Source organism: Papilio machaon, chromosome 5 (genome assembly GCF_912999745.1).
Source record: "Papilio machaon chromosome 5, ilPapMach1.1, whole genome shotgun sequence".
Classification (NCBI taxonomy): Eukaryota; Metazoa; Arthropoda; class Insecta; order Lepidoptera; family Papilionidae; genus Papilio; species Papilio machaon.
In genome coordinates this window covers 5,577,659-5,721,837 of record NC_059990.1, presented here as the reverse complement: position 1 = coordinate 5,721,837, position 144,179 = coordinate 5,577,659, and the positions used below count along the sequence as shown (strand labels likewise).

Genomic DNA, 144,179 nt, shown 5'->3' with positions numbered 1-144,179 from the left:
TGGGGGGGGGGGGGGGGGGGGGGGTTATGAAAAATAGATGTTGGCTGATTCTCAGACCTACTGAATATGCTCACAAAATTTCATGAGAATCGGTCAAGAAATTTCGGAGGAGTTCAAGTTTGAACCCCGTGACACGAGAATTTTATATAATAGAAGATAATATCTCATTTACGTCAGAAAGTACAGTTTACTAGAGTGGTTGTTTGTAAATGAGGCTTACCAAAGTAGTCCCAGATGAAGAGATTCTTGCCGAAGAGTCTGGCGGACTTGAAGCCGCAGAGGAAGGCCTGCTCGAGACACTTGACGAGGCCGTTGTCTCCACACAGCAGCACGCTCAGCGAGTTCGCGTCCTTGTCGCGCTTGCTCTGGTAGTGCCACTTCACTATTGCGTTCACGCAGTCACCTTAAAATACACACGATAGTGACGTATTACGACTCAAAAACAAGATTCATATGAAAAAAAACTTTGCTAATAGACGTAAATAGAAGATGAACAAAATTAAAAATTTTTGGAGTGTGGAAATAAATTAGAAGTTTATATCAAATGTGAATGTCCGGTTGTGGTGCGAGATACCGATCATATGCTGTATGGTGGAGGTGGAGAGGTGTGTGGTGGTGGGGGAGAGGGCGGCGGCGAGGGGTGCGGGGGTGCGGGGCGAGCGCTCCCCCCTGATCCGCGCGGCCACCACCAGCCGCTCAGTAGACCCGTCGTCTACTCCAGTGCCCAGCCAACGGTTACATGGGAACCTAAACACGAACAAAATAAATTCATAGTTCACTTTTACACGTAAGCAAAATCGTTTAAAGTACAAAAATAAATCTTTCCACTTCCGCAGATAAGTGGAGATTTATTTTTGTATTTTTGCAACAAATAAACTCGAAAATTACTAAACCGATTTCAATTTTTTTCATCGTAACAATGGTACATTACTCCTGAGTAATGTAGGATAGTCTTAATATAGTTTTAAAACATTACATATGTATTTTAAAAAGAAAATATCCACCCCATGAGTGAGACGGTTCGTTATTACTTACGTGTAGGTGTGTCCAGTGACCTCGTTCCGAACAAACACTTGATCCAGCAGCCAACGCGGTGACAAGCCGCTGTTGTCGTGTCCGATACGTAAAGTTGAAAGAATACCTAGATTTTTATGCTGGAAATAAACACAATTACGTATGTAACAATTACATGTAAAGACATTTTAGAATCGATTAAAGAACTCTGACGCTATTTGGTAGAGTAAAAGAGAACGATATATAGAATGATTATCAAGGGCCAGAGTGAGATAGTGTCAGTATATTTATAAGTGTATTATGAGAATGTTTGCATTGTTTAATAAGTTTTCATGTAATTTACATGATATAAAAAACAAACTTATGGATTATTCAAACATTATTAAGTGACTAGCTGTCTCCTACGACTCCGTTCGCGCGTAATTAAAAAAAAACTTAGTAGCCTATATGTTCTTCCAGCCTATGTTCTAAATCTGTACCAAATTTCATCAAGATCCGTTGAGCCGTTTCGGGGATACCTTCAAACAAACATCCATCCATCTAAACATTCACATTTATAATATTAGTAAGATTGTGTATAAAAATGAATGAAAATGTACGTAAATGTGAAAGCAGCTGACACTTACGTGGAAAACAAACTCGTTAGTGTTGCGAGGTATCGGTATCTTGGGAGTTGACTCTCCATTGGCTCCGGATATAGAGAGCCAGCAGTTGGCGGTCGTCTGACTTGCCTTACGAGACGGCGCTATCAACACGCGATATGGCAATTCTGGAAATTTTATATTTCATTATGTTCTTATTGTTTTTAAGAAATAAAAAGTACCATTAATGATGAGTTTTCTTAAAATAAATTTCAGATATATATGATTTTAAAGTTTCTACATATCAATTGATATATTAATAAATATAATATTTATACTTACTAGTTGTCGGATAAGTGTTGGTGAAACAATAGTAATCCACCGCATTTAAAGTCAACAAATGATAGAGGAATTGTTCCCTTTCTTCCTCACAGCGCAGGAACGCCGTCCTCTTGTATTGAGAGCGCAGCAGTGTTGTGTCAGCGAGCAGTTCCCGCAAGTGCTTCGATAGCAGCTTCTTTTCCAAGGACAGACGTACCCATGCTCTAGCGTAACCTATCTCTGTCTTTATATCTGTCATTGCTTGTACATTCCTAAAAAAAAGTAGTAATTTACATAGAATAACACATCTGTCACTATAATCGATGTTTTATAACCTGTGGAAAGGAAAACTTTTTTTTTCATACTAAATCTATACTTACGTACACCACTTATATCCGATTATGGTAGAAATCGTAGTAAATATTTTATTTTTTTTACCCTTACCGCATATCAAAAGTCAAGCTTTCGGGGAGCGGACGCATCGGGTTCGAAGGTTGGTTGGACTTCCTCTCCAATGTCCCGGAATTGCTGAGACGATCCCTGGAGCTGTCCCGGGAGCCGCCGCGGGAGCTGTCCCGGGAACGAGTCCCGCTGCTGCTCGCCTGGTGCGCCTCAACCTCCGCACCCACCGCGGATAAGTCTAACAAAATACTTATTACATTTACACGTATTTCCGAACATAAATATGTCGCTGGAATAGAGGAATGTGAATTTATGAAGTCGTTATATCTTCACGTTGCACCGTGCTTTTTAAGTTTGTGTGATAAATGTCAGTTGCTTATTCACTGAATAAGTTTTCAATCAATACTTACAATCCAATCGTTTCCTCAAAACACACCAAGCTAAGGCTGCATGTACAAAAAAATGTAACATAATATTACAATTCGTAACGGAAGAAAATATTTTTACGTAAGCTTTTGAGTAATCGTTTCACCCACCTGGAGTGAGATAATTGGGATCGATAGGTTTAGTTGAGTTGCTGCATTGCTCTAACTCTTGATAGTTGGTGAGGTGCATCCAGAGCGCGGATTTGCCCATCTTGTGTTGCAGCCCATGCGACCAGAGCCGCTCCAACAAGTCGCAGAGGGAAGCGATCATAGTATTCTCTTCGACACCGGTCACGGACACTTCGCTTCCGAGACCCAAATCCGACTCTTCTGTACCCATTTTTTCAACGAGCATACGCTTTGTTTTGCTCTTACATTCCTGATAAATAAAATCTAGGATCAAGTTAACTTGAATAGAAGTGATGAACTAAATCATGACTCAGCTTACTTTAAGGCAGATGTAGGCATATGTTAGTTTTACAAACTAATGGACTTAAAGAATATAAATTTTGCAAGGAGATTTATTAGAACGTAGGCGAGCGGTATGAAAAGATTTTATGGAGAAGGATGGAAGTTTGTATGGAGAAATGTTAGTGTTCGGAGGCTAGAATGTTAATAAATTGTATATTATTATACCTTAAGTAGTTTTTCAACGAAGGTTCTATTGTTCTGCGCGATGGCGGCAGGTGTGACTTCAGTGGAGAGACGTCTGCCGATGTCACCCAGCAGCATTTCCGGCGGACAATCTTTCACTTGCCACTTCGCATTCTTGATACGCTTCAAACTGTTCGTTCTGAAATATTGGGTAAAGAAAGTCTGAATTAAAAAAAAATGAATATATTTTAATGGTACAAACAAAAGCACAAAAAGCGAAAGCCACTTGACTGACTACAAACATTTCAAAATATAATAAAAAAACATAACATACAAACAAATACCTAAAATAGGTCTAGGAATTTACATGTACTACTTTTTAGTATAAGTGCAGAATTAATTTACTTTTTAGTAATTAATTGCAACTATTTTACTAATTTCTTGTATAAAATTAACAAATTTGTTATAATTAAATGTATTCTATAATATTTAGATTATAATAAAATATTTTGATTCCTATGATTAAAACTTTGTAACTTTAGGTGTCATTTAAAATGCCGTTTTTAATATTTAAAACCATTTATTCGTATAAATTAGAAATTTAATAAATAAGAAATACATTTTGTAAGACTATTGCATTATTCGTTACACATTTTAATATATTTTAGTACGAGTGTTTCGCCCGTGGAAGCCAACGGTTAATAAACTATTCGACAAAGCAACTTTGAATGTCAAAGAAGATCCACAAAACAACGATGCATAATAATATTTTATACTTAACAAAGATTTCATTTTACTTTTCCTTTAAAACATAATGCAACACAAGATAATCATGTTAAAAAATGCAATTGTTTATGTTCTAATCATGCATTTATATCACACCATGCATTTAACAAAAAAATACCTTGAATAAAATAATTCGGATATCATTAACAATTTACAATGTGTATTAATAATTATTATTATTACAATATACATTAAAATAGCTGTCATTTGATGATTATGATATACAGTCAACAAAATTAAAATCCTGTATAAAAATGATTTCGTGTTATTGGCCAATCAAATTTTAAAAATGTACCAAATAGAATTCCGTACAATGTCCTACTTAAAGCAAAGCTTCAAGTGAAATTTTGAACATATTCTTTCAATGTATTTGTCAGGTCAAAAAGAGCTTCGCGGTATTTTTACTCGACTGCCAGTTATTTTTTTAATCGTAATTCATTCCACTATACTATAATATAATAGTAAAATATAGTTGTTTCAAGTATTCATAACTATCTAAAGAACATGCAAAAAATACAAGCAAATATCATGCTCTTTCTAAGAAAGAAAAATAGTACCGTTACATTTGATACGTGTCAACTGCTCTAAAATAGTCCATACTATTAATTCTTTTCAATAATAATTAATTGAAGCGTTTAACAGTTATACATAAAATATAAAAAATATCGTTTGTTTTATCGTAATGAGAAACAAAGGTACATTTTTTATACTTACACAAATACAATTTTTTTGCTTTAAAAATAAATTATATGTATCTGATAACATCTGTTTTTTTTATATATTATCATAAGACAAACGAGCAAGCGGCGCGAACGCTGCTCATAGACATTCGCGATTGCTGATGCATTGCCTACCTTTGATCAACCAAGGGGTAATATTCCCTTTCTATGCGTCCCCTCCTTCGACAAAACAGTTTCCCCTTCCCATCTTTATAAGGGTGGGAAGGGAAAGGGTGGGGGTAAATAAGGCCTCACTAATCACGCAAAATAAAATGTTCCTCGGTGTAAAAACGCATCATTGAAAAATACTCTAACGTGAGCGTCCAATACATTTAGTATATATTTATTTACCTTCAAGGTTACATAACTTTACAGCCCTTTTTAGTTATTAGTCATAAAACTCAATACATACGTTAAAGCGTACAAAATACTGGTAAAAATAAAAATTTCCATTGTAAATAACAAAAAAAATTACTTAAATATAGTAGAATGATAATAATTTTTCCTTAAAATAAGCTACGGAATACGAGATTCTTTTATAAATAATATAAAAAATATAATTTTATAAAAAGTTAAATAGAAATAAAATTAAACGTATATAGCCATAAAAATTACCACTAAGATGCAATTAATTTTACACTTACAAGTATGAAATAAAGTGTCTTGAGTTTTTTTAACAAGTGTGGTTGTTAATAAATACTTGTATAAAATATATCTCAAAATATCTTAGAAAAGAGCTAAAAGCACATCATGCAATTTTTCATAAACAAACGTCTGGAAAAATTGTATGTTGTTTTTGGCTCCTTTCTCATAATAAATAAATCAATGTAAAATTAAAATATAAAAAAAAATCTCATATTGTAAAAAAAATGGAAGAAAATCGTGATTAACTTAAATAACTATATGTAATTTGAACTTTTGACGTTTATAAGATTAATAGAAATAGTATAATTGCTTTTTATTTTTTAACAGTTTAATTAAACTAAATTGCACAGAAATAAAGTAGTTTATGTTTAGCACCTTAAATTATCTATGGTAAGATGAATATACAAAGGCAAGGCTATAAATAAAAACTATATACTTTTATGTAAAACACAAGCACCTATAAGAAATGAACGTGTTAACAACCTTTTCCGCCTTTATAAATAAAAAAAAAAATCATGCCTGAAAATAATTTGAATTAAATCTCGTCACAAAATATCTTATATTTATTAAGTGATTTATATTCATGCAATAGACATGCCAAAGATTTTAAACTTAAATGTCTCCACAAGGATTCAAACTTGGCGGAAATTAAAAAAAATCCTTTGCCTAACATAATATATCATTCGTTTTCTCAGTCAAGTATGAGCAAAAAGTGTGCTTAGCAGTAAAGATTTTTTAAATCAACACTTTATCAGTTATATTGAGTCTATATTAGAAGCGAAAAGCCGCCTAGATGAAAATAGCAGATGCAAAATGATATCTTATGCGAAAAGAATTATCCTTACAATAGAAGGCTTTATAAATAATAGGAGAAATAAAAGGAAAATGTCTCGCATAAGACTAATACATACTAATGACGAATAAAGTAAAAATAAATATGTATAAACATGTAACATTCAAGCATTTGATGGTACGGGCTCATGCACATTTACGTAACTTGCATATGTCAAAATATTTCACTTTAATCTACTGTTTACCATTTATAACTATGATCGAGATTTATTATATAAAAACAAGACCATACAAAACATGGAGTCAGCCAACTACTTAAATTTAACAAAATTATTGCCGTGCTTGTAGACGTGTCACAGTAGTCTCATATCTATAAAGCTTTATTACACAAAAAGCTCCGTTAACGAATAAACATACATGGAAAACTAAACGAAACACCGTAACATTAGCAAATGAGGTACTTCGTATTGAAAAAGCGGCCGGAATCGGTACTGGAGATCTGAAGTTTGACTTCGATGTGATCATTTAAACTAAGAAATGAAGAGCTTTGCTCACTCGATAAAAGTTTTTTTTAAACAAAAGAAAACGCTAAAAATGCCAAAACTTCAAAATCCCCAAGTAATTAAGCCCAAAAACAATTCGCGAGATTAATTGTATTGGTCGACGTCTGTGGCGTGAGGGGCCGTCAGAGGGCGTCAGGGGGCGTCAGGGGGCGTCAGGGGGCGGGGAGGCGCACCTGCGGTCGTTGGCGGGGGGCGGGGCGAGCGCGGCGGCATCGAGGCGCGCGGGGAAGGCGCGGTAGTAGGCGGCGCGGTGCGGCAGGCGCTCGCCGGGCGCGCCCACCTCCAGCTCCGCGCCCACGCCCACGCCGCACCCCGCCCCCGCGCCGCCCAGCCCCGCCCACACGCTGTACCCGCGCGTCGCCAGCCCCCCCTCGCCCAGCCGACGTCTGCAACAACATCGTATGGGTAGTTCGCACCCATAGTAACCATACCCTATAACTTTTATACATTAAAAGACTACTACTACTAGATTAAAAAGTTATAAGATCATAACATTAGCTTTACTTACGCTTACGCTTTTACTTTTCAACATGTTAACCATAACATCATAGTGTTATTTGTTACATATTTTACTTGTTATTGCACATTGTTAAGGCAAGTACATATTTGTTAGTTTTGTATGGCGTTAATGCATGGCACGGGCGTGCATAAGAACAATAACAATATAACTCACCTGACGACCTTGATGCGGTGCTCGAAGACTTGCAAGTTGACGTCATAGTCACCCCAGTTGGCCATGATCTTGTTGTCTATGAGCGTCGCGAACATCTGCGTCTCGAGGAATCTCGAGAGGAAGGGCCGGTGTCGCTGAGGTTGGTCCGAGAGGAACGATGCTTTGTCGAAATTCACCATCGATTCCCGCGCAGTCAGCCACGAGTCTCGATCCTGGGACATACAAAAACAATACACTTTCGTACAATATTCTTCTATAAGACTCGGATTTAGCAGAAAAAGTAGGGGAGAAGTTAGTTTTTACTTTACTAAAATCTACCCACATAAATATTAAAGCATCTCAAACCATCAGTTTCTGGACTCACCTGATCCGGCATGATGACAAAGTTCTCGTACATTAGGAACATATGTACGAATCGGTTTAGGAATGTCTCTCTAATTGCCATGTTGAAGCGGACATCCTCGTTGTACTGGTCTTCATCATTAAGGATCTTCTTCTTTGTCGTCGGCATCACCGTATCCGCATCCACGTCATCTATATTCACACCTGTATAAAGATATAGGATATTTTAATTAGTAACTAAGTATGTAGCTTGGAAGAGCTAGTTGTTGTCGGTGACTTGGTTTTTATTTTCAAGATGAAAATAAGAGTACAAAAAAGCCTTAATATCTAATATCTATGTGAATGTGCATCGTTGCAAAGCCGTACATTCATCTTAGCATAAAAAATACTGAATTGAAAATGAATCATCAAAATAAAAGGCATCGGTTACAAATTTCAACTTACACAATCGTGACACATCTATCTCAAAACTACTAAATATTAAGTAAATATTAAAATTCTATCTCAACAAAAAAATGGTCAAGTTCGATCCACATATCAAGAAGGTCAAGAACCGAGCCGCCTTCGTTATAAGCCGTTTCGTCTACGAAACAAACATAGGCAACGTTAACGTCTGTTCAGAACAAGGTGACAATTGATATGGTGAACTTTACTTTCTTATATTTGAGAGTTTATTGATAAAGTGATAAACCATGTAGAAACTTGCGTTCAATGTGCATCTCATCAATATAGATAAACGTTTTGAACTTGGGTTTATGGCTCATAGTGTACTAGCTGTCGCCCTCGACTTTGTCCGCGTGGAATTAAAAAAAAACTTATCAGCATATGTGTTCCCCCAAGTCTATGTTCTACATGTTAGCCAAATTTTGGCAAGATCTCTACAGCCGTTCTGGAGATACTTTCTAACAACTATCAATACATCCAATCCATACAAACATCACATTTATAATATTAGTGAGATGTTAGGCCATGACCCTAGTTTACAGCGATATAAGTCTGCAATTCATTACATTTCCATGAAAATGTCACGAAGTAGTTGGTAAGTTGTTTAAAGTAAACATACCATTAACATGATTAAAGTTTATAAACTGAAGGTCATGAAGTATCCGCAATATGTAAGTTGTGTGAATCACGAACGAACGTAATCTACATTATGTTTAGCAACAACTAAACAATTTTAAATGATATGATATTCGTTCGTGTTAATTTGTTGTTTACTTAAATTATCTTCAATACTTACTACGATTGCGGCTTTTATTTTTAATACATACATATATCGTATCATACGCATATCATCGTTCTTGCAGAAGATTTTAGATTAAAAATGCGATATGGTTTTCTTTTAACCACATCCACAGTCCACCATAAAAATGTGGACAAAAAACTCGATATGGCTTCGAGCACCGACATAATACAAAGATTAATTAACATTTTTGTATCCTCTATCTTTAACGCATCTGCCTCTTAATTAGGACAACGTGTGATTCTACACAATGTGATGAGGTATCATTTAAGTTAGAAACAATTGCTTCCCAAGTACGTACGTAACGTTTGTCAATAAATTATAGTGACAATAATAATAAATATTAAGACGTAAAAAACTATTGAATTAGTTTGAATGTCAATGTATTAGAGAGCATCGCCCCAAAGTCTTTGTCTGGGGACAAAATATTAATAAACTGGTTCGAGTATACACAAATGAATGCTAATACGTCTACGCAATGTCATTGACTCGTTCGGGTCAAATAGATTCAACTATGGCGACACTACTCAATATGTAAATATGGATTTCGTAGATTTTAACTGACTGTCACGTTTCAAGCACTTTAAGTGTTATTTATTGACTATAATTTTTATAAACCAATAAATACTCAGAAGTCTCTTTGTACACTAAATTCCTTTCATTAACATAACTGAACTTATTCCTAGTCAGCGTTCATGTTCTTAGATTTATTAATTTAAAATGGATTGCAAAAATCAAAATCTAGAGATGTCGCGTTCATCCTACTCTACGTTTGTTTTTAATCTGTTCATCATCATCATCAGCTCTCTATAAGTCCCCACCTCGGAGCCTCCCCAAGTTAAGGGTGACTTGGCCATAGTCAACCACGCTGGCCTAGAGCGGGTGAAAACACATATTGAATTTCTTCTCAGATAAGTCCGTAAGAACGTCGGATAAATGTATGTACATATGTAAATCGAAAATCGGAAAACACATTGGTACATGGCGGGATTCGAACCCAGGATCTGCATATTGCAAGTCAAGTGCTTAACTCCTGAGTCACCGACGCTCTCCTTTATTCTGCTCGACGTTTTAATCTGTTCCGAATATGATTTATAATTCACCTGTGCGTTTAACAATATCAACGATGCGTTGTAGGGCGTCCATACGTCTGGGCGCGCGGCGTGTGGGAGAGCCGGGCGCGGGAGAGCTGGGCGGGGAGGCGTTCAGTGGCCGACTCTCGTCCCATTCCAACACGTCATGGAAGGAGTGCTTACGACGTAAACCTCCTGCGTACAACCAAAATAAATCACTTTTCAATGTCAACACAAATAAATGGTTCTAGAATATATGGGAATATGAAATCATGTATATATGTCCCTTTTTTCCTAATGATTTCCAAATGTACTACAGTAATGCGCAACTACACCACTCATTAGGCCTAATGTGATGTATACATATATAGACCGAGAGTTCGCCATCATATTATAATTCATCAAGTTATATATGTTTGTAATAAATATATACAACAAATAATTCATTGCTAATTATGTAAATTATGTTAGTAACGATTTTTCCATATATGGTAAGTATGAACACAGGTGCGGGCAATTATTATATAGTAATGTTAATTGCACCTATTGTGAGTGGTTCTGTAAGATCAATAAATAAATCTAAACCTGAATGACATAAAAGCGGGATTGTTCAGTTTATAAAATCGTTTACATCATTAAAACGAGAAATAAATTGTCTAATTACGTTGCATATTGTAGGAAAAAACAGTAAAATTTGGATTATTCAACTGTAGTTTTAGTACTTACCCGATGGCAATGTACAGCTACTACTCATCCCATCATTCATATGTTTGTATGTTCCATTGATTGGCACACCGAGTTTACTTGATTCAGTTTCGGGTCTCTGTATCTGTAGCAATAAAACACAGTAATCTAGTCACACACATAAGATTAATTAAAAATATCTATTATATAAAAATAAGACAGAAAAAATACCTGATGTTTATCTAAGACATGATTGAGTTCTTCTATGAAAGGTGTCCTGTGTGGGAATATTGGCATTTCTTCTGGCAGTTGTATGTCAGGTTTGTCTATATCCACTAAACAAAGAGCTGCTTCTGAGCCAACAGCAAAACTCCGTGGGCCGTTGGGACCTATACTTATAGCAACGCTATCCGCATGAAGACCTGAATAATGTTGTTTATATAAATATGACAGGTCATTGAGGTCAATTCCTTTGGTCAATAATTGAATTGTCAATTTTATCTAATTTACGCCAACAAATGTAAATACATCCAATCTTTGTATGAATGAGTTCCAAATTTTTTTATGGTAATTATTTTATTAGCTATTTATTACAACAATCTAACAAAAGAGAATATGAAAAACTTACCCATTACGAAAGGAACTGGTGCATCAAGAAAATGATATAAAGGCGCTGGGAGAATCGGCACATAGACGTGTGCCCACGAGAATGGAAGCAGAAGTGAAACTATACACTCAGATACAAGCATCAGCTTGTTATAATCTGGAAAATAAAATAAATATACTTAAATCATTTAAACATTAATCTAAAATGATCATTTAGCATAAGTTGTGGCATATACTTTTCGTAGGAATAGGAAAAGGCTAAGAACAAGAAGATAAAGGAACATTATAGAATATTATAACACTTACCACTAGACCTAAGTAACACTTGATGCTCTAGCAGTACACATGTAAACAGCTGCACAACACATTCAACACCTAAAGTAGAGAACATAACACGCAATGGATAATCAAGAAGTGGTAACTCCTCTGGAGGATTTGGCATTCTTATCACCTGAAACAAATTTTACTATTAAATTGTGCATAATCATAACTACAGTGCAGGAATAAACTGTTTCATTGTGAAGTACTATGGATTTTATTTTAAAATTACTCTAAATATTTTATTAAATGGACAACTTATCAATTGATCTATTTCAAGTGTATATATAAAGACTATTGACGCAAAAAACCACCTTGATTGATTTTGTGAGTGAAATTAAATGTCCAGAAATAAAATGAATAACTGCAGTTTAAAATAATAAAAGGTTACTTACAACTGGGATTGGATCTAGATGAGGTTCAGAAGGCGGTACATACAAGCGCAAGGCCTGTCCTGCGATAGGGACAGGCACTTCATACAATAAGTTGTAAACATAAGACTCAGGACTAAGTCCTGGCCCAGGTTGTCTTGGCAATGACCTAAAAAAGTATGAAAATATAGTTTTAAAAAAGAATAAAAAAAACTGCTAAAAACTTTATTTTGTATTAAAAAAAATAATCAATTTTGTAAACATATTGTACCAAAAGCTGTAGTTAAAATAAAACATGTCAACCCATTTAAAAAAAAACTTTTCATCCCATGAAGAAATCCATCTCGTATAAGATCTCTAAAGAGATGTAGTAACTAGCCAAGTATAAAAAAATTACCTGAACAAATTCTCTAAAAACAATTGTGCTACCCTAACATAGGGATATTGACATATAAGAGCAATGCTTTTAGCAACATAAAGTTTATCTTTGGTTATGTCATAATAGGTAAGTGCAGCTCCAGTATGCGGTGCAAGTTTAAATGATCGTGGCAAAGATCTGGAACTTTCTTTTCCAGAGCTCTTTCTGTTGCCAGGTGGAGTTTGACCACTTGACAACTCTGTGATGTACATTGCCTGCAAATTAAATACATTTATATACCAAATTATGTCTTATAATGCTAACATCTAAAATTATAAAGTATTTATAAAAATCAATACCTGCAATGTATGCATGGCACTGCAAATATTTCGGTTCCTAACTTCTTCATAGAATATGAGACTGAATCCATAGTAACGGGATGCATTTTCACGAGTTACAACAAAGCTATGAAACTTTGGTTCTAAAGAATGTTTTTGGGTTCTAAACTGTAAGCCAGCAGGTAAACACAGCTGCAAAAAATATATATTATGAAACTACTAAAATAAAACTATTATTATTAAATTATGCGGTTTGTAATCATCATATGACCTACATTAATCTTATTTATTATAAAATTATTATAACTGAAACATGTTATATGCATTTTTTTGAAATAAATATGGGCACTGTACTTGTCGTGACTATGCAGTGTAGTATACAAATGACATATTAATATTACTTGATTAAACAGTGATACCATCTAGATTGTGCACTTAGCCATAAATTAATGAAATAAACAAAGAATTAATATAAGTCAACAAAGAAGCTTTCTTTGTCGGAAATAGAATAATAAATAATAACATTTTTTAAGTTACGAAAACAAAAATTTTCGTCACAACACTTACCATACATACTGCATGCTCATCAAAAGGATTACTGTTTACATTATCTGGATAGTGAGCCAAGACTTTTCCCTTATAGGAGCGATCTAAAGGAGATATATGTAAATTATCACCTATAAAAAGGAAATTATTATTGAAGCGTAACGTAATGTAAAACAAAGATATTTTAATGACAACATTGTTTAACATTCACCACAAAGTCTGTCTGGTTCCAATCCGGAGTCAAAGTCTAGTCCACATATCGCAAAATAATCAGCAAAACGACATCCCACAGATAAATCGGAGACGGACATATTCATATCGACCCGTTATTTATTTGAGACACTTTCTCTTCCAGCAGCAGTTTTGAACATTTTGACTCAGCATTGTTTTAAAGACATTGAACTTTGATATAAAATGATGACAAGTTTAACTTTACATATTTTTGTAACATTCTTTTACGCAAATTATATTTAATATTGGTGAAAGTAAGCAAGTAAACAATATTTAATAGCGAACAAAAATCCATTCATAGTCCACTCCACTCCACCATTCACACACTGACAATGACATTAGGCATCAAGTAGACATGACCAGAAATCTGACATATTGACACATAGAGCTGTACGTTTTTATTTCATAGAAACCGATATGTTCGTTTTCGGTTTCTATTACAAACGAATATAGATATAAGATAATAAGTTACATCCGTACATAATACGATACGGGAGATAATATGAATTATAAAAATTAATAAAAAGAATTGAATGGCCTTAAAATTTTGTGTAACTTTAAATATAAAGTTTTACACGTTATTTCATAAAACTATGTTATAACGCACAGTACAAATATTCAGGTGGTTGATATAATAGTTTGTATTGCAGTATTAATTTCTTTAATAAAGTTTTAAAAAAATCTTATGTTTCGGAAAGTGGTTACTTTAATATCTTATCAAAAATATCTCTCAAAATATCTTATCAAAAATATATCTCGTCAACAGGCTGTGTCTTTTAATCTTTGTTTCAAGTTTCAATTTCAATGTCAGTTAGTGGGTTGGGTGTGTGTGAGTTCTGAGTTTTCGTTTATCTAGAAAATAATTATTTAATATTTCAATTTTATTTATTGTACGCATGTTGATATGAGTGTGTTTTATAACAATTATTTAATACATATCACAGTTAACTGTAGCGGTAGTTTCCTGTGAACTTTACATTTTATTTGTTGAAGAATTGGCATCAATAAAAGGTAAGCAATACAGTTGACTTTTTCAACATTTATTATGAATTAACACGAATTTTTCAGTACGCATCTTAAAACTCACGTTAAATTCAACGAATTAAAAGTTTTATTTTTGAGTAGGTTATTTTTATTCGGGACTTACAATGCATCTTCGACTTACATAGGGTAATGCTTTTCGAAGGTTCATTACTATGTATGTATATAGATGAGTTAGTATGGATTTCTTTTCCATTGTGACCGCTGTAGCCTAAATGAATTGAATGATTTTGAAGTGTGCAGTGTCATTCTTCCTGGATTTAATTGTTATAGGCCTTAGGTCAATCATGCTGTTTGTTTTTTTTTAATTAAGTATATCAAAATGTATTTAAAAGAATGTGAAGTGGAAATCAATGGAAAGAACTGTGATAATTTATCTTGGATAAAATTGTCATAGCACTACAAACATACAAATGATGTCCAGTTACAAATCTTATGCATGTTTTAAGGATTTTTTCTGTTTCAGAATGCTGAGAGGAAGGGTGCAACATTTACTTCATTGTTTATTTTTTATCACATTTATATTTATTTTCTTAGTATTTGCCGGTGCTATAAATTTGGATGATAAAGAAAAGAGAATTATTGATCCATGGGAAGAATATGGAATTTATGGAACAATTACTCTTTATGTTCTCAGACTCCTAACATTACTAACAATACCACAAGTTCTCTGCAATTTTGCAGGGTTAACATTATTTAATGCTTTTCCTGGTAAAGTGAAACTGAAAGGGTCGCCATTATTAGCACCTTTTATTTGCATTAGAGTAGTCACAAGGGGTGACTTTCCAAAGCTTGTTCGGGATAATGTAACACGAAATATGAATACATGTATTGATGTGGGTATGGAAAATTTTATGATAGAAGTTGTGACTGACAAAGTAATTAGTTTGCCAAAGCATCGTAGAGTACGAGAAGTGGTGGTCCCATCTGAATATAAGACTAAAACTGGTGCTTTGTTTAAATCCCGTGCATTACAATATTGTTTAGAAGATGATGTAAACATTCTTGCTGATACTGACTGGATTGTTCACCTGGATGAGGAAACATTGTTGACGGAAAATTCTGTCCGTGGTATACTGAATTTTGTTTTTGATGGTCAGCATCAGTTTGGCCAAGGACTTATTACATATGCTAATGAACAAATTGTCAATTGGCTCACTACTCTGGCAGACAGTTTCAGAGTTGCAGATGATATGGGAAAGCTTAGATTTCAATTCTACCTTTTTCATAAGCCACTTTTTAGCTGGAAAGGTTCTTATGTAGTAACACAGGTATGTTTCCTAAGAATTAAGAGTTTGATTATTTTACTTTAAAAGATTAAGCTTTTCAATGATGATGCATGGTTTTCTTAAAATATTTTATTTTATTAATTTAAGGTTGGTGCAGAAAAGAAAATATCATTTGATAATGGTTTAGACGGGTCTGTAGCTGAGGACTGTTATTTTGCTATGAAGGCTTATATGGAAGGCTATACTTTTAATTTTATTGAAGGAGAAATGTGGGAAAAATCACCTTTCACTTTATGGGATTTTATGCAGCAGAGAAAACGTTGGATTCAAGGTATTCTCTTAGTGGTACACAGTAAAGAAATTCCTTTAATTAATAAGGTATTTCTAGGTGTCTCTTGTTATTCATGGGTTACACTGCCTTTGTCAACTAGTAACATGTTATTAGCCGCACTCTGTCCAATACCTTGTCCACAATTTCTAGATCTCATTTGTGGCTTCATTGGCGCTGTAAATATTTATATGTATATTTTTGGTGTCATAAAATCTTTTCCCATTTATAGATTTGGACCCTTGAAATTTTTTTTGTTTGTATGTGGGGCATTAGCTACCATTCCAATTAATATTATAATTGAAAATATAGCAGTAATATGGGGTGTATTAGGCAAGAAGCACAAATTTTATATAGTGAACAAAGAAGTCAAGATTCCTGTGACAGTATAACTTTTTATAATTGTACATTTAAAATTTATAGTCACTAGATAAGTGCACAAAATACTTAATGTGATTATGATTGATTGTATGTTTGCAAGGGAATGATAATTGCTGCTTTTTCTGTATGTTTTATGTATGATTTTTTTATAAATGCGAACATGAACGTTTTTTTGTACCAAAGAATTTAATATTAAATACTGTATAATAGGATATCTAAAGAGCAATTATTATCATAGAAGTAGGTTAAAATTTAAAGTTTAATTTGTGAAGCTAATTCCTGTTAATTGTATTTTTCAACATTTATAATTCACCTTAATTAGATTCAAGATACATAATGTTCTCAAGCATAAATTATCTTATTAGCCAAAACCTCTTAAACAAGCACAAATTTTCATATGAATAAACATTTACATCTGATAGTAGTTTTCTTGAATATTTTGATTATTTCGTTATTGTATTATGAAGAATTTATTTTGTATTATTATATTAAATATTAATATAAATGTTGACCTGCTTAAAAACTCAATTATGCAATTTGATACTGTTGACATCACATCATCATTACCCTGCCCTTTATTCTATATGTTGCTGAACACTGACTGTACTATTTCATATCTTCCAATCACCCTTTATATCTGAACTCCCTTCTTACATATATCCTCTTTTTTTGGATTTTATATGTTAAAAGTTACTACTTAAAGGATGATCTCTTAATTTAATAGCCATAATCACATTACAAATAGTTATTTAAGTAGGTGAGAAAAGATTTTGTATGTAATGTGGATGTAAACTTTATGTTTAACACATCAAGGTACTTTTATCTATTATCTTATGTACATATTTCAATTACCAATATTAGAAATATTGTGGTACATATTTTGAAAAATATTTTTGATTTATTTTTTTTAACACAAATTACCGATTTTTTGCTTAAAAGCCTGGTTATTAATATTTAATTTTAAAGATCTCTAAGAACCATAAAATGGAGCTGAGAATATGTTTAAAATACACCCTACATTATATGACCATAATAACATGCTTTATTTAGATTTTAGACCAACAGAAAGTGTTTCCCATTGGTCAGAATTTGTGTTCTATGGAGCCTTTGGTCGATTGGGACACGATAACAGGAAACACCCAATCTACGAATGATGCCTGCTTAGTTAATAAGGCTAAGAAATTTATAAAATTATTTGATTTTAACTTTAAAAAGCTGAATTTTTCTTTGAGATTATCAGTGAATTTTAATTATATTTTTGCTTACTTTTAACATAATTGTAAAAGTATGGCATACCTCACAGAAATAAACGTATTTTTTTCCCTCCAATGTTTAAACTGTTTCAAGATATAATAATATATTAATATTATTTTTGATATTGAGTTATTACAAATAATTTTCTTTGAATTAAAGAAAATTTGTGCACAATTATGTTAGTTGTTCAAATGATATCTTCTCTTAATGTTAGGAATGTTAATTAGTCCGTGCAAAAATAATAATTTATTTTTATATGAACATCATCCTTCGCTTATTCGTTTTTAGGATTATTTTATTTTTTGCACAATGCATGGAGATTATAACATTGGAGAAGATGAAGATCATACTTGTGTAATAATTCATATTAAAATTATAAAGTATTCATAATTGTAATAATAGATTTATTGATATTGGTACATTAAACATTTTGTAAATTTCAAAAAATAATTCAATGTAAAATAGAGTTTATCAGCTAAGTGTGCTTTGGAATGGCATGTAAACAGTGATAAAGGTATTGCTTATTTCAACACCCAACCTCATTTTTAAGTCGTGCGTAATATTTTTTTATTCACAATATTATTTTTACTACATACAATGAAGATCAACAGAACTACGGGAATACATTAGTTTGAAGTTAAAGTAAGATTGTAAATGCGTTTTAATTTAGAAAAATTTCGTTTAAAAATAACGATTTCACATATTTTTTTGCCACAACTAGCATTGAGATTCAGGAAAATGTGAACAGTATTATAAAATAAATTTATTTAGGTGGGCTCAAGGAAAACTAATCTTCCTTTTAACAGATCAGGAAAAAGATAAATGAAACAGTCTTGAAAATTTATTGCTCACAATTAGTCCCAAATAAACTCATAATTGTATGCTTCTACAATAAGTAATATTACAACTTTTATGGGTTGATTAAGTGTAACATTATGGTCTTGTTTACGTCATAATTTGATGTAAAAGATGATGTAAATCACGACTGTGGACGTTAAAATTGTGATTGCTTATACGGACACGTGAAAAGAACCGCTAGATATATTTAAAAAATGCTAAGTACACATCGTACATTTGCTCTACCAAAACATATGCATAAAACATGTAGTGGCCCAAAAATATTTAATAATAACACTCGATGTTTGTGTTTAGACCATTATTGACAGATTAGTAAAGTTACATCATGTTTAATGTAAATGTTTTGGCGCTCTGTAATAAAGTCCGAAATACTTGTATATTAAGAAAATATAGACCAATGTTTAGTGCTAAGTTTTATTGCACTTTTATAACTGCAATAGTAAGATTAAGGCCATAAAGGTGGATAATATTATCTCCACCCAAGATTTGGCCATACGGCAAAATATCTCGAAAGAGTATTTACAAATATGTACAATTAAAAAGTATTTTATTCTTTACTTTAAAAAGAGTTTCGTTTCATTTTGAAGCTTTATGTTGCAAGAGTTTTAAGTTTTGAGTTACCGTGAGTTTTACTGAATTACATTTTTTAATTACGTATAATTCATGGACATTTTTTGAGTGTATCGTTCTATGTATTATTTGATTGGTAGCTATATAATGGGACACAATGTTTATCGACAAAGAATTATCAAATTAAAGTTTGAATTTCATTTAGAGTTATAGTTTTGTATTCAATTTTAGTACCTGATCTTAGAATACATCCTTTGATTATTTTACATCGGCCAGCGTAAAGGCCCATTTAATTGTTCGAGTGATTAATGCGGCTAAGTGTCATGAGACATTTTGTAATTTGATTTTTAGACTAATTTTTATTTATTGTATAACTTCGTGTTGTTAATTTCAAATTATTACTTGAATGTGATTTTAATTTGTAAGCCCTTAGAATATATAGTATTGTGAATAATGAGTACTACACCCTGTCGTTTAATAATTATAAAATGTCAAGTAAAAAGTTATAGTTATTGAATAAGACTACATTTATTTATTAACACAAACCCTTGTAGCTCTATTTCAGTTCGGGAGAACTTAAAAATTCTCGCAATATATAAACAATAAAACTGAAGACTAAGGAACCATTTGAAAGGATTATGTAAATATGTTCATTGTAATCAAATGCTGTAAGGATTTGCAATAGTAAAAGTCAATAAATGCGGTTAGCAACTGCTGCTTCTGTGCGTCTTTTTCAAAGCTATACTGAGTTATCTCTGATCAGAAACGATTCAGTATTTCGATGTTAATGGAGACAGTTATCTTGTCAACGTTACAATCTAAATCTAAATTTTTAAATATTTAATTTGGACAAGCGATAGATACTAACACTGGCAGTTATAAAAGGTAGGTACTAAGTTATATAGTACTTCTGTACGCAGAAAACAAAAAATATTCTATTCTCTGTTAGTCAAAGCATTGACAGAAAGAGGAGGTAAAATGTATTCGACGTTCCAACAAATTCGACGTTCAAACAACAAAACCAATGTCGAAATCAATTTAGATTCAATACAATGTTGTTCACATTAGTACGAAGTTTAAATACCCAAGTGAACGTGACCCGTAATTATAATATTACGACAAGTCATTACTGACAGTAATATTCGTGAATAATTTGGGATAAGATAATGACATAAACGTTTCCGTTACATCAATGAAGAAGGAAGTTAATTCTAGCTTCTTTAGGATTAATTTGGTAATTATTTATCCAATATCTCGAAATGTAAACTGTGGCTACATATATTTTTTATCCATGATAATAGCTTCTATTCTACATTAAGACATAAAAGAATTTAAATTGTGTCGCAAATAAAATTCTGAATGATGAGACAATTTAAGATATCCGTGAAGTGGCGGAAATTGGAATAACAGCTACTTCATGCGATTGCTACACTGCGTATATACTATTAAATTATATAGAATTTTTATCGTGTAATAAACGCTTTATATGATCAGAAGTATTCATTTCAATAACTGGAACCCCAACGTATCTACCGATTTCTGTGTAACTTGCCAGATCGAATTATGGATAATATATGTGACAATAAAATTGACAATATTATTCAGGACACGGAAAAGAATATCCTCTAACCTAACGATCTAACAATAGTATTAATTTCTTTTATAATATAAATTCAGAAAAGAAAATATATTAAATTGAAACTTTACATATCTTTATTTAATGTTTGTAGTGCTTTGAAAATTGATAATAAATTACTAAAAAGATTAGGATAATGGTTTATAACTTATTTACACTTTGGTATAATTTAGATAACGTTAAGGTTTTTGTTGCTCATCAGACAACCGAAATGGGGAAAATCCAGCACATAATGTACAAGTCAAAAACTTTGCACCAATTTAGGTCAAAGGCTTCAGCGATTTTTCTTTCTTTTTTTTAAGGTGGCTAACGAACAAGCGGCCACCTGAATTTGCCAAAATTGCGAAGCGGCAGCTGCCTTAATCGGTAAAGGAGGGGACCCACAGGAGAGAATATTTCCCCCTTTTTAGATGTCCATTCCTCCGTCAAATCCACTTCACCTTCCCATCCATTCCTTACAGGAGAAGGACGGGAAAGAAAAGAGGACTAAAATTCGTTCTCATTAGACGAAACGTAGAATTTCTTCCACTTTACTTCTATCTTGGTCATGGTCATCAGCCCACAGTTGAAATGTATGTATAGCAAGTATATTTACTCTGTCTATAGCACTGCTATGTACATTGTCATAAGATGACATCTGAGCAAGAAATCTAGCGTAATATTATTACTGCTAGAATTTTGAAACACATATCGTTGTTTAACGCTGCATTATTCGTTACTTGCAGTTGTTGCAGTTTCACATTGTCACAAACAATGTGAAAAACCCTTACCTTATCTACATAATATATATATATGTAGTATGTACTTAAGTTGCACTTGGTTATAATTATCATTTACCTACGCACTGTATTAATCTTATCATTGACAACAAATATCAATTAAAACTATCAGCTTATCGATCGTAATACGAAAATATAGAAATGCTGATTTCCACGTAATTGTTAACGCGAATGTGACTACGTTTCTGACAGGATGTGATTAATGTTCAACTACTTATTATTTTAAAGATATTTTATTAGTTTTTCCTGTTCACTGCCCAAGGATCCTTTACATTTCAATAATCAATTGACTATTTATCTGATGTTATGAGATGCTGTGTAAAATGATGTAAGAAAAAATATGTAACTTTCGCGCTCACAAAAAGCAATATTTCCACTAATGAGCGATCACTGTAGAACATCAAACAATTTTAACAAAATAATTGAAGGTCTAATTTAATTACGTCTACATACACCTTTGTTTATAGTTTAACTAGTTGTCGCCCGCGGCTCTGTCCGCGCAGCATTTAAAAAACTTAACAAGTAGCCAATGTGTCCTTTCAGACTATGTTCTACATCTGTGGTAAATTTTATCAAGATCCGTTGAGCCGTTCCGGAGATAATTTCAAACATCCATCCATCCATCCATCTAAATATTCGCGTTTATAATATAAGATTAAAAGTACCGTTAGAGCGGTGATTTTATGCCATGTCGTGTGTCTTGGAAACGATTTAGGTCAGCTACTTGAAAGATTCACGTTAAGCTGTATTTACATATACTCTATGAAATGGTTGGTCATAAATTGTGTTGATACATACGTTGAGATAGTTCCGTTCATTTTCATTTCATAAAAGATCAGTATGATAACAAATAAGTAAAATATTGATATTATTATTATCACACCTTCGTGTGTAAGTACATTTTATAATCATAAATTCATACGTTTCATATGTGTTATCTATTTAAATAAATCAGTCCATTCAAGGGAATGCTAATATTATACTGCTTACGTTTCAACCAATTTGTTGTACTTTGTGTTTTACAACTTACGTCATTTCGGGGCTGTTTGTGCGTAGAATGTTATATAGAATGTCGTTGGATATAATTAATTAGTTATTTAAACCAACGCTATAGGTAAGCGTAAACTTATAAATGGCTGTACTTTAAAAATCATATATATATATATATATATTATTGTTGCTAATAAGCAAAATTACTACTATTATTGTAGCTAATAAGCTGTAAGTATACGATGTTAATAAATAAATAAATTTTACTTTAAAAAAAGACTGTTATAAAAACTCTATACAGCATTACCTAACAGTTACTGGTTGCGTACAACATACTAGATCTTCTAAGGTTTAACCACCAAATTTTAGTACAAAAATGTAAACTTGATACAAGCAAGAAGCATCCTACACTTGTTGTCTTGTGACAAAATACACCAGAGATTGTAAATCTAAAATAGCTGTAAGTTAATGCAATTTATGTTAGAAACCGTACTAGTCTATATAAAGATGCTTAGAGAGGTCGTGTTCACCTCCCACGCGATGACTTGCATAGTCCTTATGCATATAAGAATTTATAGTAAAAAGTACCATAAAAGTCCGATAACAGCTATAGTCCAACTCGCTACCAGAAGATGAGATTCCATAGGAAAGGTCCCCGTAGACTCGTAACTATAACGATATGTAGGCTAAAAGCATTCTACGCTGCGCCATCTTAAGTTTGGGGAACATATAAGTAGCCTACAAATAACCGTTTAAAAACAGAATAGAGGATTCCTTATACAAACTAGCCTAAATACATTATGCAATGATTATTACGTTTCATTCAAATTGATGGTACAGGTGTTATACTTTTATGGATTCATGTTATGTGGGAGATGTTAAAATATTCGGTGTGTCTATTGCGACGTTAATGATACGGTTTTAAGATCTAGACAGAACTATGCACAGTAAGAACTATATCTATGACTGAATTTACTTCCTCGTAGTAATTTAATGTCAACAGTTGCAGTGATGGTGTCTGATCCCCGAGATTATTAGATGTGAATATAGCTGAGGATTAGTCTTGCCGATATGTTTCTAGATAGATATATTTATGTTCCCACGCTAGATATGATCAAAATTACAAGTGTATTCAAGTGTAAACAAGATCGAGTGGTTTATACATGTCTGATACTTACCCACTTAGGTTTTATAGGAAAACAATCGCCAGGCTATTACGCTAAGTGCAGGTTGGATCGAAGGCAATCTATTAAAAGTTTGTGGACGACGATATTGATTGAAGAGCTTATTTTATTTACCTTTCGTCTCGGGAGTCCTACTGGTGAAAAAATTGGATGCCGGTTAGTTACGATGCCGACCTTACGTGTTACAAGGTTAGCAGCATTACTTACCCTCCGGACTTTGCTGTAAACTGGATTACGAAGAGGATTTCTAAGAAATGTTTATTGATTTCGCTTTTCTGTTTTAAAATATTGTTTTTTTGTATGCAAGCATACAAAGTACACGAGGAAGTATCCTTATCTGATTAATATTTTAACGGTTAATGTATGCCAAAGTGTTTGGTTTGCAATCAAATGGGAGAAGGTAGTTATGTGTTACAATGCTTAATCAGCATAAAAAATGCCGATATTTAATAAAAAGTCGGTTTAAGTTTCATGCTTGTCTTAGAGTAAGACTAAAAGTAATTGCTCTAAGATATTTGGATAGTACCCAAAATATTGATTATTATGCAAATTTTTTTGAGCAGTTCGCTAACTTGATATTCTACAAATTAGTTTCTTATTGATTTAGTAATTTTTATTTTTAAGTATATGGTATGCTTCAATTTAGGCCCTTTTATGTCATAGTAAAGTTGCCTGTCGACACTACTCGCTCTCTAAAGAGATTAGTTAAGGGAAGCCACAACTGTGCGTTCGTGACCTGTTTGGAGTCCACGGCGCATGCTTATGCTTTTATTGTATCTAAGTTAACTTTGCTTAATTTAATAATATTACTTGTAGTATTAGTAATCTTCAACCAAGGGCGTAGTATGACAGTTTGGTGTACTAGCTCGAGGAGTTTAGACCCAGTCTAGGCGCGGTACGTTGCCGAGAGTCGGTCGCGAGTGAAGTTCGTCAAGTACCGTGGCAACTTGGTAATGGTGAAGAAGATAGTGACTAAATAATGAGTGATAATGAAGAAGAAGGGTATGTAGATTCCGAAACATTTAAGAATTATCAAACGAATAAAGTAGCTGCATAATCTTAGTTTGTTTAGAAATGTATCATCAAATATCGCTAGAAACGTAAGCTAGTAACGCTAAAATAAAAATGTTACTGTTTACCATAAAACTATTGATGGTATATAAATGTGTAAGGTCAGAATTTATAGATTTATTAAAATAAAAAAAATGTAAGTTAGAATTTAACAACGGTAAGAAATAATTAACTTGCTTTTTACAAAATTTCTAATAAATCAAAATTCTTTATCTACATTTGTAAGTTTTCAATTATTTTGTTAGCTACAGTTAGTATGAATAAGATTACAAGTTACATTTGGGTTTTTCTATTTGTAGATTGGCCATTGATCCCAAACTGGGCTACCGCGTTCGGTTTCCCAGTCACATCATTCGAGAAACGTGAGTTCTTTTTACTCGCAGTCAAGTTTTCTGCATGCGTCATAGAAATTCTGACGACATGAACTATTTCCGTCTAATGCCGTAATACACTTTAGAGCTTTCTTTCCATGCAAATAAATTACTTGCGCCTTAAATTCGCTTACATAAACAACTAACTTTCTTTTGCTGTTCGATTTTAATTTGCCTTTGTATTTACTGGTTGGGCTTTTTGTGTTAAATATGTGTACCAATTAGGCTTTCAGTACCTAAATATGCTTTTGCTATTTATTTTAGCTCTACGATTAGGACATGATTGTATTATACTTACTTATACTTACTTATACTTACTTATACTTACTATACCTCTCTAAATGTAAAATGATTTTGAGACGAAATTCAGAAAAGTAGTTGAAAATGAAGAAAACGTTTGAAAATCAAGTAATGACGTAACAGAGGGCAAAGAGGTTTGTTAGGTAAATGGAAATTCATCATGACCGAATGAGATTCAATTGTCTACATATTTGAGTGTTGTTTGTGTTAATATAGCACTTACAGGCTGACGAGTTCATCCCCTTTCAATGAATCTCTGATGAAGACTCTCTACAACTTGACATATTTAACATACCTAATTATTAGTATAACAAATTTTATATCTATTATACGTTTATTTTCCTTTGTAACTGTGCATTAGTTTAGCCATCTTACTTGTAATTTTTGTTATGCGTAACACTATCACAGCTTTAAGATTTTTAAATATTGCACATTAATTAATGCATGAATTAGTCTTACATTATAAGATTGTATTATTTTTTTACATTTTAATATGGATACATGTTTTTATATGATATACGTAGCTTAATAAAATATTTGTAGCTTGATTGTAATGTAATGTTTCTGGAATATAAATATAATTTTGTTATTAGTTACTTAAGAATTTGTGTCTTTTAATTTTTTACATGCGAGAGTAGGTCAGATTAGTGAAGTAGAGTACAATAACTTATGACACATTTATAAATAATAGTGACGACTAAATCGTAGCTCATTTACGTAATTTGCTGCCGTTCAGTTGTTAACTTTCATAGTTCCTTAGTCTAGATATAGCATACAAACTATACACTAAAAGGCTTTTAGTGAATATTCGGCTTTGTAATTGTGGCATTTTAATATTTTTTTAAATAAATTTAATGTATTTGATAATTATTAATTATCGGTTTTAAACAAGACTAACGCATAAAATAACTCTTAGCATAATTTTTAATATAAATAATATTGTTGTGTAATGATTTTTTGAAACTGACTAAGGACAACAAATTACTGCTTTGCGAACTAGTCAGATTTTAGTTAGTGAAGTAAGACCACAGAAGTGCGCTTCCATTTACAACGGCGCGGCGGTGAGATTAATTTTGCAACATGGTGAGTTGTTTGCGGTGAGATTAATTTAGCAAGATGAATATTAATTGTAACCATTGCCAATGGAAATGATGTAGTAGATGAAGCACATTTTGCAGAAATTAACTTGTATAGTTAGGTATGAAAGTGGGAGAGAAGTAATCTGCATTATTAAACTATACCTTTGAAAACAAAAAATTAAACAAGCTTTATTACGTTTTAATTATAACAGTATCAAGAAAAATACTATAGCTCTTAGAGTTTACAAACATCTTTAATCTAGGTATTTTTATTTAATTATATTTTAGCATAAATAACATGAATTTTAGGTAGGTAGTCGAAAAATTTCTCATTAAATATATAAATGTTTTTGATCGGTTATACAACAAGAAAATAGGTGCCTTACCAGTGATCCTTTAAAGAAGGTAGTGATCGGATGTTGCGAAGAAAGTAACACAACACAACAATGTGATTTCATAGTTGTATACGTAGAATTTTTTTTCATTTCGTGTAATAAAGCAGTTGATCTAGCAAAAGGTAAATCATGCACACAAAAAACATAAGCATACAAGTCGCGTAGACAGTAATATCCTCGGGGAGTATTCCCGTCGTATAATTATTGAGCTCCCGATTCGAAACAGTGTACAATATGGCCGCAATACATTCACTGTTCGTTTGTTAATTAAATGAAGATACGTGTACCATTAACATTAACGTATTCTCCTTGTACCACGTGTTTAATTTAACTAAATAAATAGGTACATTATAAATTTTAGATGATCTATAAATGTATCAGGAAATTAGAGTTTTTTGTCAGAATTAAAATTTTGCTGGTGATAATTCTCAGAGCAAATAAATGTGAAACCAAAAAGATGTCTCAAACTTTTAATTCGTTAAAAATGCGATAGAATAATGCTTTGATTTTTTTTATAAAATACTAGCTTTTACCCGCGACTCCGTCCGCGCGGAATAAAAAATAGAAAATGGGGTAAAAATTATCCTATGTCCGTTTCCTGGTTCTAAGCTACCTCCCCATCAATTTTCAGCTAAATCAGTTCGACCGATCTTGAGTTATAAATAGTGTAACTAACACGACTTTCTTTTATATATATAGATTTATAAGATGTCTAAAATTATTTCCTAACATTGTCAACTATTCAAACTAAGCTGGGAAGACAATAGCTGATGAAGATGATGATGATGAAACGTAGCTTAAATAACATTTAAGGTTTATGGTAATAATAATTTGAGATTTTAATTCATTAAGAATTAAACTACTGTCAAACATTAAACAAAATTATAGGAAAAGCCTATTTTCTTAACTGTCAAATTGTAATTTATGAATAAAATTTTAATTTGTGCAACGTAGGTTGCATCCTACTTCCACTACATGAGGACGACTAGAATGGGTCGGATGTTTCGCTTCGAGTTTGGAAACTTCCCGCGACTTTAAATAATTTTACCATCGAGCGTGCAGTACTTTGGGTACAACAGAAATGAATTAAATCTAGTGAAATCGCATTTAAGATGTTTTTTAGACACTGGAAATTATAATGCAATTATGTGATATTGGTAACTAACTAGTTGTTTTTGAAAAAAAAAAAATACGTGACATGCTATACATATAATCTGTGAGTGTAGAATATAAATATCACACAGCATATATAAATATAAAATAAAACGAAGAGCAAAACCTAAAGCTTTAATTTTAAGTCTACAAAGCAAGGAAGGGCATTGAGGCACAAGTCATCTTTATTATGTACGTTAGTAACATAATCTTTTAAATTTTATGCAACACATTTTATTACTTAAAAACCCGAATGACAACTCACTTGTCAAGAATCGGTTCAGTCGTTTTTTTATATCAAAAGGTGGTAAACAAGCAAACAGCTACCTTAATTCGCCGAAATAGCGAGGCGACCGTTGCCCATAGGCATCCGCAAATGCAGATGCGTTGCTTATTTTTAATCAACAGAGAAGGAGACGCACAGAAATAGGATATTTGCCCTTCCTATGCGTCCCCTCCGCCAAATGCACTTCCCCTTTCCATCCTTTCCTGATAAGAAAAGGGTGGGAAGAGAAAGAGGACTAAAATTATGCCTCCGTTCGGGCACTAGGCCGTTATATAAGATTTACGAGTAACATACATACAAACTCACAAAAATATAAAAATACCCGCGGAAAACAATACTCTCCAGAGGCAGTAAGGTAAAAATAGCTAGATCATGCATCAATTTTGCATGGAAATTATGAAAGGCTTCCTGTTGCTTGCGAGATTAACATATTATACCAGAGGGATTTCACGAAGAAGATTTCTCGCCATTTCAATATTACCTTAATAAATATGTGGTGAAGCTTAAATAAATATTTTTTGTTGTAAAATAAAAATATAGTACATCCTACGATACGTTTTTTTTTGATATTTCGACCGGAGAAATGACTATAAATGTAGTCTTATTTTGATCTAAAACTAATTTATTTAATAATAAATGAATGCATGTTATTTTTAATAATATGTTTTTCTCTTTACAGGTAAGTACGAGGAATACATGTAAGATATAAAATGCGGTGTTCTCTACGATCACCTTCAAAGTTGCGGCTGAGCGGAACATGCTGTAAAACTTCAACACAACATTGTTACTTTAATATTCAGTACAGAGTAAAAGACTTGGCAATTTTCTTTACCCGTACTCTTTTCCACTAGATCGAGACAGATACCAATTACAACGTTTTAAGTAAGTCGGGAATATATGTGGACAGTTATAGCTTTCATTTCAATAAAATAATTTTTAGTAAAAAACTCAAAATCTCATGGAATATATAAAATCTTTCATTATTACGTTATATTTCGAAATAAAGATTTAATTTCATTAAAATAGTATCATCTTCTTACTAAATGGCATGGAGTCGCCATATTTTGGCAAAGTCGTCGCTAAAATCTACATGTTATTGACACATGTTGCAAAAATCCACAAAGAAATTCTCAAACATCGCAGCCACTACTAAATTAGGCATTCAATAAAGAACGCAATAAAAAAATGAGTTACCGTAAAGAATACAAACACGACATGGTCTTTATTAAAACGTGTGAAGAAAATACGAGTTCGCTATACGGTATTATTAGACTAGTATAAGATGATCATAAAAAATATATAAAAATAGATAGTTGGCAAAGAACAGGTAACCGGGATCTGCCCACGCCACGACTATCAAAGAATTTCAACTAAACAGTTATTTCTAAGGGACGTATCGAACATGATAGCATCATTGTTGCTAAGAAATAACATTTTTCACATGGTATTACACAACCTCAAGTGAAAATTCTCTAACAGGTCTGACCGTTGTTTTCTGAGTCTAAAATCCCTGTATAAAACATATCGTCATCCCGGTTATTATCTTTAACAAAACAGTGATAACAATGTGTTTTAATCGGGGATTTTAGACTCAGAAAAACCCACGGTAAATGAAACAAATATATGATAGGTAAAATGGTATAAGCATAACTGGGTAGATAGCGTATGGAGTTTGCGTAATAAATGTGAATGAGAAAGATTGTTCTATTATTAAGTAAATCGTTTTACGCTCAAGATGAATCAAACACTTTATCTTTCAAGATTGTTTTATAGGTCCGTGGTATACACTGTAATCACTCACTATCAGGTAACAAAAAAAAAATATGGTATGCGTCTAAATATCTAATGTTTTGTTCTCATCTATGGAAAAATACGAGTTGTATGGAAAAATTCCATATTGAATATGTAAAAAATAAATTTCAAATAGTCAGGATATAAAACTTTTCTATTGTTATATGATTGCAATTAGAAAGTTAATCAACTCCCGACTAAATGAAATCCCGATTTCCAGACAGTTTGAAGTTGGAAAAACTTCGGTACCCGCGGTCACAACGCTTTTGAGAGATTTAGATTTGTACCGAATCTAATTTCAATTGCTAATACGTTACAATTTATGATTTTAATTAAAAATTTTCAGCCGGATCAGTCTGATGAAAACATAATTCCTTTGTGCCCTCATATTCTCTTACGGGTATTTACATATTTTAAGGTAAATTGTACATTAAGTGTTATGTCATGTTAAAGAAAAAATTTAATACGTCATTACTGACGTAGGGGTCTACAACTTTGGTTGTAATTAACAAATATTTGCATAAAAGAGGAAAGTTTGGGGCGTCGTCGCGCGATCCGCGCGGAAAGCAGTGTGCGATAGAATGTTAAGAATTTGTAAGGTAGTGGCGCGCACAGGGCGCGGGGCGAAGGCGGAGGGCGCAGCCGCCCGCCCAAAGCGGCCAGTCGGCTCCGAACCTTGCGGGCGATCGCAGCTGCCTCCGGTCAGCTTTCGTGCTGCAAGTAAACATTGTAACTTCGTCACGCGTTTTCCTTAGCAACTGGCTTAAAGTGGACCAATTGTTATACGCCGGGCTTTGCTTAGAGACTAGTGAGTGGTTTGGGTGAGACTGAGGGTTTCGGTGTTGGAGACATCATGTGCCACCGTGCAGCGTCCGCCGGCTGACCGTCTGCATATGCACCAAACACCACCACGTGCTTCGGTAAGTAATACATTTTTACTAACAAGTACCTACGTTGTAACCTTTTTTTAACTGCCACTATGTTTTATAATTCGTGAACTAGAAATAAGTTTTTTCAGAAAAGATGCAAACTTCCGGTATATTTTGATGTTCTTGTCTCAAGGCATATTTTTTTACTTTGAAAGCTTCAGCAAAGTCAACAATTGGATTCCTAAAAAAACTTCTTACCAAGTTACATTAAACTGATTTATACTATGTTTACACGTTTTTTTTATGTTTACAAAGTCTTGTGTTAAAACATTCTAAACAAAGATATTTTATTTCATGACAACTACATAAAAAGCAGGAATAAAAATGTAGTCAATATCACTTTGATGTGTGTAATACCACCATCCATAAAACACCTTCCTGGAGGCATTCTCGTAAAACCAAAGTGTTTTATGAAGATGTCTTAGAAACGTAGTTTTGTATGAAGTTTGATGATTATTTCCAGCAAATAACAATGTTGAACAGATGCCGACACCTTGTTTATTCTAATTATAATCTGTAGTGGTCGTTTCTTGATTTTACCGTTTGTAAAAAATATTTTCTTAGAGAGCTTTTAGATGACTTTATGTTAAGTATATGTTTTTAAAACTAATGGTTAGGTTAGGGTAAAATAAAGAAAAATAATTTAATGACATCGATTACTATTTACTTCGAATTATCTCACAAAATATGTACATACTCAGTAATGTAATTGTTAGTAACTCGTAGCATCTCAGTTGATTGCAACTGTTGACTTATGCGTGGCGTGCTTTGTGGAAAATCGCGGTGGGAGCAGACGTATGAGACACTTTACGTCAAGTTAATGAGGTAGTCGGAAAATTTTCTTTTTACCTCTATTCTTACAGAGTCAAACGGACTCGCACAAAGCAAAACTTTAAAATGTTCTCCTGCACCTTGGTGATAAAGCTACGGGAAAGCTCCCCCGTGGTCCTACAGCTAAATCATTCTTGAAGACAGTTATTCGGCTGTTAGTCGTAATTGCCAGATGTTGGCAGAGATACCTCTGAACTTGTTTCTTACAAACATTGGCAATACGTCTACGGTTCTGATTTGAGTCTGGGCAACGTCTCCCAAAAAATCATCAATTGAAAAGAAGTACAACAGCTTTTGAGGCATTTTGATATCCCGGATATTGGAGAATAATAAAATTAAATAAATGCAGAAAAATGCAGACTTCAAAAACTATCTCTGTTCATTAAATCAAAATGAAGAATGATCGTATGGCAAATCAAATGTCGTAAGGCATAATTGATTGGATTAAACGATGTAGTTTGCGCACTTAATATTTATTGAACAAATGTATCCGTTGGCCTGTGACACTGATACTCCCCCGCATAATTTAATCATTGTGTCGCTTTAACTCTACCTCGGGTGTCAGGCTATAACAAATAAATCTTACAACTACGAGTACTTATCTCATTTTGAAAAAAAAAAAGATTTTAATTGTTAATTGAAATTACATTTTCTTTTGATCATCTATCTACTCGAGCGAATCATAGGCGGGTTGCGGGTTACTTATACTTACAAATATTATATAAGCATGGTTTTGTATTGTTATTTTTGTATGTTTTAGTACCTATTGTTATATATATATAGGTACTTATGTATGTACATACAGAGGCAAACGGTTCACCTAAGTTTAGGTGACACTTTTATCCACGACGTCAATGTTGAGACAAGGCATAAGAATGGTTTGTCAGATAATATGTGTAGGAGGATATTTTAATGAAAACAGAAAATGCAAACATGAAAGCATAAGAATGTTTTTATATGCAAACATTTTCTTTGAGTTCACTTACTCCACTGGCGCAGAAACCCAAAGTGGGTCTTGACTAACGACACAAATGATCGCCTGCGCCAGGTCGGCTTCCAATCGGGGTCCCGAGATACGCTCGTTAGGCGCTCCGATCTTCTCCCATCCTCATCAGTTGGCCTATCCAGAGTCTCTGTGCTTCACTTCTCCCATTATATTCGATTCGCCAACTGGCCTATCGATTTCAAGATTGAGTATTACTCTCAAGCTCCCGTCTTTCCTCTGGGTTCACCCAATTACATCCGAGCAATAGCTTTTATTGTTAGTTTAGATTTTAGATACCTCTTTACAAATAATTTATCTTAGTTAATAGTTTAACAGCTATTTACCTTTCACTAACCCCAGTAATTCTCCAAATTTATTCAGATAAATCCGACATAAAATATGAATAAGAGTGTATAGATAACACCATAAAATGTTAGACTTTAATAGTTGCTTGATGTGGAATTATAGAGCGGGCTAAGTAACTAAGTAACTTAACCAACCTGTGCTAATATTTCAAAAAGGATCAATCATATCATTGATACGTAATTTAATTTGCTCTTGTAGCAAATTAAACGAAAGTTGCCATTGAAAATATGTCGTTTTGTCCACGTTCGCACTCTTTAGCCAATCGAGGTATTTTTTAAAGTACACAATACACGAGCAGGCGGTGAACAGAAATCGCTAAAAGAGCCAAATAACTGCTTACCTTAAACAACTGCTAACTTAGAAATATTTTATAAAATAAGTTTTCGTTTTACTTAGCTTAATGTTGATTTAAAAATTTGAATATGCAAAGTTGTGACGCAAGCCATTTGTAAAATTATTATCGTCGTAACTTGTAGTAAATATTTTACAATTTTGTCTGTTACCTTTTGTTTAGCTTTCATAATTTTCCGTTAACAATTTTATGGAATATCATGTTCTAATATTATCTGCGATTTTTATATTATCACAAAACTACAACAGCATTCGAACTTCTGTTTTTGAAGGGACAACGTTCATTAGAAATATAAATTTAGGAAAAATTGTTTGCATACAGTAAAATTGTGGACTTTGAATTTCCCGATTAGGTATTAACTACAAACAGAATCTTATTTTTATATACCCTAATAACGGAGGATATATAATTAGAACTGAATAAAACTGTAGCCAATAATTATGAGTACCCAGTGCACTAGTCTGGTCTTACTTAAAATAATATAGATCCCTACGCGTGTTATCATCATTTTACGAATTAAATTATTGTACAAAATTTAAATTGGAATGTCACTAACAACTTCGTTTATTTGAAGGCACGTAATTTAGACTGTTCGTTAAAATCAATAGCTTGGACATTTATAGATCTACCCACACTGCGAATAATACTTTGAGAGGGTTGTGACAGAATATTCGCGTATTGGAGGTTGTCTTAGCGGAGGCAACGTCTTATATCTTTGGCACGTCCTTAAATAGGAATATTTTTATTATTTAACTTCTACGCGTTAATTGTCTCAAGCATTTTGACGACGTCATTCCTGGTTTCCACCCTAGTCTCCTATTTTCTAATTTGTTAAACCTACTTATGCCATACTGGTACGGCTTCTTTTATTTTAGGTTTTAGTGTTTAACGAAATTTTCCTAAGTAACGTATTGGTAAAGTAAGTTGGTTGTTTGGTAACTACCTATACAGTTAATTAAATTGGATTGTATATATGTATATATGTCATATAAAAAATCATATTTCGCGAACATGATGTTGTTGATGTTTCCTTTGCTTAAAACGAAAATTCAAATTTTTATTTTTTTCTCTGTCTGTCTGTCCGCAAATCCGTGTTTGTTTCGATTAAACTCTGAAACCGCTGAACCGATTTTGAAGGGACTTTAACTGGAAAGCTGCCCAAGTGTGCGAGAGTATCAGAGGCAATTTTTTCCGTACTGACGAAGTCGGGGGCAATAGCTAGTTTTACAATAAAGGAATGCTTGCTTTGTTAGCCCATCGGTTCGAGCAAAATAAATTATTAAAAAGTAGCATGACGCTCTTGTTACATAAACACGTACTGATACACATCTCACTGAAAATCTCGTGCGTAGAATGGCAACATAAGTATCTAAACGTAATTCGCTGAAGGTCATTATAATTTAACAACGAGTTAAAATAGCCTTGTTATTCTCAGTTTAGTATCACATACATATAGTAAAGATATATTTTACGACTGTAAAGCTGAATATAACTTTGAATTTCACCTTAAAGAATACGAGCAATGTTTCAAGTAAATATTTACCTACGATAAAACGCGCTGTTAATTGTTATTGCATTCAACACGCCTGCTTTTAACACGTTCTTGGTTTATAACTTTACATTATAACAATATAAAGCGATTTGATTTAATGCTCTTGCGTACGTTACGTTTCCGTTTTTACGTTGCACAAAACGTTATGCGAATTATTTTTGAACACATTTTCTTTTGGTGCATTTTTTGCTATACTTAATTTTAATACAGTAGGCATATTGAAAAATTCCGTGTTTCAATTAGTTAAATGGACAATGCCAATATTTTTCATTTTCCAATAAATAAATAAATTTATATATCTTTTCGTTATATTCATGTTTTATTTCCTTTAACAAAATGGAATTATTTGTTTAATGCAATAAATGATTGACGGTGATTTATTCTAGTGATTTATTTGACGTAAAACTGCCTTTACAACGGGCAAGACGTTTGATCTGTCAGTGTCTTTGTTTTTCACTGTCAGTGGAGATTTTTCTTTGAAGTTTTTTTTTAAACTATTCACCTGATATAAAGCCAGTGTTTTGTGTTCGTCATTATTTCGGAGATGTAAAACCATCTGGTACCTGGCGATGACTTTATCCGTCAATTTAATCCATGCGTCGTCTATTTGAATGTACTAGTAAATATTTAAAGTTCATCGAACCGAAACTACAGTTTTATAAAATGATTTGAGTCAAATTATTCAATCTCTGTTTAAAATAAATAATAGTTTTATATCGTAGTCGTCAGCATATTTATATATATATTCCCACGTTTAGAGACATGTAAATTAGGGGAGATTATTAAGGCCATAGTCATCCATGCTATTCCGGTGCGGGTTGGTTAACTTCTCACATATCTTTGGATTTCTTCGTAGATATATGCAGGCTGCATTACGAAGTTTTCCTTCATCGGAATGAACCTCGGATAAATGTACATATTTGAAATTGAATAAATCAAAAAACACAGTGGTAAATGTTTGGGATATACACATTAAAACTCTATCGTGTAAAATCGTACTCAATGAAACCAGTCTTTCAACAATTTATGATTGTAAAAATGCTAGATTACATTTGACTGAATTACAACCAAGAAATAGTAAGTATATCCACAAGACTTAAATTATTTTTATCTCAATTTAACTTGTTATTTTTTTAATGTATAAAATGTTGGATTGTTATAGCTATACAATATTAAAACAGTTCCAATTTTGATTACGATGACATCTTCCAACTAATAAGCGAATGCTATCTGAACGAAATACAGTTTAACAGTGTCGTAAACTTAAGCGTAGTCATAAAGAGAACGCTCGTTTAAACATTGCCATATCCGATGTAATACTTCTAGGTATGATTAGAAAGAGTACTTGAACTGTCAAACATACGATGAGCGATACTACGAGTATTGTGACATAAAACAAGGTTATTCGTTCGTTTATTTTCCCATTTTGGTCTTTTTAAAATTTTCTGACAATTTTTTTGTATATTGTTAAGAAGTCCTCAAATAATTGGATTATTTTACTACTGATTTTAAAATTATTCATTAGTCATTTTTATTATTAACATAACTCAAACCTGACAATATATGTGTATATTTATATATTAATATACAATTGTTAATCTAATACCAAGAACAAAGGCCCACAAAACTACATAAAATAATTTTCAGGATCGAAAGAGAATTAGAAAATAAAATAAAATTAGAAGAAAAGCTAATGATTATGATTATCTATTAATTGTCTAATGCTACGCTACTGAACTAAGACTTTCCCTTATCTCTTATCATCCCTTAAAGATCTTAAGTGGTAGGGATTCCTCTACAAACATAAACAAAGTATTCAATTACATGAAGCTGTTATAGAGTTCTTTCATTTGTAAGGGCTCTCTATATTGCATTATTCCATTACAAAATATAAAACTATCATCGTTTGCTTAACGTTGGTGCTATTTTTCTAAACATTGCTGATAGGATTATATATTTTTATAGAAACATATAAAAGAGACGGATTATACCTAATACATAAAAAGGTTTTAAATAATAGCCTGAATCGTATTTTAATCCAATTCAAAACCAAAAGTTTGTTAAAAAAATCCCACTTTCCACTATTTGAAGGTTTTCATCTAGAATGTCATTTTAAGGAAATTGCGATATTGATTTAAAAAAAAAAAAAACGTATAGTAGACGTGTATTAAAAAAACCTTTTGCTGATAAAATTAAATAGATAGATTAAAGCGACATGACATTATCGCTACATGTTAACATCTTAGCGTAGTATTCTGATGTTAAATTTGCAAACCAAATAAACTACGAACTCACCGAGTTTAATGCCAACGATGTTGACACGAAAATGCTTTTCGGGGTTTGTGAATAACTGACGAATGCAGCCGTACTCGTAGTTAATTATCAAATTATATTTTTCGTGAGCACATAACTCTTCAATTAAAAATTCGTTTGTTTGACGTTGTAAGCCCCTAATGAAATATAGTTTTTATGTTTCATTTTAAAAAGTGTAATGATTGGGAGTTTTTTCATTAAAACAATTAAAATTCTAAAAAAGTTTACGCTGGAACGAATCGTGTAAGCTTCAATTATTTTCCAACTATTTTTTTTTAGCAAGCGTTTATTTACGTAGCTGTGGACTGCACAACATTCACTAATTTATTTTTTACAAATTTAGTTAATGACATTGATAACAGAAAAATATAAACAAATTTTTTGATCCCACAGTCATATTATTTTATATAATTTTGTGGGACATAGTTCTATTTTAGGTTATCATTGTATTGCAAATAAATAAATAAATAATAATAAATCACAAAAGCCTAATTTATATATCTTCATTACTAGTTAAATCTGAAATCGTATCGTCGTATTCTTATTTGATCAATACATATATTAAATGATTGGCCTTATGTATTAATATTTGTAATATTTTATTTATTCAACAACGTGTAACATTCGTAATCATTGTTCATTTCATTCGAGTTTCGACATATATGTAATCTACATTAACGGGTCTATTTTAGTTTGTATTGACATATAATTTATGATTTATGATAGTGTAAAATCAAACGCGCAATCAATGAGAATATAAAATAACAAGTTATCGAAATAGCCGTTGACCTAGTATTTGAAAATGAACTGGACGCGGTAGAATACAATATTTATATAGTTTACATTTCACTTTACTATTTATTGGTCATATTTTATTCACTCATAGCTGGATGTAATATGGGAATTGTTTTCTATTTGTTATATTTAACATGGTGGTTATACTTACCAAGGTGAAAATCTCTGTAGGGAGAGAATCTAAAAAAAAATACAGTCGAATTGATAACCTCCTTCTTTTTGAAGTCGGCTAAAAAGGTTTCGTCGGCCTCATTTGAATGCAAATTTCTGCTTTTTGTCTAACTGTCTTTCGAATAGAATACAGTCTAAAAATTTCAGATGATTTTACCTAGGCTTTTTAAAATATTAAGGGTATACCAGAGCAATTAGAATAGGCGGATTTCTTATTTACGAAGACTATATTTTGCCACAATCTATACCTATAGAAGGCTTTAAATTATAATCGGAGTATATAATTAATTTAATGATTGACAGGACGACAGGATGACACATCCGACGCAATGCTAACCATTGTGTCGGATGTGTCAACAAGTCAGCAACAAACGTGTAGGCTTGAGAGTAACGCCTGACGCGATAGACACGTTGGATACCATTTACAAAGCGTCAAATTGACTTTGTGACGTTAGTTTCGATGGAAGCGTAACTTCAATTTCAACTTTTCATTTATTTTAGAATCGAAACTGGCAGGCGTGTGTTTCGAATACTATGACGTGTTATTAGTATAATAAAATACGAACTTACAATACGTTCTTGGCTGTATCGAAAGTACAACTCGACTTGTATAACTAGCTGTCGTAAGCGACTCCGTCCGCGTGGAATTAAAAAAAAAATTAGTAGCCTTTGTGCTTTTTCAGACTATGCTCTATGTCTATGCCAAATTTCATCGATATCCATTTCGGTTCTGGAGATACCTTCAAACAAACATCCAACCATACATTCGCATTAACAATATTAGTAAGATAGTAAGAAGTAATACAAGATAAATGTTATCTTCATTGCAATCGCGTTAGCAATTAATTTTTTTTATCATCAAGTGTATAATGTCCAGTATTCACATAAAAAGTCCATTTGTTCTTCATTTATTAACAACGTAATTGTCTTGTAGCTGTTTCGCTGATGTCAATGTTTGGTTCACAGCACAGTTCAGTGCTGGGCTTTACAGCTCAGCCGCTTGCAGCAATTCTAAAAATATTATCAAAACAATTGGCCTTCCAATTATTATGTTTGTTAGTGTATAACAATTTGTTATGAATTCTTTTCGAGTTTTCAATGAAGTGAATTTTAACTCTATAATTATTTTATGTGAGAGGTAGATAAAACGGCATTTAGACGGCATCTGTTTATTTTTTGTAGACTAGCTGTTCTTGTCGAGTTTAAGCTTTGTAGAAAATCTTAATATATAACCAACATGTCGAAGAATAATTTACTATTTATCCTAATTACTACAATTCCTAATTAATACTTTAGATAAGTAAAAATCACATGGTTCATTGCTGCTGCAAAAAACAAAGTATAAATAAATGTATCTATAAAAGCTACTCTACGTGAAAATCTTTCCGGGCAATGATAATACGTAATGGTGCGTAGGTTGGCGTTTCCGGATCTATAAACGTCGGCTCTGATTTTCCATTGGAATTTCATGGCTGGAGATTTAATCTTTGTGTATCGATTCGCTATAACATGGTATTGGTTATGCATTCCGTGACATGAGTAAATAAATAAATACATAATCAGGGCGAGCGAATAGAGTCCTATGTATACTATTTCTATATCATTTATTTTTATTTGTTAAAGTTCTATTTTTTTAAGAATTTACAAAATTCACTTATGAGAATCAAAAGTTCCATTCAATTCAATTACACCAGTTTTAATTAATAATATAGCTAACAATACTGTTTCAATAAATATGTAGTCAGTTGATTTTGACAACGTACACTGTAGAGGTGAGCAGACAGACGAAATTCAATTGTTTGTTTAACGCATTATCAAATCAAAGGCAAAGATAAACGTTACGTACGAACGCGCAGGATATTGGCAACTGTGAATATTAGTATAAATTTATAACTAATATAAATCAATAAAAACTAAGGTGGAGGTAGGGATCATAAATAAAATAAGTTCGACTTTATAGTCTTAAATGATGTGGTCAAAATCAAAATGATTAATTAATTTGGAGATTGAAAACATGGTACGCAGTCGCCATGTAAAATGTGGCCTTTACCACATATGTTTATTCATATATGAATGTCAAAATCAAAAACTATACAATACATTTTTATATAATATAGACTAGCTTTTGCCAGCGACTCCGTCCGCGTGGAATTGAAAATAAACATAATAATTAGCCTATGTGTTCTTCCACATTATGTTCTACATCTGTGCTAAATATCATCAAGATCCGTTCAACCGTACCGATGATGCCTTCAATAAAAAAAAATCCATTCATCCATCTAAACTTTCGCATGTATAATATTAGTAAGATTATGACCTATCCAAGAGTTAATTTAATGAGTTAATTTTGCTCACTTTGGTCTATATTTAACGTCAAACGCATCTTAGGTTTATACTGTTTAAATGTTGCAATAATCAAACCATCAATATGAGCGTTGTTCCTGCCACGTAATACATCATTGTCTTGTTAGTTTGCTTCCGCTCAAAATATATTCAGCGGCTTTAACATCTCGGATGTTGATCTTTGAACGTTTGAAAGCGATATAAATCTTGATCCAAGCTGTCGGAATGAATTTTAGTCATATGTTAGAGTTCATTGTATGAAATGGTATGATGAGATGAAAAATCTGACAAATTACTTAAGGAAAAAATCTCAAGGAATGTTAGTAACATTTTAGCGAATTCTTGTACGGCATCAATTTGTTAAACAAATTTCACTGTGTCAGAGCCAATGAAAATTTTAACTTTCTTAGCTTTGCTTATTGCATACACTTAAAAATTAACAGGGACTGAAATAGTACAAGGCTCACTTTTTAAATTTATTTATTGATAACATAAAATTTGATTACAATAAAATAATTAAACCAAACTGCAAGAGCAGTTTATTACCGAAAAATGCACCCTTAAATCATTACAATACACCAAATTACTACACCTACACAAGATACATCTACTTATAGTTAATTATACATGTCCCGATTTGGGAGGCCACAAGGCCAGGGCTGTAATCCTGTTCCTAAGACTTCGTACTATGTGGTAGGTTAATAATAAGATACACACGCACACACACAAATTTTATACATTTATCAGCCTCAAACCGTTTGAAACGAAAGTAGACCTCGTTTAAATCGTAACAGAATATTCTAAACCCTGATGTAGTCAGAATTTATGCCTGGTTTACATTATGCCAGTACAATAGGACAGTAGCGTGCCATTTAGTATTTACATAATTCCAGTTGTATGCCAGCGCTGATATTGAGTGTTAAATCCTACTGTACTGGAATAATGTAAACAAGGCGTTAAATTAAATAAAAACAAATCATGGCCTATTAACTTTTATTTTTAGTTTTCTGTATACGGATTTTGTGTAGTATTTATAGTATTGTAAGATTATAACGCGACAGTTACTGAAATGACGGATAAGCTAAACAAAGACTGGGCAAGGACATATCTGCCTGGAGGTGCCGTTTGAGTGACTCTGGAGTCCATTGTTATCCGTGATTGAATTTAGATAATCACTAATCTGTATTAAATTATAATTGCTTGGCAGAAATGTGGTTGTACAATTAATATTGAATCTGATGAATTTAGAATTATTATCTGGAATAATTTGCATATATAACTGTAAGTTTTAAAATTATAATGTATTGACGACGTAGAATCGAAAACGAGAGAAGACATTTGTTTTGAACTTTTTTTCACCTTTTAGTTCAGGGTTACAATTCTTTGGACTTCCCTTAAGAATTCATTTATATAGGCTATTATATCAACAGATCACGCAAGCTTGAACAAAAAGTAACAAAAGGTAAAAATCTTTTCGTGGACTTCTAATGACGGTGTTGTATTGATTACTTCCATCTCTTATATTATTAATTTACCCAGAACTTGTAATTGTCTTTATAATTGAGAAAGAACGATGATTGAGGTCGCTCTACAAACTAAGTTACATTCAAGTTTTATAGGACTAGTTTATTCGGAGTATTACACGTGTTTTATCTTTGTTTAAGAATTTAATATTTTTTAAATAGATCTTTTTTTCTATATGGATTTGACGCTTAAAAGTAAGGAAATATTCTCTTTTGGTGCGTCCCCTCTTCTGGCATCTGCACATACAAGACATAGAAGTGTGAGACCCTTTTCCGTGGACGTTATAAAATAAGACTAATAAGAAATACCGGGAACAATAAACAATATTTAAAAGACCGACTACAAAAAAATCTTAAGCACAAGCGCTGTTGGTAAAAGTCTTTGAAAATGGCACATAAATATATTTACATGTATATGTAACAGTGAATTTCTGACGTTTTATTTTTGTCCGGATCACAAAAATGAAAAGTTAAGTAGTTGTTATTTAAAATTTCTCAATTAATGTACATAAATTCGTTTCTATAAGTCACAAATTATTTAAAACATTGTCATCATCACCACCTCCTTGGCTTCATCTCCTTCACGTGGGGTCGGCGAACAAGGTTTTATAAACCTTAAAGTTCCGGCTCGAAGGACCAATGTTTCAGGACCTAGGATAGTGGACTGTATAAAGGCTGGTTTACTGCCGTCTTGAAAAACGATGAATATTCCGGTCAGGGTTCGTTCGGAAAGGTCGTCCGTTGCCGGTGGGGTCGTACGCGCCGCCGGTCGTGACGTCGGTCGTGACGTCGCGGCACCAGGCTTGCCATATCTCAACATTTACCTTAAATTATTTAAATGAGTGTATTTCTAACTTAATGAACATATCTCTATTATTTTCGACTGACAATCTAGCCAATGTTATTACAACTTCGTTATTTTCGGCTGAATTTGGGCATAATTTTTTGGACGAAATTTTAATTATACAATTACTTTAGCTGTTCATTTACAAAATTTTATAAATGACGAAGATTTGCTAGAGATATACTACTTACTATTAAAAAATTGAACGAAGTCCCCACATCGTGGCCGCGTCAGTCTACCTAAAAATCCGAAGAAAGTGCTAAGAGTAAATCAAAATTATGTTTGTATTGGTTTGATATAAACTAATTTATGAACGGCTATAAATAATTTTTGTTTGATTTATTTTGAAATCAATCTGAATTTCCCACTGGCTTGACTGAAACATGTGCGAGTTTTGTTTTCTATTGTTAAAAGTTAAGTGATGGATAATGTTTCCATTCTCATTACTGCTCGTAATATACTGGGAAAGTTACAATATTTGTTGGCTTCGAATTTTGTGGGATTTTGCAGGTTTGTGTATTTCTCATCAGAAACTGTCAGACTTATAATTATGTAACTGAAAAGTAAAATTCTAAATGGAAGCGCTAACGCTGTTTCATTTAAAACTTTATGTTCTTCGGACGTTCCTGGGGAAAAAGAGATAGCAATTGTTGTTTACCGAGTAATATGGAATATGCCTGTAAAAATATCAGGCGGTTAGTTTTAATGTTTTGGCTTTGAACACATTCGAAGCATATTTCCATCTTCGACGATAGGGTCACATAAGAAAACACTGTGATGTAAAATAAGAGGGAGTAGAGATAGCAATATATTACGCATAAATTTTAAAAGTAGTAAAGGTCTATTTTTTATAACATCAAAAAGGAAGCCAATAATTCTGTTGCCAGGTTTCAGTGAGTGATTGATTCTAAGGCATGCGAATTAACTTTTAATAGATGGGAGGGGGAAAATCAATACTGCGAGTGTGTTTGAAATGTTATTTAGTCACGTCAGCGCGCCGCCGGTACGCGTGGACACTTAAAAAATGTATACATCGGATCAGGTCTTCTGGAATGTTCAGTTCGTATTTAGAGTAAAACGATAAATTCATATCAATTAGTATCGAAATAAACTCCATTAAAATCGGTTGCCATCAATATCTATTTGTACCAGTAATTTTGTAAATTGAATACTTACAACATTCCACTATGCAGATACCCATTTAAATATTATGCATTTCAACATCAATCTTGGTCGAATATTAATATATATATATATATATATATCTATATATATAAAAGAAAGTTGTGTTAGTTACACCATTTATAACTCAAGAACGGCTGAATCGATTTGACTGAAAATTGGTGGGCAGGTAGCTTAGAACCAGGAAACGGACATAGGATAATTTTTACCCCGTTTTCTACTTTTTTTTTTATTTCGCGCGGACGGAGTCGTGGGTAATAGCTAGTATATATATATATATATATATATATATATTTATTAATATTTATATATATATATATATATATATATATATATATATATATATATATATATATATAAATATTAATGCACTTGATCCAAAAAATAATCCGTTATTTGTTCATTACAATATGACGTGACATAAAAAGCTTTTCATAATCCTTACAAGTACCGTGGACGTTGTTTTATCTTTTTTTGTTAAAGGGGCACTTCGTTACGTCTTTGTTATGGTTGGTTAAAAAATAACAACAAAGGAAAAGTACAATCTAATATAATATGCCGCTTCGTTCTCTCGCACTTAAGCCTGATTTATGACCGAAAAAATGTTAGGTAAATTTTTGAAACAGGCCGTCTCTTTAACTGCTTTGCTGGATTTGACAATGCTGTTATTTTTAAACTCAAAATATACTTGAGCCTACATTTTTTTCCCCTTTGTATTTTAATTTCTTAAAACTGATTTAATTTTCTGTATAATTTATATGAAAAAAATGTGAAATCAAACCGCAAGTAAATTATTTGTGCATCTCAAATAATCTGCTGTTATTTTTGATAGGTTACTTAACAACGCTGGAAAAACGAAAATTTAATAGTGGTTAGAAGGAAATGTCGAGAGAGAGATGAAGAGATTACAGATACATAATTACTTATTCCGTTACGATCGTCGCTTTTTAATCTTTAGACATTAAGGCTACAGATTAAAAAATTTAACAATCTATCTCTTTCCTTTCAAACACAATTTGTTTTCTTTTGTTGTCCGTATCTTTTAGTCGATGAAAGTGAGCACTTTGAAATCCTTTTAGCATATACGCTTTATCTAACTTCTGACATTTGTCCGAGAAAATTTTACTGTACTTATATACTTCGTTTTTTTCTTTTTCCTACATAAAGACAACGCTTTAACAAGTCTTCCGATTGATGATTCAAATATATTACTTTGATTATTTTTGTATTAACCTCTTAAATTGTTACTTCGGTAAAAATCGAACTTAGATACTGCGACGAATTTTATAGCTCCACTAAATACGTGGTAAATCGTGTTTTGTTTGATCAATAAAATAACACTCTGAAAATAATGATTTTAGTGATGAAGCGTAATTCGTAGAATTCGAAACACATATGTTTGAAGTCAGAATCGATTTATTCACTTTAATCGATGGTTTTAAGCAGGTCCCTTCCCTTGGAAGCTAACATTTACTTTTTGTTTGCTAACACGACAATTTGTGGTTTAACGTTTTATTTCTTTGTGTAATTTTGGAGAATAAAATAAGATTAGAAAGAAACCGTTTTATTTATATTGTAATTCAAAAACAATAATCATGAAATTTTCGATTGCAAATTCTATGAGAACAACCATCGACAATCCAAAAGATTCATAACCGATTTTACACAACCCATTTCTAGTGGATTTCCAAATGAATTGTCAAACGAATCATCCTTAAATAGACACATTATAACTATATAACATGTATTTCTCTTATGGTCACTTGACATGGACACGAAAACGCTTTCAAATCGACTGTTGTTTTAACGTTTTACGTCACGACTATTTTTAACAGAGGGCCTAGCACGAATGATAGCGACAGGCGCCTTCGTAACAAAATCGACAAAATATGTTGAAATTTGTATGAGATTTGTTGGTGTACTTTACGCCCAAGGGGTGCAGCACAAATTTTAATACAAATTCGTAAGATCGTAAAACTTATAATAACATTTTAAGTAAAGGAATTGATTTGGAACGCGGATAAAGTTTTAATAATGCTATCAGAGTATTCCAGTGAAATGTGTTGAATTTACCAAAGCTATTCATAGAACAGGGAGTTTATTGTACTTTGGTTTCTTCCACTGCCAGATAGACATTAATACAATTAGTGTATTGGTTATTTCAATAGTTATAACCTAGTAAACCTAAAAAGGGATCTTCAAATCTCAGTGATATTGTGATAGCTGGTGCTTTGTGTGATAACAGGTGACCTGTTTACGCACTGCTGCCCTCTATATAGACAACTAAGCTGTCTTCAATGACAATACACGCGTTCGTACGATTGTACAAACATCTCTAAGGTATACACGGCTTATTTTCCCGGTAGCGACAGATTACATAGAAAACAAGAGTGTAAAAGTGTCTTCAGTATATGTAAGTAATCGTATTAAAATTTTAAATAAAGCCGGTAATTGTTTACTTTATCTTACCTGAAGAAATATGTCAGGTCATTTATTCAATAGCTTAAACTGCAACAACATTGAATGTAATTATTAGGCAGGACGAAATAAAAAAGTCTATGTGTCCCACCATCTAATCACTGTTGTAATTAAATTGTTTAGTTCGATTACTATCCAAATCAGGAGCAAAACGTTAAAAAATATTTAATCTGGGCGAGCGAAAAGAGCTCTACATTGTCCCACGATTTGCAGTTATGTGGAACAAGTGTAATAAGAAACTATTACTTTTTTTCATATTGGGCTTTGGCACAGTTATTTCAATTTATTTCTACACTAGCTTTTGCCCGCGACTACGTTCGCGCGGAATTCAAAAAAACACAATAAGTAACCTATGTGTTCTTCCAAACTATGTTCTACATCTGTGCCAAATGTCATCAAGATTCGTTTTGCCGTTCCGGAGATATCTTCAAACAAACATCCATCTAAAGTATTTCGTATTTCGCATATGTAAGAAAATTAGTAAGATATATTATTTGTCATAAAAATTTAATTCATACTAATTTATAATTTCACTGCACACCTGATAATAAAACTGTAGGGTGCGACAACCATGTTGTGTTTGCACAACCTTTAAATTGTTTAACAACTAAATTAAAATAGACATACATTTAATCCAACACACGTTCACATACAATACTTACAAATGTCTGACTTCCACGCAATGCAGTAGCTGCCACAGGAGAAACTAGAGTTATATTTGTTGGCAGGCTTTTACCTCCGGGAGATAAATGTTTTTACATCGGGGTAATCTCTAATTGCTCTTTCAATGTTTTATGTCAGGGAATAAGTTCTCTTAAATAATTTATTTCTTAGTGATTTTTGTTAATGTGTACCTTACTGTAAGTGTTCGTGATCATTTGTCTATTTTGATAAAAATAGTAACCCCAGACTTTCCACTGTTGTAACCCTTTTACAAAGGATAAGGATGGCAATATGGTTTTGTATATTTTGCAATTGGCATTAGCATACAAATACAATAAATATTATTTATCAATATTTATTTAATAAAGATAATAAGATATTATTTTCATTGCAGTTACAAACCTCTTTGTTTCTAGTACCTGTTGAAATTCAATCCGATATAAATAATGTATTGATATTGTTGTGTGCGCTCACACCATTACGGCAACGGCGACGACTAAATGGGAGAGCGGAATCGAAAATAGTATCCGAGTTTGCCGTTGTTATACGAAGGAAGTGTCTCATCTTTCGGTGTAGGAATCGTCGTGGTAATGAGACTTCAAACAACCTCCGCACTGATAAGACAATGTCTAGACAAGTAGAGGTCACATTGCGGCTTTTTGTACTAAATATACACTTACATCGTTAACTCACAAAGATAGATACAACGGATTTCCATCTAGTAAGATGACCCTATCCAACTCTTGCTTCGTAAAATTCCAATATATTCTGCATCATACATCTTTCTTAATATCTTACTAATATTATAAATGCGTTTCTTTAAGGTATCTCCAGAACGGCTGCATATATCTCGATTATATATTACATAGAAGTAAAACTACTCTGGAAGAACACATATGTAGGCTAAAAATATACATCTTTTAATTCCGCGCGAACGGAGTCGCGGGCGAAAGCTCGTCTAAGTATAAATCTACACTAGTATAGTAATAATATTATACCCATATATATATGATAGTAATAGTACAGAATTGTAATATCTGTGGTAAAAATGTATATGCTCCTTGCTTAGGGGCACTCTTTGTAACATACCCGTAGTTTTGTGTTGTCACTCTTCATTCATTCTTTCGACAGGCCCGAAGCACCGAAACATACGTATTAGAATTCTTGCACAGTAGCAAATGAAATTAAATAGAAGTTATAAATACTTACAACCAAGTTTACTTAAGTCGTTTACTTAAAATTAATATTCTATAGGTAAAATAAAATCTCTCAAAACATTCGTCGATTTTTACTATGACATTTTGCTTGTCCCCGTCGAAAGAGTCGCATACGAAAATGTCAATTCATATTTTTTATGGAGAATATCGCAGCCTTTGTCTTAGATATTCAATATTTCAACGTCCGAAAGTGAAAAACATATCATTGTTCACTAGAAAACATATCAAGAATGGTTCATATAGTAATTCATGTTGCAGCAAATGTATATCAAAATGCAACGTCTATGTTTTAACACTGTTCTATTTTAAAGCGTGTGAAAAAATACATATGTGGGTGAGATGCAGTCAAAGTTACTTTTTGCCTTGGAAAAGTATGAAAAATGTTAGTTTTTATTCACATTGTAGAAGCATAATTTTGCATTCTTTCATTATTGTTATTATTTAGCTATTGTTTTAGTTTTATGCACGATAAAATAATACGTATTGTCTACGATGATAAGTAAAATGATTAGAGTGTCAGAGGTAGACGCTAACAACAATAACATCTGTTGCACGAATTGTCTGGCTACCGGTGCAAAACCATGACCACACAGAAAGTAGACGTCAAGTGGAAGTAATTCCGCATTTTGTATGATGACAATGCGTCGCGGAGACTCGATTTTAGTCCTTTTCCCCTTCCCACCCTTTCTTATAAGGAAAGGATGGGAAGGAGAATTGAATGTGATGTAGTAGGGGGTGAATAGGAAGAGCAAATATTCACTTTATTTTTATTCTACATTCTCATTATTCTCTTAAAGGTAGGAAACGCATCTGAAATTGCGGATATCTATGGGCAGCGGTCGCTACGCCATTTCGGCGAATTCAGGTGGCCGTTTGCTCTTTTGCCACCTACCCACTACTACCCAAGTATAATACAAAATATTTACTTCTTTTACATCCAATCATACCAAATTGATATGTATGTTAGGAATTTCAATGTTTATTAAATTTTTATCACCCAAAATATAAATTAAGTACTTGAGCCACGTAATCTTTGTGATTAAAAGTGAAATAAACTATCGAAATTGGCAAATATCTCGTACAAAAGAATTCAAATACTGAAATAGCATGTTCGAAACAAAAAGAGTTCAGTGAACATGCGACTTGCCTAGTTGAAACCTTTTGAAATGGGTTTTGTGTATTGTTTTATTCCACTGAAGCTTCTGTTGTACAAGAGAACAAAGTTTCGAGACACGAAACCTTATTTACTTTGTAATACTGTAAATTCGGACAAATTTGTTACAAAAGAGCAAGTAGCCATGTAAATTTTGTAAGAGAACATTAAAATTAAAGTTCTTAGTAAATAATAATTCTAAGGCATCGTCGAACTCTATTAATTTGTTATGAAACAATGTAAAATAAATATTTAAATTTGGCTTTGAATTGTATGTTTATATATGCAAATTGATCTTATATCAAGAACAATAAGTTATTGAAATATTTTTTTAACATTGTAAAACTTTAGCATAGTACTCGAAATTAATGAAGATATTTGTAAATGTTTTATTCTTAAAATTTATTTAATTCAAACTACATTTTTATCCGTTAATCTGCTAATAAAATGGGAAAAATATATACTTCTTAAAAAGCATTTTAATATTCAAACAATAATTTACAAAGTAAAAACTCCTACCCGTATCGATATCGTAACATCGTAAAAATTTACGTTTCCTCTGATTTGTTTGAATAAGATATAAGACGCCGTTGCCGTGATTATTGATCAGGATAATAGAGCCCGAGCTTTGAATAAATAAACCTTCTCCTCGAACAATACGTGAATAAAGTTTCGATTTGCTTCTGTTCAATCATCCGCTCGTTCGAGTTAATGAATAAATAATAAAAATACCTAATTACAATCCAGTGAAAAAAATTACAATCGTACACTGGTTTTAATAAAGACTGAAAATAAGATACCTACATCACATGTAATTTTTTATTATTATACTAAACCCACCATGTATTGCAATACTTCTTGTAAAAATTTCCAAATATTAGTGTGAGAAAAGTTTCATTGGAACAATTTTTTTACGGCACAAAAGCACGCGGATCTTTTTTCACAATCGAAAAATACTCTTCATACTCACATTTTAGCTTGTGTAAAGTTGGCTGGTAAACAGTTCAACGGTTCTGCGCCTGCAGTTCCACTAGTGTTGCGGGCGCCCATGGACCTACATCGGTGTTCTCTGCACTTATCGAGTACCCCCTTTTCTTAAATTAAAAAAAAAAACTGATAAATCTTTTCATCTTTGTCTATCCTATGAAATTACAAAATCGGAGTAAACATGCTATTGTTTATCTTAATTTCTTACGCACTAAAATAGTAGTTATACTTTAAAAAAATATACCGCCTAAATGTAAGATCGTAAATATGCTATTTCTTGTCAACATGCGGCGTAGATTTGTTTAATTGTAGGAAGCAGCATTTTATTATTAAGCGACGAATGCAAATGCGGTGGAAATGTGAAAAGGAAAACAGGTAAACGCCTGCTCGTTGAAAAGTCAGTATTGACGCACCACCACCCGGAAATAATTAGAAGAGAAATATAAACTGGTTATAAGCTTATCTGAAATATAGAGGATTTTTCTCCTGCCGCTCTTGCTCAAGAGAGGTAAGACAAGCTATGGATTTTATAGATATTATAAGCAATTATTAATTTGAAATATTAGATTTTAAGTCCATTATTTATTAAATTATTAAGTAAATTATCATAAGTAGTCATGTAGGACCCGTAGCCTAAATGGCGGCACTATCATCTAACTACTTACTGCGAGCAGGATAAAAACTAATCAGCTGTTTTTATCCACCAAAAAACAGTTGTCTTACATTTCATATACCCTACAAACAAAGGCCTTTAAAAGCTACGAGCAGTATTTACTATTTCATCTATATTTTTTCATATCTATAGTGACAACAAAGAAAGCATAAATACATAGGTAAGCATAGAAACCTTTGATACAAACATGAAGAATATTGTATTTCAACTTAACGTTTTTACTATGTAGAGCCTTAGGTGAAGTATTATGTTTACAAATGCTTTGAGGTACGGAATTTAGATGGACTACAGTTGTTGCTATTCAATACACTTTCTATTGTGCTTTGTATTGAAATACTTCAAAAAGATTTATTCATAAATCGTTTAAAACATTTCTGTCTAATGCGATGTTCGCACCTGGATTTCGATTAAGGCGATTTTAGAACTTCGTTCGATTCGTGGACAGTATTATTCAGAGGTGAAACTGAGAAATTAATTAAAGGAAAAGTTATTATTTTTTGTAAAATCAATGGATATTTAATAGTTTGATACTTTCTCCTGTAAACTCAGTTACTTCCCAAACGCAGCCTCTCGTTTTCGATACTTCCTTGTACTACTCGTGGTTAATCAAGAGCATAGTCGCTTCGCATACCAGTGTAATTGTGAAGGTTTGCTCTACGTTTATTGCATATATATATATGTCGGATGAGCACCGCCCGAAGTGTTTGAGAAACACACAACGTCAGTGGTGGTAGCACCACTAACATCATTTTTAGCATTGCTCATCCTTAAATGAAACGCAGCCTTTGATGAATATCCTTATATTTCTCAGCAGAGTTTTTGCCTCCTTAAAGAGCTCTGAACACTCCGGCGGTCGTACTGAGACTGACTCTGTGCCGCCGGAACATTCTTATTTATACCCTCATGAGACTTACAATAAAGTGTTTGAATTTAGTAATCGTTTGTAAATTAATCTAAAAATTACAATAAATGAAGTTTTAATCAATTAATCGATTGTAAGAACGTATTTACAAGAGTTATTTAATTAATTTCAACAGTGAGATATTTTTATAAGATGGTCACGCAGATATATACAATAAAAAATACCGTTACGCGTCGTGAATATTAATAATACCGTAATTTATCTGTAAAGTTTAAGAAATTTAAAAAATATGTGTGATGTCAACCAACCCGCACTTGGCCAGCGTGGTTGACTATGGCCTAGTCACCCCTAAGTTAGGGTAGTGTCCGAGCCCCTCGGTGGGGACGTATAGTGAGCTGATGATGATGATTTTATCTGTAAGTTACAGATGTGTTAATTTCTGTTATGTTCTGCAATTTTGTTCTTTAAAAAAGATTGTGGAATCACAATCAAATGTTTAGTAAAAAAGTAAAGTCATGTTAAAGGATTTGTACTTTTTGTTACCATTATTTAAATAACAGATTGTACGTAAAAGCTTGTATAAAAATTGCTGTTATTTAGATAGCGGGTACAGCTGCTGGTTGTTCTATCCAGACAGATGAGGCGTGTCGCTGTTCTGTTGTTTTCTTTTCATAAATATAGAGCTTTTCTTCCCGACTCCAGTGCTTTAGCTATTTTTGTTTATCGTCCCACTAACTTTGATCTGTTAAATTGCGATCTTTTAATTTTTTACTTTGTTTTGAATAACAATAATAATAATAATAAAATAACATGATTATTTTCTCTGTTATATGAATTATAATTTAAAAAGAAAATTTAAAATTTAAAAAAATAACATATGTTTTAAATTAAAATAAGGACTTGAAGTTCTATAGAATTTTTATGTCGAGAAAAAGCGTAAGACCTGAATATGTTATCAACTAAGGCATTTTAAACCGTCAAGCGAAATTAATGTAAAATGTAACTGACTTTTGATCGCTGTCACTGGAAATTAATTATGAAACTGTGTTAGAGAAATTCTAGGAATATTCATTTATCGTACACAAATGAACATCATCATCGGTTGACAGTAAAATCATTTTGTTGTCTAAATTGTAAGCTTAGGAAAATTAATATTATTTCATCTATTTTAACTGGCTATTGTATACGCATATTCAATTTACTAGTATTTGGCCAGTGGCACCTTAGAGAAAATAAACAAAAAAGGAAAATTTAAATTTTGTCTGTGTATTTTAAGAAAATCGTGTTTAACAATGTTCTGTAAGAGAAGAACATATTATATTTATAAATACGCGTCATAGATTGGCGTATCACAATAGGAATTACGCTTTGGATACACTTCAATAGGCAAAATGCCCTGAGGTATATTGTTCAAACATTAGCGTACATTTAAGACTCTATTTTCGACGATATATGAAACAAAGCGGAATAATGTGAACTAAAGAGGCAGTTAACAAATTAGTATGCATCATAGGATGTTTGTTCGTCAACACTACTATTTCATAGTACACCAGTTTTAGATACTTATCGGTAAATACCTGTATTATTGCTACGTATTGTTTTATGGTTTCTAATTTTATATACATTTGTAAAATAAACAACTATTTTAAAAATGCTTTTCATTCATTAAATTAGATGTCAAAAATCATTGGGAATGCGTAAATTATTTTTTTTACGTTTGAGTAGAAAATATGAGAACTGTAAGTTTGAATTATTTAAATTAAGATAATGTCTGAAACTCTGTTGAAAGAATTAAAAAATTATTAAGCGAGTGTTCAGTACGATATCAGGTAAAACATCAATAGAAGCAGATCAAAGACTTTAACATCCTCGTATTTAAGGCGAACTCTCGTTACAAAACACCCAAACCTATTAACTAAGAAACCCCATAGTCATTAGGTTAAAATAGGACCGTTCTAAACGAAAGAAAGTTTACCTTTAATGTGATTAGGAGAACTTGTACGCGCCGGAACGAAAACTAATAGATTGCTGAAAAACTTCTTTCTTACATATCTAGATTTATACACGCCAAAAAGTTGTTTTGCCTTTTTTCGGTTTCATAATTTTAAAACCAGTAAACCATCCACCTTCACTCAAATGGACAGATGGGCATAATGAAAAACAAATATAACCTAAGTTAATTTGCTGATAGAACCTTTTTAATTCGTAAAATAATATTTATACTCTGTTCCGTACTTTTTGTCTTCGTGTTGAAAATTGTACTATAGTTTTGACTTATTTTTCTCAGTCTAAATTTCACTGTTTCGATTATTGTTGAGAATAGACATGCCCTTGTGGTCTAGATAAAATGCCGATGCAGCGTACTTGTATTATGGTGACGTCGGCTGAGCCGGCGGCGGCGGCGGTCGTCGCGATGACCCAGTTAGTATTGTAAGATAGGAGATACGTGGATAAACAATGGATATCGTGTGCCGTTTTGAAATCATCAAAACGGGTTTATTTAAATTTATCACAATCACAGTACAAGCAGTTAACTCTTTTTAAATGCAGTTATGTTCGAATTATCAATATTTAACAGTCAGCTAAAAATTAAAGCCGAGTTTAAACCAATTGTCGCTCCGTATAATATACAAAAATAACCCCTCTAAAGTCTATTTTCTCAGAACTGCTAGATATTTCCGGGGGCGGATCGGAGATAATTTGTGTAGTATGTAGGTTGAAGGTTCAATTAGATTTATATTTATATTTATAAAGGTTCATGGCCGAAATTAAGGTTCGGTTACTTATAAGTTATAATGACTTAACGATGCCAAAATAGAGTTATTTTTGACAAAACAAATATGTTCGTTTTCTACTTAGGCTTAAAACTTTTTATTCCTGATTTTTTTATTCCCACCTCGTTAAAGTGTAAATGGATTTTATGTTTTCATTTTCATTTTATCTTTTCCATGCTGAAAATGAAAATTAAACTTTTTAGCAAAGCCTTGTCATTGACCAATTTCACGAACGGTTTAACACGTAAAATGTGAAGTATATATCTTATAAATAACTATCAGACTAAATGATAATTTAAAAGTGGAATAAGTTTTGCAGTATTTATTTTAACTACGCAATATTTTTTTATCACAGTTATCTTGCTAATATTATAAATTCGCACGTTAAGATGGATGGATGTTTGTTTGAAGGTATCTCCAAAACGGATCAACGGATCTTGACAAAATTTGGCCCATATATAGAACATAGTCTGGAAGAACACATAGGCTACTTATAACATTTTTAAATATTCTGCGCGAACGGAGTCGCGGGCGACAGCTAATATAATATAATATAATTTTTAAAATAACTACGATGAATAGAAATAACATTCATTCAATTATTAGATAGATCTATTAGTATTACATAAAGAGCAAAAATACTTAAAGTAAGTGGTACTGTAACAATTTCCCTTTTTATGAAATAAATTTTATTCGTATCGTTTCCCTCGTCCTTTCTCACTACAACTAGAAATCAGTGAAGCATATCTTTCTGAAAACAGATCGTTTTATCCCTTTTCAAGGACTCTTTATCCTTATTAATATTTTTTTCTTATAAAAAAACCTTAAGAGGTACTTGTACATTTAACATTGATTGATATCGTTTAATAGTTATATTTAAAGGGAATTAATGTTTTATTTACCTTTTTACTTTCTTGCTAATTCGAAAAGTCGGAAAAAATACGCATTTATTTATTGAAATCCTTTCTTTATTGCGTACATCAGTGACTGTATTTAAGGTTTGTAGGCCCAGTACTAAATCACTATTGTTATAGCAAGTGATTAGTGTCTGAGATGTCTAATTATTTATATTGTAAATAACGGATATATGGACAAAAATATAACCAAGCATTAAAAATGTAAAGTTTTCTCTCCATTGAATTGCTATGCATAAATAACGATGATACGATCCCAACTTCATACAAACTCACTCAATCATATATCAACGGATTGTTTCATACCAAATTTAACTTTTAATATCCAATTGCTGCTTTTGTGTAAAACTGGTTTTACGTTACGCTATTATAGCAGTTATCAGTTATTTCAGTTTCGAAATCAAAAATGCAAATTCTATTTTTGTAAGGAATTTTTTTACAATGTTCAGCAATTCTGGTTTTTAGTCAAGTTCATATTGAAAACTTCATTTTCAGAATTCTCGTCTTCACATGTAAACGTTATACAAATAGATGATTTGGCTCTTGGTATAAGTTGTAAAAAGAAAATTTTGTTTTCAGACATTTTACTAGATGCGAGAAAAATGTCGATAGTTTATTCCTTGCGTAAAAACACGGACATTTTCACTACAACATAGTGCAGTTTTGGCTCCGTCTGTTTTTATTTATTATCTACTTTTAAAATGGTTTCTATGTTGTTTTAATTTTAAGTATAAGTTTAAGTTTTCTTTGTAGATGTTAGTCCAGACTTGTTGCTATGAACTAGGGGAACAGACTAGAGAATAACAAAGAATACAATCTTAAAGGCAATTGTTATTTTAACCTTAAGGTTACACTAATCGCCAAAGTAAATAAACATATAAAGAGAAATACATAATATTTAAATGAAATGCTGCTAAATACAATAAGTACAATTTTTTTAAAAGAAAATAGAAGTATCGATCAAACTTTGTATAATAAAATTCAATGGAGATAAAAAAATATATTTACATGTCACTGGCTGACAATGTCATTTATTGTCGAAGGGTTTATTTTAGAACGTTTCAATATTTAAATTTATGATCTAAATATAATAAGTCTGTGTCAGTCAGTCCTATTACATTATTAAATTAGTAGTTCTCAGTAAAGTTATTTAGATATGATTGTTTTGGTTTCTCATTTCTATGGAATTCAAAATTTTTGGTGAATTTTTGTGTTTAGTTAACTACGTAATTCCATGATAAAATTTAAAAATCTAGTTAACTTCGTTAAGTTTAGACGTTTCTAAAAATTATATTAAAATATTCTTTTATTCTAATTTTATTAAAATATTCTTTATTTCTTGGTATTTGAAAGGGTTTTAATTTATGTTACTATAGTACGAGTATTATAAATTCGAATGGTTAGATGGATTGATGGATGTATATCAGTTAGAAGGTATCTCCGGAAGGGCTTAACGGATCTTGATGAAATTTGGCACATATGTAGAACATAGTTTACTTATTAAGTTATTTTTTATTCCGAATAATATAGTTATTTGTTTGGAGTAAATTGAAATATGAAATCCTTATAAAGACGAGGACTAATGTTATGATGGGAATCGAGATATACTAGTAACTGTAAGGTCAAGAAAAGTTAAGTGTCGTTTACGGTTAATGAGATTTTGCTTAATTAAAATTGCTCCGGTCTTTGAACATTAACACAATGAGTAAAGGACAATAGATGTACAAATTAATTCCGTATAACACTGCTATGAAACTAATTAAACAAATAGTTGTTTAGGACAAAATTAATTTATGTAGGTAATTCGATTCATTGGATCACTGGTGTTAAGACTAACATTTGATTTTGGAAATCAACAAATATGAACCAACTAAAATGAAACTGTAATATTAACAACATATCATATTCAAAAATATCATTTTTGTATTGGGTTATTGCAACATTTCCATTTAAATTTAAAACTGAAGCGTACGTAATCTAATTTTACTTTTACTTTTTGGTTAAATTGAAACATAAATTTAAAGAAACCTTACGAAGTTGTCTGCTGAAATATTTGCCTACTTAAACAACTGATTACACATAAATGGATACTCGTATACGCTACGCTTTGTTTTAACGACACTCAATTTAAAATAAGTCAAATGGTAAAAGTTACGGAAGGGAGTTAAGAGAAATTATTAACAATATATAGTTATTATAAACTGTATGTCTAAGATACATTTTTTATTAGATGTAGCAACCACATATTGACATTAATTTATTGTGTTTTGATATCAAAGAGCCCAATATTTTATTAAGTCACAATGTTACAGAAACTATTAAGTATTCATATAAAATGGTGGTTATTTTCTTGCTTATGCCATGAATTATTAGTATCCATAATAGTTGAGGAAATAACAATATTTACAAAACTATTTGTTATCCCTAAAAATGTGAGGAACGAAAAAAATTCTTGAGGCAAAGAAGTATTATGAGGACATTCTTTACACGATTATAAAAATTGCACGAATCGCTGGGGCGATTTCCGCTGTTTACGGCATGTCGGCTATCCAGTCCGAGCCGCGGGGACAATAGAATACATGTTTATCTACTGCCCAAGTAAACTATTATTATATCTGAGATAAATTGCTAGCAATAGAAAATGAAGAATTTCTTTCTTAATATATATATATATATATATTTTAAATGTGTACTTAAGAAGTCGATTTTCTAATTTAGTTAAGAAGTAAAAATGTTCATAAAAAACCGTCACATTTTAAGAAATATTCCAACAAAAAATATAGCTACGAATAGTGATATATTAGAAATTATTTTGGTTAATTCTAAATCTTACGCATCGTTTATTTTTCATAAAGATAGTAAAATAAATAATTTATAACCCCTACCATTTTCTTTGCTTGTCAAATTAAGTGTAACATAAAATTCGTATCACCTTGTTAGATTAGGCTTGTGTTAAGTGATCGTCAATACATCGATAGTACAAACAGCGCTTAGTGTATCGAGGGTCCAGGTTGACAAATGAGTCGACAAACAGTCTGCGATGCGACGACCTGTCTAATGACTTGTTTGTTTTCACCGAGCTTCCAGCACTTGTATCAAACATTCGTACAGTCGCTTTAAGTGGCGGCATTCCACCTTTAAAGGAAAAATAAATTAAACGTCTTGTACACCTTAAAAAGATAGTCTAACACTACCCAAATTATACCCAGGTGTGGGTACAGTGCACGTAACTTACAGTTGATTTTGTATTTAATCAAATACATATATACATATAAATACATACATAATACCTAAATTAGTATGGTTATAACTGACTTGACTACTGATGCCAATAGCTTAATAGTTAAGGGTACGGCATACGTTCTCGTGGTTTTATGTTAGAATTACACATTCTATAGACCATTACCGTGAACATTTCACATCCTAACTTATAGTTTAATATGGTTTGAGTTTATTTAGAATGGTTAAAAGAAATAATAGTAATATATCTCAATAATCTACTTACATTTTATATGGATAAAAGAAAAAAACCTAATAAGTGTAAAAATATATCGTGTAACATTTCAGCAAGCAAGTGAATTAATACTGGGATCAACCTATCCCAGTATTAATTCAACAAGAATAAATTTTCCGACGTATTCAAAGAGCAAACTTTGGCAAACGATGTTTTGCTATGAAAGAAAAATAGGAACTTAGTTACATAGTTATTATTCTCACTTCGTTATCTAAACTTCTATTATACCGAATTGAACTTCTATCTTTGATACTAATGCTAAAAGTTTATGATCGAGTCCTATGTTACATACGCGCTTTGGAAGTTTTTCATAAGTTGTTGAGTTATGAATTTGTTGTGTTAATATGTTCGTTGATGTGTGCTGAATACTAATAGCTGTTACCAAACAAGATAAACTAAAAACTAATGATGACATGACTTTCGGATTAAATTTCTTTGTTATAATATTTGGAATAAATATTTACCGATTCTTACATCGTTCCAGTTCCACCGAGAGACCACTGGTGAAATATTTGTATAAAACTTATTTGTGTTTTTCCAAGGTACCTAATGTGAGGGATTAAAATATATTTTACACGAACATATACAGTGGAAACCTACATCAAGTTAATACATTCAACAAATGCCGTTGCTCGGCTATTAGATTTGTATTTTTATCTTCAATTCAGTTTATGATTTCAACGATACTTTTTTTTATTTTACTTATTAAGTTAGAAATATAGACACGTTTATACAGCTAAGAAAAGATACTTTGAATGTTTTAATGATAATAACAAATCTACGAGACGGTTCTCAGATTTTTATAATTCTTTTTAGTTAAAAGAAATTTCTTACTGTATGAAATTGTTGTCTAAGTACACGTTGTAGGTAACAAGAAAGCTATAACTAACGTCAGATTTTGAAGTTATAACGACGTGTTAATAAGTAATAAGACACGGTAGAGCCGGTTTTACAATTCCGTCAAATCAAAATAAAACTCTTGAAAAAATAAAAATCATGTTTATAATTTTTCATGAGAACGATAACATATTTCCTTTTTCGTTAGATGTTGATTAAACCATTTCAGGCGTGTAAAGAGGCAATAAAAAACTGGCACATTAATCGAATAAATCACGCAAAGGGGGGTGCTGAGGGTTAAATTTTTTTTCTAACATACTTTATTCGTAAATATTTAAGTATTTTTTAACTTATAGTTATTTAATCGTGGTTGAAGTGAAAATCGTTATACGTAGTTGAATAACGAGTAGGTCCTTTTTAAGATCCAAAAGTTACTTCCTTTCACCTTAATGTTTTGGTCGTTATGAATAAGTTTATAGCTTACGAAAAATTGAAAATGAATTGGGTTTGATTAGCAATCTATCTCGTGTGTTTGTTCAGAGCAAAGCTATCGAACTAGCGAGATGACAAATTGTAGCTATCGAGCAAACTATCAGTTAGTACCTAACGCTTGTTTACTTTGATAGTCTCTTAGATTCAATGAGGTCGATTTAAGTCTTTTGCCCGAGTACTTTTATCTACATACCTCTATTCAATTAAAATTCGAAATTATCATTCAATATAACTGTTTTTTATGAATTATAATAAAAAGAAAAAATGTACAATAAAACCTAGGTATCACATTGAAATTACTTATAAGTAGTAGTCACGACACAATATGGACAACAACACAATGTAGAAGACGTTTGAATATTAAATTTATTGATTGTTGATTAATAATATTGATGTGTAGTTACGCGTTGATATATTCTTGCACTGTTTATCTATGTATTTTTTTTTGTTTTTTTATTTGCCATTGTTATGTGTTTTTCCTGTTATTATAAATGTTATCGTGTAAACTAGTATGTATAGTATCAAATTGGTTGCGTACTGTAAGGATGCTATGCAGTTGTTTTTAAATAAATAAATAAAAAAAGCCTTTATGCGACTGGCTCGTTTCTTCGCGTCTCTTTAATGGAGTAAGACGGACAGCCTTATTATCATTAATGGAGTATCTGATTTCTTTCGCCAACCGCATGGACACATCATCTCATTTGTTACGGTAATTATTAATTAACTAATATAAAGGTACCTTTAATTGTGATTAAAATACGCAACTTAAGTGCATTTTGTCGTTTAATGTTTCACTAAAGCGTTGATGTCCCAAATACGACTGCATTTATCTAATTTAATTAGTGAAAAGTAAATACACAGTAGAAATTAGTAAAATTATTAGTTTGAATATACTATATTATATAGTAGTTACAATATAGTAAGATTTTCTGTAAGGATAGTTCACATACAAATAAAATCCTATTTGGCAATTTAGTAAAAAGTTTAATATACTTTCAAAGGTAGAAAATGTTACCATTCAAATAAAAACCGTAACGTGACGTATTGTTAGTAAAAATTCTAAAATATCGCTATGAAAAGAGACTCAATTTTTTTTCATATTTGTGTATAAAAGCGAACAATAATTTGTTTTGTAACACATGGTCTGTTTGTTCATTACATTTGTTTTCAATTATTCAATTATTTTTCTTTTCACACAAAATACGCGCTTGTCGTGGAGTTGCGGATAACTGAGCCCCAACTACTACTATTTTTCCTTTCAATATTTGAACTGGTTCTATTAATATTTCAATTGTCCAGTTTGCTTTTCATATACAACAATTCGGTTAGGTACATTTATTGTTGCTCTAGCTAAAATTTTCATATTTATTCGCTATTGCATTTTAACAGGTAAAATTCTTTTAGATTGATTTTGTGTTTAGTGACAGTTTGAAACTTAGAAGTTGTGACACTAAGAGGTTCGCAGACGCACTTGATTTAATTAAGTCCTCTAAAAGGTTGTCGAGCGCTGAGCGGACCGTCTCGTAAATATTGACATTGATGAATAGACCAAGTTTCGCCAAATAAAATGCTTTATTACACTTCGCAATTTTTCTTCTTGAATCATTGTCACACGTTTTTATGATCCTTTCGTATTATTACAGCGTTAAAGAATGATATAATCGAATGCACATTCACGTTCTCTAAGAATGTACTTACGAGACAAACATTTTAATAATTGATTGTCATGTTGTTTTGTATGAAACATTTTTATTAAATAAATAAATACTCAACATACATACATTGAATTAAAATTTTACGTTCTGTGATTTATGACTCAATTAGGACTCTATTATATACATTTCTGTACATCTTAATTATTAAAAAGACTTCCCTATATTATGTTAACATCATCTTTGCGGCAAGAGATTTTATTTCGTAGCTCTTTTTATTTTGCAAGAGACAAAATTCAATAAATGATGGAGACCAATTCTGCAGGTAAAATATAGTTATCGATTAAATTTACGAAAATAGTGGCAGTTGTAAGTATTATACATTGTCATTAGATGTTTGTGTTTTTAAGTTGGAGTTGATATTTGTGGTTGTTGTAGCAAGCTACTTTTTGCAGGTATGGGTTTTGTAACATTTTGTATGATGATTGTTTGTATGCTTTGTAGCGTTGAGGTGGGGCGTCGCGGCGGGAGTGGGGCGCGCGCGGCGGCGGGGCGGGCGGGCGACATGAGCGGCGCGCCGCCCCGCCGGCATGCACAGGCTGCGCACCACCTTCAAGCGCTCTCGCACGCCCACGCCAGCAGACATGAAGACGCAAAGCAGCCTCGAGGTGCCCAAGCAGGTGATTACCAATGCCTTTAAGCCAGGCACGGAGTGACTCACCAAAACACGATCAAGATACAGGCTAGCAGCAGCTTGCACAATTCCCTAGTTTATAAACATAGATAACACGTGCCTTATAATTAATTAGTTTTGCTGTTACAACCGACAAAAACGCAGCTGATTTGGTATTAGCAGCATCATAATATGAATGACAACATGACCCAAATTTTGAAATTGATAGATGCTGCTATAACTTTAGTACCCATTCTCGAAGCTTTGGTCCTATGTTTATCAATGTCATGAGCAATTTTGTTGCTTGGCATTAGTTGTCTCGTTCAGAAAAGAGACCAAAGTTAGAATTTTACTTTTGTTGATTAACTTAACAAAGACATAAAAAAACTACTGATGCCATATTCATTCTGCTTCAAATTAGATTTAGTACTTAATATTTATGAATCGACGTTTCCAGCTGACGTTGAATTCCCTTTAGTAACCGAGCTTCCCTCTACTACAAACACGATTGGTCTTTCCCGATCTCATTATCACGTCCTAAATAAATAATGGAGTTTTCTCGAGTCACCTAATGAACTGCTTTAGATGGCGTTTTGGCCAAAACCCGAGAGGGCTTAATGATGCGATCTACTAATGGCACATCAAAACTTTTCGTGTTTTACTCTTGAGTAATTTGTTAAGTACGAAAATAACAATGGTATTTTAACAGAACTGGAAAACGCAAACTCTTAAAAGCCTTTTATTTAATTAATTAATATTAGCAGCCTTTTATTTATTTATTTTTTACTGTAAACAAGTTTGTGGTGTTAAAATGAAAACCGTCTAAACTAGCTAGATGCAAATTAAATTATAACTTTGCCTTTGTCAAGTTTGATGCACCTTCTGCTCTCATCAATAAAAATATGAAATATGTTTAAAGGTGAATATTCACAGTTGTATTCAAATACTATTTCTACGATTCAATTTCGATTCGTGTTCGGTCACTGAACAGAACCAATGCACAATCAGCAAATATTCTATTATTGGCACATTCTTGTACGACCCGAGAATCTTATAATCTCTTTTACAGTATGAGTGTGACTATCGTATGGACAGTACACGTAATAAATACGCCGTACATATTAATATATATTAATATAAGCTACATTCAAAAATTTTTAAATCAAATTTTATGTGTTCTATATCAAGATAAACAAAGCTAAACGTTTTCTCGTTCGGTACCTTTAACTAAAAATTTCAAGTTTAAAACATCTACCTATTATACTGTAGAAGAAATTCGTCGTTAATTTATCATTTATACGTAATTACCGCTTTCTCAAAGAAAGCGGTAATTACGTATATTTTTGAATGGGTGTTTCGGAAAGTGAAAAATGTACAGATACATATTATCGTCTCCCTGCAGTTCTCCCACTCTATGTTAACTCAGCATAGCAGTCTGCTGTTTTTTTTCTGTTTTTATTGTATATTTATGTTAGTTATATGTTATCATTTGTCCTATAGATAATTAAGAGCCCTCAATTGTTAATCAAGACATAACGTGTTGTGTGTATGTTAAACTCGTAGGTGCGATCTGCGTCTTTCGATGAGATCCAGCTGGAGGCGGCACGCGGGCCGGGCGGTGGCGGCGGTTTGTTAGCGGTGCCGCAGCCCGGTGCACGTAGCCGCTCCTTTGACTCCGCCGGTTCCGACGACTCCGGCACTTATCTCGAGGTAAGAACACTGATTGAGTCCTAAGTAGTATTAGCTGCTGTTCGAATTATAGGATCGACTGGAACAATACTAAATAGGAGTGAAGTAGAAGTATTTCAGCCTTTTGGCTGATGAGTGTGGTACTAGGGGCCAATTGTAGTCCTCTACCTCTTAACAAACTTTCTCATTTGCTAACTTGTATGTATACAATAAAATAAATATTCTATTTATGAAAAGAAAAGGAAGAACGGTTTTATATCCCTTCCATGTTTGCTATGTACCCATTTTATTAACGTCAAAAATTTATTTTTTATTCTGAAGCTTACATGTTAATAACAGAAAACTACAAAAAAAAAACGGAAAATTAAAACTATTATCAGTGCTTCCAAGCGTTTTTTCAAGTAACATTATTGAATCATAAGTGAATAGAACTAACGCGCAAAATATTCAATATATATTTGTAATAAAATATAACTATATATTGTATATCAAAAAATAAAATTGAAACCAGAATTCAACTGTGCAATTGATTGGATGAGTTTCCAAAAAGTTGATTACAATCAACAGTTTCGAAAGTCAAGTGGCGATAAATGTTTGAGTAAACTTACGAGCTAAAATTTGTTAGCAATATACTGGAACTGAAGGCCAACGGCGATTTTGTACAAAAACGTAAAGCGATTTGAGATTTTGAGAGGCACAGGCACCCCTAAGAGACATGAGATATTTTTTGACAGTTTCATCTACACTATTATATATACTTTTTAAAAGTAAATTAGTTTAAATATCATTCTGCTTATTTATCCAGGTTCCACGTCTCTGGTCTAGACGTAGATCTGGTAAGAGCACGCCACCACCATGCGTGCACTGCCGTCACATGGAGACGTGGCTGGCGCGCCGCAGCGAGGAGCGCGTCACGCCCGAACGTCCGCCTGCTTCCTCCTCCGCTGAGGATGACGACGATGACGACGACAGTGAGACAGACTCTCCGAGAGTTCTCCTGACTCCGGTACCACCGTCCAGGACTCTACTCCCGGCGCCGCAGTCACCGCCGCCATCGCCCGGCGCACCGTCCTTTGAACTGCAACCGCCCAGCGATGAACCACCTATTCTACCACAAAGACGAAAGTCAATATCTAGACAGGAAGCCTTTTTCGTTGAGCCGACTGGAAGTTCCTTAGAAAATGTTAGAGCGTCCGAACAGGACGCCAACGGTACAGCCAGAGATACGTTCGTACACGACATATACCTCGCCGTGCCCGAGTTAAAACGTGACCGCGCCGCCTCCGTCGACTCGTGTTTCTCGAAAGTATCAGGCGGTGCTCGCGCAGAGGAACTCAGCAGCACTGGTGATTCGTTGACAGTGCCCGGTAACAACTTACGATCGCGATCTGTGGATATTGTGCTTCCTACCGCCGAACAAAGCCGATACAAGGCGCTCGCGTTGACCTCTTCGCAGACGCCGGCACCCCTACAACATCAGGGACCTGAAGAGGCCGATGTTATTATTCTACAACCTCTTGACGAAAGGTCAGTGAATAAAGAAATTAATAAAACCATTCTATATTTTATTTAGTTATTATTTTATTTTAATAAATTGTTTCTTTTCAGGAACTATTATTTTTTTTGTTTGTTGCATGCTTTTACTGCGTTTTACTATTAAATTTAGAATTATTATTTACAACTTGATATTGCTTTTAAATGTTTGGTATTTTTTTATGTATGACTGATTTAAATTCTGTTTTATTATAACTATGTTTACATATAACATTGATTGATTGAATTGAATTGACTTATTGTAAAAGTAATATTTCTTACAGTAATCCATAAAAATGTAACAAAACTTATAGATAAAAATTCAACGGTATTACATCTTACTAAGCTTATATCACGAATGAGAAAGATTAAACTTTTTATTTATTATATGTTTTGACAATTCGATACCGTTAGACGTTGTTTTCATCTCAATATGTAATAAGACGTAATACGAATATGTTTCTGTCAAGCTTCTTCCGACGAAACTCCTGCACGAATAAATTCTTGTCCATGTAAAAAGAAAAAGAAATTGAGACAAGACTGTCTTTATTCATAAGCATTGTGGAGGTGGAAATCAACGATTATATGTTCAACATATTTTTATAAGTTACAACAAGCTCACAGCCGAAAGAGTGTAGGCAACCAAAAAGTTTTCTTTAATGTGAGCTTACTAATTTCACAGATAAGTAACTTTTTGCTCGTGTTTATTTTGCGGTGATTGATGGCTGAAAGAAGAATGTTCTTTCTCTATATAAAGTATACATTTATTTTATGAATTTTCTTAAACAAATTTTTACGATTTTCCTGTTTTTTTTTTTTCAACATTTGACAGTTTGAGACTTTAACGAAGAGGTGACGCATGTTTGTTTTGTTTATTTGTGCTATTACCGCTAGTGGTACAAATCATGTTACCCTTTTTATTTTATAGGAAACAACACTATTAACAATATTTATACAACTGTAGAAACCAACGGTTGAGCTCGTCTAAGTAATTACATACAGAATGGTTAAAGCTTAATATAATGTGAACATAGGATTCACTGATTCAAATATAAAGCTAAAATGAAAACTTAAAGCATACTGAACGTGATTTCTGATAATTCAGTTGAACATCTCTTTGATCTTTGCATTGTTTCAATTTCAGTGTTCCGAAAACATTTTCTTTTGAAAACGGTTTAAATATATCGATGGGTACCGGGAATAAAGCCGCAATCGTAAAAATGAAAATGTTCAGGAAAAAATATTTAATGAAATTATGGAATAACTATAAAACCACTGAATATCTTAAAATAAATTATATGTCACCTTGTTTGTTATTTTTTGCCTAAAGTACTGTTGCAGTTACAAGATTGTATATTTTATCCAAATAGGAAAAAATCGGTAAAGATCATATTGCTACTATTTATGTCGAAAGGTTGTTCCCATAATAGTCACTTACAGCTTTGTTCGACGAAAAAAAAAATGAATGTTGATACAGTAATAATATGTTACAGCTTTTTTCAGTGTATTATAGGATACACGATGGATACAGTAACCATAGTTTGTGTTCTTATTCCTTGAACTTGATGAGCGTTTTGTGGACGGTATTCATATTTTACTGTATATTCATCGTTGTATGTTTTTTTTTAAATCTTTTATCTTTGCGTGAATATCTTATTTTTATTGACAGTGCTTTTATTATTATTATTTTTTTACTAGAAATATAAGAATGGATCATTTAAAGTGGTAGAAAAAAGAGCATTATGTTATTATTAAACAATCTTTTATTGAATCAAAGTAGCATAATTAAAATGACAAATTCGTGACTTTATAAGACTTTTTTACTTATATTATCCATGAAAATTAAGAATTCCTAATAAAAAAGGTACTTATGCTTAACTTTAAAACTTGTGCTATTTAAATTAAATTATTTTATAAAATGTACCTACTCTAATTATAATAAACTAAGACTAGTTTATTAGGAACTGTAGGAAATAAACTCATCTAAACCAACATTCGTATTATCTTAACATAATAAAAAAATTGGGTACCAAAATATTTAAAGCAAAATCACGTCTAAAGACTTGACTCCTGTAGCGGATCCTGTACCTCAGCAGCTTCGTGGGTTCCACATGCCAAAGATTTATAGAAATCGTGATAATATTGTGGAATATCATGACTGTTACAAAGACTCAGTAGATCAGAGTACAGAGCTTTCGACACAGGAACCGGTTCGTTGTAAGCTCCTTGTAATTCAGGAAGAGTTGCAGATTCAGCTGTAGAATACGTAGAAACAACGTCTAAACGTGTAAATTTCTCTAAAATGTCACCATTATGTTTTACTCGTATTTCGGTGTTAATAAATATATATTATCTGCGACATTTAAGTACATGTCATTTACTAAGAAAGCCATCGCAACTGCTAAGGCACAGGCACAAGATAAATTATATGAATCCCTGAACAGCCCGCCGGGACAAAAACGCCTGTTCCGTATAGCAAGAGAGAGAGAAAGGAATGCAAGAGATGTAAACCACATCAAGTGTATTAAAGACGATGAAGGAAATGTATTGGCGGATGATAATGATATTAAACAGCGTTGAGTGGTGTAGGAGTTCGCTGGTGCCAATTTTTAAAAACAAGGGTGATGTACAAATCTGTAACAACTATAGAGGAATAAAGCTCATGTCAAACAGTATGAAAGCTTGGGAGAGAGTGGTGGACGGAAGAATAAGAGAGGAGAATGAGGTAACTCGGAACCAATTTGGGTTTACACCAGGACGGGGGACTACGGATGCCATTTTTGCTATTCGCCAACTTTGCGAGAAATATAGGCGTGTGCATAAAAACCTGCACATGGTGTTTGTAGACCTCGAAAAAGCATACGATAGGGTTCCGAGGAAGGTTTTGTGGTGGGCTTTGAAAGTGAAAGGAGCTGCAGCTTATTCGTGCTATGTATTGTCGAGCCAATACACACATCCAGTCCGCTGTTGGCGATAGTGACAGGTTTGGTGTCTCGGTAGGCCTACACCAGGGTTCGGCTTTAAGTCCGTATCTCTTCCTCCTGGTAATGGATGCGCTAACATCAGACATACAGGAGGAAGCACCCTGGTGTATGCTTTATGCTGATGACATCGTGCTTGTCGGGGAGGATGAATGCGAGGTGCAGAGCAGGTTGGAAAAATGGCGAGATAAATTGGAGAGAGCTGGTCTTAAAATCAGCAGAACCAAAACTGAACATTTGTTCTGCGATTTTGGTGGTCCGACCAGCTTTTCTCCAATCGCTTTAAATGGTGTTGACCTACCAACCTGCTCCGATTTTAAGTACCTCGGTTCACTCGTCCAATACGATGGTGGTGTTGACCGGGATGTGAAAAGCCGAATAAATGCAGGTTGGATGAAATGGCGACAGGTCACCGGTGTGACTTGTGATCCAAGAATGCCACCCAAGCTTAAGGGACAGATCTACAAGTCAATCGTAAGACCTGTCTTATTGTACGGATCTGAATGTTGGGCCACCAAGGTTTCGGATGAAAGAAGATTGCATGTAGCTGAGATGCGTATGCTAAGATGGATGTGTGGTGTGACAAGAAAAGATAAAGTTAAGAATGTGCATATCAGAGGAAGTTTGAAAGTAGCGCCAGTTATCGAGAAATTGAGGAGCAGAAGGTTAGCGTGGTTTGGACATGTTATGCGGAGGGATGATAATCATATAAATAAAAAAGTAATGAGATTGAATGTGGATGGCTATAAAGGTAGAGGAAGACCAAAGAAAGTATGGATGGATTGTGTGAAAGAGGATATGCGTAAGAAGGGGGTAAATTCAGATATGACGTCTGATAGAGATGTATGGAGGAGTAGTACATACTGTGCCGACCCTCCATAGGGATAAGGGCAGGTTGATGATGATGATGATTTAAGTACATGTCATTTGTAAAATATCAGAAAACAAAAATTTTGACACAGGTACATTAATTCGAATCATGAACAGATGACTATAAAATTGTAAAATAATTATTGTAGATTATTATCTTCAGTAATACAAATAAAATAACTATAGTTTGGTAGTCTTGTGCGTGATTTAATATTTGCTGCCATTGAGTAACGACTCAACGATAGTTTAGTAGGTACAGCAATGTTTAGTGCGAATCTGTTAACATCAAAGTAGGTACAGTAATGTATAGTGCGTTTAATGTTTACATGTTTTATTCCCTGGAAGAAAGCCGTAATTACAATTGCTGGTCTAAAATTGAAACAAAAATTTCACTTTCAACATAACCGTATTGTTCCAGTAATATTTTTCTAAACGTTTACCAGGAACAAACAATTAATGTACAAAGTGATTTTTCTATTTTTGTCATTTTTCATCAGAATTAAGTAAAAAAAATATATAAGGTGTATTTAGGTCCGTAGATACCGAATCTGACTTAACCCGAAGACTGTCGCAATATCCATTGCGACATTATTCCAACTACCCATCGATATTGTATTGACAAAGAAAATAACTGATTAATATAAATTACGCTAGAATCTTAAATTAAAAGAAACCTTAAAAAATCTATATCTATATATATAAAAGAAAGTTGTGTTAGTTACACCATTTATAACTCAAGAACGGCTGAATCCATTTGACTGAAAATTGGTGGGCAGGTAGCTTAGAACCAGGAAACGGACATAGGATAATTTTTACCCCGTTTTCTATTTTTTATTCCGCGCGGACGGAGTCGCGGGTAAAAGCTAGTAATATATAAAAGAAAGTCGTGTTAGTTTATAACTCAAGATCGGTCGAACTGATTTAGCTGAAAATTGATGGGGAGGTAGCTTAGAACTAGGAGACGAACATAGGAACTTTTTTATCTTGTGTGCATTTTTTTTATTCCGCGCGGACGAGGTCGCGGGTAAAGGCTAGTATATTATAAAAACTAAAATATATCATTAAAAGGAGTCCCTTTAGGCAAGGTTATTTTGTTTCCTCGATCATTTTATAGAAGAAAGTTGTTATTTAGTAGCGTAGTAGAAAAGGTGTAGATGCTCTACTAATAATAATTTTTTACCTAGTTTTATGTTGTGTTGAAAGTTAATATTTAATTCAATGGAAATTATTCATAAAAAAATAACTTAGATAACATAGATTCTTTACTGTTTTTTTTAACTCTAAGTCCATTTGTTATACTTTTATCAAGTATAATAAACTTAAAGGAGAAGAGAATTTTAGAGTTAATAATAAACAGTGCTTCAAATTTCTGAAGACTTTAGCATTTTTACTTCGTTTTTATTTTAATTAAAGATAGCGATGTTATTCCTGCTTATTTATAAGAAAGGCTTGTATAAAACTATTAAAATAGTTACTTTACAAACAATACTTTAAGTTTTAATTAACAAATTTTGTACGGACGTATTTTGTGAAAGAGGATATTTGTCAAAAGTGCTACATTGTATAGGGAAATAGGCAGGGAGTTGGTAATGAAATTTTAAAGAACCTTTCGATGCATTTTGTTTATTACTTTTCTACATAGTGTCGCAATTTTTTTAAAGACACAAACTTTATTTTTCTGCTCCTTCCTTTTCGATGTAGACGTTTTCATGCTTTGTTGATGATTTATAACTAAACAATAAACATAAAATTGTTGTGATGCAGAAAGCAGTTCATGGTTACCATCACCATCTATTCATAGACTCGAATAGAAAAGAATTGCGTGCAGACGTAAAAGGCTTTAGAAAAACCTTCTTTATTTACTCGCTGACGATTTGAAAAGCGGCTTTGTATGGAGGCCGGCAAATTAGAATTTAAAATGGCACTTCTTTTCACGCGATACTTGAATGACAAAGTTTTTTGACGGCATTCAGACTGCAAGCTGTTGCGAACAAATAAAATAATTGAAGAAGATATTCATAGCTCATGGTATAAGATAAATAGATGCAATTACTTCCTTAAACTCTATGAATAGTTAATAGTTCGTAGAGTAGTTCAATTAACGTATTACTGAAAAAAATATAGTATAGATTTTTATCAATATTAATATTGATATCAATAGTGATATGGGAATAAGGTAAATTTTAGTTTACTTCTCCTCACTTTTTATGAAGAGAAACTAAATATGTTGGAAATTACTATATAACATACAAATGAAACCTAACAGAACCAGTTTAATGACTAATCTGATTATATTAACTATTTACTACATTTAGTGCATCACAATCGTTTGCCTTCAATGATCCGCAAATTCCCAATCAAAATTCGAACTAGTTAACATTTCACTGCTCAATAATGGAATGAATGCGATAACACTGATAAATAGAAAATTAACTGTTGTTAAAACATTATACGTACTTTTTGTAATCGTAACACTTTACATTGATGAATAATAAAACCAAGTACTAAATGTATTTAAAATAACCCTACTGAGTCAGTTCTGTAAAAAAATCCTAACGTCAGCTGCTTTAAATTCAACTTGTGAACAAAACATACAAACAGTACAGAAAAAGAAAGAGATAGTAAAAGTCTATATAAAACGGAATAGCAGGTGTGGGTGTGGTCACGTACACGTTCTACAACACGTAATATAAAACTACATTTCCATTACGTTCCTAAAAATATTTAACTGAATCTTAAAATGTAAATTACTATTTAAAAAGATAACAGCTTGTTACTTAAAAACAGGAAAGCGTACGATTTTGGTATTTAATGTAAAATGTTTCAATTAACTTTGTGTGCAAGCGGAAATTACCTAAAACTACGTCCCTGCAAGGTTTTAAATTAGTTCATAGAATGGAAAAACGTGAGAAAACATATAATGTTAGGCAAATATATAATGTTTTTGTTTTAATTTAACTTGCATCCCTATATTAATTAAAAAAAAATAAGCTTATAACACAAGTCCTGATATTAACACATTTATGAAGAATCTGCGTCACTATTAGAAATAACTCAATTTTTAATTTAAACTAAATAAATTCTCGTGCTATACGTAACATTTTCTTAGTTGAAATTTTCTTAGTATAGTACATTTTATACGACTAAAAAAAATTCAGTTATGTTAAATAATTACGGCGAATAAAAATTTCATTACAACATAAACAAATATTTTTCATTAAAATTTATCTCCGATTTATAAAATTATAAATAAAGTCGTTGTTTGAACTCCTCCGTAGATATGGCGTCAGTCAATGTTGTTAGTGTTGTCAACTTTGTTAATTAATTAGCGATCCCCTGAGTCAATGTTATAAAAACTTATTGACTTTAATGAATACGCAGTTCTACTGAAATTTATAGATTTAAACACGAACAAATATACAATGTTGAGGTTTTCATTGTGCTTTAAATATATACGAAAATAAAGTAAAGCTTTGTAAGTAATTTATATTTTTAAGAGATAAAGTTCCGAGAGCTAAAAGTTTAGTGAATTACCAAAACTTTTAACGATCTAGTCTAGTCTAAACCAATTTCGGTTAATTAGTTTTAGTCGATGATAAAATTATAAAGTAAGGAAGTCACAGAAGTCAGTCAGGAAAATCTTGTTACTGCTTCTTACAAGTCTCTGAGGATGATGTTACAATATAATGGACTTTGTATCCAACAGTTACGCTTACATTTTTGTGTTTCAGTTTCAGAATAGAGCCAATTTGTTTTTGTAAGTCCCACGGGCAATGCAGATTGAAAATAAAATTCCACATATTATCTGTTGTACATTTTTTTTTGTCTTTACTTAGAAAGGATGGGAAGGGTAAGTGGATTTGATGGCAGAGAACACGCGTAGGAAGAGAGGATATTTTCTATCAGTGCGTCTTTTCCTCCGTCGATTAAATGTAGGCAACGCATATGTAATTGCGGATGTCTATGGGCAGCGGTCGCTTTGCCATTTCGGCGAGTTCAAGCGGTCCCTAAGCAGCTCATTTGCCATCTTATAAAAAAAAATCGTCATTGTTTTATTGCTTTACCAACAAAGTTTCAACTTAACATCACGTTCAATGACGTAGCACTGGTAAGAATCTAACAATATGAATCGACGACCTGACGTATATTTATACGAAATTCTCTTTGTCAGTATCACTAAAGGAAATCTTCGAATGAGACCTAAATCGTAATAATTTACATTTACTGAATCTTCAAAAAAAAAAAACAACAGTTTGAATCAATTTGTCATAAAAGTCAAACAAACACAGTCTGCAAAGGAAGTAAAAGTACTTAGTAACAATATATTCTGAGCATTGGTAACGTGGAATTATGGAACTTGAGGCCTGCAGGCGGTTGTCTGAAACATGCATCGGTAAACCGCTCGCTCGGGGGCATAGTGTGGTTAGCTAATGCATACTCCACCTATTACGAGTCAACAGTATTTGAAAATGAGAAAAGTTTTCACTATGTTATTTAGATTTTTAGGACTCAAGCCTTCCAGTCATATAGTACTCGTAGGGGCCAAACATACAAACTTTGATTTTTAGTTTTATATATTAATGTTCGATTTTCTGACGGCTATATAGTAAAGTAAAAGTGAAATCTCTAAAAAGCAAAAACTCTTTATACGGAGAGGAAATATCGGATGTGTTTTTTGTGCTAAATAAAGGGAAATGGAGGAGGCACGTATATTAAAAATGTTAGTTTACTTATATTTTAAAAGCGTTTTAAAAGCATCGTGGCCTGCAGGGAATCGTTCTCCTTTTTTCTGTATTAATAAACATCTTTGTTGTTTTCATATTTATTATTTTGCAATTTATTTTGAATAATTTTAATAAGGTTTTTTATTTCTTTCTATATTTTGTCTTAAGAGTAAAGTATACAAAATGAAAAATTTGTAATAATGTTCATACTCGTATCATCAATATAGCAGCAAGCAATCTCAGTTATATTTTTAGATACCAGGGTTGCTTTGTTCTAAAATTTTCTAGTCATACATAATGTTGTACTCGTACTATCAAACTATCTCCATTCTCATATTTATTAAAATCACTTTAATAAATTACCGGTTCAGCAGCGCCACCTAGGGTAAATTAAATAATATTTTACATTGTGCTATTTACTCTTACATTGGCTTTAGGAAGTTACACGGCGCACATAATTTAAATAGAATATTCAAGTAATTTTGAAATTAGGTCGGTTAAATTTTATGTTTTCATAAATAACTAAGAAACATTATGAAACAATTGGTACAAATATAATTTGTGTATGATTTCTACAATTTATCAAGAAAGTAAGAAAGGCATTAAAAAACTTTATGACTTAAGGTTTATTGTTTTCCTTATAAAGTGTACTGGAAAATTTATTATAATACAAAAGATATCAACATATATCAACATGAATTCTTAGTGAGTGCATAATTGTTAAGACAGATGAAGAGGTGCTCTGTCGCCGGCCGTCCTGACTTTGCGTTTACATGTTCGCATAATTACGTGCAGCCGTCGCCTCGTGGTAGTTTGATGTCGAAGTGAATTATTAGCGATTCATTGAGTCATTAAAATTAATACGTTAGTTTGCGTGAGGGCAGCGATGCACGTTATATACGTCAGCATATCATTAAATGAACACGGATCGATGTATGAACCATGAAACTTAGCGGATACTACTAAAGTTTGTTAAATATCCTTACTACATCTAATATATACAATTCTCGTGTCACAGTTTTCGTTCCCGTACTCCTCCGAAACGGCTTGACCGATTCTCATGAAATTTTGTGAGCATATACAGTAGGTCTGAGAATCGGCCAACATCTATTTTTCATTTTTTTTAACTGCGCGCGGACGGAGTCGCGGGCGACAGCTAGTTATATATAGGAAAGTAACTATGTCTGTCTATCTGTTTGTCCTGCTGTAAAGTTAAATTTGGTAAACATAAGTAGAGTTTAGGAAAGGACATAATCTACTTTTTAATGCGAAAAAGGGTTGTAAGGGGTTGAAAGTTAGGTTGGAAAGTTGCATGGAAGAGTCGTATAGTTAGAAGCTTGAAACTTAGTTTTTTGGCTGTTCATTTGATATAAATAAATATAACATTCAAAATCCGCAAAGAATTTTACCCTCAAGGGTACAAAATAAATATAGGGAATAGGGTATGAAAGTTTGTATATATTCCCATACAAGGTAAATAAACCTTACCGTGTATGGGAATATTTGCAAACTTTCAACTTAAACAATACCATAGATTCAAGAAGTAAGGACAAAAAAATAAATGTTTTGAGTATTTTTTTTTTCTCATTTTGATGCTAGTTTTCGGTACGTTATGTTCACTAATTACACATTATATTCACTATGAATGGTTACAATGAAGATATATAAATACTAAACTAATATAATTCAACTATATTTTATTTAAGAACATAAATTAAGTAAAATATAGAAAACATATATTATTGAGTAGGGCAAACTAATGCCCTAGTGAATTTATTCAGAATGCGCAACAATATCGTCTGGTTGAAAGGTTTCTGATCAACGAGTAAATAACAATAGTAAAATACTAAGACGGCACGTGTAACTTTATGTAGTAAGTATACTTGTATTGTCTGATCCAATATTGAACTTGACAATATTGCCTTTTTTGTACAGTAGTAGGTTTTCACTTAATATACCTGGCTATAAAAGAGTTACATAAATCGGTTACGGTGGGCCAAAATAAATTAATTATGAAAACTTTCTTAAACCATGTTTTTCATTTTCTTCACATTTTCGAAAAAAAAAAAACAACTTTAGACAAAATTGCTTGATTTCATCTATGCTCTAACAGTTCAAATTGTTTCAAATCGTCTCTAACTATTCATAAAAATCAATAGTTCTAAGCAAAATTATTGTGAATTCACCTGCTTTTCAAAATAAAGCTGACTCATTACTAGGCTAGAATTGGCGAGTCACACTGTATAGCGATTTGTAACTTACAATAGGGAATGGTGTGGAAATAATTGAACGACTGCTTTGTGTTCTTTGTAACCTTTCCACACGTTTAACGTATACAAAGTGTACTATGAAATATTACTCCTTCGTTCGTGGATAATTGGATATACGAATAAATAGACTACAAATCCCTTTGGTTTGGCCATTATGATGAACGAAGAAAGAGTGATAAGGCGTATTTTGTAATGCATTGAGTTAGTAGAAAAGTTTCTACATAAAATATATATAAAGATGGAAGTTTTCACGGTAATAAGAAAGGATACCCGTTAGTGTCACGATTGTATAAATTCTAAGAGAAATCTTTACTTTAACCGATGTTAATAAAAAAACTCATTTTTAACCTAATAGCAAAATAGAAATAATTGTATGTGCAATATGCTTCTCAATGACGGGTATGCATTTATAAAATTTTAAAACAAATCATGCCGACCATAGAATTTATCGTAAGAGCGAACGTAAACTGGACACGGATCCATTATATTACAGAACAGGTTGACCTCGTTGGCTAATGGCTTGTTTTATGTATTGAAACATTAGAAAAATTTGTATTAAAATTATCATCCATACAAACATCTCAGGTTACGGTATTATTTAAAATATTGTAGATCATATTTGTAAGTTTACTTTCAATGTTCTAATTGGAACAAAACAATCAATACATATACTTTCGTTAACTGTGTTTCTACGCTCGTTAATCTGTTTCTCAAAATTCATAATTTTAATTTTTAAAACCTCGGCTTCATTAAAAATAAAGTAGAATTGTGAGTGGTACTACATGCATACATTTCAGTTTAAGAGTTATTATCACAGTCATATATTCTGTATATTTCATCTTAATTTTTTTACTGCACAGAATAATAAATAACATGACAAAAAACTTATTTTTTGAACAAAAAAATTGTTGACAGGCTGATTGATAGAAATTTAAAATATTAATTTTCACAAAAAATTAGATTAAAATATTTTATCCTTCGTTGCTTGAAAGCCTTTTTATGCTTTCAGTCTATTAATGACGGATTTTGATTTTAATTATACATAGCGTGGGTTTCTGAGATTGAAATCCCCGTTAAAACACATTGTTACTATCTTTTGTCAAATATGAATGACAGAGCTTACGATATTATTTAAATAGAGATTTTAATCTTAGAAACCAACGGATAGTTTAGCCTTAGTTAGTTCTTTGTCATTGGTAAATGTGTTTTCTCAAGACGAAATGGACGTAAACTAAATTCATTGAGATAAATGTTTATAATTTTGTGATGCTACATTTTTATTTTCGTTTACGAGAACTTGATGAAACAAACATTTTATAAACCGTTACATTAAATGGTTCAATACAGGTAAATATTACATCTAACAAACAAAATTAAAATGATTTGTGTCAATGATGTGTCAGATAACTCACTTTGCAACTAAAATGTATCTTTGTGTCACACAAAATGCACAGCGCATGAAAGTTTACACACTCATTTCGTGGAAGTTTCACGTTATAGATATTGCAGTATCGTGTTGAGAGCTTTTGAAATCAAAAAGCTCTTGATTTTCACTCCAATTAATTAGCGTGTTATTTTACAAAGTGAGTTTCAATGTAACTAAAATGTGTGTTTAACTCACAAAGGTTGAAAAGTAATTTTCATCGAGAAATTTGCAGAATCAATGTTTACTTTACTTTTTGTTTTACGTTCTCATCCGTTACTTTTACTTATTTGTTAAAAACAACAAGTATTTGGAATATTACTTACTTCTCCTTTTATTGTCGATAAAATTATGTCGATCTCATTTCGATAAAGTAAATAATAAAAATAAATTACGAACAAAGTCTAACAACAGAAATTATTCATTGAATAAAGTAAAGTATACACAACTCTGACATTATTTAGCGCCCAAAGCTTTACTTCAAATCTGAAGATAATTTTGCGGAAAAATTTGACTTAATAAGAAATTCTTCGCTGAGAAACTTTGCGTAAAATTTAATTTTCATTTTCCCTTTTATATATTTTTATGTATAAATAAATCGCTTTAGTAACAGTATAGTAACTAAATCTTCGAGAATTTGTTTATAATGTCTAGGAATTGTTTTATTTACTTAAACATTTCTTCAAATTAGAAATACTACAATATTAAAAGTAATAGATATAGGACAAAGGACCTTTGCTTCCTATTACGTTTCTTTTATTAACAGTGGTAGAGGCTAAAAAAACACCTTTTCCCATTCCCACCCTTTTCTTATAAGGGAGGGAATGAAAGGTGTGGTGGATTTGGTAGAAGAGGGGAGGCATAGAATGGGTAATATCTTCTTCATGTGCGTCCTCTGAAAATTAAAGGTAGGCAACGGATCTGACAACGTTGGTCACGGTCACTTTTCTATTCTGGCGAAATCAAATGGTCGCTTGCTCGTTTGGCACTTTTTGCTATAAAAAAACCCTAAAATAATAACTCCAATAACCACGCTAAAGTACTACACGCCGAAATAAATAATTATAGTCAATTCACAAAATGTTATTAAATTTCAACTTTGTACTAGTGCTTCTGCTCAAGTGATCAAAGGAAACGGTTCAAGGCAACTTTCGGTAAGCGCGGTCAGGTTATGAAAAAATATGATGAATATTGATTGTACGAGTATATTCAAATATTTTACATTCCGGCGCGGATTATTTATGTTAAATTACAATCATTTCTAAAATTTGTATTTAATCATAATAATCAATAACTTTTTAAACATATGGAAATATTCCATTCCTGTATGACAATTTAATTCATACAGTAGGTATAATGTACAACGTACCAGTTATGAGCCTCGCGGCTTGAAGAGGGGAAGCAATCATAAATTCTAATTTGCCATGAGATTCCGCCATGTACCCCGGTTTTAAAGCCGGACGCTTTTGCGATAACCAAACGTTACGACGAAAATTAAATATATTACACATATAGACAAATGAAAAGACATATTGCACATATGTATTTACTTTTTGTAATCAAATGCTTTTACAGGAGATTTAATATTACATCGATGTTTACTCATTTGGTCAATATCTTCTTGATACAAGCTTTTCGTATGTTATTTTGAACTTGGTATTACGATTGTATGTAAATATACAAATAGTTTGCTCCTTAATTAAACGCTTTAACAGGAACAACTACCTTTTTAGATAAATTTATTTACGTTTACTGTCCACAGTAAATAATGCTTATCTTGTTCGAGTTACCTCACTAATTTAGAGATATGGCGTAGCTCCAAGGCGCAACAGGTAGCCAGTAACAATGAATAAGGCACAACCTAATTCTAACCACTTCAAGATTTATATAGAATCTAAGATTTAGCACGACTAAAGTATCTTAATTTTAAAGTTGTTATCGGTTGTAGTATGGAAAGATTTTAAATAGTTTTTTCTTATGTAAATATTGTTTTATTTATGCAATTAATTAACTAACAATAAAACAAAAATAACACAATAAGAAATAAATTCGAGGCAGTAGTTTAATAAATTAGTACAAGCAAAACGCGAAGAGAAATCATTTGCTATCGAGAGAATTTGTGAAGAGCTTAAATTCATTCATTAACGACATCTCCAGGTCCGGATTTTAATTAACAGATAGAACGTGTTTCAGATATCAAATTAAATTTAGAAAACATTTAGATTTCACAATTTCACTCCAAAATCTGTGAATAATTTACTTTTATGTTAATTAATTGATTTGCCACTACTTGAAATTTCAAGCCGTGTTAAAAATATTCTTTCAAGTTTTAATTATTATTTATTTAATTTTTCATACTATAAATGTTCTTCTCAAAGTGGGATGGCAGGTAAAGATAGTTAAAATCATCTTTTCTGAAAGCTAATACTACTTGTTAATCTAAAAGGTTTCCAGTACTAAAAATCTTTTATTCTGTTTAAAAAGTAGTTATAACATTATTTTTAGTAGTGATGTATGCAGTCGGAGCGTCGGTGGCTCAGGGGTTAACCCTTTGAAATGTTATCCTGTATTCGAATCCCGTTATGTACCAATGTGTTTTCGATTTTAAATTTACATAGGTACATTTATCCGACGTTCTTATTGTGAAGGAAAACATGCAATCTGCGCATATGTGCGTCAACCAACCCGCATGGTCAAGTCACCCCTAACTTAAGGTAGGCTTCAAGCCCCTCCGGGGGACGTATAGGAGTTGAGGATGATGTATGCAGTGGAAATCGACGCTAAATTAACCTTTATTATTGTTAAATTAATATTGTTTGGACGTTAATTTTACAATTTCAGTAATAAATTAATTTAAAATAAGTTTGTTATCAATATTAAGCACATAGTTAATGAAAATATACTCTGATTAACTATAAAATATACATATTAAATGATAAAACAACTCCCGTCCAATCCACTTCCCCAAATATAAAACAATGCAATGAATTTTAATACGTAAACAAGCGCAAAAATAATGAAAGTCTCAATACGGTATTCCGCAAAGCCAATTATTACAAAAGAGATTTCTTTTCATTGGTTTTATATGTACGATTCGTAAGTAATCAAAAGGGACGCACTAATTTATTAGCATTCGTTATACCGTGAAATGGAAATTCAAAAGCATTTCAACGTAAAAATTCTTTCAAACATATTTGAATTACATTAACATGGCTTGCTTATAATTTTGTCATTCGGGCAACGTTTTGTATCATTTATTATTTCTTCGACAAAAAGACAGGAAATTAGTAGGAAAAGGAATGTAATATTATAATTTTCTATAGCAAACCACAAAATATAATAATTTGTCTTCCTAATTTATGCTGTTATTTTAGTTTTCTAATCCATGCGGTGATCATTTTTCCACTCTTAAAGTTTTATGAGTGGAAAAATGCCCTATGCACGTGTGCTGTTCAGACATTTACAATCTTACTAATATTATAAATGCGAAAGTTGAGATGGATGGATGTATGTTAGAAGGTATCTCCGGAACAGCTCAACGGATCTTGATGAAATTTGGCCCACATGTAGAATATATAGTCTGGAAGAACACAAAGGCTATTTATTAAGCTTTTGTTTTTAGTTACGCGCGGCCGGAGTCGCTGTCGATAGCTAGTATGTCAATATTCTTGCCAATATTTGGCTAGGATATAATAAAAAAAATATATTTTAAAGAGAAGATTAGGGGATCAAGGGCATGATGACACCTTTCAGCGTTGAACCATGCAAATAATCCCAGCGTCGTAAATTCGCGTCAAGTGGGCATTACCCGTCTTGAAAGCCATTGAAATATATACCTATGTAAGATTCCTTTTCAGAATATTTACGATTTCTATATCCCTCCATAAAACTCATTCATAAAACATTTACGTACCTTTTGTCGTAAGACGTACATATGTTATACATGAATCTTTATTAAACTAACCAGTTTGTTTATACTTTTATCTAAAGGTTTTCAATTTTTTTTTTGTGAAGTAAATCATGTTGAAATAATGAATCAAACGTTTCACATTGGAAAGCTTTGAGTTAGAAATATACTAGCCACATGTCATCGTGGAAGAAAAACAAACAAACAACTCATGAACATATGAGTAATTCTTATTTTTTTCTATAAAATATTCTTTTATTTTCAGACATAAGCATCCTGTTAAGGACTTTTACCTTAATTTTATCAAAAAGTATCACGCTTCAGGCATTAAAACATTCTTATCTTTTGTTCAAAATGAGGCGTCATTATCTACGCCCTTTTTGACCTTTAAAAGATTTGAAAGATTCAGGGCAAGACAAGACTAACGACGACAAACCATATTTTTTGAACTAGGTCACGTTCCTCACAGATTGCCATGCCTGAGGTCTCAACTATAACTCAATTAGAAACGGCCCATACATTCGTTTAGTGCCTCTTGTTTGCAAGTTTCAAGACAAAGCTTTAGTCTAATAACCAAATACTTTACCTGTATGACGTTAGTATATTGATCCCACAGTCTTGATAAAAACACTCTTTAAACTTAATCTACCTAATTATCCTATTAGAATGTCTCTAATTTGATCTCTAAAAGTATTATCACTACCAATACATGATCTCACAATCTGTAACAATCATGTTCGCAACATTAATTTTGAATATCTACCGAAAAATACGATCTCGAAATACGTTAGTCAGATGGGAACTCGTTTATCTGTATTATTGATATTAAAATTAATGGTTAATCCTAAATAGCAGATGAAATCGTTTTCATAATAACATTAACATAATTTAATTATTTTTTGATTTGTGACACAATAATCAATTTGTAATGGCGGACTTACTTTGAGATAATGTTTCAATTAAATTTCGACATTTATGTTTCACTTGATTTGTACTGCTTCAATTATAAATTCAATCACGAAATTTAGTAAAATTGTAAATTAATTTAATTGAGTTGTTACGTCAGCGCCCATGACACTGCCGTTTCTACGATTTTAACATGCACGTACAATATCCACTACATGTCACGTTTGGTTGGGGTCAAGCGACAAGTCGTTTCATAAATAGGATAATGCAAAACATTATTATTCTTAATAAAGAGAATTTAAGAATTCATATTAAGAAAATGTTATAAATATAAAACGTTATTTTTCGAGAAAAAAATTCCATGTGAGAATTCTTTTTTCACACCTTCTGAATTTTTTCGTGTTGAGCGTTACTTTTATATCATCTACGAAATGCTAATTTGCATTATTTATTAAATAATTCTACGCTAAATTACAAACGAATTTATTTAACAACACATTGAAGATCTTATATTCAATTGAATTCTTCATTTAGTTTAATAAGCTTTACCAAAAAAAAAATATTTCTAAAAGTATTTAAAAAAATAATCTAATAGCGGAATAACGACTTTAACTCTACTTCTAAATAGTCTTCTAAAAATCACAACAACAAAATATAGTTAAATTGGTTTATAAGGGTTTTTTGGTCTTAATTTACAATGTTAGTCCACTAAAATAAGTTTTCTATTACACGCTAGCCAGTTAAAAAGTTATCGCTGAACAGGGGTAAGAAAAATGCTTTGTCCGTGCAGTAAATAATTTTCAGTGCGGCGGCGCGTTGTAGCGAACGAGAAATTAAATAAGTAACTTTCACCGTACTCTGACGAATTTTCCATTCTGTAAGGCGCTAGTAGTCGTCTCGTGTCTTTAATATTTACACATTATTATTATAGTATTTATTAGTTATTATACTTCTACTTCTTGAGGATATTGTTTTTTTTTATTATTTTAGTTTGCTGTACGTGATTATATCAAGATAAAAACCCAGAAAAGTTAATCAAAGTATAGTAAAGATATTAATAAATAAATTGTCAAACCACGACACCGATTAAACAACATTGTGTGAAAACTGAAGAATGCGAAGAATGAAGTTATCTTCTTCCGTGTTTATGTTTTACTCAGTGCTTTATTGTACTAAAAATAGCCATTCGTCCCGAAGTGTTTGATCACGCGCGTACTGTAAGCTAATAATAGTTTTATCACTTGGCAGATGTCTTGGCGAATCCGATGTTTCGCGCACACCTCGCCGGCACGCGAAATTGTCGCGTACCGCCATTTATTTTTGGCCTCTAGGGCTGCCAGCGGCAACCGGCGAGCGAGCGTTGTGCTGTTTGCTGACGCGTGTTCTATATTGTCGATTGACTGCACGCTTTATAACAGACATTTTATGGTGTACTTAGCGTACAGATTACATACAATGCCACATCTGCCGGCGCGGCTATTGTTTTTAGCGGAAACTACCGTCTGATTCACGCTGATGCTTTAACGATTCACGTATGTTTTGTTTTACGAGTTAACGTTTTTATCTCAATTGTACTACTTTCTGTTTTAATGTACACGTTAATCGGGTAATTTTTTTTTTCAAAATGTGTACGTGTGGTTTTAAAGGAAAACATCACAATTAAATAATTTTGAAATCGTTCCTCGTACCGCAAACACGTAAATTGCTTTGTAAATTTAAAAATTAAGAATTATTATCAAATTATTACATTGTATGAAACATAAGTTGTGTATATAATACAACCTCATACACATAAACCCGATATAAAGGAATATTGAAAGAAAAGAAAAAAAGAAAGGAAAACATTTATTCCAACACAAAGAATATAAAACAAAAAAAACTAAATACTTTTCAGGCAAGTTTAATACAATTATTTGTATTCTGTAGTCGTAATTGTTTTTCATTTGTAACTTTAGATTTTTTATTTTATTAATATAAATTCAGTTTAACATAAACTCATTTATTTATTTTTAAAATTGATTTAAAAATAAAAAGGCAAAAATGAGTTTTAAACATCAATAGTTTTCTATTGCATATTAAAAGAAATATTATCACCATAGTAAATTAAAGAATAGTACTGTTACTTTCAGTGCTTTCTTTGGCTGTGATATGCGTGATATGTGTTGGTCATTCATTATAATGTATGTGTGGTTTTGTGGTGGGCTTTGAAAGTGAAAGGAGTGCCTGGGAAATACCTGCAGCTTATTCGTGCTATGTATTGTCGAGCCAATACACACATCCAGTCCGCTGTTGGCGATAGTGACAGGTTTGGTGTCTCGGTAGGCCTACACCAGGGTTCGGCTTTAAGTCCGTATCTCTTCCTCCTGGTAATGGATGCGCTAACATTAGACATACAGGAGGAAGCACCCTGGTGTATGCTTTATGCTGATGACATCGTGCTTGTTGGGGAGGATGAATGCGAGGTGCAGAGCAGGTTGGAAAAATGGCGAGATAAATTGGAGAGAGCTGGTCTTAAAATCAGCAGAACCAAAACTGAACATTTGTTCTGCGATTTTGGTGGTCCGACCAGCTTTTCTCCAATCGCTTTAAATGGTGTTGACCTACCAACCTGCTCCGATTTTAAGTACCTCGGTTCACTCGTCCAATACGATGGTGGTGTTGACCGGGATGTGAAAAGCCGAATAAATGCAGGTTGGATGAAATGGCGACAGGTCACCGGTGTGACTTGTGATCCAAGAATGCCACCCAAGCTTAAGGGACAGATCTACAAGTCAATCGTAAGACCTGTCTTATTGTACGGATCTGAATGTTGGGCCACCAAGATTTCGGATGAAAGAAGATTGCATGTAGCTGAGATGCGTATGCTAAGATGGATGTGTGGTGTGACAAGAAGAGATAAAGTTAAGAATGTGCATATCAGAGGAAGTTTGAAAGTAGCGCCAGTTATCGAGAAATTGAGGAGCAGAAGGTTAGCGTGGTTTGGACATGTTATGCGGAGGGATGATAATCATATAAACAAAAAAGTAATGAGATTGAATGTGGATGGCTATAAAGGTAGAGGAAGACCAAAGAAAGTATGGATGGATTGTGTGAAAGAGGATATGCGTAAGAAGGGGGTAAATTCAGATATGACGGCTGATAGAGATGTATGGAGGAGTAGTACATACTGTGCCGACCCTACATAGGGATAAGGGCAGGTTGATGATGATTCATTATAATGTACGAAGCAATTATTTCTTATCACACTTATGAAACTTTTCTCATGATATTAACCTGTGTTGTAATTAATGACAGCAGTTTTTATAAAATATATTAAGGTGGATGATATTTTTAATTAATAAAAATATTGTGTATTTGTGATGAAAAAATGTATGAACTACATAGATTAAAAATTAGATAGAGATTAAGAACGTATTTTAGTTTTTTACCGAGTACAATTATCCTGCGAATATCTTGCGTGAAGATTTATCAAAAACAGTGGTTGTTTTTGTATTTTTTTATTTGTATCATTAATACAATCATTTCTACAAATCTATGCTTCTTTATCAAAAAAGGTTTTATGAGAAATGTTTTTCTCCAGTTTTTATTTAATTTTATTCCAGAAAAAATCACGAACCTTTTTTTATATTCGTAGGTATATTTCTTTATCGAGATTGTTTACAAAAGTTAATCTTGGACAACTTTCTTTGGTTAAATATAATCTCTAAGAATTCGGTAAAAAGGTAATGCGGCCGACATTAAAATTAGATTTGTGGACTTCTCATATCCCCAAGACTCCGTTATCTGGCCAAATTGGGTACACAATAAAGAGGGTAAAATATGTGAGTTCACGAAAACAGAATTAAGGTTCTTACCTACATCGTTGTTGAATGTAACATATGTCGGAAAGAAATGTTTGCTAGAACTAATTCCTTGAAAGTCGCTTAGTAAGATTAAGTTTAAATATAAAATTATGCATTATTTATTATCATTCAAAAGAAGTAAAATGTGTAAGATAACAGAAAAAGTATTGTAAAAGACAAATATTTTTTTAAAATAATTTTCATTTATTGTTTTAATACGAAAGTTGTAGCAAAAAGATCAATTAGGGAGTATAATGTTCAAGCAATGCGATTCGACGCAGACGTTGGAGTGAAAGCGTTGTCCGTAGGAAGAAGACCTTAGCTTCCAGGTAATAAGAATGAATGCAGTAATGTCTTTGTGATTCAAATACCTAGTGGCGAACAATGCGTTGTTATGGTCACTAACCACGAGGTCAACGCCTTTAACTTGTTTATGTTAATCATGTTTTTGAATAGCATAACAAGGAAATATTGAAAGAAAATGTATTAACTGAATGCTTTCCGACTACTTTAAGTAAATTGACAAATTTATTAGTTTTCATTCTTACAAAATACCTAAATATTATTTGGTTTTCAAAAGTTTGTAGAAGACTCATTAACTAAATAAAATGAAAATGGCAGGTATTAAGTGTATAACTCGCATTTTCAATTAAAAACTTGGATATCAAACACAAAGATGTGGACATCCAAAGAAAATAAAATAGCAGAGAACTTGTGTCTTGAATAAATACCTCTGATCTTTGCATATCGCTTGAAAAGCATTTCTATTTCGGCGAGTCCGCGTCGGCTGGCGAGAGCGAACGCAGTGCAAGCGCTTACGCTCGGGTCCTATAGCACTCAGTCAACGCGCATATCCCCTAAACCTAACACGTACAAACTCGCCACTGAACGACAAACTTGACATTCAAAATATCCGTTTAAGTTTACCGCGTCGCGTAAGTTTTTTTTGTCGAACCCGTTCTGTGCGTTTGTGATCAGTGTTTCATTCGCAATTTTATCGATGGAATTAAAAAAAAACAATGTTTTCCGTTAACGATTGGATGTGACAACATTTTGCGATTAACTTTTAGGTTATCCTAGTTGAATGGTTTTATTTTCGAAACTATCAAAGGTACAGTTTTGGTAATGCTTGACAATAATACACGTTATCTTAAAATAACAACTCAATACATTGTACAACTACGGACACGCGTATTATAATATATTTATACTCGTTCATTCCAGTCTGAAGGCCACGCCATGTTGACTCAACCAATGTCATTTTTATATAGAAGTTGTAGAGTGGAAATCAGACAATTTATCACTAAAAATAATTCATGTCAAAAAAGAAAACAATAAAAATTATATATTGACTAGGTAGATATTCAACAACATAAAACATTCTTGTAGTAGTATTTCACATTACTATTTAAAGTTTATTGACCTTGAACTTAACAGCCGCTTGGACTGGTTTTCCGTCTCGTTTTGTAATATTGTCTGGCAAATTTATACACACTTGTACTAGTATCAGGAGATTGAAACTAATCGATTTATGCATTAGATCTTGAACGAAAATAAAGTACTCGAGTCGTTATTCGTGATGTTGGATGATTGATTTGATATAGCAGGTGATATCAACGTAGCAGGGAAAGAACGCGAGAGGCCGGCGCGCTAACGTATGCGCGATACCACAATGTTTGCATTATGATAATAATGTCGGAACAGAGCGCGCACGCGGCGGCCGCGACCACGTGCGCATTGTGACTCTTTTGGGAGCGTATGGCGGTTTACAGTGGCTAGTGACGTCAGTCGATTGTGTCGCAGCGCAGTAGACGAATATTATAGTGAGGACAGTCCGTGCGTGGAGTATAGTGTCGCGTGTGTATATCGGTGCGCCGATATGTTGTTGCATGGTGTGGGGGCAGCGAGCGGGCCTGTACCACGGAGGCGCTCAGGTCTCTTAGGAGCTCGATGCTGGGCTGGGGGCTGCGCGGCAGCGCGGGATGCTCGCGCCCGCCGCCCGCCGGCGCCGACTGCGAGGAGGAGGCGAGCGACAGTGACGCCCAAGGCGCGCTGCTCGCGGGCGCCGCCGCCCTGGCTCGAAGACGATACGCCGTAAAGATCAAACGGAAAACCAAGATAACCTACAGGGTAGTAAGGTACTTCATCTTTTATAATATATGCATAAGCCCAATAGTAATACTTGACTACACATTTCAATGTGTATTTTATTTAAAAGATTAGGTAGACATACAAAAATATACCTTGACATTTTGTTAAATTTTAAACTATTAATTGACGTTTACATGAATCGACCACTTATCGGACATTTCGAACATGACAGTAAATCTTGTCCCCAGGAAATAAAATTGAGCACATTGTCAGGCAGTGTATATACATATTAGATTTGTTATGCACTATAGTGATAACGCGAAAGTGCAGACGTAATCGTAGATTTGCGTTGTCGCTATTCCTCTGACCAAACAATTCGTCCTGTTCCGAACCATCAACACAAATACAAAGGTACTTCGCATCGTATTTTTTATTGATTAGTTTTAATGATGTTTTTAAATTTTTGTGATTAGTGTGGTGCCGGAGACCTAATTTTAGTTTACGTTTCTTTCCCACCCTTTGTTATTGGGAAAGGATAGGAAGGAGAAGTTCATGTAGCGGAAGAGGAAACGCATAGGAAGGGGAAATATCCTCTTTCTCTACGTCCCCTTCTCCGTTGATTAAAGGTTAGCAACGCAGAATTCGCAGATGTTTATGGGCAACTGTACCCCTTTTGCCACCTTTTAACAAAAAAACTTCGTCGTAAATTGAACACAAAGTTTTTTTATCGTGACCACGCAACATGAATCTTCAGGCGACAATGTAGCCGTAGAAATCAAAGTATCTCTTTTCAAACCTACGCACAAAATTAAGACGAATGTTTTAGCGTCTTAAACAGTTCACCATGACGATTTAAATATAGTGCGCTCGATTCTTAGAGTTCGTAAAAATCACTACACGTTGCTCGTCGGTAGACTCGACCGCGGCCGGACGATATAGTTAGACAATTGGGGTCATTCGATGAATAGCTAACGAGTCAACTACTCGCATACCTTACCTTCACAATTAGACGCATTAAAGGCAGTTATGACGTCGTGATATTTTATGCCCACCTTCAAATGCATGATAGCATAGCTCAGATAGCCAAAATTACGGATATGTTTTATATTTAACGGATCAACATTTATTGTATCGTTAATTGGGAAAAGTTTAACAAGTCAACTATAAAATTATTTGAACTTTCGTGAGACATCATAATAAACAAATGTTATAAACGCGAAAATTTAGATGTTGGATGGATGTTTGTTAGATGGTATCTTCAGAGTGGTTTAACGGATCTCCATATACGAAGGATACGAGGTGTTGATTTGAGAATTTACATTTGGTACTAAATGTTAATTATTTTTTCTTTTTGCTTAACGTTTGTGTTAAATCAAATAATATAATATCAGTCCGTACAAGCTACGTCTGTACGAACAAAATAGTGGCATCCGGTGGGGAATTAGCATTCACCACACGCCCCGGACAACAGGTATGGCAGCCGCGAGATTACACACGAGACACCTCGCTAACATTCACCTTACTAGATAAATAAAAAATGTATGTCTGTTTATCCTTATGCTTTTCTGGAACGTAATCAAAGTGTGATTGAACCTTGGTGAGATAATCTGAGTACGCTCGGGTCTATGGTTCAACTATTCTGTTTGAATATAAATAAACAGCGTTTTGGTTAAACATTTTACACGATTCTTTAATTTTGACTTGATAGATTTTTTACTTTGAATGGCATTGAATAAATCTAATAAAACCTCATAGGAAATAACGTCGACGACGACGTATATAAAACATACATGTCAAAATTGCTTTAACTAAAAGTTATTCAAAATAACATCTCCAGTTACATGAAATTATATACACAATGACTTACAATTGCTTCAAGAAGCTTTACTATCGTATTATTTCCATGTCATGTTCAGAGATGAAGATAATTTATGATATGTGTGAAAAGACATTTCTCAGAATACATTCAAAGCAAGTAACAGATACTAAACCAATAGCTGTAAATGATAGTATATATTGTATATAATTTAGTCATAAACTAATATTAAATATAAGTTTTTTCGTCCAAGGAATTACATTCAAATTAACAAAGATTCGCATTTTAATCGATTTCTTCACAAACAGCTCCATAAAAATTACTACGTAAAAAATCGTTTCGAAACCAGACCATAGATTAATTTAAAAAAAAATAAACTTTATCAAACTTAGACGTTCAATACTTGTGTTACTACAAATTACTAATGCACACAAACCTTGGGGTCGTTAAATTTTAATTAAACGCGATATTCCATAACTTTAAATGCTCATTCTATTCAATGCATTTTTATTTCATTATAACAAAAAAATTACAGAAAACATTAAGTGTTATAGAAATAATAAAAAAAGTGTTATAATATTCTTCCTTTATTTAATACATCGAAAACTCTATTGTCAGACGTCAAGACAGATAATGTGTTTCCATTATCTTACGAACATCCACCAAAACGTAGCGCTTTGCACAGAGTTCCAAGAAATGTATAGTTACGAACTGAAATAATCTAGGTGCGTTGCTCTTACAGCATCTACTGACATAGACAGAAATAGGGATCGGGATTTTATATTTACTAAAGAACCAGTCGTCATATAAATACTCTTTATGTTCAAATACAATTGCCGCAGGTTATTAGAAACCAATGGACTTGTGACAAGAAATATTGACAAATCTCCTTAGAACATAAATAAAAATAAATTTCTGTATATTTGTTCTGCATGCAATCTTAAACCATTGATCCGATTGTGATAAATTTATGATAATGTGGGAAGACCTGAGATGTTTCTGTCCTAAGTAAATACGTTAAATCATACAGACATTACGTAATTCCATTCCATTCATAAGCAACTCAATTTGTAAATTTCAAAAATGTCGGAGCAAATGTTTTAATGTATGTTAATTATACTATAAAGTTAGCAAATATATATTTAAGTAATTATGAGCTTGTAAATAGCTTCAATTACTCACATACCGTGTTAACTTTTCATTAAATATAACTAATTAATTAAATATTTAATACAGTATATCGTGTTGTGTATCATCATTAGTTGTAATAATTACTGTTTTATTGATTATCTTAATAACTTAATAGTTTGTATAACGACCAGTTATTACATTAATTTGTTGTTATTTGTTACGTAAACTACAGTATAGATTTATCTTATGAAATCTACAGTATGGGTAGAATATCTTAATGACCACTTTACCACTTTGAATGCGGCATTATTAAATTAATTTAAACAGCCAAGAGATAAATTACTTGTCATGACACAAGATACGATGGTACTACTAGAAACATCCTAAATACCGACACTAAAACAAACCTTTTCTTAAGCTTATTGATCCCCTTACAAAAAGGATCTTGATAGATAAGTCGATCTATGTCAACTTTATATACTCGTACAACAAAGATCCATTATTATATACAATAAAATGGATCGACAACGTCATTAAATGATTGCTTTTAAATTACCGACTCAGCGCTTAATTTACAATAAATATTCAGCGATAACGTCTTATTTATTAAAGTTTTACGATCTCTTTACGGCCCATAAAGTGTTCATTAACTAACGTTTTGTGATGGATTAATTTAATTATGTAAAAAAAATTATAATCTACGTTATTACGTGTTTGTACTAATATTATTAATGTTAATACCATAGTTATTAAATCGAACATGCAATTAAATAAATTGCAATCGATTGTGTTTTGTTTATTGTACTTATTTTGCATATACGTTTAACAATTTTTTTTGATACCAGTAAACTTTCCTATATGATTATTTTTTTACGTAATGAACTATGAAATAAAAATGATTTTGTTTGCTTGAACATTTATGCCATCAAAACAACGTTGTTTAATTCTACATATTTGTGTGATTTTATATGCTTATGTTCTGCATACATCCAATGGAGAGTAGTTGATGTCGAGTGAATGGCGTCGGTGCTCTGTGACGTCATCCGACATGATTGGAAATTAAATTGTACCGCCAATCAAGTGCGCGTGCTATTAAGTTGTTCGTATTCGAAATTTGGGAATATTGAAGCACTCCACTCATCACCAGGTAATATACCTCTGTACTCATATATAGTGCTCACTGAATAATTCTGAGGCGATAGGGGCAGAGGTAAGGTTAAATAAGTTGCTTTAAGTTAATAAAATAGCATAATATAGTGACATTTTTCTCTCATAAAAGTGATGTGAACTTACTTTAATTTGTTTTTGCTTTTTAAGTAATAAATGTCAAAAACATCAGCCTGTAATAAACATAATTATTGTTGTTTTATATGCGCACCTTAAATAAAAGATTAAAAAAAAAGTCTAACATATATATCTAATAGAGTAGTGGGTAATACATACAAAAATCTCACAGGTATGTGTACTGATACGTGACCGGCATCATGTGATTTAGCCTGTCACCCTTAAATTTTTAATCCAATAGTGATAAATCTCTTTTGTGGTTATAGACTACGTAATTCTTCAAACAACATCAGTCTTGGCTTAATATCGCCAAGGTTAATAAGATCATGTCGCATAGATAATCCTAGATTAAAAAATAAAAGTGAATTAATTCGCGAATTAATAGTCTGTATAGCTATTATCTCTATGTAACGATAACACATATTTTAGTATTGCCATATAAATGATTCTTTATGACTTTATTAGAGAAGCGATTTATTGATTTGTACGTCGCGTCCCACTCGACGGATCTTACTCGGTCGTTTGACCTGATTTGACGGCGTGTGGCGTTTTTATGGTCAATAACTTTTTATTGAGTCTTTCCTGAATGCGAAGATGGCCAGAGACAATTTGTCCAGGAACCTTTTAAGCTTTAACTTTTACTGTTCCATTTTCAATTTATATTCGTATAATTTTATTATAACCCTAGCGAATATAAAATGACCGAATTAAACTTGAAACGTACCCAAACATAAAAAAATAATTTGTCAAGCCCGGAGTACCATAAAAGGACGATAGCCAGTGATATTTGCATACTTTTTCTTTTTAATGCCTGAAAATTCTAGCAATAGCTAATTAAAGTTAAAGCCAGTTAAATTAAAAAATACCTTTATATAAAGTAACTCATTTCATATTCACTTACTTATTTTGATAAATTATGCACAATTCTCGTACACGAGGTTTGTAATTAATATGGCGCACAACAGGTGCCTCGTTTCTCAGCGCAACACAAAATTTAGGCTTTCATTTCCGGAAAATTAACTACTTTGTTCTTTAGGGAATTCGTGAATTGTCTATGAAGAAAGCTATTCTATGGTATATTATTTTTTAGTTGTTGCTTTAAATTGTTCACTAAAACCAAAATTAGTTTTTAATAAGTTTATTTGGATTAAACTTTAAAAGATGAATTGAGAAAAATTACTTTTTGGCAAAAATTATATTTTTTTTGAATTCACGTATTTATAATTGTGCTATAAAAATTAAGATTAAGCTTTCAACTTCAGTAAATTACATTAATTTATTACATTATTACATCTTTGTAGATAAAAACACCCGTCCCTGTAACAAAGACGAATAGACTAAGATTACGGATTTTATAACATTAGCCACTCTCACTTCCTTTTAGATTATAGGACCTCATAACCTTTACTCAATAATCATCAATAAATATTAATAATGATCAAATTATCAAAAAAATATGTAAACTATTTATAAATATGTAATATGTTATAAATAAACCTAATCTCATGTTTTGTTGTGTAAATGTGAGATCAAAATCAAAGTTACAGTGTATAATTTAAATTTCACGTTAGATTAATTATTTACGTTACACGTTTTTTAAACATTTACGACGCATCAAAATCGTTTTCAACGATAATTTACGAACAACTCAATATCCAGGTATGTTTCGGTGACTGACAAAATGTATGTTATTTTCATATTTATAAAATGTTTTTCACAAATCTGTTTTTCAAAATCAAATTTTCATAGTCTTAAGATTGAGGTCATGGTCCTGAGGACAGGTTCACTATACTAAATTATACTAAAATGTCACGGGCATTCGCCAAGCTTTACATTATACAGTACGACCTCAAAATGTGATCCCACAGTTGAAACCATCTACGGTGTAGTCTGATGCATCGCCGCCTACTAATGTCTATCGTCAAGTCAATTTACAGATTTACATGATCCAGTCGCCGAGTTCTTTTTTAAACTGAAATAAATGAAATATGTAGAACTGTTATGTGGGGTATTTTAATCTATTGTTTCTGCATAGAATACTTCCAAGTATTTGAGGTGAACAATGATTTAATGTTTCTGTGCCGACTTTAGTGGAGATCAAAGAACACGGGTAAAAGGCATAGTTAATCTGGCATAGCACTCGGGGAATTACTACAGGAATGCAGAGTCGACCAGAATATTCCTGTAAATTCCTAGAAATAGAAATCCAATAGATGTCCAAGTACTCATCCTATGAATTTTCTATTCTTTCTAACATCCTTTGTAGTTTTGTACAATAGCGCCGACAACGATTATTATTAAGGACAATTAACACCATATGCAAGCGGAGCCGTGATTTATTCTTCTCAATTAAGTAATTTTAAAGAATTATTTTAAATAATATTTTTATTATTGGTAAAAGGTTTTTCGTTTTACAAAAATGTATTTATTTTAAAGAATTATAACACTTTTTTTCCTAATAGTTGACAATGAATTGACACTGTAAAAAAATCACAGGTTTGCACATGGATATCTATAACCCCTAGAGGTTATAGAACTAGGGGTAACTAATGGATGGGCTAATTTAATTCAATGTTCAGATAACATGCCGCAGTCGCTGTCGACTACGGCAATCATTTTCGCGTTACGGCCTCATAGCAGGAAGGTTTTCTCCTGTTAATGGTAGAAGCGTTTCTGGAGTTTCTTCCGCCACTTCTTCTCCCAGTGCTCTAACGCTTTCCGAAGTGGTAGTAATGTTATATGCATCAATAATCATAGTAATATGAATAGTAATATTAATCAGATAAAAGCAACCTATCAAGCCGAGGTTCGGCCTTCTCAGGAACCCTTGAATCGGAATGTTAAACGCGTAATGAGTGACAGCCCAAGCCTAGGTCCCCTCTCGGGGCCCTTGAGCCCAGTCACTCCATGGAGCGATCACCAAAGCGACCTAAGAGCTCGGTGGCCTCCTAATCTGGTAATATTAACGAAGTAGTTAACAGACCGAACCGAGGCTCCTGAGGGAGCCCTCGAGCCCAGTTCCTCAAAAACGAGGTTTAGGCTAAGTGACATCTGCGTTCTGGCACTTCAAGCCCGGTGGAACTGTAAATGCCTCTTCAAGGCAAACAGTGGGTGGTCAGTCACAAAAAAAATAAATGATTAAAAGGTCAAATTATGGTAATTCTATGAATAGTTAACGTGGTTACTGGATATAAATAAAGAATAAAAAACTTGAGAGGTGTCAAGGGACACCCAGATGGAACGAAGTTCCTTTCTATTAATTAGTGAAGGAATTAATGTTTATTCTATGAATAAAAAACTTAAGTCTTCACAAGAAGTACATTTTATTTCTATGAATTTTCGTTATATATTGTTACGTCGTTGCCATGGTGAAGTAGCGCTCATTCGTCGTTAACATATTATACTTACTATAGCAAAAAGTGTCGTGACAACTTTTCGTAAGAATTTTTTCCGTCCAGCCCCCTTTCACAACGCGCGATAAGGAACTTCGTTCCAAAAACGTAATACACGAATACGATACATATGTGTGACTACGTATAACACCAAACATTCCGTTAATGCATTGATAAATGTCACGTCATTTGATTTAGGTTAAGGCGTGTATGGGTTAATTGCCTTATGACATTGCGGGTTAATTGTTATGATCTTTTCATTCACGTTTACATATAACTAGCTGTGCCCGCGACTTTATCCGCGTGAAATACTTTCTTCGGGAAGAATTTTAATTATTTAGGCTAACTATTTTACATAACCTTATAAAAAATTACAACAAATCATATTAAACCTACAAAACGTTTACTTGTACCTTACATATTCCAAAACAAACTTTCATTCCCTATTACCTATTGTTATTTTGCACCCTTGAAGGTAAAACTTAGACAAACTTTTACATTAAATATTTACACTTTGGCATTGCAGTTGTGCGGAATTTTAACGACTTACACTGCAACTCCCATTTCCTTCTACAAAATCTTTAGATAAATAATGTAGATACTATAACTGTTACCCATATTTTTATTTACTATCATTAGTAGTAGTTTTATGTCCTTTCTCAGGCTCTAGACTATCTGTGTACCAAATATCATTTAAATCGGTTCAGTAGTTAAAGCGTGAAAGCGAAGCAGACAGACAGTTTCGCATCTATAATTTTAAATATTAGTATGGAATTATTCTGAATTTTAATGTTTAGTTTTTAAAATAAAAAGTTTTTAATTTAGATTATTTGGATTCATTTTAAATATAGATACCGAAGTAAAACAGGTGTGTTTTCACTCATTTTTCTTAGTGAAATCTTATGCCATCTTAATAATCACCTGAGCACAAAACAAGGATCGAATAAATGTTAGGGCAGCATCATCTATTTCCGTAATCGATATCCTCCTCAACCTAATAAAAAGGCATTTATAAGTTTGGTTTTAAACTCGTATAAGTATACTTCGTTTTCTTTTCTGGAATTATGATTGATGTTGAGAAATTTCCCTTTAGCTGAGTGAGATTGACTGTTGTCAAGTTTTCTATGGCGGTAAAAGATTAACTAAACTTGAGTCATTGAAGATTTAACCATAAACTAAACTAAAGAATAAGGGGTAATTCACTAAAGAATATGGTGGTATGGAAAGACGTAATAACCTTTTTATATATCTTCTCATCTGTCCATTTAGGTTAGGTAACACATCGACAACTTATTTGAGATGTATATGTGCATCGGTTGCTTCGTTATAGGAGTTTGCCCATGATTTTGATGATCGCACTTTTAACTGTTAAATTACACAATTTTTGTAAACAAATTAAAGAAATATAATGTGATAGATTATTTATCAGCATATTAAGCTATCCATAATTCATTTTAAATAATTCATAATAATTATGTTATATTTTCATTAGGACCAATGAAGACAGATTATCAAAATATAGAGGTGGTAAAGAATACCAGTACCACTGAAGTATATGGTATAAAAGTTGTTCATGTGAAGGGTGATCTCCTTTGGACTGTTTGTTTTTGTTATTTGGTTGTTTTTATTTCTAGCAATAATTTTTAATCTATTTTGACTTTAACTTTAAGTTTGTGCCTTTGTGTTTGTTTTCTTTTTCTTTTATGATTTATGTTTTATAATTTATTGTAATATTTATTTTAATAAGTATTTTAATAAAATAGTTGTTAATAAATTGTATATAAGTAGTCCCTAGGAGGGTTTGGCGTCAGGCAGGCGGCCGGCCAGTGAAAACATTTAAAGCCAAAACATTATTACAGTATGTGCTACAGGATTGAAAGACTACGAATTGCGAGTTGGAATGTTGGTACAATGACAGGTAGAGGAAGAGAGTTAGCAGAAGTCTGTAACAGAAGAAGAATAAATGTAGCTTGTTTACAAGAAACGAAGTGGAAGGGATCGAAAGCTCGAGAAATTGGTGATGGATATAAATTTTACTATTGTGGAAGTGACGGTAAGAGGAATGGAGTGGGCATTGTGTTGGATAGCGAACTGAAAAATTGTGTGACGCATGTTAAGAGACTGAATGATAGATTGATTGTAATAAAAATAATGATAGGGGATCTGATTATGAATGTAATGAGTGTTTACGCGCCTCAGTCTGGATGCGATGAATGTATTAAGGAAAAATTCTGGGAAGATTTTGATTCCATTTTAATGGATATTCCAGGAGATGAAGAATTGTATGTAGGAGGTGATTTTAATGGACATGTTGGGAGAACGAATACAGGGTATGAGAGAGTGCACGGAGGCTGGGGGTTTGGGATAAGAAACAATGAGGGAGAGTATTTACTAGATGCAGCTATTGCATATGATTTGGCAATTACAAATACATTTTTTCAAAAGAAAGATCAACATTTGATAACCTACAAAAGTGGCGGTAAAGCAACCCAATTAGATTATATCCTTACCAGAAGGGACAAATTGAACAGTGTCAAAAACTGCAAAATTATACCGGGAGAAAATTTAACAAGTCAGCACCGACTTTTAATAGCGGAATTCAAAATTAAAATAAAATCAACCAAGCACAAACCTAAAACCCCCAGTAAAATAAAATGGAGTATGCTAGAAAGGCATGAATGTGCAAAAGATTTTTGTAAGCAAGTAGTGGATAAAATGATAGAAATGAATGATATGAGTGGGATGACAGTAAATGATAGTTGGAATGAAATGGCCAGTTGTGTTAGGAATGTGGCAAAAAGTATACTGGGAGAGACAAAAGGTAAAGGGAAAATTGATAGAGAAACTTGGTGGTGGAGTGCAAATGTGCGTGAGGCTTTGAGTGAAAAGAAGAGAGCATTTAAAGAGTGGCAGGGTGTGGATGATAATGATAAGGATTTGAAAGAGAATAAAAGGCAGTTATATAAGGAGTGTAAGCGATTTACTAAGAAAGCCATCGCAACTGCTAAGGCACAGGCACAAGATAAATTATATGAATCCCTGAACAGCCCGCCGGGACAAAAACGCCTGTTCCGTATAGCAAGAGAGAGAGAAAGGAATGCAAGAGATGTAAACCACATCAAGTGTATTAAAGACGATGAAGGAAATGTATTGACGGATGATAATGATATTAAACAGCGTTGGAAGGATTATTTTGAAAAATTGATGAACGAAGAGAATATTTGGAGTGGAGTGTTGGAAAAAGTGCCGGTTAATATTGGTATGGTGAAAGAGATTAGCGTGGATGAAGTAAAGAAAGCTGTGCAAGGTATGAAGAACGGAAAAGCAGTTGGGCCGGATGGAATACCAGTGGAAGTATGGAAGCTCCTAAAGGCGGACGGATTGGTGTGGCTGACTCTATTCTTCAACAAGTTGTTACAGGAAGAGGTGATTCCAGATGAGTGGTGTAGGAGTTCGCTGGTGCCAATTTTTAAAAACAAGGGTGATGTACAAATCTGTAACAACTATAGAGGAATAAAGCTCATGTCACACAGTATGAAAGCTTGGGAGAGAGTGGTGGACGGAAGAATAAGAGAGGAGAGTGAGGTAACTCGGAACCAATTTGGGTTTATACCAGGACGGGGGACTACGGATGCCATTTTTGCTATTCGCCAACTTTGCGAGAAATATAGGCGTGTGCATAAAAACCTGCACATGGTGTTTGTAGACCTCGAAAAAGCATATGATAGGGTTCCGAGGAAGGTTTTGTGGTGGGCTCTGAAAGTGAAAGGAGTGCCTGGGAAATACCTGCAGCTTATTCGTGCTATGTATTGTCGAGCCAATACACACATCCAGTCCGCTGTTGGCGATAGTGACAGGTTTGGTGTCTCGGTAGGCCTACACCAGGGTTCGGCTTTAAGTCCGTATCTCTTCCTCCTGGTAATGGATGCGCTAACATCAGACATACAGGAGGAAGCACCCTGGTGTATGCTTTATGCTGATGACATCGTGCTTGTTGGGGAGGATGAATGCGAGGTGCAGAGCAGGTTGGAAAAATGGCGAGATAAATTGGAGAGAGCTGGTCTTAAAATCAGCAGAACCAAAACTGAACATTTGTTCTGCGATTTTGGTGGTCCGACCAGCTTTTCTCCAATCGCTTTAAATGGTGTTGACCTACCAACCTGCTCCGATTTTAAGTACCTCGGTTCACTCGTCCAATACGATGGTGGTGTTGACCGGGATGTGAAAAGCCGAATAAATGCAGGTTGGATGAAATGGCGACAGGTCACCGGTGTGACTTGTGATCCAAGAATGCCACCCAAGCTTAAGGGACAGATCTACAAGTCAATCGTAAGACCTGTCTTATTGTACGGATCTGAATGTTGGGCCACCAAGATTTCGGATGAAAGAAGATTGCATGTAGCTGAGATGCGTATGCTAAGATGGATGTGTGGTGTGACAAGAAAAGATAAAGTTAAGAATGTGCATATCAGAGGAAGTTTGAAAGTAGCGCCAGTTATCGAGAAATTGAGGAGCAGAAGGTTAGCGTGGTTTGGACATGTTATGCGGAGGGATGATAATCATATAAACAAAAAAGTAATGAGATTGAATGTGGATGGCTATAAAGGTAGAGGAAGACCAAAGAAAGTATGGATGGATTGTGTGAAAGAGGATATGCGTAAGAAGGGGGTAAATTCAGATATGACGGCTGATAGAGATGTATGGAGGAGTAGTACATACTGTGCCGACCCTACATAGGGATAAGGGCAGGTTGATGATGATGATGATGATTTTCATTAGGACAGTTAAAAGTGATAAGGGGTGTACATTTATGGTCTGGAAAAAGAAATAGGCACTTATTAAGTTTTTTAAAAGCGCGCAGACGGAGTCGCTGGCGACAGCTAGTAATTTATAAGTTTAAAAATGAATATCTTGAAGTAATATCAGTATGATACTAACCAGAGCCGAAATAATTTTGTTGTTCTTCACACGTTTTTTTTTTTAATTTCAAATCAATTTATACGAAAGACCCTTTTCCTTTTCATGTTCTTCTAAAACACAAACAATAATTTCATAGCTATAAATAAATTAAGTACTAACTCCTTAGAAAAGTGAAAAGAAAAAAATCCTATGTTTATTCTTTTTACTTCATTTCGTTTCTTTTTGTTTTACTTTTTTATTTTAATAGAGATTTGTTTTGTTTTCATTAGGGTTCGAGGATATAATTTTGCTTTAAAAAGAAACGCTTGATCATTATTTTCTATTTATCTTTTTTGCTTTTAAAGAATTTGTCGTAACCACAAAGATTATGTACGGCTCGTAAAAATTACCTGCGCTGCAATTGCAAATTTTACTCGTACTTCTTTTAAAGTAATCTGACTCAAAAAGAATAGTGTCATTCTCGCACGGTAGATTTAATTTTCTACAAGTAACTTATTTTTTTATTTTACATAGAAGGGGCGACGTACACAATGAGGGTTTTTCCTTTTTCTGTACGCCTCCTACCGGAGCTTCCAATTAACTTCCTATCCTTTCCCTTAGGAAAAGGGTAGGAAGGTGAAATTTCACCTCCGGCACGCACAGTATGATAATTAAATAAATATTAATTTTGTTGCGCGAATAAGACCAATAATTTAAAAATTACATAATAACATATTAATTACGTCATTTAACATACACTAGAGTCTACATTTTGCGAAATTGCTTTCATAGGAATACGTCGTGTGTGTCCGAGTATACCTTATCAGTTTGATATTTCATTCGATAGAAAAGGGCATACGAACGGAACCCTTTGTGTTCGCCTGGGTATTTACAGAACCGAAAAATTGTTTGCAAATGTAAGGGAGAGATATGCATCAGCATGGCTTTACAAATACCTGACAGTAAAATGTAGTCCTAAAATTTTAAAATAACTTACGTTTAGCATATCAACTAATTTAAAACATTACTCCAAAATAATACATATACGTAAGCCACGACTAACATCTTTATTCCGTCTTGGCATTGTATTAAACCTTTCAGTCTTGTACGCAAGCGTTTTAGTGCATAACATCGCAGTAAAATATTTGAAACACGGTAAGAAAACACATCTGTTTCGTCTAGTATTCATATTGATTTACTTAGCCACATGGTGTATGTCATTAAGTGGGCGTGCGGTGACCTAATGCAATGTAGCGTGGGGAGCGTCACCCGCTGCCGTCGTCGCGGCGCGTTTGACTGACAGTGTTGCCGAGCACATTTTTGATGTCAGACTGTACTATAGGACAAGACCTAGCAACCGTCAGACTAAAGTCATTTTAGTAACGTCATTTTAAGAACTTTGGTACCCGTTAATTTTAGACCATCTCTCCTTCCTTTATTAGCTATTTACACTAAATTCTCAGCTATACTAAAATATCGAAGTTCGGCGGCAACGGACGATACTATTGTTTATAATGTTCTAGATCATTAGCTAAAGTATTACCCCGGCTTGTAAACTTCTAGTCTTTAAAGAACTATCATTTTAAGTTAGATATTCGGATGTACGTTTTGTATGCACATATTTAATGTCTCAAGTTACTTGTAATGGTAAATCTCAACATCGGGACAACTCGATTACAACCATATTGCCGTCCTTCTCACTATCTGAAAAAAAAAAACTAGATAGCATTAATGTTCGTATACAAGTATCAATTTATTTGAAATTCACGGTAAAACATCTTAAAAATATACACTTATAAAGTGAACAAAAAACATAATAGACCTAACCATAAATAAATTAGACAATTTTACGATTATTTTAGCTTAAACTCATCAATATTGAAATGTGATTTTGTGTAGGCTTCCAAAATGCGATCTTGATAAATAAATAAAGTACTTTTACCAGGATCAGTTTAAAAGTTACATATTTAAGTTGTTGACGTCCATATAATATCATTAAGAAGCAATAAACTTATATAACAACACTTTTGTACGACTACTTATATATGCAAAATGAACAAAAATTCACGAGAGATACAGTATTTATAAGTACGTAGACATCGGTCGTGCTGCTATAGATGCCGTATGTCACGATCATGTCCATTCGTGTTACTTTAAAGCGTAATGCAAATCAAGGCCAATGTATAATACCCGCTTGAAGTACAATTTGTTTGGAACGGAAATATTTTTATAAGAAAGAAGAGCAAAAGCTTGAGATCTGTGACCCATTACTTATTCAGACAATAAACGATCGTGTCGTCTTATTTATATCTTAATTTAAACAGAAATCGTAAGTGTGAGTTCATGTACTAAGGTTGTATGTATTAGCAAAGTCAGCTCAACTCTATCAGTAACGAATCATTTTGCTTTCATTTGAAACTTAAATGGTAACATTAGGAGCAACGAGTAAGTCTTTCATTAGATGTGTTCAATTATATAATGGTAATTGCAATTCTAAACGTTTGAGTAATTAATTGATTAATTGAGTGTTATATACTGTGTTGTAGGTATATATACTCTTAGATTAGTCGTAGGTGTGTCGATCAAGTATGCGTGTGTTCGTGGTGGTCACGTTCGATGTGAGGCACGTGGTGTGAGCTGCGAGCTGCGAGCCTGTGGTAGTGGCCGCAGACTCCGCGACCGCTGCGTCAGGTCTGATCGCAAACCGCTACCGGCTTAGTCACAGTTCTGGCAACGGTCCGCGAACCGCGCTATGCCATTTGCGGTAACCGATACATAATACGATAATACAATCGTTGTGATATTAGTGATTCTAGTGATACAACGAAAAATATGGGATTTCTAAATGCTATATCATTCTCCGTATTCAAAAAATGTCCTCATCTCAGAATGAAGAGGAAAAGAACGAGAAAAAGGTACGGATGTTTTATGCGGATAATATTTATACAGCGAGAGTCTTTCGCTCGCATTCGTTATCTTTGATAAAATATTTCCCATCAAATAAAACACATTAAGTGTCAAATTGTGATCGCGGGAGAGATAAAAGTGATAATTTATTTTCTGTCAAAATATAGGTCACATAAAAACACGAAAAAGCACCGTTTGTATTTGTTCCGTCTAATGCTTTACGCATAATTAATTTTCCAACAAAAACCGTAATAGTTTATTTTTAAATGTGTTAGCGTCCGGTGGATGACAAATGTGAATAAGAATTAATGGAAATTTTACCGAGTACAAAAATATTGCAACAAGTTTCACGACTATTGCAAATAACAATTGACAAGCGGTAACTGTTTGTGAATTGATTGTTTTCAAGGTTTTATTGGTGATGCAAATAATTACTCTTATTTGTGATCCAATGTTACTAATCGTAGGTTTCTGAGACAAAAATCTCCGTTTAAAACATATGGTTGTCTCTGTTTTATCAAAGATAATGACTGGGATGACGGATGTTTTGTACAGAGATTTTCAGAGGTCTCAGAATCCAACGGTAAGAAAACTGTCAACAATTTACTTAAAAATCATTTTTTTAACTTAATTTTAACTTTGATCATATTATACTCTTAATTATTAAGCTAGTAGGTTTTACATTAGTAAGTGTGACATATTACAATGTAAACCGCATTTGATTACAATTCATTGTGAATGTCACAATAGTTTTATGTAAATAAGCGTAGAGCCGGATGTTCGCCCACTGGAACTGAGACCCTCATCCGTGACGTCACGGATCACTGCATGCGCTTTGACAAATACAAAAACATGGTTACTATCGACATCTTTAACCGTTTGACATTGGCTAACTTATACTTACCTATCTATGGATAGTTTCCATAGATATCTATCCGTTCAGTTTATAAACGAGAAAACAATATTTGACATTTACTTTGATAAAGGTACATTCAAGCACAAAATACTATTCACTTTTTTCCACAAGATACAAAAAAAAATTCTCGTTTTGGTACTTGTGTATATTATAAATACTTTAAAACTAGTTCCTCGTCATCAGACTGGACGGAAAAATAGTTTAATTTTTATAATAAAGATCTGGGATGGTAAGTATGAAATAAACTCGTCATAAAATCGTAGGAAATACAAACAATAACGATAAGCATTATACAAATACTTAGCACTTATTAGCACATGTACTTGCCACTTTTTTATAGTTATATCAAGGTTATCTAGTGATTTTTCCTTACAAACTTTAATGGAAATCAGACGGCGAATACCATATTTGAATAGTTGGTTATAGCTTTAGGATTAAACTATGGATAAACGGAGTGCCAAAGTTTGTGTACCAGATACGCTGAACAACAATTTAACGTTCTTCTTCTCACACGTTTAACACTCGTAAAGAAAAAGATTGTTATCTTTCTGCAATTCTCACCGATTTTATTGACTTACAATGTGTGAATCTTTCGTAATATACTATATAGCAACGACTTAACAGTTGGGGAACGATAAAACTAGCAAATAAATCGAGTCAAACTATCCAACTTCATGGTTTACCACAGCCTTGCCTTTGCGATAAGATAAAAGTTTTATTAACTCACGACTCACGCCCGCCGCCGCTGCTTGAATGGATTTCACATGTTTTATGTAAAAATACCAAATATTTTTTTCAACAGTAGGTATATGGAAATTTTCTGGTATTTCCATGTTGCAGAAATAAACTTAGGATTTTAATATTATGAATATTTCTCATACAAAAAATTTATCGAGAGCATCTTGCCTCTTGTCAGGATGAGCTGAAGGGACGTTGTACCTTTTCTAGAATAATACATTAACATATGAGAATAAATAAAGCGCTTTTAGTAATAAGAAAAAGCTCAGTTCTAATTCCAGTACTCCATCGTGTTTTTCACCGTGTAGAGTAATTTTCACAGTTTTAAATGGTAGTTTCAAATGAATATGTAAGTAAAAAATCAATAGCAATTTGTAACACGCAGCCGGAGGCTTTAATACGTTTTTTTCATGTGCTGCTTCATCAATGTATTGATGTTAACACAATTGGTGTAGGTTAAACATAGGTTATAAAATATTACATAACTTTACTAATTAATCAACAACGTACAAGTTATGTAACTTAGTGAGAAGCAAGTCATAGGCAATCTAGAATAATTTAATAATGAATAACTTTAATCACCTTTCCATTATTTTACAGAACTAAATGACACTTCTAATACGTACAATTAAATAATTGAAAAGTAGCCGTTTCTATTAACTCCTACTTGATTTGATGGAATTATTACATAATAATTGTTTTTATATTAAATAAATTGTAATAATTGTACTTTATCGGATTCGTTCCTTTTTCCATACGTAATACTTTCTTTTTTGTAGTGTTTATCATCCCTTAAGTATATCTATGGAATAAATAAGTGTGTTAACATTACTGTCACAAAAAATGGTGTTCAGTCATCATCATCTCCCTGGCCTTATCCCACTTACGTGGGTCGGCACACAAGGTTTTATGAACCTTAAAGTTTTGGCTTAAGTTTTTACGGCCGGCCGCCTGCCTGTCGCCAACCCTACTTGGGAGTAATTTTTTAAAATTAAATATAACATAATAGCTAAATAATATAAAAATTAATTCAAAAAATACACCAAAAATAAAAATTAGTAATAAAAACTTGTAAATAGAACACAAAAAATGGTGTTCAATCTATGTTCTTTTAGGTAATTTGATTTTGTTCTTAGCCTCATCATAAATAAACCTACAAAAACAAATAAAGCTCGAATAACAGAGGTGTAGTTCCTTGTTCCTGGAATGACGTACTCTACGTCTATATAGTTGGTTAAACTTGTACTGCCTTTTATATAAACATGGTCATAACCGGTCATTAAAGTAATATGACGATATTTATATGTATTTTGGTCGGAATAAAACGAACGAAATAAAAATTGTTGCTTCAAGAACGGCGATGCGTTTTTGACGTGGCGATCAAAAGGTTCAAAGGTTGCTAACAATATTTAAAAAATATTGTCTGTCACGTTCACAGTCGTTTCGCAGAATGTCAACTGTTTTGTCAGTTTCGTAATTGAAAAGTTCGCTGGAAGTCAATACATTATATTATAAAAGACCATTTCGTATTAATCGCGTAAAAATTTATAAACAAACCATTAACGTACTATTGATAATGAAATAACAGTCGTGCCAAATTTGTCGTTATAGATTCGACGACGTTTATAACTTCATAACGTGTAATTGTCTAATATGAATTTGTAGTTTTTACTAAAACTCTAATAAGAATTGTAACAACGGTAATAATCAAGCCTTATTCTTTTTATTCATGTTATAAAAGAATTAACGTTGCAAATCGGGCATTGACGCCCAATTTGTACCACCACTAAATGCCACATATTGCTTTTAATTCATCAAAAGAAGCAAACATTTCTTTTAATTTTCAACTTTTATGTAATTTTTATTTATGTGTAATTAGGTGTTAAGAAATGAAGCCATGGCGCGTCTACCCTTGAGATGTGAAGTGAACTTCATTACATTGAAGACAAAAATATTGTGTCAATCCACAACCAGTGTAAATCTACGATTATTTAACTAGAACAATGGTGTATCTAAAGTAAATAATAATTTAACTTTAATAAAAGAATTATTGAAATAGAAAACGTTAAAATATAACTTACTATGTCATAAAATTTCTTGTGTCTTCGTGTATTTTCGAAAAACTAAATTCCTTAATTATTATCATCTATCACTTTTCAAAACGTAATGCGTCATTAATTCATTCAGTTCGCCACCTTTATTTTTTTCAACATGTTATTTCATAAACAAAGATTATTGCTACACATGAGGTCTACAATAAATTCATTTAATAAGAGCCTCTCTGTTCAATAACGGAAAAAAAACTATATATGACTTTTGTTTTAAATAAACACTATGTGGGTCCACAAAGCAAACTGCGAGTTTGTCATTTGTCACACTTCACCGTTCGTGTTTTCAGATATTTTAAATGCACCCTCAGTTTATGTATGTTTGCATGGTCAACATTTGATACATTGCGTAATGGAACATCGGTATTGTGGAATGTTTTCATATTCAATGGAACCTAGCGCGCCTAAAGCTTGTATGCGTTGTGTCATATGAAAGTTAACAAAAAATTTTCAATGTCAAAACTAACATCGTACATATAAAACCATACAAAGAGATAAAATCGATTTCTATTTCCCATCTGACACATTTTTCTCGCTCCATTCATTCTCAATTCTGTTGTTGTCGCATTGGGTTATGTGTTAACAATCTAAAGTTTGAATTAAACATTCATTGATTCTTTCTAATATTTTCACACAACAAGAAAAGTACAAACACGACTTTCTACTACAGAAAAAAATATGCAATAATAATGACAGTGATGACGTTAAGTACATTCAGCTGCATACATACAAATGTAGTAATTTACGAAGCTTCAGGAACTTACGGTTTCAAAAGTATGGATCCACATACATCTATACGCATGTTTCGGACTAAGAGTACGTGTTAAGTGCGTACATAAGTACAAGGAATCAGAAGGCCTATAGGCCTAGCCATCAAATTCACATTAGGATTAAAAAACAATTTTATCGCAAGGCATTAATAGGAAGAATAACTAGGAATTCTTATAAGGCATACTTAGTACTGTTTACGCTGCCAAAAATAAATGAAGGTTTCTTAGACATTTGATTATTACAACAACATATTATAGCGCAATTTTTTAATTATAGTTAATCACGTTACGTAAAAGCCGACGGAAAAACGGATGGCTGACGCTTACATCGATAAACAACAACTTAGCATTCAAGTCAAAGTCTTCAAATGCTTTGTACTTAATATTTATTATGAACACGTATTTACATCAAAGAAAACATCTTGCTCGTGGCACTTGGGGCGCTTGGGGCGCTTTATGCTAAATTGTTACCGTGGATTTCCACTGGCAATTCTCATACAAAAAATATGTTATCCCGTAGTTATCTAAAAATCAAATCCTTTTTGTTTGAACTAAGTAGGAATTAGCTTTAATTTTACGTAAGAAAACCATTCTGCGATTTTTTTTCTCTTTTTTTTTAATTCGTCATTTAATTTTGATAACCTTAATAATGTGGTAATAGTACCACAGATTCGATTTACTTTATTTATGAGGGGTACACCGGTAGAGGTATATCTAAGAAATGGATGGATTGCGTGAAAGGTTACATATGTAATTAAGAAGGGAGTGACGACTGAGATGATAGATCGTTATGGAGGACGAAAACTTGGTACGCCTGTTGCTGTCTCGGGGTTGCATACAGCCTTTTGCTTCAACTTTTTGGACATTTAAAAAAATATTTTTCTTTTATTTTGACATAATTCGTTTTTGACGTTTTGTTTTATATCTTGTTCATTTTATATAACTTTATCTCGTTCCTGTCTTTTTATATTAAATTTCATAGTGAAAAATATATTCAGTCTCCTCAAAGTTAAACGCCGTCTTTACATGAGTGGGATTAGGACAGGGAGATATTCAATAAATTTAAATAATCTAGGTCATGTAAGACCTAGATAAAAGCTGTTATTCGAATGTGGTAGGTATTGCAAACATGGAGCAGGTTCTAAGTCGTATAATATGTAATGTCAATGTCTTTGCGTTCATTGCTTATTTCACAACTCAATGTTGTAGCAGTCAGGACATTTTTCCTGTAAACATAAGGGACTATTTTAAATATCCTGGGTTGTGATCTTGTTTTCGTCTATAAATAAAGTTATTTTTTTTACATCAATTTTAAAAATCACGTGATTACGATTCGAACTATTTTTTTCAGTTAAACTAAAATCAAACAAAAATTCTATAATGCAGCTTGTCTTTAAAAATGATTATTTTTCGAAGTGGACTGAGAAGTATCAGTGGAGTGTTTCTTTGTTAACTTTAAGTTAAAAAAAACATATGCCAGGATATCCCTATTACATTAAAATGTTAATTTACTTCACTTTCTTGATAATAGGGACAAAGTTAAAAAATAGTAGACTTTTTCAGTCGAATACGAAATTAATATCAAGGCAAGAAAATTAACCCCGAAGTAAGAACTGATTAAAGCACTCGGGGTTCCTTTTCCTTTTTAGAAGCACACCCACTTACCTCCTTCAAAGGCCACGTTACAGTTAAATGTAGAGATTATCTCGGAATTGCTCGCTGGCGCCGCCGTGCGCCGTGCGGCGGTATAACAAGCTTTTATTTATTTTTTGTACAACACGCTTGCCGCTGAAGATGTGCTTTTAACATCTAAATCTTAGAACAAAATTTGTTATAAACATGTCATAATATGTCCCATGGGATAGATAGGGGAGGTGGATTTGACGGAGGACGGGAAATTATCAATGGGAAGTTAAAATATCCTCTTTCGTTGCGTCCCCTTCTCCGTCGATTAAAGATAGGCAAGTCACATGCAATTGCAGATGACTATAGATAACATCGCCTCGCGTTTTCCGCGAATTTTACGGATAAGTATATTTTTGTATATGTTTTTTGCGAAGAGAATAGAGAGATCTATACAGAGTGAAGGAAAGTAATGTTAGTAGTGTAACAATATTATGTTTTGTTAACTTCGACAAACAACCTGGTTGTTTCCCGTTGGACCAATCGGACCTATCGATTAATCGGTCCAATGGATTTTTTTCCATTTTGCAGAAAAACTTTTAATACAACATTGGTATGATGGATACTTGATTGTCACGTATTACCTGAGACTCTAAAAGACCAAGTATACAATTATGTATTCAATTTATTAAGATAACAATATAAAATGTGCAAAACAATAAATATTGTACACTTAAGCACTTGCATTTGTAGTATGTGTACTCTAATATACATAACTAGCTTTTACCCGCGACTCCAACCGCGCGGAACAAAAAAAAATGCATTCAAGATAAAAAAGTTCCTATGTCGTTTTCCTAATTTTAAGCTACCTCCCCATAAATTTTCAACTAAATCAGTTCGACCGATCTTGAGTTATAGTGTAACTAACACGACTTTATTTTATATGTACAAAGTTCAAGTGTAAGGAAAATATAAGATAATATTTTTTTTCTATTTCTAAAGCAATTTATACAATTTACCAGTGTGTCTTTTACACGTCCAATTAGCATTAGTTTGTTTTACTGTCCATGTGAAGTAAATATAAAATACTTGAAATAATCTTAAAACACGGATATAGCAAAATGTACATAACATAAAAATAAACTTATATTGTGTTAAGCATATTATTAAAATGATATAACTTGCTCTCAGACAAAGATAAGTGGTATCGAATAAATAAAAAAAGCCTAAAAACATTGTCTTGAATTCGATATATTCTACATAAATCTTACGCAACATTACTTTAAATGTTTTAGATAAAACCATGAGAAAAATCGTTGATTTGGATGGAATAAAAATATATTTACACTAAACTGTTGAACACTCACATATACTCACGCTCACGTATTAAACTCACTGTCAGATAAACACAATGATGTCTCGTTGATAGGTGAAAAATTGCGATCGAAACTTTCTTTGTTGCCTCAAGACCTCTTCACCTCTTCGACTAGATTAAGAATCTTTCCTGAATAACTACGATTAAGTGACATCTATGTAAGTGTTTATCGTTATTTTATTACGTACACACATTTCCAAGAGAAAATTATGCTATGAAGAAATCTAAGAAAAAAATATTAACTTAATTGAACACTTTATACAAATTCTTATACTAAGAGATTTGAATAAGCGTAGTCAAATCAATTCCCAAAACTAGCATTAGTATTAATATATTTAATTTTGTATGAGTACTAACATCGTACTTAATGGATGGGTGGCATAGTGTCGAACCGTACGCGCATAACGAAAACTATGAAATATCGAGTCTCGGTCTTGCACTACAATTAAGAACAAATAAGTGCTATAAATAAGGTATTTTATTACTTTTTGCCCATGGACATTTGCAATTGCAGATGCGTTGCCTACATTTAATTAACAGAGGAGGGGTTGCACAGAAATAGGATATTTCCCCTTCTTTTGCCTTCGCCCCTTTTCCGCCAAATCCGCTTAACCTTTCCATCATTTCCTTATAAGAAACGGGTGGGAAGGGAACGTGGATTAAATTAGGCCTCCGGCACCACACATCAGACGAAACGACAACCTATACATAAAAGTATGCAAGAAAAAAAAAATCCCTATCAAATGTGAATCCCTACTACATGCTTCGGTCCATCTTGAATGAGGCTACGTCCATGCACTACACGGATAGACTACACCATCCAACGCACGTCGGAACTAAATGCAGACAACTTGTCAGATTTTAACAACCGTTTAATCACTATAGGTTTAGGACCTAACATTATTAACAAAAAACTTACCAAGTAGGTCTAGGTTATGAAATAAAAAATAAAATTTAGAAACGTTACACTTTAATAAGAACATAACACTGGTACCAAAACACGATCGACATCACTAGAATTTATACTTTGATGATGTTCTCTACGGCACTGGTCGCTAAGACGTTGGTACTGATGGGCTTACACTTGCAACAACACCAATTGTTGGTGCTTGGCACCAGCGTCACGCTGCTGATACACTCCAGGTGGAACTGGGAGGCACAAAGGCTGCATTTGATAGACGCGCAGCCATCCATGGTACGGTTGCAGTGAGCGCATTCCATTTTTGCCAAATATCTGAAACTAAAACCAATTGTTAGTATACTTCTACAAAAATATGCTCACCGTTTCCGGTACAAGGACGTCAGAACAACCAGAATCGGATGCAAACGGACGACAATGATCAAGACCCTCCGGTATGATGAGGATTACGACTTGAGGAGACGAATCAAATGTCTTCTAGAACATTCTTGAGACAAATTCTCGGCACGTTTACTGAATTTCCTCAAAACATTTCAATCGTTTATATTGTTCAATTGCAATAAATAGTTACATTTAAAAAACGCTTACATGATTTAAGAAATAGGAATGATGTTTACTTTTGAAAAAATTTTCAATTTTTATATATATTTTACTGCTAAAGTTTTTACTGTGACGGATAATTAGCGACTGAGGAGATATGGAAATGGAACAAATGCATTTGAATTTTATTATTATTCTTTTTCTTGTTCTGTTCTATTTTGAAATTTATATTCCACCAGGTTCGTAACGAAGTTAACCTACATGAAACATTACATGTTTAATAAACACTCCATGTTTAATAAAGTTTAATAAATATGAGTTTTTTGGATATCTTCTGTTCCAGAAATATTTATTACAAAAAATCACCTTGTTTAATTACAATGTTTTCTCTTATTAACCTGCATGAAGGATTTCAGAATTCCTGTAAATCCAAGATGAATTCTTGAACACATGAATGTTTTAACTGAGTGGAAAGACTTGTTGGGTCCTGAATAAATCGAAAATTATAATTTCCGGCTATTCCTCGAAGTAACGGTCCTTACCGAGATATGTAACCTTTTCGCTTTGTATTTAACTAGCTGTCACCTGCGACTCCGTTCGCGCGGATTTAAAAAAAAACATAAAAGTAGCCTATGTGATCTTCCAGACTATGATTTATGTCACATTTCATCGAGATCCGATGAGCCATTCTGTAGATACCTTCAAACAAACATCCATCTATACATCCATCCATTCATCCAAACATTCGCATTTATAATATTAGTAGGATGTATTAAACACTTACAAAATGACAATAACAACTGTCTTTGTCTTTGACACATAAATCATTTTGACACAATAACGTCATGAATTTTACTGGTAAATAGCTGTTGATACGTAAATTTTATTCTTATCTTATATTTAACTTGTTAATATGTACTTTATGGAAATTGAATCTTATAAATAATATACAAAATAGTATAAATTAATACGTTACAATAGTGCGGCTGCGTTACAATAGTATAAATTAATACCGGCTGCGAAATACCATGACGGAAGCATCCAGCGGTCTGGCTTTAGATCCGCCTCTTAATAATAATATTACTACTATAAAAACAGTTAATTACAATTGTAAGTAATGCTAAGATTTCTAACGAAATAGAAGTCACATTGAATCAATATCAGTACCATTATACGCCACTAGAACAATTAACGTTCCTTGCCCCGGATTGGCTGTATAAATGTTTTTTATAAAGCGTAAAATTATGGTTTCGGTAAATGTGAATTTAACATTTAGCAAAACGTAAATTGTGTACAAAAAAGACATAAAAATTAAGTCTAGTTTTGTATTTCGATGAATTCCTTCAGTGATAAAGTTTATAAAATTCATTCATATTCATGAAACTGGGCCTGACAGGTTAATTTAATTGTTTTGATATTTTTTTTTAATTCCGTTTTATGAAATATAATCTTACTAATCTCACTATCTTACTGATATTATGCGAATGCAAATGCGAATGTTTAGATAGATGGATAGATGGATGTTTGTTTGAAGGTATCTAAGGAACGGCTCAACGGATCTGGATAAAATTTGGCACGGTTGTAGAACATAGTTTGGAAAAACACAAAGGCTTTTTTTACGTAGTTTTTTTCAATATCGTGCGGACAGAGTCACGGACGACTGCTAGTATTCTATATCTATAGAGTGTGATAACGAGGACTCGTTTGGTAAAATTGCCGTTTCGTATACGGACTTGATAAAAGTATAGGGTCCAAAATAAATTGAATTTACTCTTTCTAATCTGCATAATTTCTGTAGACCCTAAACTTGTTCACAGAACGTTATCGTAAAAGTAATGGGGGAGCTACTTTTTATATTTTATGTCTATTTCCGTCCAGTGATTTTTGCAAACTAGTTTAATTATGTAATAATTACTTCAATATCAAGAAAGAAACTCCTCAAATGTCGTCGAATACTTTATGTTAACAAAAGTGTTAAACAAAAAATCTTTACTGTTATTGTATATTCATCAAATAAAACAAACGCGTCTTACAAAACGAACTGTACCTAAGGTTTTGTAAAGGATAAACTGAATAGAGTCTTATGTGTAAAATAGAACAATTTGTTTTGTCATCAAAATGGTAATTGAATATATTTGTCGTAGACGCAGCAGCGAGGGTCCCGCGGCGGGCGCGCGCGTGCTGCGAGCTACGCCCGACTGGTCGGACACGGCCATCAGCGGCGAGCACCTCTGGTCGCCCACATCCGTATCCGGCGACTGCTGTTACGTCGGTGATGCCGATTGCCAGGTGAACCTTACTTATATTACGAGTACTTAAAGGCTAAAAAATACTGAACACTCTTTTTACGTTAAATTTATAACTTTCTACGATGAATTTCTTCTTCTATAAATAATTTATGCAGAAAATTCAAGACAAAACGAATTCCTCGGTGAACCAGCTTATTCTATTCGGGGCGGAGAAAATTACAATTTCCACAACAGCAATTACGAAGTTGGAGTCCATTATATAGCCGCTGGTAGACATGTCGTTAGTTGAATGTAAGATTAATGAGGGAGCTCACGGCCAATGCCGCAGCGATGACCTGTCACTATTGATGCGACAAAAGGCTGGCTTTGAGTTTATAGCGACAATTATTAACTAATCGCCGGCGGTTTGCGTTTCTCGACAATTTAACCACCCTCGTCATTTAGAATTAAAAAAACCGATTTGTATTGAAAATATGTTGTTTTGTCATAAAATGGAAAAAAAAACTTTTAGAGATAGCCACAATACTTTTCTGAGGGCTGTATTTGAAAATATAACATTTGAAAATCTTCTTTTTGTGTAAAATGTAATAAGAAAAGTGGAACATTGTAAAATAAAATGGGTGTTAAAGCCACCTCTTCGCTATTAAATAATTTATAACATGTGACAAAACAAGTTCACATCTCCTCATAAAACTTAATTTACTTTACACGTTTCGCCCACATCATATTAAATTTATATTACACGTTGTAAAAAATAAATGTGTAATAAAATAAAATTATACAGTAGCTTTATGCCTGCAAAATTTTTTATTTATGTAATTAGTATAAATAAAGACTAAACTTTACTTAGATAAACACAGGAAAAAATATAAATTATGGAAAGTGATCACTGTGGATATGTCGTCATAGAATCACTATCTTATACGTAGGTAACAAAACCATACACTAAACAGTAATAAAAAAATCCAGGGTTCTATTTCTATACATTTAATTTCTGATTACCTGATTTCATTTAAGTACAAATTTAATTTACAAGTTTCTTTAATTGAATTTTATTTCAATAGAAACATGGATCTCGAATGAAATGTTCGGCGTGCAAGATTGTCGCTCATACAGCGTGCATCGACATCCTCATGGATCGAATGCAGTTCACCTGCAAGCCGACCTTCAGGGACGTGGGCGTGCGCCAGTACCGCGAACAGACCCTAACTCACCACCATTGGGTGCACCGGAGATCTGAAAAGGGCAAGTGCAAAGCTTGCGGCAAGGTAAGTGCTACTGACCGTTGGCTTTTGTGTTAGGTAACGCACCTTGCAGTTTTCAAAAGCAATAATAATTTTGCCATGCTAACATTATGCTAACTCGTCATTACTCTTGCACCGTGTTTTAATTGTATATAAATAATCTAACTCATGTATACCATTGCTGTTTGATGTCATTAACGAATATCCATGTTTGGCAAAACAACATCACACAACAACTTATTCCTTATGTGAAGCAAACGAACGTTAACTTTAAATCAAGAAATTAGATGAAATTTTCAAAATTAATACTAAAATCAAATAAGTACTAGTTAAAAGTACTTTTATCAAAAGAAAATTTTAGTAAATAACAAGGGCTATCAACTATAGAATCGATAAAATTTCAAGTTCCAAGGCAACCACTGCGTCCATATCAAGTTTATGAAGCAGAAATGTCTATAATCACTTATAATTTCCTCATGACGGACCAGGTTTTTACATCCACAATTATTAAAACGAATGGACACACATGAATCTGGCCTTTGACAAAATTGGCAAAGTGAAATTGTTTATTACATTTAACCGAAATGTCGAGGTTCGTTACTGTCTTCCTTAAACTTTATTTGGTCAAGCCTTGATCATCGATTACATATTTTGGTTCGAATATCTTGATATAGTGAACCTGTTAAATGGTTAAATCTTGAAAACGTGGCAAATACAAAGGCCGTTGTTTTCGCATTTAATATAAGTGTAATCTTTGTGGATAGTTAAAAAAATGTTCATATTATGTTTAATGCTTAATTAAGATCGAGTATCGTACATAATTATAAACTAGTAGTGTAATTAAATCCACTATCTTAACAATATGATCTGTTAAATCAGGGTTTATGTTAGCATTTAAAAAGTCAAGGTCATGAAATAGGCTTTCCCGGATTAGAAGACTTGTCTACGATATATATGTGAAAAAACTTGATATGATGCGACGTAATAAAACAAGAGCCCTGTTGATTTGTACTGAGTTACATGCTCATAAAATGTCTTTGTCGTTTCGATTATGAATGAGCGAATTGAAACATCAAGTCGCGTCACCCTGCTAGTACCTCCCCACTTTCTCGGTCACCCCCACGCGTCCCTTGGGCGCCCACGTTTTCCTTATTTTGAAATCATTTGCATTTACGTCGCATGCGACACGGCACGTGCTGCCAAAGCTCTACAACGCAAAATTAAAGTTTCATTTTTAATGACGTGTTAGCATATTGCACGCATGGCGCATGCATATTTGAACACGACTAGGCTACATTTGTGGAGTACATTTTTTTCTATTATTTTTTGTGTAATGTTTGAGCGTGTTTCCATGGCTTCATGTACGTGCTAAAACGCTTAATAATTTATTGTTTATAGTAATGATACGAGCTAGTCAATATTTAGTTTTCTATAATATTATACGTATACGTTACATTATAGAATTATGGTTTATTAAACAAAATTCAAAGTATATCAATTTTTTACTTTGAATAAAGGCAATATACATAATGTTTTATGTTTAAACAAGAATCGTAAATAACTCACAATTTGGAAGGGCTCAGTCAGAATGACAATGTTATTGTTATTTACATAAGTAATTTAGCATCATTTCACAAAGACATTTCGCACACACTAATATTACTAAAATAATGTTAATACTTATTCTTCTATTACTTAACCTTAGATAAAATTAACATATGTATAAGTACACTATTAAATGTATTTTTAGGTTTATATGTCAGAGTGTTATAATTTTTTATTTTTTATTCGGATGTTTATAATTTTGGTTTATGCATTTAGTTATGTTTGTTTTTATTAATTTTGCATGTTTGTTGCATGGTTGTTCTGTTGTCCCAGTCATACCGGCGCAGTTGCTGTGGGTGGTGCATAACAAAACAATCTTCTGTAGACAAGGCTATGGAAGTAGCCAATGATAACACTGATCGTGTGGGTATACTCAATGTGTTGCCGCCTACCGCAAACACATTGGTGCTTTGCTTGTTGTTTGCATTTTATTGTTTTTATTAGCGCTATTTGTTATCAATTAAATAATCTAAATTAATTTAAGTTATAGTGCAATCTCCACAGTAAATCAATCGTTTGATTTCAGTCGTTACAAGCAAAGTTATCATTTAGCTCGAAAGAAATCGTAGCACTTAGTTGCTCCTGGTGTAAGGACGCATACCACAATAAAGAAAGCTGTTTTAACCTTCAGAGAATAGGAGAAGAATGCTCATTAGGTAAAGAAAATTTGCAATACACAAGTTTTTTTTTAGTTTCTACATAATTTTAACTAATATACTTATTTAAGGCTCTCAGTCCAATATAATAGTCCCACCTTCATGGATTGTGAAGTTACCAAGAAAGGGAAGCTTTAAGTCGTCTTTGAGAAAATCGCCAAAAAAGAAAAGCGCATCGAAGAAGAAAGGAAAAGATTCAAAGAATGAACATAAGCCATTTGTTATCAAGCCGATACCAACTACTAATGTGAAGCCGGTCTTAGTTTTTATTAATCCGAAAAGTGGAGGGAATCAAGGTGTTAAATTGTTGCAAAAGTTCCAATGGCTGTTGAATCCACGTCAAGTTTTTGATCTGACCCAAGGTGGACCCGGACCAGGGTAAATATTACTTCATATTAAAAAAAAATTTTTTTCAAAGTATTACAATAAAAAAATTTAGAGATATCCTTAAACTTCAAACAGTATTTAAAAAAGTATGATAAGACGAAAAAATAAGAATGATTTAACTTTAGGACATGACTTGAAATAAACTTTAAGTTCAACTGCATCTAATCAGCAAAAACAATGAAAAATTGAACGGTTACTTCGAATATCCTTTCGTATCCAGCTCGCTGCGCAAATCCACGGCTTAATAAAACGATCTGAGATTGATCAGCTAATGGCAATTGGTAGTCGATTCATCTGCAGAGTTTACCTGAAGCTCTCTTCATTTATCAATTTGAAATATTATAAGGGTACTGTATTTTCATCAAATATTAATCTTAAAGTTTCATTGCAGCTGTTTAATCTCACGAAATAATAAATTGATTTTATGAGTTATTGTTTTATACACGCCCCGACTGCTACAAGTAAATTGAAATTGACTATTTACCTTACATCGAGTATACCATATATTCTTCAAAAAGTAATTTTATTAAATGACTTACGTGAGAAAATATACATACTTTGTAAATGTTATTTGACACGAACTTCTAATGATATAAGGATGTTGTGAATTCAATTGTACTGATTTTTTTATATGTTATTAGTCTAGAGATGTTCCGCAAAGTGCCGAACTTACGCGTGCTGGCGTGTGGCGGAGACGGTACGGTGGGCTGGGTGTTGAGCGTGCTCGACCGCATCGGCTCGCGACCGGCTGTCGGCGTGTTGCCCCTTGGCACCGGCAACGACCTCGCACGAGCCTTGGGATGGGGCGGGGTAATGACTTGACTATTTAGTATGCTGCATTCAAACATTAAAAATCAAACTATAATGTTCTTAAGGAAGAAAATAAACAAACTTTATTTTTATTTACTAACTTAATCATACTAAAAGAAGCTTCTTAAGTAATTTTTGATGAGTGTAGTCTGTTAGTTTCGCAATAACCTAACGAGCTGTAAATTCGGCGCCAGAATTTCTGGACAGAGTAGATGTGATAAAATGTAATAAAATAATGCATCTTTTTATAACAGGGTTATGAAGATGAGCCCATATCGAAAATATTGGCGCATATTGGCGAAAGTGATACTGTTCTACTAGACCGATGGCAACTTACCGTGGAGCCGAACGCAGCGGCATCTGGAGAAGACACGAGTAACGCCAAACCTGACTTACCTCTCAACGTTGTTAACAACTACTTCTCTTTCGGAGTTGACGCTCACATTGCCTTAGAATTCCACGAAGCTAGAGGTACGTTCAAAAAATAACCATTATTTTCTGATAGGCGCTTCAATATTGTCCGATAATTATTTTGACTTCTTTCTGTCAAATCTTTTACGTTATTTGTCCCAGTCGTAAGCAGTTTCATAGTAAGATTATCTTTATTTTTAGTTTTCGGTTTTTAATATGTTTGTTTTGTTTTAGAGGCTCACCCGGAGAAGTTTAACTCACGTATCAGGAACAAGCTGTTCTACGGCACGGCAGGCGGAAAGGACCTCATGCAGCGCAAATGGAAGGGTCTAGCGGAGTTTGTCACTATGGAGTGCGATGGAAAGGACCTCACGCACGTTCTCCGCGAACATAAAGTGCATGCTATTGTGTTCTTAAACATTCCAAGGTATTGATTCATATTAAATTACATGATAGATTTAGAAAGCCAACCTTGCTATTATGAAAATTTTTAAAAAGACGTAACTTTATTGACATTTGTATTAGGGCTGTTTATATCAAAATATGAGAGAAAAAGTCAATATTATTTTATTTTAGTTATGGCGGTGGAACACATCCTTGGAATAAATCGGGAGGGGCGCATGAACCGTCCACTGAAGATGGGTTAATAGAAGTTGTAGGTTTAACCACCTATCAATTGGTAAGTAAATATTAATTCTTTTATCTTTTTATTTACTAAGCGAACCAAGTACTAACCATTTTTTTTTTATATTATTACAAGCATTTCTACTTGACAAGTCTAATGGTGTGGTCTACTAAAATTATTGCTACTACCGACTATTTATAAATTATCTGGGTTTATTTGGAATAATACGTAAATTGTAATAAATCAATAAATTTTGGTTGTATTACAGGATCATAATTAACACGAATTCATTACTAGAGTTGTCAAATTTTATGCAGCTAATCTTCTAGCGAAACTTTTTACATTTTATTTGAATAAAATTTCATTTTCAGCCTCTGCTACAAGCGGGGGGCCACGGGACTTGTATAACTCAATGCAAAACAGCGAAAATTGTTACAACCAAAGTTATACCAATGCAAGTGGATGGGGAGGCTTGTCGGTTGGCGCCCTCGGTCATTACACTCTCTATACTGAACCAAGCGATCATGCTCGCTAAGAAAAAGCCCGGCCGGGTTCTAGCTCCGTGAGTAAACAATAATAATACAAATTTTATTACTAACTTTGCATGCGACCTTATGAGCATGTTATCGTAAAATTACACTACCGAGATTCTTCTATAAGAACAGAATGTTGTATCTTTTTTTTTCGAGAGAACGATCGGGATGCCAATTTGTTTTAAACCAGTATTTCGGCAGTGAGGACAGTTAGTTGATAATTTTTTTGGAAAACAAAGTTCAAAGTAACATGTTAAAAATTAAATGTAAGCGCATTGAAATTGACTCAGTCATAGTTGAGTGTTTCGATCATAAAAACATATCACGGCGAAACAAAAAAAATTCTACAAAATTGATTGAGTATCGCAAAAGAACTCCCTTGGTGGCCGTTTGTCACTTGATAACGGACACACTAAAGGGCAATATTTATATTTCTTCAATAAATATATTTTACATAAAAGAACACAGGAATAAATTTGGATTACAGTAATAAAAAAAATCTTTCTGATCTGTGCCATTACCCTTTATATTTTCTCGAATACATTAATTTCTACAATAATTTTATATAGTTAAAATGTCAAAAGTATTTTATTTATAAATTATTGATTCAATTATGGTATAATATCGATAAATCTAAAATAATTTAAAACTACTTCATGAATAGAATTTCTAAAATTAGTTACACAGTTGTGAAAAAATAATATATTTACAAAGTAAGAAAAATAATAAAATGAATTTAAAATAAGCTGAGTCTTTTAATGAAAATACAATTGTTTTTATTACTTTACATAAAGAATAAACATCCTTTAAATTATAACAAATTTTTACAGACAAACGACTTTAGATAAATTGTCGCTCACTGTGAATCTCATTACAATGGCCGATTACGAGAGGCACCACTACGATAAAGAACTCCTTGCAAACACAGGTACTAACAATAACTTTGACAACCTCCTTTTGCTTAAATATCAAACAAATGACGTAGGTGGAACATATAATCCTATAATATTTAGTATTAGAAAAATAACTAGTTTTGGTTTAAGCTTTATTTCTGTGAAATATATGTTTAATTAGATGATAACTAGTATATTTGTACGTTTCGAATAATACCAGGAAAGTTTCAAATAACTTAGATTTTAAATGATTTTAGACGAAATTACAAGCTGCAGTGTATTTTTATTACTTTTTTTATATTTCATTGTACGGCTTGAACTACACTTTTAAAGATTTATTCCTCATCTTTACAGCGGAACGTATTGGAATTTTAGAAGTAAATCCATCGGCTGACTTGGAGCAGATGCGGTCTCTCATACAAAACATGATCAAAGAATCTCAAGCGTACTCAAGCATTGTCGATTGGTGGTTTGTTGACTGTGAGTTGTCTCACTTTTACTTCTGATAAGTCGGTTGTTAACCTATAAGTCGGTCACGTATTAAAATATTATAAATTTTGCTTCAAAATACACTAAGTCAGCCTCCTTTTTTATTTAAATCGAGGTGAAATAATAAGTAAGAACATGTTTGCCATTTTAAAAAGATAATGAATACAGTTGAAAGAAAGAAAAATCAGTTATTTTTTTATTGCAGCGGTGACAGCAGAACGCTTCTTTAGGATAGACAAAGCTCAAGAGAATCTCCATTACGCGACTGACATCGGCCACGAGAATATCTACATATTGGACGCGGCGCCGCAGACACCTGACACTGAGAGCACGGCGCATCCGGAGACCACTGCCACGCCCTCCTTCGACCGCACCGGACCCTCCGTGTCCCTGGACACCACTACCGGACTCTCGGTCTCGCTGGACATATCGCAGAGTGTTGACACCCCTAGCGCCGGCGTATCCTTGGATGTTCCAGAGTCACATGCGAGGTATTAAAAGAGATGTTTTTTTACGAATACTCTTAGTTCCTATTTTTACAATTTTACATTTTATGCATATTTGTGGTCTAGTGAATCTGGTTTGGGGAGCCCTGCGAGAACGTCGGACGAGCCGCAGAGCCCGCAGACTCCACCCTCTGCCGCGGCTACCGCTCCTTCGTCCCCTGCACTCATTGCGCCCAAGATATCCCTCTCCACTTCCTCCAAAGGTCCCATCTCACGAGCACTCACTCCCAAACTGTCCACCCAGGACACCAACTCTCCGCCGCTCTGTACAAGCCCACCGGCCAAAGAAACCGACGCAACTCGTGACTCGATAGCCCGCTTCAAGACGTAAGTTTGTACTGATTTTCATATTTTAACAATATTCACATAGAGATTTCTATATCATAAATGGCAATTCCATTTTTGACAGCTGTCACTGTCAGTCAGTATTGTGATGGCTATTATATAAAATTTGATTTGGATTTTTTTGTGCGATTCAACATTTTCTACTGAAGTTATTTTAATTTCTTCGATTGATTTGATATTGTGAGGAAGTAAAATAAATTTAGGAAGCGAAATTTTATTGGGATTTAAATCTAAGAATCTTGTTTACAAATTAACATTATTTTCAGTATCTTACAAGGATTTGATCTCATCAATGACAGTGTGTAAGTTAAGGATATAAAAATGTCATATTATGAAATGCTACTTTTCTTATATAGGAAATTAGTATTTAAATAAAATAAATAAACACAAATTGAACATAGCGTTAATTAAATATTTTTACTATTTATTATATTATAGATTTATTTATATACATTATTCTATAACTATTAGTTAAAATAATTTTGTTTCCGTAGTTCTTTTAGACGAAGCATTGTAGTACCTACTGTTAAAGGCACCATTGTACCTCAATGAAATCAAATTTAATTTACTTTAGATAAAGTAACAAATATTATAAATTACCTTGCCCTTATATGGAATTGTCGTCGATTACAGATTGCCCCATTTCTTTATTGTCAATAGATATGCAATATTATTCACAAGATTTTAGAGGTTGCGTGTGCACTCAAGTTTTGGCGAAAGAAATATACTAATAAATGTTTAGTGTTGTCTCTTAATAACGTACATCTAATTTACTGTCTTCACTGTTTTTGTCTAGAAAAAACACTAGTGTAGTATTAGATATGTTAATTTTCTGATGCTAGACTTTAGTTCACTTGTTTGGACTATCTGCACTCTATTTCTTCTGTCTTCTATTGCATGCAGCATACACGAAAAACTGTTCGGACTTGATCAAGAAGTGTTTGGCTATAGGTGAGGCGATTCTCAATTACATGATAGACTTCTTTTATTTGTTTATAAAATGATTGTAATCTTAATTTAATGAGAAATTAAGGGCAATTGAAGTATTTTTAATTAAGTAGTTACGATATATTCCAAAGAAACTTTTTTATTTATTTGAAAAAAATAATTTAATAAATATATTAAAACTCCGAAAATATGAACGTATTAAAACGCTATAATATATATTAATTTTAATTGTATAAATGGTGGTTACTAACATTTATCATTATTTTAAAAAGAACAGTATTTTTATCTTTATTTATAACATAAATATATTTAAGTAGTTTAAGTATGTACTATAAAGTAATTCATTATCACTCGTTATGCGTTATTGTTTCTTTTTTTATTCTGATTACATTATTTCTTCTTTATTGTTCCAGAAATTTATTGGAAAAGACATCCGATTCCCTTCTTAAAGCGGCTAAAGTAGGAGATTTGAGAACGGTAAGTCTGGCTTATGCTATATTTAGTTTTCTTTGTTTTATCTGCGATTTTTATCGTGGTTTGTTCGTAGCGATGTTGTAATCACTAAGAAAAAGTGTACCCAAAAGCAATTGGAATGAAGTCAATAAACTCAATTTCACAAATATGCATAATCACCATGTGTATAGGAAAAAGAAGATGATTAATAAAAAAACAGAAGGTGGATGGGTTTAAGTAATATGTCCATTATTTAATAGGTAAAAGACCTCCATGCTGCCGGGTACTCGCTACTCTCAATCGACGCTACCGGTCAGACCGCACTCCATATAGCGGCGCGGTACGGTAACAAGGAGGTCGTAAAGTACCTGATAGCGTGCGCGCCCTCTGCTATACTGAACATGCGCGACAACGAACGGGGACAGACCGCGTTACACAAAGCCGCGGCTCACAAGCGACGGGCGATATGCTGCATGCTGGTGGCAGGGGGGGCATCTTTGACCCGCCAGGACCACGCCGGCCTCACGCCGCGACATCTCGCTCTGCGCGCAGAAGACCATGACTTAGCTGCCTACTTAGAAAGTCAGTATAGCATATACTTTTTGAATATTTATGCCCATTCATTGTAAGCCAACACAAAATCCCTTACAGATTACAAAAATGGGGAGAAAAACTGAAAGGTCTAAGTAGGTGGCGCCAGTAGCAGCCGCCTTCTGTCGTCTGTTAAAGTTCATAATATTTCTGTCACAAAATAAAACCTACGTGTCGGCACATAACAAAAAAAAATGCTGTACTTTTTTGACAGGCTATAAAACATGGTATTTTGTGCCTATTTGATTTTCGCCATTTTAGATCTGACGCTGTATGTAGCGATTTGTAGCGGATTTTGACTAATAATAAAGAAGTAATTAATTGTCAGTAACATTAACAGACGCATTTAAGTCGGAACCAAAAGCTGTCATTACCAAGTAAACCACCAATCCATCTATATCAGAAATCAGTACATCATCAGATGTTCATCGGCATCTATAAGGAGCAAAAGGCAGTTTTTCTCCCCATTCACCACTTATTACAAATCAAATACATGTATATCGTCTCTTCTGAGTTAGATAGAAGAAAAATTCTACTTTGATTTGATTTTGTAAAACAATTAATTTTTTCAGGCCAAGAACATTTTCAACTAGTTTCCGAAGACTTGGAAACGGCAGTATGAAAATTAAATATGACGTTTATTAAAGATTTGATATGCAGTTTGAGCAACGATGACGAGAAGTACAAGGCTAGACGTATTAACTAAATTGTTAAAGAATCTTAAAATATTGAATATTATACTCAATCCAAATGATATTCAAAATTTGCGCTTTTAATATAATTATAATTACATTTTGACATAAAATTAAAATCTTTCTTTAACTTTTTTAAATTAAGAATATTGCAATTATGATATTTCATTTTTAAATATTCAAATAATAGGATAAAAATTTATATTAATAATCTCTACCTTGGATAAATTTCACGGAATTTTCTAATTTTAACTTTTAATTTATTAATTAAGAACAAAATTGTTATTTGTATTTCCATAATTCGAAGAATCCGTGACATGAAAAAGTATTTTTTCTTAGTAAAAATATTTAAATAGTTTAAGCTAATATGTGAATAGTTTCAGTCATATTGTCATTAATAACCGACTTAAAAACATAACTAATAAAAATATTATGTAGAATATTTTAAGTATATATTTTCAAATTTATAAATTAAATTGATTGTCCTGTCAGCATTAATCTAAGAATATTAATATGCCTTAAACGAAAATAATTTTGTTCTCTATTTGTGACGAACTAATGTTGTTAAATCGCTTAATTTGCATATTGTAGATATAAGACAGTGTGATAACATCCATAATAATTATTTATTCTGTAATATAATTAATTTATGACGAAGTTATGTCTACCGTGAGATTGCACTGCCGAAATTTTACATAAAAACATGTTGCGGGCTCGTTTACTTCTGTAAAGGAGAGCTCAAATCTCACTCTTGAGACATGTTTTTGTAAATGTTTCGGATAGTGCGAACTCACGTTTGGCGTCACATAAAGGTTGTGTAGTGCGTGCGTAAGAATCGAAAGCAATTTAAAAGCACTCGTTATATCTGTTGTTTTAGTTGTATTTGCAAGAATTTGGTCTCGTTAATATTAATCTGCTTTGTTTAAATTAAGCAAATTATATTATATTCTTAATTTAATAGGTTAAGTGTTACTAAATTATTATAATATTACTAAATTATTATAATAAATAGATTCACTTTCGAATTTGTTAACAATATCCTATCAAACTATTTGTTTATCCTATTTTTCGATCAACACCTTAGGTGTCTAATCTATTATTTCTTAACACTATTCACTTACCTTAAAATATGTCCTATTCTTAAACATTGCGAGCTTCTGTAGTTTCCTTCACAGAGTAAAATCGTAAATTTTGTGCAGATTTAACGTTGTGTTATTAACTATAATGACTGTAACGCAAATACCTCTACGTATAGATGATGTACCTAATAGTTTTAGTATAAAACGAATTTACTCTTACTATTCGCTGATAAGCGACCAATGAAAGACAAAGCTGTGAGAAATTTTATCGTAATGTAAAAAAGTAAGTACATTATAGTGTAAGTTCGATTGATGTTCCCTCATCTTGTGACCTTCCTTAACTAGCCAACATGTTTAGAGCTTTCCAGATGTATTCATTGATGATTGTATTAATAGATGGTTTCATTGCCGCAATATCCAAAAAAAAACATATTGTTGTGATTTTTCAAAAAAATTAGTGAAATATCAATATGTCAACCACATCAATATGAATAATTTCGGCAGTGATAAATCTACGGTCCTCTATTCATGAAATAATCTATGGAAATGTGGCTTAATTCTTGTAGCAATTTCATCTTGTGATTTTGGATTTCCATTTGTCCTTTTAATGTACATAAAAACATTTCTACGTAACCTCGATATAGTTTTAGTGCTCAACGAAATCTAATAACCATTACTTTGATCAGCAACGAATCTCACATCGCATCTCACTTTAATATTCTTCTTGAATCAATTTAGTATCGTTTTATAGAATTACTATGGCACCATTTTTATCATTGAAAAGTTTAGACAAAAAAAAAAATAGAAAACTACACGTATTATATTTAAATAGTGTTTAATTTCTTTTGACTGTCGGTATTTTCTTAAATACAAATATTGTACAGAACTTTACTAACATTAATGTATACAATGTATTTAGGGCAATTTAAACTACAGAACCTTAAACACTAGTGATACTTTCCTATTAGATATTACTAGTCCTTGTACATATTGTATTGGAGGCCTTCATTCGAGTTAATATATATCTCTTATGTATATATTAGGTCACTAGCATATTTCTCGACCAAATTCTACTTTAATAATGGCATAGCGTATATATATCACTAGAAATATATTTCTCACACTGATCTAGAATTCCTTACAACGCTAGTGAAATAATTTATAATGTTCTGATGTAGCATAGGTTAATAAATTATCTGATGATTTTAATATTTTTACACATTCGTTAGTCAGTTATTTCAAATAGTACAAGTATCAATACGGTTTTATCTAATTTAGTATTTGCTTCATTATGATCGTTTTCGAAATGGATTTTAATGTTTAGTTTGGTTTCTTCTAAAATGCATCAACTAAAAAGTACAATACAAGGAATTGAGATATAAGTCATGTTTATTTTTTATTTTATTCCATGTTCAAATAACTAAAACCTATCTCTGTGGTGCAACTTTTATAAGAGATGTGAATAAGATTGAAAATTAAAACTTTGAAATAGGTGTTTGAACACAAACTTCATTAACTAAACTGTTTATAAATTCACAGTTTTGTATAATAACTTTATTATCAGTTCCCTTGACATTCAAGTTTATATATTTTTCAATTGGTTGTATCATTTAGTAATAAAAATGGTATCGGAACATTCCATTTAATTTATATAGCATGTTACGAATACATATTTTTATTAAATATCTATTGTGTGTTTAAATAAATATTCCTCGGAAATTCTTTTTATCAAATTTGTAAAACATGTTGTATTAAGCAGTGACTTAATAAAAACCAGGCAATACTATAGCATTCCAATTGTTTTCAAAACATAAACATATTTTATAATTACTTCATGGCATTGTTACTTTAAGACTACTTAAGAAAAAGATAAATTAACGAATAATTTGTAGTGATTATTTAAAACTTATCTGTGAGTTTCGACTGTCGTAACACTTGTATTGATTACATATTGCTATCCCTTAAATTATCTTTGAAAAAATAGAGATAACAATAAGTGTCAATAAAAGTGTCACGTCTGTGGATTTTCACGGTAAATCCTTTTTCGCACAGGCTTTTTTTAACGCCGATTAGAACTCGGCGTTAACTCTCGAGCGACAAACGCTTTAAAATCAGTCTTGTGTAAAGGGCGAAAACGCCTAGTGCTCAAAATGCAACATTTGTTGCATTTCAAAAGTGCTGCCGTATGAAAAGATACATGGAAATGCATTTGTTCTATTTGAACGCTTTTTTGACGCGCGATAAAAAAGCGCTCGTGCGAATTAGGGGTACGAAGACAATGTTTGATTAAGGCGTGTTTACGTTTGAATTGTTGTTAGTTAATTAATTTATTAATATAATTGTTGCTTGAAAGTTAAACTTTTTGTGCTGTTAAAATAATGTGGAACATTTTAAATGAATATTCTAGTTAACTAATTCTCATAATTATACTTTCTTTGATTTTAAATTTAATTCCATGATAATTTTCAAGAAATAATGTTTGTGATTTGTATAATGTTTATGTTTAAAAATATATTCGGTTTTACAATTGTTTCGTACATTGTAATATGACAAATGAATCTGACCTTCAACTTATGAAAAAGGGATCTTATACAGTCGCGATCTCTTTAAATGTGACTTCGACTGCTTTCACTATAAGATATTAAAAATTTGACCTAACATCTGTATTTACTATTGTAATTTGAATAGAATTTTGAAAGCACTTCTGTCATATAAGTAACATACTTATTTTTGCACTCGATAAAGTTACTATTTTAAATAAAGTTATTTGATGAAGTACACTGAAAAACAATAAATAAAACTTAAAACACTAATCGACTTTTATTACATCATCGCCATCATCATCATCATCATCGAACACTGTCTTTGTCGTCGTCGTCGTAGTCACATACATATCCTTAAGTACAACGTATATTTCGCAACGTTTAAATTCACTCAGAATAGGTTCATTGGACATCGTTTGCAACCAGAAAGAAATGGAAAGAATTAAAATCAAGTATGATGTCGACTTCGTCCGCGTGAAATACTATCTTCGATTGTTTTTTTTTTAATGTCAGGCAATTTCAATGACATTTTACTTAAAATTTTAATATTTTAAATACATCAAACATCTTAAATTTACAAAACATTCATTTAAACCTTACATATTCTGATGCAAACTTTCATTCCCTATTCCCTATTGTTGTTCTAAACCCTTGAGGGTAAAACTTTTACAAACTTTGAATGTCATATTTATTTTAAGTTAACAGCCTAAACGATAAGTTTAAATAAATTTGAAAAAATGACGATACTTCCATAAAAATTTCCATCCCCACTTTTAACCCCTTATAACCCCTTTTTCGCTTTTAAAAGTAGCCTTTGTCCTTTCTCTTGCTATAGACTATCTGGGTATCAAATTTCATTTAAATCGGTTCAGTGATTTTGGCGTGAAAGCGAGACGCACAGAGAGAGTTACTCACTAAATAAAAAAGAAACTGAAGATAGAAGCATGAAAGATAAATAGAGTAATACGAAAGATATCGCCATAAATATTATTTTACTTAGAATACTAATTAATATGCAATAGTTGTATAATAAGAGCACAGAAATTTAGATAATAAAAATAGAACTATTAAAATAAGAATGTTTGAGTTAAAAGTTAGTTGAGTTATTAAAATAACAATGAATATGGTAAAGAAATATAAAATGTGCACAATTGAACAAAGGACCTGGAAAGTGCGATGTAAAAGTTATTGCCGTCTTTGTAACTGCTAATAAGCCGGCAACAGTAAGTTAACCCTTGGTTTCTGGGACCAATATCTCTGTATAAAACATATCTTTATCCCTATCATTATCTTTGACAAAACAGAGATAACAATATGTTTTAAACGGGCATTGGTCTCAGAAATCCACAATAAATGGCTATCCGTGTACGTTAAAGTGAGATACATAACAAAGTTAAATTACTTTATGCATACAATTTTATTTAATGTTCTTTAAACTCCTAAGTAAACGAGGTAAGTTCCACTTATTTTGAAGAGCGATAATAAAAAACTAACTACATATCATAATGAATACGTTACATTATTGCATTTAGTAATGACTGTAGGTGACACTAAAATGCCTTCAAAAAATGAAGGTATGAATATACGCGCCATATATTACTTAAATAAACGTTCTTATAAACGAACGTTTTTAATTTTCAAAACAATTTATAGTTTCCTTTAATATTAGATGAGCTAATCCTAAGAGACATATTAACGCTTTACATTTTAGGTTCAATATCCTGTAATTATAAACTAACAGATTTGTTAATGGGCTTCTAAATCGATCACAGACTAGTTAACTGATATGTTATACAATTCGCAATCAAATATTGTTCAATTGCGGTCCACTGGGATAACAGACCAGCTTGTGTTTGTACTCAATGTACATTTCCTACTCACACTGATTTCCTTTTCACGCATGCCATGGCGCTCGCATGCGAGAAACGTTTTTAGTAACTTTAGGGCGGATACGCATATGGTGATAGTTTACTTTTTCCATATGAAGGAGCTCCCGGCATGCTGTAAAACGACCGAGTTTATGGACTAACGAAATTGCGCCCTTAAAGGGGACTACATATTATAACAAAGTTTTACTTAACGTATGTACGTACTGTAAGACATTTCTCTCTTTATTGTAATCTTTCTTGATTTTTCAATAGTGTCGAAAATTAATAATTCTCTAAGATCTAATCATATATATAACAAGGCAATTAGATTTAACTAATGTAATTGTTTAAAGTAAATAAATCTATGAAGTTAATGCAATGCAAAGTCGGTTCATCGATATCCTATATCTTGAGATTGCAAATCTGCATTAAAGATACACATTTACGACTTCACTTCGACTTACCGCAGTGAAAGGCTTCATTACAGTCGTATCAAATGTAACACTGTATGTGATTATATTTCAGATTTAGGTTATCTAAATGTAGTTTAAAGTGAGAGATATAACTTAAGATTTATTGCCGCAAATACAGTTGCATAGTAGTTAGTTTATGAAGACCTTAGTGTGTAGGTAATAGGGGCATATACAATACTTAGATTCGACACCATGTATGTACAACGTACCATGTATTAATACCACTAAGAATCTACTTAATCATCGAAAGATTAAGTCCGGAAGTAAGTCAATAAAATTAATTTTAGATATCGAACATAGAAAGTCCTTTATTACTGTATATCACTTATGTAACTTATTTGATACGATAACTTTGATTTAATGAAGCGGAGCCACTTTAAGACTTCAAACGATCTTTGAAGTTGTGCAGGAAGTTGAACGTGGTGAATATTGTCAACAGCATTACTTTGCTTAGATAACCTATTTAATGGAACACTCAATAAAGCCTTCGTCTTCGTATTTTAATTAGTTGCCACTTTACAAGTTACGCGATTTCCTTTTCGTGTGACTTTAACGATTAACTACTGAAAATATTGGCACCTTATATACTGCAAAAGATCTATTTATATTTCTACAGACAATTTATGTTAATAAAAAGCTTTCTTTTGTTTCTTTTATAAATCTTATATGTGTTTAAAAAAATCGTTTACCAAATAAATAATAAATTTTAGTACATATTTATTTCTTAGAAATTAACAAGACGTTTGATCAATTACATGTAAATTACTATCCTATCAGTAAGAAGATATCTACATAATTTGTCTTAAGTATTCTTAAGTAACTTTGTAGGTAAATTGAAGGGTCCGATCCTTAGACGTTAAGTTAGATAAGTTAAGTAATGGGCAATCTACTTAACCCTTCAGTTTAATTTACATTTCACCTTAACCCAAACATATAAATTCGAGTCTATATTTAGTTTATTTCAATGAGAATTCATTACTAAAGCATTTAGAGGTAAAATAATAGGGCCTAACTATAAACATCTATGACAGTGTTTCAATTATATTTTAATTTAAACATATGAAGCCTAAGTTTAGTCCTCTTTCCCTTCCCACCCTTTTCTTATTAGGAAAGGATGGAAGTGGAAGTGCATTTGGCGGAAGAGGGGACGCATAGGAAGGAGAAATATACTCTTTCTGTGCGTCCTCTTATCCGTTGATTAAAGGTAGGCAACGCAATCTGCATTTGCGGATGTCTATGGGCAACGGTAGCCTCGCCATTTCGGCGAGTGGCCGTTTGTTCGTTTGCCAACTTTTGATATATATAAAAAAATGTTACCTTTTTATGGCACACTGATATTAGAAATTACCAGAAATCATGATCATTGAAATATAATGATTATGCGTAGACTTCTGAAATGCGATCTAGACAAATGAATAACAAAGTACTTATAGCGGAAGCAGTTTTGGTGATACATGTTTAAGGGTAAAACATACTGTTTTATAACCAAGTTGACGTCCATAATATCAATCAGCGGCTGTCAAAGGGTTAAAACACGTGGTTATCTAAACAGTATGTACTGTATTTTTGGATTACCTATTACAGTTAGTTTCCCTTCATTTATACCAATAATTTTATAATAGTATTATAATTATAATTCAAATAATATTTGTGTTAAAGTACAAAGATTAGTAGTGCTTAAAATCGCATTAGTTATACCGTCCATTATTGTTCGATAATAATTAATTAGGTCAATCGTTTGATAGGATTATGAGAGGAACAAGCAACAAAGCTCGCTAAAAGCTGCACTAAAGTTCTATTGCTCAGTATTAAAATTGCCATTTAAGGTTACATTTTGTTTTATTTATATTGATTATTTTAAAATAATTTAATGAAATTAAGAATTCAAAATGGTACAAATAAATTCAAATAAAGAGAAATTGTACTCGTAGTTACTGCTTAAGTTTTACTTTTCCTTTTTCTTTTTCTGTTTGTTTCGCTTTTTATGCATTTTCCCATGAATTTATTTACATCAAAAGCGCTACTTCATCTAAAAAAAAAATAACAATTTAACAACTTATTGTTAGAATTTCATTATTGAAACAGAGGCGAGTTTTATAAAATTATTAAGTAATTTCCGACTGTACAAAGCCTGTCAGCTGTCTAAATGTAAAATTTTTAATAATATGACGATCTTCATTATGATGTTTCTTTATTACATCGCAGAAAATTGTTTTGCCTTGTCTTAGAAATATTTAGAAAGAATTTTACATCTAGGCTTCCATTACTCTAAGTTTTGACGAAGGTTTTACGAAAGATTACTGTGACTTGCTCTGCGTAAGAATACTGGGCTTTGATGTTTAAGCTTCTAAATCTGCTGTTCTCTTTACGAGAAAATAAAATTACAATAAAAAGTGATTCGAATCCAGTTTCGTAATTAGATAGTGTTTTTATATACATATATATTTATATATATATCATAGAGGTTCGCACACAACGCGCTTCTCCGACATTTCTATCTGCATCGCCAAAGATAATCGTTTGCAACCTGTTTGTCAAGATCGTCGTGAGAAAAGTCGCAAACAATTTTCAAGATGGCGGAGCAAATCAGTTGACATGTTGTCTCTATGCCTGTACCAGGGTCCGCCAACTTGGAACGAAAAACAAGAAACTTCACACAGAGACAATTTTGTTGTTGTGTTAACTGGGTTCCATAATATGAACGAGATAGAGCATATATCTATGCCGTTTTCGCTCGCGATAGTCCAAGCTATACTTGCCATATAAAAAAAATATTTCATCCTTTTATTATTATAATAAAGTATTTATAATTAAAAATAAGAAAACATGATTTAAAAAAAATCCTATTATTAATTGTCTTATTTCTTACATTTGTATTTATAAATCAAGATATACGATCACTTGTTATCTTACATCTACATCGCAAAAAAATGTAGTAATGGCAATTTTAAATCATAACCGTTAAAAAAATAAGTTTTCAAATTTGTTACAAAACGTGTTCTCGTGTGGTTCCGAAATCTTTGATATTGCATTGTATTTTTGAACTAATAACGCGAGTGTTTAAGTTTTGAGATATTGACTCTGATAAGTGAAATATTGAAATATTAATAATCTAGAGGCATTTTGATAGCCGGCGATAGCCAAATAGAACAGACGTCAGATGACATAGAATGGCAATTTGATCCACATCAAGATCAATTTGAAGATATTATTGGTGAAGCAGTTCATACCATTGATAGTGGTACGTCAGAGGCCCAGGCTTGTGGATTTATGGTCAAAAAACGAAATATAAATTGTAATAATTGTAAGGAATTGTTTTTATCATCAGACCATAAATCCATACACATTTTTACACAATTTAAAGATTATGCTGAAAGCTTAAATTACGCCAGTAAAAAATTTATTCAATGTGTGGAGATAAGTGCTTCAATAATTAATAATGAACTTGAATCAAATGGATACAAAAATTATATAGTTAAAAATTTAAAATCCATCCTTACATGCATGGTGGATTTCAGCTTTTTACTTAATTGTGACAGACATTATAATGAAAATTGTGATTTCATAATAAAATCAATAATTTTTATATCTTTAAAGCGATTCTTAATTAAAAAAAATCGGGAACTAAATTTAATTAAATAAATGATGTTAGATTACTGTGTTTCATTTCATTATTCCTTTAACTAATTTAAGTTAATAACTTTTACTAACACAATATATTGGAAATAATGATTATTTCATTTTAAAATTATTCTTTCTTTAAAAAAAATCTTACATTTGCCAAATTATCAAAATAATCATAATTTCCAATATAAATTTTTAACTATAAATAAATTAAAATACTAAACGTATATTCAAAATTCCCGCGTTTTATTTTTTCATATGGGCGACCATTATGGCGCTAGTAGTATAAGCGTATAGACCAAAGTTATAATACTATAGTATGTAACATGTCATTCTTCTCTCTATAGAGAGTATTATATTCTTTGGCCTGTACTAACCGAATAGACAACTCGCGTCTATGATTCATCGTTGCGTGTGCGGAGCGTGCGCTACGCAATAGTCGCGACGCAAAGGAACAATTTTGCCAGGATAGATTTACGTTGCCTTATGTACAAAGGGCCCTTACACTTCAATACTTAAAAAATGTGACAGAACTTAAAATATCGTAATACCTCATAAATCTGCATACAACAATAACCTTAATAAATTTAATAATACATTGATCACCAATAATAATGTTTGTTCTTCCATTGCCCAACTAACCCGATTCATAATGTCTAAAACAGAAAACGAAATTACTCGCACTCGTAATGAATTATGAATGAGTTTGTTCAAAACACAGTAACCTGCGGCGAAGCTGACGCTTCAGTCCCAGAATATTTAAATAGCAAACTGCCACAATACATTCACATCGGTTCTCGTGTAAACTATGCTATTGATTTTACTCAAGTGCTTTTTAAAACAAAATCATATCTTACTAATATTATAAATGCGAATGTTTAGATGGATGGTTGTTTGTAAGAAGGTATCTCCAGAAAGGCTCAACGGATCCCAATGCAATTTGGCATAGATGTAGTAGATCATAGTCTGGAAGAAAATATAGGCTACTAATAAAGTTTTTTTTTTCTCCTGCGCGGACGGAGTCGCATTAGTTTATTAGTCGCATTAGACAGGTAGTATTAGTATAAATATTGTAGTGCTGCCGTACAATGCTATATTATCGCCTGTTGTTGAAAACACAATATTCCATTTCACGGACATACTTCATAAATCTCTATCAGTCAACTGGAAATGAAAATGGGTCTCATCTAAATTATTTATAGACGCGGGTCCATTTTGCTATGGACAAAGGGATAACTTTATCAAGTATATATTTCTGTATAATGAAAAATTCTTTTTCTACGAATGACTGAAATTTGAAGTTTATTTTCATTTATTCAACATCGATTAAAGACACGTTTTATATGAAAAAAATTATGAATTTACAAACGTTATTTATTAAAGTAGTATATCATGAACTGATTTTGTATAACTATGTATAATATTTTATTTTAACTTTTTACTTACTAATATTATGTAGTAGTGTAGACTTGTAGTTTATCCTATGAGAAGACTAAATGCAAATCTATCAAACCAATAAGACACTGAAGTTGCGGATATGTTTATGAGAATAAACCATTCATTGCTTTTTTGACAGTTTGCTAAATGTATACGTGTTTTGTTTAACTTCTCTGGCTGAATTCTGAGAAAATCAAATAGTAACAAAGGTTTAACCCTGAATATTAAATATTTGTAGAACAATCATAAATTTCAGAAAAGGAGATTAATACAATCGTCCCGAAAATTAATTAAGAATACATTAAGCGTCGTAAGACTTTGAGAGAATTTTATTAATTTATAGTAACCTAATCCGTTCCAATTAGTTTAATTAAACTTTGGTTAAATAGATTAAAAAGATAGAAATAAATTAATATCATTTATAGCTTTCTGTATCATTAACTAAAAGTTGGGCTTTTTGTTTTCATATTTTATATTAATTCAAGACAATTGCTGAAGATGTCGTTCTATTGTGCTGTTCACTCTTAGTTCTTTTCTCAGAAGTGTTTAATACAAATTTCTCGATCTAAAATTTGTAAAGTGAACAAAATATGTCGTAAAATAATCTTGTGTGACAATGCAACAAACCATATGTACAACTATTTACGTAAAAATAAATTTCAGTATTAATTATTTTTATAACAATGCAAATAATGGGATATGTTGTCAAGAAAGAATACCATGTTTAATGAAAGTCCATAATAAATTTTTACCTAACATACAACAAGAGCGTGTTTTATTAAAACTACGAGAATGTTATTTCGAGCATGCAAAGGAGTTTCATAAACGTTTTAATAGTGGTGTAGGTTAATATAAAGTTTTCTGAGACGCTGAGCACGGAACAAAGGTGAGGAGCGAGGAGCGCGTCGGCGCGTGACGTCTTTGTATGAACGTCAGCATTCGCAGAGATACTTGGCTTACTGACTACGCCACACTTACGTAGATTGACTACAATGTATATTGTGTTAATTACAGTTCGTACGTCAAAATTAACTGTAGGTATAGATTTAGATGCGTATTGTTTAATTTTTCGTCGATTGAACATACATTTTTGTTTAATTATTTCTTTTTGAAGTTGCGTGGAGGATCGATTATGAAACCTGTTGTGTCAACTTACAAAGAGTGGGCTAAGGATAGGGAGATTATGGTGACAATTTCAGGGGTTATGAAAACTATTACATTATGTAACCGACATATATGTACTAAATACTCTCAGGGTCAAAGTAGTAAGTCGTATACATTGTATTACGATTAGAAGTGTTTATTTAACAATGTTTATACAAGTTACTTTGACATCTTCATGACAAAAAAATCAAAACGTTTGTTGGAATTGTGATCAGAATAGACAAACAAGTCGTTTGCGCGTCGAGGCTGGCTGTTTGCCAACTCATTAGGTTGACGAGAGCTGCTGCGCCACACACGATGTTTTACTATTCACAAAGAAGCTATTCTCTATGTTACCCTCTGATACTGGATTACTTCCAACATAAATAGATTAATCTTCGTCATGTGGTCGAATACTGAGGTTACTTAACCCCTCTTTTTAAATAATTAATTATATGACCAATAAGCTAGACATATCTCTCTATGTATAAATTAGTTGAATCGTTTAAGGTTACCGTGGTTCTTATTATGTTTGTGATAATTGCCTTCAAAAAAACTACTTTTTACTTTTATGTGTTTTCGAAAGTATAAATTACTCAATCCGCTCAAAATTATAAATGTTACAAAAACTTATCTCTAAGGTTCTTACCTGACGCGCGAGCGGAATGGGGTTAATTAAGAACTTGCACATAAAAATTACAGAGCTACGTTCCTGAATTTTTCAGACACAAAAACTTTCAGTGAATACCGCAATGTAGAAAATTACAACCTACGAGTTAGAATCTACGGACGTACGAAATGTAGTTATTTCTCTAAGGACCTAGGTAGTAATCTGACTTGTATTTACTTTACTTCAACAGTCAAATTTATTGCGAGCTTAGTTGTAAAGGTTAATAAACTTTATTGATAGTATCAAAAATCTTGGTCGCATGTTACGCCTTTACTTTGTAAGAGATCAAAGGTTAAAATAAATAGGAAATGAGAAAAGTTTTTTTTCATTTACTGACTAAACGCTTAAAAAGGTCTTAAGAAATTAAGAAATTTAATTAGCAGTTTATCTTTTTGCGTATAATTTATGAAATTTTATTACACATCAAAATTACAACTTTAAATTGCAAACAAAAGGATTCATTTTCGAAGCATCTTGAGTAGTGTATTTTCGTGGATCATAAATTTTGTACACAACATAATAAATGGTGTGGCCGTCTCAGTACAATTTGTCTTAAACTCTTCTGGAACTTCTATTTCATTTATACATATAATAAAATTATAATCAAAAGTTCAAACAACGTTGAATAAGAAGTATGAAACACGCGAATAATTAATTGCTAAAATAGCTGCGCAAAGGAAGTAGTTTTGAATCCGTAACTTTCATGTTGCAGTGCCGTACCGCATTGAGGTAATTTAGTTTTTAAAATAATGTGATCTTATAGCATTGGTGAATAATTTTCTTTAAATAAGAGTAACTGTTACATTAGAAAACACATAATATACGAATAATTGAAGAAACGTTTTTTTTCATGTTTAAACAAGTCTTGTTTGTGAATGTTACTATACCATTCCGTCCATGTTAAACCGGCCTATGTGAACACAATTCCTTGCGTAAATTCCCTCGGGAACAAGCGTGACGACGGTTAACTAGTTTATCAATTAAATATTCACAAGAGGCTCGCTCACTTAGTCGTATAATAAGCGCTTCTATCTGTATTTTAGTTACGTTATGTTCATTTGGGACATATTATTCAGCATTAGCATTTAGCGTATGACATTTAACACTCTTGCTGCCACACTCAGAACAGTTCAATTACTTATCTACTCGGTTCTTTAAACTGTTCCTTACTTTAGGTTTTTTCATCTACACAGAAGAATTTCCTTAGTCATAAAAAAAAACATTTGAGTGAGAAAGCAAATTCTCTTGAAGATCTTTTACTATTGTATTGCTGACTTATTACTATGTACTTGGTTATCAAAATGGTTAAATAAATAAATAATACGTTAATACGAATCTGATCTTATATGTTGAATGTTGTTTCTAACGGGATATAATTAATAAGCAAAATAATTCAATGACTGCTAGCTCACTCAGCCTTACTTTGCTGTTCACTAATTAGAGTACCGATATAAATATAGAAATAAACGAATTCACAAAGTAATAATCATAAGTTGATTTCGATATAATTAAAAACATGTACTACGAAATTTTGTATCACTTGATCGCTTGATAATTCACACACGCCTGTCACTTTTTATAAATTGTTTTGTTTAATCGTAAAGTTTATTTGGAAAATAACTGACAGTCAAATTCTTTGTAGTGTGTGTGTGTGTGTGTGTGTGTGATCTTCCTTTGATTTTTATTGGTATTACAGAATATCTATCAAAATACTATTGGAGATAATAGTGAATTTTGACGCTATGTATGCAATGCAAACGTGCTCCCTGCGGACCTAACATAATGCCGTCGTCGGAACAAAGGCATTCCGTTTAGCGCGCTTGCTTTGTGCCACAAGCTGCTCGTAATATTAGTTATCACAATGAAATAATCCCCGCATACCACCAACATTATAATGTTCATGATAGTCTTGATCTCGATATTATTTCATACCGAGATGTAGGGCCGTGTAACCTCACGTTGATATTACAACGCTCTTTTACTACCGTTTGATGATAATAGCACTGTATGATTTGTAACAATATATTTGATGTAATAATGAAAGCGTGAGAATAATATGTCCAAGCGTAGGACTAAGTGTAATGCTCACTGTGGTGCACGGCGTAGAGCTCGATGTAGCGCTCGCTGTAGCGCTCGGCGTAGATTCGGCCTACTAGATTTTCATTTTCGGATTAACGTTAACTAAATAGACCGTAGAATGCAACCTTACAATTGCCAATAGACACAATGTACAGACATAAATGTCGCAATTTCTGCCATAGTCTATTCGTACCTTTAGAGTAATCAGTGTTATCACTGAAGATAAAAATATGGAAAACCGTTATTCATTTAAAATAATTGTAATTACTCCATAATTTCAAATTTTCCAATATCCTAATTAGATATAAGCTTGAACATAACCGATGTAGCAGTAATTATAAATGTGTGCAGTCTGTTGCTCGTACGCGTTCCCCCGGGAGCTGCTCAGAGGACGGGTAACTAGTTTCTTAATTAAATATACACCGGAGGGCAATTCACTAATCAGATAGCATCCGCTTCTCGTTACTGTTTACTTAAACATTGCCTCTATATTTTTTTTTCAATCGCCTTAAAAATCGCAAGTTAAAAGAAGAAGAAGGATCGCAAAGATAAAATAGGTAAGGGCGTAATATTTACTAAACCAGTTGTCATAAACATATCAACATCAAAATCTGTGTAGTTCTTAACAATATTATAACAAAACATTTTCTTCGAATAAGTGTTAACATCGAAACCATTTTACACGGGATACCATACTAAAAAGCACTAACTTACACTACTTTTTTTTGTCGTTAGTAAATTTTACACGATAAAAATTCGTATTATTTTATTTTTCACGATTTTTCAGAACGTTATAAAAGTTAGTAAATATTCTACTACTACTACTAAACTAGAAAGGTTGCGATAATCGCATACATATTTATATGTGTTAATGTATGTAACGTCATAAATTAGATAAGTTCAAGTAATATACCAAAAGACCTCCGTATCTCTTTAAAGTTTATCATCCAGTTCGTTGTTGGATATTTTCACGTAGCAGTCAACGTAAGTTTTTTATGAATGCAACATTTTATTTTCGAGAAACGTCAACTGAGCTAATGCAACAAACTAGATAACAAGCTTTACTTCATGGAATTACTAAAAATATTTATTGTCAATTTCTATAAGCACGAATATAATAAGTACTATATATATATTACTCCGCAAACAATTTATAAGAAAATACAAATTATTACGGTAATAAACACTAGGAAAAATAATTGCTATTCTTTATTGTCTCTTTTATGATACTTTGTCATTACCTTTCTTTTTTATGAAGTCACACATGTGACTTCTGAAAGAAATGTAAAGACAAACAAACGCTATTCATACATACTTCATTAAATACCAACAAAGTGGAAGTTATCAACATTATTTTTAGCTTTAAAGACGAGTTGCTATAAAAATAAAGTATAGGACTTGCACATTTCGCATTGCTGTACTCATTTGAAGATTTATAGTAAACTAGCCGTCGCCCGCGACACCGTCCGCGTGCAATTAACAACAAAAGCTTACGTATTCTTTAATATAACTTACGTATTCTTCCTGTCTATGTTTTGTGTCAATTTCAACAAGATCTGTTGAGGCATTCCGGAGATACCTTCTAACAAACTACATACATGCATTTATAATATTAGTAAGATACAGTTAATTGTGTATTATGAAATATTGCTATTAAAAGCATAAAAATAAAACTATACACACATAGATAATGTCAAAGTATCAAATATTTGTTACAAAATTGCAGAAAGAACTTAAGAACTAGTATTATAACATGGCGTGATATTCTTAAAGTCCA

The 144,179-nt window shown here is 32.6% G+C and overlaps 4 protein-coding genes across 12 annotated transcripts in view; 3 read left to right on the top strand and 1 right to left on the bottom strand.

The window, feature by feature from the left end:
* LOC106708547 (DENN domain-containing protein 5A) overlaps nucleotides 1-13,942 on the bottom strand; it is a 15,044-nt gene extending 1,102 nt beyond the window's left edge. Inside the window, exons 1-22 of one of the 3 annotated variants that reach the window (XM_045678156.1) lie at nucleotides 13,606-13,942; nucleotides 13,416-13,525; nucleotides 12,870-13,040; nucleotides 12,550-12,785; nucleotides 12,177-12,321; nucleotides 11,770-11,914; nucleotides 11,486-11,620; nucleotides 11,089-11,279; nucleotides 10,900-11,002; nucleotides 10,204-10,368; nucleotides 7,880-8,061; nucleotides 7,516-7,727; nucleotides 7,016-7,228; nucleotides 3,380-3,536; nucleotides 2,855-3,122; nucleotides 2,729-2,764; nucleotides 2,361-2,556; nucleotides 1,938-2,188; nucleotides 1,641-1,783; nucleotides 1,036-1,154; nucleotides 575-747; nucleotides 221-403 (exon numbers count right to left, since the gene is read on the bottom strand). In XM_045678156.1, coding sequence (XP_045534112.1) covers nucleotides 221-403; nucleotides 575-747; nucleotides 1,036-1,154; nucleotides 1,641-1,783; nucleotides 1,938-2,188; nucleotides 2,361-2,556; nucleotides 2,729-2,764; nucleotides 2,855-3,122; nucleotides 3,380-3,536; nucleotides 7,016-7,228; nucleotides 7,516-7,727; nucleotides 7,880-8,061; nucleotides 10,204-10,368; nucleotides 10,900-11,002; nucleotides 11,089-11,279; nucleotides 11,486-11,620; nucleotides 11,770-11,914; nucleotides 12,177-12,321; nucleotides 12,550-12,785; nucleotides 12,870-13,040; nucleotides 13,416-13,525; nucleotides 13,606-13,711 — 3,640 coding nt within the window. In that variant the 5' untranslated portion in view covers nucleotides 13,712-13,942. The remainder of the gene's footprint in view (nucleotides 1-220; nucleotides 404-574; nucleotides 748-1,035; nucleotides 1,155-1,640; nucleotides 1,784-1,937; nucleotides 2,189-2,360; nucleotides 2,557-2,728; nucleotides 2,765-2,854; nucleotides 3,123-3,379; nucleotides 3,537-7,015; nucleotides 7,229-7,515; nucleotides 7,728-7,879; nucleotides 8,062-10,203; nucleotides 10,369-10,899; nucleotides 11,003-11,088; nucleotides 11,280-11,485; nucleotides 11,621-11,769; nucleotides 11,915-12,176; nucleotides 12,322-12,549; nucleotides 12,786-12,869; nucleotides 13,041-13,415; nucleotides 13,526-13,605) is intronic. The other 2 variants (XM_045678157.1, XM_045678158.1) reach the window with 2 other exon arrangements.
* Nucleotides 13,943-14,441: 499 nt separating this feature from the next.
* LOC106708532 (beta-1,4-mannosyltransferase egh) lies at nucleotides 14,442-16,780 on the top strand. The gene is made up of 3 exons (XM_014500068.2): nucleotides 14,442-14,636; nucleotides 15,133-15,937; nucleotides 16,043-16,780. The coding sequence occupies exons 2-3, from the start codon at nucleotides 15,134-15,136 to the stop codon at nucleotides 16,613-16,615; spliced, it is 1,377 nt and encodes a 458-aa protein (XP_014355554.2). The 5' UTR covers nucleotides 14,442-14,636; nucleotide 15,133; the 3' UTR covers nucleotides 16,616-16,780.
* A 7,928-nt stretch (nucleotides 16,781-24,708) lies between these two features.
* On the top strand, nucleotides 24,709-127,586 carry LOC106708525 (eye-specific diacylglycerol kinase-like). Of its 7 annotated transcripts, none has more exons than XM_045678082.1 (20): nucleotides 88,253-88,651; nucleotides 89,148-89,678; nucleotides 116,194-116,338; nucleotides 117,363-117,566; nucleotides 119,421-119,510; nucleotides 119,674-119,803; nucleotides 119,875-120,181; nucleotides 120,832-121,000; nucleotides 121,255-121,471; nucleotides 121,646-121,838; nucleotides 121,988-122,090; nucleotides 122,408-122,598; nucleotides 123,400-123,497; nucleotides 123,817-123,942; nucleotides 124,157-124,442; nucleotides 124,524-124,784; nucleotides 125,706-125,753; nucleotides 126,164-126,227; nucleotides 126,464-126,785; nucleotides 127,367-127,586. In XM_045678082.1, exons 2-20 carry the CDS (start codon nucleotides 89,491-89,493, stop codon nucleotides 127,414-127,416), a joined length of 3,192 nt encoding a protein of 1,063 aa, XP_045534038.1. In that variant the 5' UTR covers nucleotides 88,253-88,651; nucleotides 89,148-89,490; the 3' UTR covers nucleotides 127,417-127,586. The 7 variants fall into 7 exon arrangements, with proteins under 7 accessions (XP_045534043.1, XP_045534038.1, XP_045534037.1 ...); XM_045678081.1 differs by having other exon boundaries at nucleotides 89,145-89,678; XM_045678087.1 differs by lacking the exons at nucleotides 88,253-88,651; nucleotides 89,148-89,678 and adding an exon at nucleotides 24,709-24,877.
* On the top strand, nucleotides 63,313-69,197 carry LOC123720992 (eye-specific diacylglycerol kinase-like). The gene is made up of 5 exons (XM_045677860.1): nucleotides 63,313-63,402; nucleotides 64,959-65,105; nucleotides 65,890-66,611; nucleotides 68,662-68,827; nucleotides 68,985-69,197. The coding sequence occupies exons 1-5, from the start codon at nucleotides 63,313-63,315 to the stop codon at nucleotides 69,195-69,197; spliced, it is 1,338 nt and encodes a 445-aa protein (XP_045533816.1).
* Nucleotides 127,587-144,179: the final 16,593 nt, after the last annotated feature.

Bases quoted from the DNA above. Each gene is read 5' to 3' on its own strand.
- LOC106708525 (XM_045678082.1), top strand. From the start codon at position 89,491: ATGCTGGGCTGGGGGCTGCGCGGCAGCGCGGGATGCTCGCGCCCGCCG. The intron at 117,567-119,420 runs GTAAGTGCTACT...CTGTTGTCCCAG, and splicing joins AGTGCAAAGCTTGCGGCAAG to TCATACCGGCGCAGTTGCTG. The intron at 121,001-121,254 runs GTAATGACTTGA...TTTTTATAACAG, and splicing joins GAGCCTTGGGATGGGGCGGG to GGTTATGAAGATGAGCCCAT.
- LOC123720992 (XM_045677860.1), top strand. From the start codon at position 63,313: ATGCACAGGCTGCGCACCACCTTCAAGCGCTCTCGCACGCCCACGCCA. The intron at 63,403-64,958 runs GTGATTACCAAT...TTAAACTCGTAG, and splicing joins GCCTCGAGGTGCCCAAGCAG to GTGCGATCTGCGTCTTTCGA. The intron at 65,106-65,889 runs GTAAGAACACTG...TTATTTATCCAG, and splicing joins ACTCCGGCACTTATCTCGAG to GTTCCACGTCTCTGGTCTAG.
- LOC106708532 (XM_014500068.2), top strand. From the start codon at position 15,134: ATGCTGAGAGGAAGGGTGCAACATTTACTTCATTGTTTATTTTTTATC. The intron at 15,938-16,042 runs GTATGTTTCCTA...TATTAATTTAAG, and splicing joins GTTCTTATGTAGTAACACAG to GTTGGTGCAGAAAAGAAAAT.